Source organism: Centrocercus urophasianus, unplaced genomic scaffold, assembly GCF_019232065.1.
Source record: "Centrocercus urophasianus isolate 14NV4802_14NV808 unplaced genomic scaffold, USGS_Curo_1.0 seq_38, whole genome shotgun sequence".
Lineage (NCBI taxonomy): Eukaryota > Metazoa > Chordata > Aves > Galliformes > Phasianidae > Centrocercus > Centrocercus urophasianus.
This window is the reverse complement of record NW_024884955.1, coordinates 1,549,710-1,693,035: the sequence shown is the minus strand read 5'-3', so window position 1 is coordinate 1,693,035 and position 143,326 is coordinate 1,549,710. Positions and strand designations below refer to the sequence as shown.

The 143,326-nt window shown below is 47.3% G+C and overlaps 4 protein-coding genes across 8 annotated transcripts in view; all 4 read right to left on the bottom strand.

Annotated features, from left to right (window-relative positions):
• Positions 1-13,625, bottom strand: part of CHRNA4 (cholinergic receptor nicotinic alpha 4 subunit) — a 19,132-nt gene extending 5,507 nt beyond the window's left edge. The window contains exons 1-5 of the mRNA XM_042832400.1: positions 13,565-13,625; positions 12,250-12,401; positions 8,368-8,412; positions 8,167-8,276; positions 1-1,225 (exon numbers count right to left, since the gene is read on the bottom strand). The exon at positions 1-1,225 is cut by the window's left edge and continues 156 nt beyond it. Of these exons, the coding sequence (XP_042688334.1) occupies positions 1-1,225; positions 8,167-8,276; positions 8,368-8,412; positions 12,250-12,401; positions 13,565-13,625 (1,593 nt within the window). The remainder of the gene's footprint in view (positions 1,226-8,166; positions 8,277-8,367; positions 8,413-12,249; positions 12,402-13,564) is intronic.
• Positions 13,626-56,346: 42,721 nt separating this feature from the next.
• On the bottom strand, positions 56,347-113,248 carry KCNQ2 (potassium voltage-gated channel subfamily Q member 2). 5 transcript variants are annotated; one of them, XM_042832390.1, is made up of 17 exons: positions 112,953-113,248; positions 93,806-93,896; positions 93,223-93,349; positions 91,978-92,153; positions 91,213-91,338; positions 88,803-88,913; positions 88,128-88,223; positions 87,214-87,308; positions 84,632-84,661; positions 80,765-80,833; positions 78,838-78,867; positions 74,088-74,141; positions 67,156-67,379; positions 66,335-66,443; positions 65,725-65,856; positions 57,752-57,875; positions 56,347-57,066 (listed from the first exon to the last, which is right to left on the bottom strand). In XM_042832390.1, the coding sequence occupies exons 1-17, from the start codon at positions 113,246-113,248 to the stop codon at positions 56,347-56,349; spliced, it is 2,610 nt and encodes an 869-aa protein (XP_042688324.1). The 5 variants fall into 5 exon arrangements, with proteins under 5 accessions (XP_042688324.1, XP_042688323.1, XP_042688325.1 ...); XM_042832389.1 differs by lacking the exon at positions 74,088-74,141 and adding an exon at positions 63,313-63,420; XM_042832391.1 differs by lacking the exon at positions 74,088-74,141.
• A 10,256-nt stretch (positions 113,249-123,504) lies between these two features.
• Positions 123,505-135,816, bottom strand: EEF1A2 (eukaryotic translation elongation factor 1 alpha 2). The gene is made up of 8 exons (XM_042832402.1): positions 135,779-135,816; positions 134,289-134,502; positions 130,500-130,679; positions 129,272-129,568; positions 126,433-126,583; positions 124,944-125,200; positions 124,205-124,439; positions 123,505-123,852 (listed from the first exon to the last, which is right to left on the bottom strand). Exons 2-8 carry the CDS (start codon positions 134,430-134,432, stop codon positions 123,725-123,727), a joined length of 1,392 nt encoding a protein of 463 aa, XP_042688336.1. The 5' UTR covers positions 134,433-134,502; positions 135,779-135,816; the 3' UTR covers positions 123,505-123,724.
• Positions 135,817-142,810: 6,994 nt separating this feature from the next.
• Positions 142,811-143,326, bottom strand: part of PPDPF (pancreatic progenitor cell differentiation and proliferation factor) — a 2,252-nt gene continuing 1,736 nt past the window's right edge. Inside the window, exon 5 of the mRNA XM_042832379.1 lies at positions 142,811-143,122. Coding sequence (XP_042688313.1) covers positions 143,011-143,122 — 112 coding nt within the window. The 3' untranslated portion in view covers positions 142,811-143,010. The remainder of the gene's footprint in view (positions 143,123-143,326) is intronic.

Here is a 143,326-nt window from a genome sequence, read left to right as displayed (position 1 = left end):
GCACTTACACTTGCACTGGTGGGGCTTGTGCTGGGGTTGCTCTTCATTGAGGTGGCAGCGCTGCGATGCTGGAGAGGCACTGGAGTGGCCATTGGTCTGGGAAGAGTCCTCCTGCAGGTAACAGTACTGGATGCTGCGGGACCTACAGCGGATGTTCCCTTCCTCTGTCTTATTGGGGCTGTACATCTGCTGAACACTCAGCGATCTGCCTTTTGAGATGGATGTGGTCTGGGTGTCACTCAGGGGGTGGCAGGAGGACTGCGGAGAGGAGCACGTCACCTGTGGGGGCTCAGGGTGCAGCATTGAGTACTGTCCAGAAGGGGATTTGCACATTGGCTGGGCCTTGGCTGGCTCCTCAAGGTGGGCGCAGAAGGAAGATGTGGGTGAAGGTTCATTACTCTGGGGGCTGGGGGAGGATGAGGTAGTGAAGTTGGGCTCCATGTCGGCCTCGGACCAAAACCTTGGTGAGTTGGTCATTTTGTGCATAGATTCGATAAGCTTCTTGCAATTGTCCTTCACTGTGGAGGGACGCTTCATGAAGAGGAGACGTGGGACTATGTCAAGGAAGACTCTCCTCACCCAGTCAGGCATCGTGTGGGTACGTGGGGAACGGTGGTGCACGTTGAGCACAAAGACAGTGATGATGATAGATAAGGTGACAAATATCATGGTGAAGAGCAGATACTCTCCTATCAGGGGGATGACCAAGGAGGTAGAAGGGATGATCTCTGTGATGAGCAGCAGGAACACCGTGAGGGACAGCAGCACAGAGATACACAAGGTTATCTTCTCTCCACACTCAGAAGGTAGGTAGAAGACCAAGACGGTCAGGCAGGAGATAAGCAGGCAGGGAATGATCAAATTGATTGTGTAGAACAGTGGCAGCCTCCGGATAATGAAGGAGTAAGTTATATCAGGGTAGATCTCTGTGCAGCATTCATATTTCTTGCTGTTGTAATTGCCCACAGCATTAATGATGACCCACTCCCCACTTTCCCAGTAGTCCAGTTGGTCCACGTGGCTGTGCATGCTCACCAAGTCTATCTTAGCTTTGTCATACGTCCAAGAGCCAAATTTCATTTTACAGTTCTGCTGATCAAAGGGGAAGAAGGTAACATCGATGCTGCAGGAGCTTTTATAGATGGCAGGCGGCATCCATTTAATTCTCCCATCATAGAAGAGGTGGGCTTTGGTCAGGTGGGTGACTGCAAAGTCACCGTCAGCGCTAGGGAGAAAAAGAAGATAAAAGAGACTGAAGTTCTTTGAAACTTATCTAATTACTAAAGAAATAGGATATTTACTGTTTGGCTTCCAAGGATGCACTCAGGGCACCTCAGAGATGCAAGGTGTATACCATCCACCCTACCCAGATTCTGAACTCTATTGGCTTATGCAAGCACTGGATTTGAATGCAAATGTCAAACTTTGACACTATGAGCCATGCCCTGGAGCTAAATGCACTCAAAATCCCCTGGAAGAGGAAAATGCCCTGGAAAGGGTTGATTTTGCTCTGCTTTAGAGAGGTAGGAAGAACCAGCCAGTGTGGCTGTGAGCTCTAAAGAGTTGTGATAGCCACTGTAAGTGAACACTGTTGGGTAATCAGTCAGTTTCTTACACAAAAAAACAGTTACAACATCCTATGAATAGGAGCAATAACAGTTAGAGTCTTAATTTCCCAGTATGGGAATTATTTACATTGTCTTTTTCAGGGACTCTCAGTTGGGGGCTGTGTGCTGAGATCAGATACTTAAATGAGAACCCAGGATTTTCAATCAGAAAGCCTTATCAAGCTAGTGTCTTTGGAAAGTCACAACCTGGACACCCAATAATTATTCTGTGGTGGTGAACTGGGCTTTCTAGCTAAATTCTTGCTTCAATAGTGAAAAGTCTTTACACTCAGTGGCAAGTTCTGGAAAAGCCAAAGTTTTTTTCTAAGACGAGAAAGCTAAAAATACATACAAACCCAGACTGCTCTCCCCAAGGGATCAAGGCAAAAACACCCGCACCTTTCTCTCTAACACAAATGAATAAGAGCATTACCATCGTACCATGCATTTCCTTTCTTGACTTTTCTTTTTCATGTCTAATTTACACTCATGAACTTCTTTCTCTGGATGAAAACCATCTGGTTTTCTCCTGGGTTTGTCTGCCCCGTGAAGCCAGATTGAGATACAAAACATGCAGAGCAAGTGATGCTCCGGCATTTGCTCTTCTTGGTGGTTTTCTTTCTAAATCTCAATAAGAACTTGGAATCCAATTCTGCATTTAATGAGACCTTAGAGGCCCGATTAAATTGTTCATTAATGGAACAATATGTTTATAATTGGACTGGTATTGCAGCAAAGAGATAATGAACATCCACCAGTGTTTCCTTTCTCAGGTAGAATGATGTGCAATTGGCTGGGCAAACAACACAGCTGTGGTTTTGCTATTTAATGCTACTGCTAAAGGGCACGAAGCTCTTGCACTAAGGGACAACAATTCTCTTAGGTATTATTTTCACAGACTTTGTTTCTTTCTCAAAACTGTCCTGTCTGGCAGTTTTGTCAAATTCCTATGCCTCCCTGCATGCCACTCTTCTGTAAGCATACATGCAACTAGAGTGATGCTGCATGCCTTGCACATCAATTATTTCAGTAACTGATCTGCTTCTTTGATTAGAAGGCCATTTGAATTGCATGCCCAACAAACCCAGCCTCAGCCCCGGTCCTCTCCAGCTCACACACTTACAGATAGCTGCAGCTTTATCTTCCAAGGCAGATGTTGATGCAGTGCCATGGCAGGCATGAATCCAAAGGCAGAGTTGTTTCTTGCATCTGAGGGTTATCTAATGACTCTGAGGAACCTTAAAACATCCTGGCATCTTCCTGCTCTTCCCTTAGCAACCTAACAAGGCTATAAAGTAATTCTTGACTTTGGATGGGTTTCATAGCATGTGCTTGAACTTCTCACTTCGGTTTAGCATAGAGATATCTGAGCAATTTTTAAGCAGGCTAAATTAACCTCGATACTGTGGGCAGATGGAATCAAAGCCAGTTATGTTGTGCAAAGATAGTATTAGCTGTTGCCTTAGCCCATTGTGCACATACACACATATACATATTTATATATATATATATTTGCCTATTTTCCCAGGCTTCCCACCCACACTGGACCCTCAAGCATATGCTCACAGACTTGGAAACCACGCTAGCTGGCATGCTGTCGATGTAGGGTGAAGCCAGAGAAAGTCTTTCCTTCTGGCTAAGGCTTTCATTCTGTTCATCTTGACATCAAAAAAGATCACCAGGTTGTTGACAGCCTCCAAAAAAGCCTTTCTCCTGTCTTCTCCAAGGTGTCAAGCTGAGAAGACCATCCGTAAATGAAGTCTGCAGTTACGAGATTGGGGAAACCTTTTCTCATGGAAAGCTTTCCTATAGGAGAATCCATTCTTGGTCAAGTTGTGCCAACAATCACTAAATAACATGAAGGATGCCTTAGGCAGGCAGGGGGGAAATCGGCAGGGAAAATCAGCAGTCATTGCCTCACAGTGGTAGCACAATTTCATCTCATTGAGTCTCGACCACTGTGTTGTGACAGTTGCATCGAAAAACCATTTGGAAGCAGGAGAGAGTGAAAGGTAAATATCACAACAAGAAGTTGAGAATTAAGACAGACAGGCTCTCCTGATTGCTCCGACCTGACAGCTCTAAAAAATCTGCCAGTAATAAAGTGCCAGAGCTTTTATATTTTCATGTCAAACACAACTGTGCACTCTAATAAAGACAGAAGACATTTTCTCATTCCTTTTCTGATGGAAATAGTGCTGCTGCATTCTGCAGCCTCTGATTCTTCAGTTCTGGGATGCAGGCACTTCTTCTAAAATCTTATACATTCCTGAAGGTGAGAGGGTGGCATTGTTTCCCTGGCAGCCATCAACCGTGTTCCATTAAAAAGCTCTGCTGATGGAGTATTTTTGCCCATTTCTGTTTTGCCTGCAGTTGGAGAAGGATCATCTCACAAAATTGAATGTTTTCAGAATACATGCAAATGAGGTGCACGCTTATTTTAATTTCTGATGATACCACTTAAATCCAAAGAGAGCTTTAAAAGCTTGAAAATTAGCTCTACACATGTATGGACGTAGTTAGAATGCCCTCATTTAAAGTATTTGTCACCCAGCAACAGGAACCAAGGCAAAATGGGGTTTGAGGACCCTGTTAAACAACCCACCCTGTGCCCTTTTGGCAGATATTAAAGAGATGCATCTGTATCGTTCAGATTAAAGCACTCCGCAAGGGCAAATCAAGTCATCTTTTGTTCAGTAATTACTTTGTATTACTGAAACGATCACCAGGAATTCAAAGGTTGAAAAGGACCTCTGGAGATGATCTAGTGCAAATTCCCTGCTCAAAGCAGTCAGCTACAAGAGGGCAGTCAGGACCTTCTCCTGCTGGGTTTGGAATACCTACACGTTATTGGCAACTTGGGGACAAAACAGTTATGTAGATACAGAGTTTGGGCGTTGATTTCAGGTTCCATCCCAGCATTTGCTTGCTTCAGATGTTGAGAAATCATGGATAACAGAAATCTCCAGAACTCCTCAGTAAAAGCAGCATCTGTCTCAGACATGGCTGAGCTGCACTGATGAAATAAGCACAACTTCCTCAGAAAGCTGTCGCAGTACTGAGAATTTGGGCATTTTACCTTTACTCTTGGCTTTGCCAAGAATCCTCATCAGCACCACAGAGGTAAACTCTGTCCTGATGTTATGAGAAGGCCTCGAATGCTAACTCAGCTACAGCCCAGGAGAGAGCTCCCTCTTAAAGGTTTCCATCAGTTCTTGTAATACTCAAAGGCATCTGAGGATGCCTCTAAAAATATACTGAATTCCCAGAAGAATCAGGAAAGTTTAAATGTGAAGCAGCAGTTGCAACTTAAAACTACAGTCTGGTGCAAAATGACAAGATCTGAGTATGCACACAAACCAAGAAAAATGTCAATAATGTTTCCAACATTTTTAAGGTTAGACTAAGGCATCTTTTGGCATTTCTCTTCCAAACGGTGTCCAAAAGGTTTGGAATGACTCAGAAAACCAGTGCTATCCCATAAGCTTCACTGGTTGCAAACATCATCGTACAGTTCAAAAGAACAAGCCATTGTAGCATACTTCAAAGAACTCTCTGCTTCCTCAAGATTTTCAAAAGCTGCCTGCCAGATGAACTTCTAATCCAGTCCAGCAACCCTTTCTGTCCAAATTATCACTGGCTGAATTTCCTCAAGATATGTCCTCCTCCTAATTACTGAAATTGTATTATTTGAATTCCCCTCATGCATGAGGAATCTTTTACTCACTTTTTGTTACTACGGATGATAAGGCAGGGATTTCCTTTTGGAGGAGTCAACTCCAGAAAGCATTGAGAAAAGTAAATTATGAAGTCAGAATGTTTCCAATAGCCTTTCCCCAGGTTTTACACTCAGCAGGGATGAGAAATGCTGCAATGCTATCTCAAACATCTAGTAGAAAGCGAGCCAGCAAAGCTCACATTTCGAGTTCCCTGCCCAACCATTAGGCTGAAGGTTCTTGCATTCCACTTTAGCAACTGGACCAACTGGCTGCAAATTTGCTGTTCCAAAGTCCCGTGGAGTTTCAGTGATGTGCTGGATCCAAATCACACAACACAGTGGTGGAGCAGTGAAAACACTAAAATGCAGACCTAAGTGTTCATTCCTTGGTTAAGCTGACAAAAAAAATATTTTTTTTTTCCACTTTAAATACACAAAGGAAAACTAAAATGTGCATAAAGTCCATTCATGAATGGAAAAATAAGTCAATGCAGAGAATTAGATAATTCGCTTACAAATGATTTGGTGGCATCTGAACTGCCTTTAGAGACTCAGATACAGAACAGCTGGCCTTCTTGGCAGAGAAGAGAAGCTTTGACAGTTCCCTATTAACTCATATTCCTCTGCTATACATATGTTTTGTTGTGTCTAGCAGAAACTATTTACAGAGCCTTAGAATTTATCTCATTGAGCCTGAAAACCCAACAGCATATTCATTTCCCTGTAGAATATTAATTTGCTTTTAGATTCCTTGTGAATCGTTATAACTACATAGGTTCTTGAGGCCCAGCCATCCAAGTTTACTCATTTAATTTGGGCCTCTAGAGTGGATAAATGGAAGTTTTGGACAACAACGAGCTTAGGCATGAGAATAACTCACAAAAAAGCATTATGCTTCCTTAATGATGTAAACTTGAAATCAATTTAAGTGTTATCATTTCTATACGCTCCTCAGGATGGAAACAGGAAAAGCCTTGTGCAACCTGCTGTCCTGAAAGTCTCTTTTCCAAGGGATATCATCCCAAACAGAAACACCATAATTCCACCAGAGCATGTGCTAACCATTGAACAACTCACATTAAAAAGCTCAAACAGTGCAAAGGCCAACAAGGCCACTCACCCTGTTCCATTGAGGTTCCTGCACACAATTCCCTTGGTGGTATAAATTCAGAGTTATAAGTATGTACTTTAAGTTCCCCCTAAACAATATGCATAAAATATGAGAGGGAATCCTTATTTATATCACCCATGAGCATTCACTATCATTTCTAAACTTTCCTGGAACATTCCCAGCTGGAATGAGAACACACTCAAGAAAAGAAACGTGGTGGAATTAAACAGCTGCTGAGCTGTTGAGGAGAAACACCTGCTGATGCCCCCTCATGCTGTGTGTTTTGCCTTACCTTGTCCTGCAATCCTTAAAGAATCATGAAACTTCATTGTCAGAGTGGTGCAACTAAGACAACAAGTGCAGTTACAGATGGATTTAGTAGGAAATCAGATAGACAAGCGCCGCCAGGACAGACAGCAGTCTACACAAGACATGTCTGACACTATATGAAAGAGCATGGGCAAGTATAGAAATAAAGAGAGAGAATTAATGGAAAGCCAATGCTGACCAGCTAATGGTTGGCGCCTACAAGCATGTTTAATTCATGGCTAAAGTAACCAATTAAAAATGTATGATGGACTCATGACAACCATCAGGAGAACACACGATTATAAACTGTAAGCATGGGTAAAAGAAGAGCTGTAAGGTTTGGTGGCTGGGTCAGACCTCACTGAGCCAAGCACTGAGGCAGGTAAAGCTCAAAGTGTTGCAGCCCCGAAGAGCACAGGAAGGACATTCTGGAATAGCTGCTGTTATCACACTGGGGTTTCTGAGGAGCATTAGCCACTGGTGTGACAGCAACACTCCATGCCACTGAGGATCAGGGACAAGCTAACAGGAAAGGTGACAATTTCAATTGCCTCCAAACCTCACAGTCCTCCAGAAATTTTCCCACCAGTCGTGTCTTTGAAAAACAAAACCAAATTATATCAAACTAGAACCAGGCAACTCTTCTTTAGAAATGAACCTGGCTTCTATTTGGTGTGTTTTCTCTGAATGAAAGCCACATACAAAGATGGATTTGTTTGACGCTTGCAGAAATATTTTCTCTGGAGCCTGTGTGGGGAGGGAGCCTAGAATACCCTGCATCCAAAGAGACCACAGAGCTCTGGTACGATAAGCAAAGGAGAAAGCAGCCTCGGCACTTGGGAACTCTTCCTTTGAGTATCAAAAATATCTGAAGGAAAAAAAAAAAGCACCACCTACTCCCTACAAGGTGTGCAAATGAGAGAAAGATTACAAGCCTTGGGGATCAGGAACAAATACCTATTTAGGAATAATTCTAGAATTGCATTGAGCAAACCTGTATTTGTAGCAAGTCTGACATTTTTTGGTTAATTTGCCTTTTTAAAACCCATTCTTGGTAATGAGCTTCTCCAGTTGATGGTGATGAATGAGAAAGGAGAGCTCCATGCTGACAAGGGCTGACAGATCCAGCTCAGATTAATTCTCTCTCCAACATGTGGCATCCCCCACATTACTCACTGCTAGAGAGCAATCATCAGGACAAAAAAACACCACCAAACCTGTGATGAGCGTTAGTCATGCCATTTGAGGCATGTCTAGGACAGATACTGTGAGAATCTAGGACAGACATTACAAAAATCTACACAGACCTCAAGAAAAGAGAGCAAAAGAAGGAGGGACAATTGCAAAAAGCTCCTCGATGCTGTAGGAAGGGAAAGTTGGCAAGGATGTGTTTGCCTTCCAGACTCTGCGCTCACACTCACTTATTATAGAGGACAATGTCTGGCCTCCAGATGAGCTCTGAGGGGATTCGGATGGATGTGACATTTTCATACTCCTGGGGGTCCCAGCGCAGCTTGTAGTCATGCCATTCCTGCCAAAAAGTAGGTGGTTACAGAACTGGGAGAGTCCAGATCGCAAAACTGAAATGTAACAGGGAAAAGCACATCTTTTGGTGCACCCACCTGCTTCACCCACACATTTGTGGTCATCATTTGGTTCTTCTCATCCTGAAAAGCAAGATCAGATGTTGGTTACAGGAGCACATGAAGCGGCCCAAGGAATAAATTAAATTAAATGTAACTTCATTGCACTTGATTTCTGTAATGACAAACCAATTCCGCAATAAAAAGAAGTTTAACCTTGGAAATAAAAAAGCAGATGTTTCCTTCATTCAGAATGGGACAGGGCACAGCTGTCTGATACCACACAACAGCTGATCCTGCACCGAAGCAATCCCGCCAGCAGACTGGCTTGAATTTACCGGGATTTTCCTGGGTTCAGCCTCAGATGATGGGGACAGGTAGAAGGAAACGCTCCTCAGCTCAGCTTTGTCCTGAGCACTGAGGGAAGGGAATGTTGTACGTATATGCTCAGTCACACTTGTGCATGGCTTACAGTGCTCAGCTCTATAGCGCATAGTATTTAGTATTTCCATGCAACATTATCAGTGAGCACAGTTTTGGAAACATGAAGCTCAGTGGTATTTCTGTTTCTATAAAATACATGAACTTTGAGCACCATGGAGTGACTGACTTGGACAAAACCACGCTACTCGGATGACACGTAACCTTTAGGTCTAGTGCATACCCATGATGTTGACTGGCAGGCTTTCTCCCACCTCCAATTAGAAATAGCACGAGACAGCAGAACTACAAATAAACCTTCAAATAGTGCTGAATTAATAGCATAGTGGTATTACTAGTGGAACTAATTATTATTTGCCACTTGCCTTGCATGCAAGTTACCAGCCCTGTGTAAATCACCAGGATGAATTATAGAGAGCCCAGAGCTTACTGGCATGCTTGTTTCTTTTCTCTCTCTTTGGTCTGGCATCAAACCCTGCTTGGATGACAGGGCTCATTTGCAAACAAACTGCTCATCGTTAACTTTGCACTTGTGCCAGTTCAGGATTAATTCTGAGCATTAAAAGCCAGAAGGCTTCACATGGCTGTGTCTCCCCACTCCTTGCGGCCACGGCATTAAGTGTAGCACTTGAGTAGAGAGACCTTCATCCAGGAGATGGGCACCAGCAGCACGTGGAGGAAGGAGGAACACAAAGAACATTCAAATGAGTGACAAAGGAAAGACAAAATCCAGCTGTTTCCTGGGGTGCAGGTGGGACAGCAGGATTACCACTGGTGAGGCAAAGGACTGGACCACCACTCTGCTTCTTTATACTGGGGACTACAGCCTCACAGGTGCCACCATCTTCCCATGTAAATTCCTGCCTACTTTCTCCCTCCAGGCTACACCTGAGGGCTCTGCTGCCCTCCTGGCCCAAGCGAAGGATATCTCTTATTCAACAGGTTCCTCACAGTGGCGATGTGATGCTGCCTGCCTGGCTCACTTCTTCCACACAGAGCACAGCAGGGGATTCTGCAGCTAAGGCACAGCTGCTCTGCCTGGTCTCTTTTCTCAAGGTGAGCACAGCACCATGCAGAGACACGGGTTTGGACTCTAAGCATGCCTCTCAGTGGCTGTTCCCAGACATGTGCCTGATCCCCTACCCTTCTTCATGGCTCTGAAACACCCGGGTGAGCTGAGGACACGTGGCGATGTCAAGTTCCCCATTGATTTTTCTTTCCCTCCCAGCTTTTGTCAGCAGGAGCCAGGATTTGAATAAGGCTCTGATTTCTCTTTCAGACTTCTTGTCGTTGGGAGCTGAACAACAGCCACGCAGGGGGCTGCACAAGGAATGCCACTGCTGGGGAGAGGCAGTCGAAGTACTGCAGCAGTGGCAGCAGTGACATCCACATCCCCTGACCCCAGGGGTGTGGGAAGGGATGAGACCCCTCCTCTTGCCTCCCCCAGCACAGGGAGGCCAGCCAGTTGCACTTCTGACCACTAACATGACTTTAAAAAGATTAATTCTTCTTCAGGAACCTGGGAAGAGCTCTACAAGGCAGGTGTATCGATCCCACCCCTCCGTGGTTCTGCAGCTGCATAATGGAAATCTCTATCATGCTTCCACAGTCACTAATGTCTCATCTTTACTCTTATCAATTATTTAGATGAGAACTGAACAACTTCTTTATGAACGACTGCAAACAGCTCTGGATTGCGCAGGCTGACAGAAAGAGAGAAGAATGGAGGATCACTGTTGTGCTGCAGAGCTGATGTCTTCCTGCAATTGATGTCTTCCAGTTCCTCCTCTCACCCCACCTTGGCTTCATTTCCCTCGCATCTAAGGTCTGAAGCTCTGCAATCAGGGCTTGTTGTGCTTTCCATCTATCTTTCACCCTTTCACTTGGCTGCCTGTTGCATTTAGGCTGGTACTCACAGCAGTGTAGCATCTTCCAGTGTTCTTCTTTCCCTTATAAAAATCTATTTTTCCTCATGAAGCCACAATGCTGTGAGGCTCTATGAACCAATGGAAACATTCAACCTGAATACTTAAGGATTCATTGAGGATGAAGGACATAATGGCACACCATTGTGAAAGATGCTTTGACCACATCAATAGGAGGCGAGGTGGAGCCCAAGAGGCCTTGGGAGACCAGATTGGTTATTAGGAAAAATTTCTTCTCAGAATGTATGGTGATGCAGTGGCACAGCAGTCCAGGGGGTGCCGGGATCATCATCCCTGGAGGTGTTCCAGAGCTGTGGCACTGAGGGATGGGGTCAGTGCGCATGGTGCTGTGGGCTGGAGTTGGACCTGGAGATCTTAGAAGATTTTTTTAACCTTGATGACTCCAGAATCATTTGGAAAGAGACTTTGATCACCTCAGCAGAGGTCCAAAAGGAGGGGATGGGCAGGCTCCAGCAGCACCACGTACAGCAAAGGCATGGAGGATGATTCCAGATTTCTGCTTATAGCCTCTGCTATTTCAGTTATTCCTGGATGAAATCTTGATAATAAGAAATCTCAACTTATTTAAGAGAAGTTCTAAAAGTTTTTTTCCCTCCGATTTTATAACCCTTATCTCAAAATATAAGACACAGAGAGTCATCTGCTATGATCATCCTACACTATGGGTACTCTATTAGAGAGCAACGTCTCCAATTTGCATCATACTCTGCATTATCACCCCCTTTCTTTTTGCCACAAAAAAACAGCAAAAATTGATAGAGGGAGCTTCTGAAAGCATGACCAGAGCTTGTTCAAGAGATGTGCCTTGATGTCAACACAGTGTCCTGGGAAGCACCGTCTGCAAATGGACTGAAAGAAGCCCACAGGAGCAAGATGTGCACAAGCTGGAACGTGTGTGTATGCGTTCCATCACCCTGTGGGGAATCACCTGTGTTTGTGACTGTAGGAAACACACACTGCAAGAGGATAAGCCTTTAAATACCAATTCAGTGTGCATCAGCCCAGAGTACAAATCACTCTGTTCCATACAGGCAGTTTGAACATGTAAGTTCTACCTGAGCAAACATAATTTTCTCCTTAGTATCTGTCTGCACAGCTAACACGCTTCAAAACTTTCATTTGCAGGGAGCTCTGTAGGCCAGCCATCTCCCAGAGATGTACAAACCACCACTCTGATCAGCTCACGCCAATTAGTGCTAACAATTACGGTTTAAATTATAATCAGCCGCTTGTTTTTCCCCTTAGCCAGGATCCTTTGGCACTCAAACCAGTTGCTCCACTGCTCTGCTGTAATCATTCCCATTGGCTTTTGGTAAGGAATTTGGGATTCTGGCTATAGTCAGTGAAGAATAAAGGATATGGTTTGGGGACCAGCTACTCATACAAGTCACAGCAGAGCTGTGTGGTGACTCTTTCCTACTGAGAGCAAAGGCTTCCCACCCTGACCCTGAATCAGCCTGCAAACCCTTCCCCCCCCTGCTCACCAGGAGCATCCCCCCAGCCCGGTTAATCTGCATGGGCAGGGTGCACTTACAACATCGATGAGCTGGGCTATGGACAAGCCGAAGCGGACCAGGACCACATCTGAAATGTTGGCGACAGGACGGGACCACTTGTTATAACCGGAGAAGAGTTTCTTCAGGAGACGTTCCTCCGCATGGGCTCGCGTTTCCACGTGGCCGAAAGCTGTGGGCAGGGCAGGGTGAATTCGCTTTGCTGTGCACTGCAGCCCTGAGCCATAGGGGGGAGCAGAAACCTTCCTGGGTGACCCCGGGATGATCCCAAGCGTGGACACAGCAGGGCAATGCCACCGTGGTGACATTCCTCCCTACTACCCCAGGCACTGATTGCTGTTTATTTCTTGCTCAGTTCACCTGTGTAGAAACCGTAAGGGTTTCTGAAGAACGAGATCGGTCTGCAGAAATTGGGGGCATCACTAAAACCATTTAAAAACCACTGCACAGGCCATTTTCGCCTGATCTTTAGTTTTTGTGGCCACTTCGTGGCAAGCTTCTAGCATAGGAGACTGTGGGCAGGAATGGGGGGTGCTAGGCAAAAAGAAAAGCAGCGTTTTTAATTAAAAACAAAACTGCAGGGGGATAGGGGGCATGAATTGGATTAGCACAAGAAAACTGGCATCAAATGCATCAGCTAAAAAATAAAAACAGACAAATTCAGCTCTTCAAACTAAGCTTCATAGCAGCCCCTCAGAAACGACGGCAGAAGGAAGAGAATGGGGGAGAGCTCAGACTGGATAACACGTGTGAGGTTTCTCTCAACAACGACTTTAGAAGTTGGATGCTGCAAAGAACAGCCCCGACCCTGACGGAGCTGCCGACGGTTGGTTTAATGAAAAACGAAATCCTCAGTTCTCTGGAGATTGCCTTGGGGCTGCATCCCATCTCCCAGCAAGGGCAGTGGGAAGAGGCAGCGGGGGGCTCTCCCCGCGTCCCCCGTGGAATATGGCTCCTACTTAGCCGCAGCCTGCCCTGGATTATACAAAAGGAAGCATTAACAGAGCGCTGCCTGCGCTCTCCCCAACCACAGCCATCGCCCGGAGACACATTAACACACTTCACCCAGGGAGAAAAACCCAGCAAGAGGCTGAGCTCTCTGTGCGTTCACTCCCCATGTCTCCCCTTCCCTGCTGTGCTTTAACCCTTTCCCCAACTGTTCGGGCAAAGAGAAGGAAATAGAAGCAAAGCGCTGAGCGATTTATGTAGGGGACCTGTAACAACGGGGCAGGGGGGTGTGGGAGTGCGGGAAATTCCTTGCAGAAAGGGACTGGTGTTCGCAGCATGGCTAAGGGAGAAAAGAATAGCAGGGGAGAAGAGCCTTCTCAAACTTACCGGGGAAGATGCTGGCACACAGCAGGAGGAGAAGGTTTCCCTTGGACACGAGAAATCCCATCGTGGAGCAGAGCTCGGGCTTCAGTACGCAGCGTCTCCCGTCGGGGCAACTTTTCCTCTCAGAGTCTCCGGATCCTCCGGCTTCATTCCCCTCAGCTCCTTTCTCTCCCTCTTCTCAGGAGGGCATTTGATGATTTATATTCTTCCCATTCTTTGCCTACTTCTCAGCTCTCCGCGCTAGGAAGATGGTCTTCCCCGGGGTACGGATGGACACTTGCGCTCACTCACGAGAGATACAGGAGAGCTGCAGAGAGCTCCGGTAAGGATGCACAGAACACCCAGCCTTCCTGCCTGCCCTGCTCGCTCCTCTCTCTGCTCCGGGGCGCTTTGGCTGCTCGATTTGTTCTCTCCTGCTGCCGCCCTTCCCCCAGCCCTTTGAGCAGCCTTCGCTGAGCTTTTTGCTGCTGGTGACCACCGACGCCGAGGAGCAGCGCTTGGTGAAGCAGAGGGGGAGCACGGCGTGTTTGGGTATTTGCTGTAGTCAGACCTGCCCACCTCCAGCTGAGGAGGAGGGAATCAGTGCTCTCCAGCAAACAGGCTGCAGGAGTGGAAAACTTTGAGAGTGAGAGATAAAAGGGGAGGTCCAGAAGCTGGCTGCATGCACCCATAAGCTGTGGGGCTGGGGTCATTTGGGATCTTTATATAGCACCAGTACCCCAAATAGTTTTTAATTAACAGTAGCTGTACGCTTAATCTTGCCCGAGTGCTTTTCAAAATTGCTCCTGTAGACTCAGGTAATTAGCCTGATAGGTATTTCTGGTCAAAGCATGTAACTCTGCTGTCAAAGGTTGAGATCAATGAGCCTGTCCATGAAAACAGGGCTCAGCTGTGCTTGGTGCTGTACAAACGCATGGCAAAAGCACAAATGTTAGGCTGCTCAGAGGCAACGTGCAAATCAAAGGTGAGGCAGAGGCAGGAGCTTACCTGAATTTATCTATATCTGTGAATGCACCTTAAATACACCACAAATAGCCCTGCTGAAGTCTTGACAACTGTCTGTGAAGGAAAACTGTCAGCAACAAATTAGTGCTCAGCCCTTCATTGCGCAGCCCTGATTACTTGCACCTGAGGCACGAAGCAGAGCCCTCTCCATTTCATTCTAAAACCAGCTTTGATATTAACACAATTACTTCCATATGGGTAGTAAATGGATTCCGTTTTCAGGCAGGGGTAATTTTGTCAGCTGCAAAATTAATCAAAGTCTGTTCTAATAATACTAGCTACATATTTAATGTATAATAATTTCCCTACTCCTTAAGCATCTCAACTATCTTTCAATATAATAGATTGCTAGCAGAAAGTGGGAAGGATTAAAACAACAAGAGCCTTTCAGGATGACAAAACCCCACTGTTGTGTTTGTTGTTTTTTTTCTGCTGGATGCATGGACTCCTGTACAGTTTGCTTTCCTTCCTTTTGGTGACCAAAGCACCTCTTTGCCACATCCAGGAGAGGGGCAGCAGATGGGCACCCACTCCTCACTGGGATAAGGACAGCATTGCCATATGCTGCACGCTGCCTGCAGCATGGCGTGTCAGCACAGTGGGATTGCCAGGTGGCTGCAGGAGCTCCCCAGGGCTACAGATGGGATGAACCAGAGGGGTTAGTGTGCAGATTCCCAAATGCCTACACAGAGAGAAGGAAAACCCATTGCCTTACATCCTCTATGAAATCTCTTAAATGCTCTGTGAAATCTGGAGGGAAAGGGGATGTCACCTGAGCTTCCATGCTCTGCTCCTCACGGGGTCAAGCACCATGCAGATTGCACCCAATAGTATTATGTGGTGAAATCAATGATAGAACAGTAGAACCATCCAAGTGGAAGAGGCGTCCAAGATCATCCAACTCAACCAGCAACAGGACCTACCCAGCCCCGTCACTAAACAGTATCCCATATCCTCATCTTCAGGCTCAAATGAAGCACCAGAAATGACAAATCCTAACAATACCCGAAGAGGTGTGGTGAGAAGTAAGACTCACAAAGGCCATTTTTCAAGCTGCTGCTAAGGTCACGTGTTGGACAACCAAGCCCAAGGGATCCAAGATCAGTTATTCCCTTTGAAAATCTTGGCCATAAATAACACAGGTATCCTTGGCTACAGACCCTCCTGCACAGAGCTGATTCAAATCCCATGGACATACCCCATCCATCTTCTCCTTGCCTTATTTTCTGTGCTAGTGAACGAGGGAACTGGCCAGCAAACATTGCCTTTGGATTAACTCTATAAATAATTTTGATTAAAAAACGATTTCCTTCATTTGGAAATTAATAATAAATCATCATTTCTGATTAATGAAAGGTTTATCCCTCATCTCTCCGGCTCTTCTTTTATACGCTGTGGGCAGTGAGCATATTTTACAGGGGTTTCTGTGCCTTGAAGTGACCTTGTTAAATCTCACTGCCAGTTTCTTTCTGCATCATTGGGCCATGACAAAATTTCCATCAGCTCTGTATGTAGTTGGAGGACGATGTTTTCCACTGGTACATGTGCAAGGGATTCAGGCTGACTGGGACAAAAGGTATCATTTAAGGGTTTTAATGATTTTTTTTTATTGCAGGAGAAAGCTGCAACTCCAGTCTGATTGCCAGGCACCCAAGGCTTTGAGCCTCCTCGTTATTATCATCTTCCTTTGTTTGAAAAAGAGATGGGTAATTTGGGCAGTCCAGACGTTCATAAAAACTGCATGCAAACATCCCAGCCACTGAAGAGCGCAGATTTCACTAACCATAATTAAGGCAGTGCTTCCCCAAAGGTTCCCAATGTAATCTCAGACTTGTCCTTGGAATAAGGACAAGGCAGTAATGCACACTCCAGCTCAAGTGTTTGGGGGCATTCAGTAGAATTCCACGAATTTGCAAAGGGCTGCTAACTCCTGAATCCACTGCCTTGCAATCTACACTCCTGCAAATATCTCCCTCCTTTTAGCCTTTCCTGAAGTCTGTTTTTGTCCCATTAAGTAGAAGCTGAGATTCCCTGTGAATTGATGATAACCTGATGATAAATTGATGGTAACCTGATGATAAACTGCACACAAGACCCCTCTCCCACCATCACTGTTTTAATCTGGAAAAAAAATTCAACTGGCCAAAGAACAGAGGCATGAACAAGGAATCCCAGGGCCAGATGCTTGCTTTGAATTTGCCCTCTCCATCATTTTGCCTTAGATGTCACTGTCTGTCCCCAGGGCAAAACCTCAGCCTCTGTCTCTTTTGGAAAATGTCATCTGCATGTTTGAATGTTAAGAAGTGGGATATATTATCGTGCCTTCTTACTCCTTCCCTCTTTGGGCTTCACACAGGGGGCACAGCTGGTTAATTGCATGCTTGAGAAAAACACCTTAGCATTCGAAGCTGTTACACTTTTTTTTTCTCATCTCCATTCCTGCAATAAAGATTTCTCTCTCCCTTTCCTAACTGGTTTGTCATCAAACGGAGACTTCAGGTGGAGCAAAAGGAGCGAAAGAAAACCAACACTAAAAGGGTGAGAGATCTTTTTTACAGCAAAATGCACACTGAAATGAGCAGAGCAGAGAGACGTGCAAGGCTGCTTCTCAGAAGAACAGGCTCAGTTTGCCTCTGGGGAAATCTGCCAGGTACTGCTGGTCTCACAAGAGTGACTCTGATTTATTCAGATTTATTTCAGATTCCCTATGAAGTGCCAGAAGACTTTGAAAGACATTTTGGACTAAATCAAATATGTTTACTGCGTAGGAGACTTTTGGCCAAGGGGGAAGCTGAGGCACCTGCATAGGAGTAACAGCAGAGGAAAAGCAAGTGTAGTAATGATCACAGCAGTAAATAAGGTTATGAAATCCAGTCTTCCCCCAGGTTTCTTCCTTTCTTGGATAGCTGGTTGTGGAGTGGATTGGTTTCCACCCATGTGGTACTACCACAGCCTCCCATTTTCAGCAGCATCCTTATGGCAGTGCTGAGACTCTAGGGACAAAGGAAGCATCAGTGCTGTATGCCAGCACTCTCAGCAAGAAAGCACCTTTCACTGCTGATGAGAGATGCATCCGACATGAGATGCTCCAAAGCTGCAGGACCCACGTGATTCCTTTCTAGCCTCATTTCCATCACAGAGTGCATGCAGTCAGCAAACTAAACTGGTCACTCCTTGCCTCAGTGCCCTGCCCTGGGGGCCACAGCAGGCTCTGGTCCTCCCACTTTTGCACTGAGATCCTGACCTAGGGCAGCACCCAGGCTGCCAGCTGTGCAGGATGCTTGGACACGGAGAAGATAATACACAAACTTCACAGTAGGGCATGGTTTTAATGCAAGCTGTTGCCTTGAAATCTTGATGCATTCCTGAGGTGGGAGTTACAGCAGCTCAGTGCTTTGTATGATTAGCTCCATAAGGAAGCTCTGGGCAGCCTCCAGTTGGATTTACCTCTAGACCTCAGGAAGCAAGCAGTTGGATTTACCCTTTACAGGCAATGCCATGGAGAGTAAGGGGAATTCTGCCATCACCTTTGTATCCTGGCTGCTCCCCACTTCTCTTTCCTCCACAGTTGCATACCATGCTGATATCTTTGATCAATGAGTAACACTGATGACAAAATGTGCTAATCTAGACATAGAAACCTTTTTTGCCTTATTTTTCTCCCCCAGCCATCCAGACATACCTTGGGAATTTTTGAGCAAAGCTCAAAAATTACTAAAGCAATAAAGGGATTTGTGATTCTGTCTCTGCTAAAACAAATCGACAAGTAAAGTGAGCCAACCACTGATAATGAAAAGGCAGCAAAGCATCAGATCATGGCCTCATTATAGTTTGCAGTGCAACAGCTATTACAGAACTCCTGTTACAAACCAGATGAGCATCAACATCTTATTTGTAAATGCGACATTTCAATGTAAAGAGCCTATAAAGAGCAAGAAGGCTCTTTAGCTTCTCTTGAGATCTAAGAAGATGGATTTTTAAATTAGAGAACAGAAGCATGTTTCTCCAGACAAGTTTGTTATCCAAGGATAGCTTTGGTTTCACTGTTCAGCTTTGTAGATCTAAATTAAGCTCTTGTCCTTCCTCACCAAAGGGCAAAAGCTGCCCAACTTATTCACTAAAGAAATCTGGAGTTGACTGATTGGCAAATTATTTCCCTTTTCTCCCCATAATCATTGCTAGATACAGATCAGATTCATGCCCACATCAGCGTGGATGTGATCTGGGTTCTCTGCAAAAATCAGCACTAAAAAACGCTAAAAACTTGGTCATAAATATTGTGCTTGGCACCAGGCTTTGGCCATAAATATTTCCTTGGTTAACCAATAGGAAATGACAGCTCTTAAATCTCAATTATAGTTGAGTAGCAACTGGCTCACACTCATTGGCACTGGGGTCCTGCCTTGCTTGCTTGGGAAATAAGGGCAGCTTTCCTACATCTTCTCTGCCTCTCACAAGCAACCCTGAAACACTGATTTCTGATGATTCTTGGAGTTCAACAGCAGTTTGTCCTTCTTGTGCTTGGGAGGGATAGGATGAAATATTTATGTGAATATATTTCAGCATCTTTTTATAGCTGCCAGATGAGCTGCAGCCACGCACTTCATACAGACGCCAGGTATGGGAGCTGCGGTCCAAGAGCTCATTGCTCAGAAAAAGAGGCCACAATAGGCATCTTCCTTCCACGGAACATCCCCTCTTGAGCAACAGATAAGGAAGTCTTTCAATAACCACACAGGACACCTGGTTCATTTGTGTCCATCTCCCACATTACTGGTTCCTTCAGACCCACATCTTCTTCCTGTTAGTTAAAACACAGGCTCGTATTACCCTCCTGCTGATTGGCCTACATGAAAAGAAACATCAGTCATCTGTTACTCCCCCATTTTTTTTGGATCACAAGGTTTTGCTGATTAAGGACGAAGTTGTTTTTTTTGTTTGTTTGTTTTTGTTTTTGTGTTTTTTTTTAAGGCACCCAGCACCCATTGATTTCCAAAGCTATGCTCCCTTTCTTTCAATTACAGCTTCTTTTCCTCTGTTCAAAGCTTAAAGCCCACATATGAATAACACACAGGTCTTTACTTGGGTCCAGATTCATGTAGGTCTTATCCTGGCACTCACTGCCATTCACCAAATGTTGGTGAATTTATACCTGTGCTGCTTCTGATTTTGCCAACAGAGCTGTTGGGCTGGAAAGGCTAAAGTAAGTCCCCTCCCATCATATTGACTGTAGAACTTGGAAATAGGCTAAAGATACTCTGATGTATTTCATTCCCAATTCAATTCTTCTTCATTTGGCGTGGACTAACATCCCATATGGCCTATTGTTGGACCCTGAACCAGCTGAAGGGAAAGCATATTTGATTGACACTTAAAAATACCAAGTTGTGTTTTTGGGCTGGCTCAGACTGAAAATGCTCTTGGCAAATGGAAATAGGCATGTCATTTTTATCCCACTGCTCAACAGTAAGGAGACATTTTCTACACTGAGCAAAGGACATAAAAGTTTGTTCTGTAAGGGGATAAAATAGTCCTCTTTTGATCTCCTCTAGTACACTTCCAACTGCAAAAAGGTTTCAAAGCAGACATTCATCTCTGAACAGATCTTAGGGGAATGAAAATCCATTCTTACCACTGGCCTCCAAATTCAAATGGCTCCTTTACAGAACAAAACCCTTTGCCTCAACATGGGTTGGGAGACCTTGCATGGAATACACACAACCAAAGTACACAAGATGTAGTTTGTTCTCTCATCATAGGTGATTTTGGTGAAATTCAACCAAATTGTGCTGGTAATAGCACAAAGTGGACAGACATCTCCAACACAAGAAGAGGTTTCTGCCATGCCTTCTCTCTGCCACACCAGCGTTTCTCATCTTTGTCCATCATGAAGGCTCAAATCATTGAGCCAGGCCTTGCTTTCCACAAAGAAGAACATCCTGACTGCTGACATAGAAATCAAAGCACTACAGACATGAATCAGACTCCAGAAAGCAGGAGGAAAAGATGCCAAATGCTCCTATGACTGCACTCTGGGGTCTGGCAGTGTTTGCCCCGATGTGTTCGTCCTGCCTGCTCACCAGGCTGCAGGGTCTTTCCAGGGAGAAGTTGAGAAAGCCAAATTGCACATCTTAGTGCAGCTTGTTCCAGCCTGAAGTATGTTGCTTGCTGGAACAGAGAAAAATCTTTCTAGATTGCAGAACTCGCATAGCGTTGTTCTGTTGCTGGGGCTTACAGTGCAGAAGCTTTGCAATTCATGAAACTGTTTCATCAAGGGATGTTTGCTTGAAAGGGCCATCTCTGCAAGCAGACCCAGCCCTTGTTTGCTCCTTTATTCACAGAAGGCAGAAACAAATGTATAAATTATGCAGGCAAAAAATCAATGAGGTTTCTAAGGGGGGGATTCACTGCAAGTGGCTTGAAGGCAGAAAGCTGCTCAGTTCTGCTACAGCCAGTGAATCACACTCAGCTATCACACCAGCCCTGCAGTTTGTTAAAAATCAAGTCAGTCACACGCAGAACTGATGCTATTTCAACACCACAATCATTGCTGCAAGGTGCAAACTGCGAGGTTGCAAACAATGACGTTGCCTGAGGTGTGCCATCAGTTTTGCAGAGGGGATGGGAGATCAGGTTTTGGGGAGATGGCAAGAGAGCAGGCGAGGGGCTGGTGGTGTGAGCACTGCCACCAGGAGCTGGCTGTTCCACGTGGAGCTTTGATCAAACACAATCATTGCTAGGATACGGGAAAACCTGTCCACAGCCATAGCAACAACTTATTAGGAGCAATTCCCCAAACGTTGGAGGGGATGTTCACTCCAGATCAGCACCTTAACTCCTTGGTATTTACCCAAGAACTAAATATCTCTGCTCAAACAATCCAGCTGGCAGCTCTGAAATCAATTAACTGGGCAAGCATGTGCCTGCATAAATGGTCCTGTGATGTTTAAGTGAGATTCAAACAGGGGCTGTAACCAAGATGTCCATTTGGCTTCCAGGATTGATAGCCCATAAATGCCAATACCTCGGTGCAGTGAAGATACAGCAGAGGTAGAGCCAGAAGAAATCAATTGCAGAGAAAGACTTCTTAAAAAACCTTCCCTTTTGCCACCTAAAGAGATGCAAACAAGTCTTACAGACAGCTGCTGGGGAAGAAAGGTGGGATGAAGAAGATTTCCTAGTCTTGGCCCTTGTCCCTCACCTTCACAGGACAGCTCCTGCCTCTCCGGTCCCCATTCCATTTCCCTCCTCCCTCTCTGGATCTGATTTGGGGGAGGATGCTGTGTGTGAACACAGAACAAGAGCTGGCCTTCAGGGGGGCAAAAATACATCAGCCAGAAAAGTCTGAGTTGGAGAAGTGTCACAAGGGAGTCTTAGTAAGCCTCATTAGTGGTAATCAGAAACCCTCCAAAGCCATTCACCAAAGCCCTGCTAATACTAATTGTGTATCATGGGGTGTCCACAGGTATTCCCCAAGACAAAGGCAAGACAGTGATATATATATCAAAGCAATACTCTTCCTGACCTGTAGCATGTTGTGGCACTTCTATGACGTTCTAATTTCATTCCCTTTTTTTTTTTCCCCCATGAGCAAAGACACTTCCATTCATTGGGCTGTGGATTTAATGATGCTCAAATGTTTGGGATATGGGCCGTGAAACTGTTAGAAGAGAGAGGGCCAGGCTGAGTTGCTGGCATTCAGTCTGGGTTACCAAGGCCAAGTTGTTCTTTTTTTTTTTTTTTTTTTTTTTTTTAAGGTTTTCAGTAATAAGTACATGAAAAAAAAAAAATGGGGAGATTGAGATTGGATATAAGAACAAAATGTTTTTACAGTAAGGAAGGTGATTCAGTGGCACAGGCTGCCCAGAGAGATGGTGGGTGCCCCATGGTCAGATATGGTCAGGCTGGAGGGGGCTCTGAGCACCTGCAGGAGCTGTGGGTGTCTCTGTTCATTGCAGCAGCATTGGACCAGATGGCCTTTTAAAATCTCTTCCAATTCAAGCGATTCTATGCTTCTAAGAAAATACTAAATCAATGCATAAAATTTCCTGAACTCAATATCAGATTCTCTCGTCATGAGACTTGCTTGTGAATTCCTTTTTCTTTGAAATCACAGGTTGTAAAGCCAGAAAAATGCCCCCATTCTTATTATTTTTTTATAGTAATTTTGTGAACCTGCAGAGAAAATCCAGCAGCAACAGGCGAAAGAAACGGCGAGAAAATCAAGTATGAAAACATATCTGAGCATTTTAAGCTTTTCTCGGGATTTTGGAGGAGCCAACACATGGGTGATAAGGCACGAAGCACACAGGTCATTATTCATCCCTCTGCCACGTTGCTCCCACTGCAGGTGGCATCTGCATCGGCTGCACTGGGAACCCACTTTGTTAGCGAACAACAAACCTGGCAAGGAGGAGAGGGAGGCGAGAAGAAAGCCAACAGCACGAAATCCAGGCAAGAACGGAAGTTGCTGCAGGGCATGCATTACACAGAGAGGTGGGGTGGGATTTCAGTGGCTTTTGTACTTTATTTGACGTGATTTGGAAGTAAAGAACATTTACTGATGTTGTTTTTCAGGGTCTCAATCCAAAGAGCAGCAGAGCTGACAGATGAGGCTGTCTGCACGTGCAGCAGCTCAGCTCCTGTCACTTCAGCACTGAAAGCATTTGACATATCTCACGGTGCGACCACAGCTAAAATTATGAGATTCACCTTTCCAAAACCATGCGGGTATTTTGGATATCCAGATTTCATGCAGAGAAACCCACCGACCATTGCACAGCAGCTGTCCTTGCATGGAGATGAGCTGAAAAGCTCCCGCACACCTGTGCAAGCACAGCCTGCAAACCAAACCTCCCCTCTGCACACATCTCGAGGAGACACATGAGATAAATATAGAGGAGGCAGTATCTCAGCTAATTAAGCTCCTGCAAAGGTGAACGGCTGGAAGTTTAATCAGCTGAAGCACAGCTCCCTGATGTTCCTTCTGCAAGGGTGTTTAAATGAGAGCCAGCTTCATCTGGATTCAATTTGCAATGCACAGGAATCTGAAGAGGTGACTGCGTTTCACCTTTTCTTGGAAATTGCAAAGCACTGCAAGCACGGGGAAGATGTAACAACAACATCAGGCTTCCTCGAGGCAAGGAGTTACATTTTTCTGTAGAAATTATTCACCTGTTCTTTAGCTCAATGTTACAGATATTTTACTGAGGATGTTCAGCTCAGAAATCCTATTGCTTGGTTCACTTCGAGTTTCGGTGCTGGTTTGCCAGGAAAATGTTTGTGGAGGGGAAGCACAGGGCATGGGAGACTCTTTGGTGGTGGATCAGAACACTGTATTGGACCCAACTGAAGAATGCCCAAGCTCCTGATTTGCTTCCAGGCCTCAGCTGAGGATTTTCCAATGATGAATGTAAATGGAAAGGAAAAAAACAAGCAAAGTATCCCTCAAACAACCAGCAAACCACATTCTTCACTTGCTGCGTCCTAGGTTCCTTTTCTCAACAGCTAAACTGCTGGGAAAGGAACACAGCTGGGATGTTCCCCCTTGTGGCATCACACCGCTCATCCCAATGGCAATGGGAGGCTCAGAAGGAGCACCCAAGGAGGAAGGAAGGCCACAAGCTGCTAAACAGGGCAACTCCTGCTTAAAAATCAGCTTAAACAGCATTTCCATGGGCAGAAAAGCAGCACTTTGTTATTTCTCTATAAGCCAACAAAGTCCTTACTGGGCAGACAGTGGCTGTAAGGGTGAGCAAAAAGCAGCAAGGAGCAGTAAAAAGAAAAGAACCTCCCTTCCTTAAGAACCTACCTTTCCTTCCAAAGTTATCTTAATTCTGTCTCTCCCTGACCGAACACATCAGCTGTTCTTGTTTACCCATAAGCAAATTCTCATTCCACGTTAACTGAGAGTTGATTCAAAATGGTTTTAAATCATCCGTGGCAAAATATTTTTTCCCAAAGCAAACCTTGTGAGTCTGAGATTGTCCTGGGTTTGAGTAATTGCAATAACGTTTCTTCTCCTCTAATTTCATCTTACCCATGGCCCTTTGATTTGATAAGAGCCTCTTCCCACCAGGACTGAGAAATCAGTATTTCTCCCGAGACTTTCTTATGTTTGTTTTACTTTAAAATGAGTAAAGGATTCTAAGGGGAAAAAAAAAAAAAAAGAGAGAAGAAAAATAAAAAGAGTGAGATGAACAGAATATGCTGGTTGAGGGGAATTGCATAGTGCCTGGAAGAGAATAAATTAATATCCTCCATGAAGCTGAACAAGAGCCCCAAAACTCAGTCCGTTCGTATCCTAACAGGATTTTCCTTTGTAAAGCAAATGTTGATCGGTGATGGACGCTTCTCCTTGGGGAGCACGAGCAGAAGAGTGACATCTGACAGATGGCAGAGAAGTGGCATTACGCTCTGCGGAGATGCTCAAATCATTTGTTGACGAGGAGAGTTTAAAAGCTTGAATAAAATGAAATGTTTCCCCTCCCGCGTTTTGTCAGCCAGTGCCTGAGAGCCGTGGTGATGAAGGCAGAAAAATGCTGTTTAAAGTTTATGAAGATTTAAAGAAAAGAACACAGACGATCGGCTTTTTTAAAGTCCAAGTTGTGAAAAAATGATAATGCATTGGCATAACGTTTTCCGAGGATAAGACTTGAAAGCCAGCAAAGTAAATAGGTTAAATAAGCAGAACTTTGCTGTCATAGGAAATTATAGGTATCCATTCCCCCTAAGAGGTTGTTTGTTGTTTTTTTTTGCTTATTTCATTTTATTTTCAAAGCAAGCAGCAGAAACTCTTTAAATCTCATCTACAGCAAGAAGTTTCCCCAGGATTTATTCAGTTTCAGGGGACATCCATGAAAAATCCAGGCTGCCATTTCCTTAACAAGGAAACAATCCAATTGCTGCGTTCTCTTGGTTAGCCAAAAAGAAAAAAACGACAATTCAATTGCTGCCCTATGGCTGAGAAACCCATGGGCCCTGTGGAACCAGGTGAGCCCAATCCTGCAGAGCTGTGCTGGGCCCTGAGCAGCTGCAGGAAGGCACTGATCAAGAACATGTGGATGGAGCCTGGCAGCAGTGCAAGGGAAAGGCAGCTACCAGGGAGAACTGTTTTTATATCAAGAACGAATGCTGATTGAGAAATCTTTCACAGACTCATTTTTTTTTACTTAATATGTTAAGAATCAGGAGGATTAAGCTGAGCTTTCTGCTATGTCTAGATATATTAACTTTATATACACACACACATATGTATATATATGTATGCATGTATGTATTAAGGAAAGAGGAGGGAAACAAAAAAAAAAAAGGAAAGGCAAGACTGGAAAACAAAAATTCCATGGGGAACAACAGCATTAAGAGCATGAAGTAAAGACAGGAAAAATCTAGAGAGATGAAATCTGATTTGGAGTTGGACTCATTGATCCTTATGGGTCCCTTGCAGCTCGGGATGTTCTATAATTAATGTTGTAGAGCTTTTCCATCCCTTTCTCAATACTCATTGATGTTCCCTGCTCAGAAGGCTCTGTCTTTTCTTTTCTGCCAGATTTTCTCCCCAGAACCTCCCTTCCCAAATATTTTCCCTCTGTTACAAATGGAAGAAGAGGAGCTGATTCATAGAGAGTCTTGGGTGTCTCCTATCCGGTGTGCTTGGGGGCAGCACGGAGCTCTGTGGAAAGAGTAAAGGAACCTTGGGATGAGGAAATCCTTTCTGTTATCCCCTCTGCTCAGTGTGATGAAAGCTGGGGGGAAAGGGGAAAGGGGCTGGGGCATGGAGGGGGAGCCAAGCAGGGACCACCAGAGGCACCAAGGAAAGAGCACTTAGTTTCTAGCAAAGTGCTGCGCTGAGGAAATCAGGTCATAGTTTAAAGCAATGGGTGAATTTACAGCAGCAAAGAACAGACCCTCAGTCCCCGTGCTCTCAGCTCAGCGTGAAGTTGCAATGGGGGTTGCTAACATCAATGGAAAATTACCATCGTTTTCACTGCATCTCATCAAGGCGACAAACATCAGCTTGCTTCTGAGCAGACCCATCAAAGGAAAGAAGTTGGGAGCCTTTCCCGGCCCCGGCAGCCTGCTGCACGCTCTGCCTGTGTTTGCTGCAGGGATAATGACTCCTTGTCAGGACTCATGCTGTACGCACAGTGACAGCCATTTAGGGGCCGAGTGGTGTCATTAGATGTGGCTTGCACTCTCTCCAAGCCTCTTTTGCTTTCAATTTATGCCATGTTGGCTTTCAAAATGGGCAGGAGAGGATGGGAGCTGAGGGGGAAAAGGAGGGAGTGCGTGGATTATCTATTCCCAAACCCTTACAACAGTGTTTGGGCAGTAGATGCACATGTGAAAGCATGGAGAAGACAAGCATGCACACAAAGAGTGAGAAAGCAACCCAAACGATGCTCTTCACTACAGAGCTCCCATAATGTCTCTAATTTCCCAGAGCTTTGCAGCACCACTTTGGAGGCATGCAGTTTGCTTGCACATATAACGGAGTTTCTTCCTGTGTTGTTTTAGGCACTGAAGGCATTGCTTGCCTTGGAGAGTGGCATCCAGGTGGGCCTGCCTTGCAATGCAGCAGAACCCCATGGAATTTCCTGGCCACTCTGGCAAGAATTGCTGAGAAATCTTTATGCCATGTAGCACAGTGAGGTCTTATAAGAGGAAACATGGTGTGGCTTACACAGAGGAATGCCACAGGGGCATTGTTAAGCCCATCTCAAACATAGTTTTTGACTGTCAGCTTAAAAAAAATGGATCTTCCCAAGTAAATTGCCCCGATCAAGTGTTCTTTACTTATCATTATTCACCTCATAAAATAAAGTCTTGCTAGTTCTCAGGTATTCATACCTCAATGATTTAAAAGAGTTTTTCTTAAAAATACATATGACTTAGCAAATAAAATGAGGAAGCAGAGCAAGCTAGAAAAGCTGGAAATGCAGCTACAGTTTTAATTTTCTGGGCCCAGTTTCTGTCTTTTGCTCCAAAGCAGCATATCTGCACGGCGTTTGCTGGAACAAGAGTCTTCCTGTGTCATCTGGACTGGCACAAGCTTTGCACGTCATCTTGTCAGCAGGATAACAAGCTTTGCTTTGCTCTTCCTTCAGGCAGAAGGAAACCAAATTCATGGAAGAAGTGAAAATGGTAAAGCCCAACCTCCTGCTGAGGGGCTGCAGAGGGCTCTTGGATTTGTTCCAAGCAGGTCAGCATTGCCCTCAAAAAATCCACTTGGTCTCAGCAGTTGGAGAGCTGGCCGTTGCTGGCCACAGGTGTCAGGCAGTGTTAATGCCCAGCTGAGTCTTCGCCATCCACTGGGCAGCTCATTTGTTCCAACAGCAATTGAAGATGTTTCTTTCTCTTCTCCCCCAGTTAGCCAGCACTTAATTTTTTATTTTTTGTTTCCCCAACTGTCATACAGAAATGTGACTAAAATGGGATGACTGAGCTGATGTGGGGAAGCTGGTTAATCATATTTAATTGTATAACATGTTTAAGCCTTGATGTAGCAGTGTGGTCTTATGAATCATGTTCCACAAAGGGACTGCATCAGTTTTATATAGCAACATGCATTTGGATAGCAAATCCCCCACGTTCTTTACCTGGCTGGCTCTAAAAATTCTTGTGAACACCGTGTATGCTGATTATTTATTTACTGATTTGGATATTTGGATTCGATCGCACATAGCGTGGCTGATGTCAACGGGAGCTATTCTTAGCAGAGGGCAGGCAGGCTGGTATTTTAAATAAATACACATATGTCAGACAGAATTCATGTCGATCACATGCCTTGGCTGTAGTCTTGGCAAAAACAACAGGCAGCAGCAGATTGCAATTTTTTCCTCGTTGTCAGATGAAAGTTGAAGTTGTACGGCGCTGAAGGTAAAAGGTGAAAGAGAGACTCTGGGCTGTCTGAGGTTTTCCCTCAGCAGTAATAATTCATGGTGCTGACAGAAACCCGAGGGCGAGTTTGCCCTGCGAGGGGAAGGACGCATCCGAGGGGCATGAAATGTGAGGTCTGCAACACTACGAGCGCTGACACGTTTGATGGATGGGCCAGAGGTTCAAGTAAGTGTAAGGACGGATTATGAAAGCCGTGGGAAGAAGAATTGCCCAGGTGCTGAAAGGAGAAACATGCAGGGTGCAATGGGGAGTGAAACCCTTTATTGGTGCTGCTGGAGCCATGCCAAAGGGCTGTGCTTAGGATCGGCGTGTCAGAGAGACTCTGTGTTGTCCAATTTCTTCTCTGTCTCCTGGCTGGTGATTGATTTACTGACCTTGAGCCTAAATCCTCGCTTCATGAGCGCCGCACATCCCTCCTCCTTCTTTTCCTCTTAGCGAATGTGCCTCCCTTTAAGTTCTCTTTTCATGCATAAACCAGGACTTTCATTTTTATTCAGTACAAAATAACAGTTTTATGCCGCTGCATAATGCAAGAGGGACTGAGGCAGGTGGTAAGTCTGTTGTCGAGTACTGGGGAACATGCAGTCGGGGGAAAATCACCTCTATTCATTTATTTACGTCTCAAGAGCTGAAAGAAAAGGTATCGCAGTCCTAGGCTCTCTGGGAACTCAGATGGAGAGGTCTCTGGTGTCAAACAAGCCTGCTGCACCTCACTGCACCCGTGCTTAAGGCAGAGGTGGCTTTGGGTGACAAAGGGACCCTGAATTTCCCTAGGAAAAGGGGAAGCAGTGGAAATTAAGCTCTGGTCCAATATCCCCACACCGGTGGTCAGAAAAAGGCTGTTGCCCTGGCTCTACCTATGAGAACCCATCCCCCTCCCCACTCCCCAGGCTCTGCAGAAGGGCTGCGTGTTCTGCTCCCCAAACACAGCCTTTCTCCCGGCTGCTCTGAATTGCTCTGCAATTTCACTTTCTTTCACCTGCCCTCCGTCCACCTCCCTCCCCTTTCCTTTTTTTTTCATCTTTCCCCCACTTTCCCTCCTCTCTATGCCCCCCTTGCTCTCTCGTCTCCGATTGCCCTTCCTTTCATTTCCCAGTCTCCCGAAATTCTTTCTGATGTCTGAGCTTTTGTTCTTCTCCCTCCTCACCCCTGCTGGGATCGACGCTGCCTTTTCTGTTTACACGCATGTCTATACAAATTCCGTGTCTGACAAAGCATAGAAAAGTGCCCCCCCGAGACCCGTTTTCCTTTTGCAGAACAGACTGTCCTTTATGGCAAAATAATGACTCAGCGCTGCCGGGGGAGTGGGGCTGTATTTACTCCTCAGCGAAGGAGAGATGGGGATTGGGGCTGGATCAGTGCCTAGGAAACGGCCTGGTGCGAGCAAGCAGAACCAGCAGTGAGTCAGAGAGAGGAGCGGGAGGAGGACAAGTGATGCAGCAATGTAAAATGAAATTTTTGCTTTGCTTTCCTCTGCCTGGATGTACAGAGGGTCTGGATGGCACAGCGCCTCCATTGCTCTGCCCACAGCAGATGGGGCAAATTGGTTCCCAGGGGTTGGCCCATACCCTGGCGTTTTGAGCTTTCATTCAAGTGTTCTTATGTGGTCAGTCATCATCTGGACTCCAGCACACTTAGTCAGGTACTTTAGCCCAATGCACTTTACCTTGAAGAAAGCCATGGCTGCATCTTTTAGTATCACCCACTTGAACTTGCTGCCAATTTCCCTCTGACTCACAGCTTTTTTATTTTAGGTAAACTCAGTCATGACATACGTATCCTTTTTTTTTTTTTTTTTTTTTTTTTGTAATTTTAATTAGGAATCCAGAACTCGAAAGTAAACAGTAATATGTTCACACTTCTCATCCAAGTCTTCGAATTTCGCCCTTCTCCTCCCTGGGATGAGAGAGCTCAGAAGTAACCAGCACTGGTAGAAGCAGCCTCACTGATAGAATCACAACGTTGTTAAGGTTGGAAAAGTCCCCAAGATCCCCGAGTCTAATCCCAGCCCAACATGCCCACTTCTCATGCTCCTCAGTGCCACATCTCCATGGCCGTGGAACACCTCACTGGGCAGTTTTGCCACTTCCTAGACATGAGGATTTCTACACGTGAGAAGAGAGAGGGTTATCCCCCAATGATGTCCTGGTGACACGGAGGCCCTCTCACCCTCTTTCTGTCCTCAAACATTCACCCTGGCTCTGCTGTTGATCCCCAGCACCACCTGGGGAACTGGGAATCGCACACTTTCTCAATGGATTTCTTCTCTTACACTAAAAAAGTAGCAAACACCCTGTTGTTACGGATTTGCAAAGCTGAAAGCCATTCACTCATCATTAGCACAACTTTTGAGCTCCTGGCCTTCTTTATAGGCGGATTGCCCTAATCTGCCTCCAGTGGGAAAAACCCTATGTGAGTTTCTTGGTAGCCCTAGATGGATATTCTGAGAACAAGCTGATTTTACCCACACATGATAATAATAAGCCCGTGGGAGGAGGCGATTAGTGGAACAGATTCACGGGGCGCCCTGCTGATCTAAGCTGGCTGTTGTCATTCTGCTGCTGTTGGCCCGAGCAGCCGGGCAGCGAGCTAGCCGAGAATGGCCGTATTTGGTGAGGTTTATGTCAATCTTTTTCATTTTAATAGATTTTATTTATTTATTTATTTACTTAATGCGTGGCGTTGGGCCTGGCTTGGGCTGTGGATAATCTCCGCTTAGGGCTTTTTTTTTTTTTTTTTATCCATTTTCCAAAAAGATTATTTTAATCTCGTCCTCCCTTCCCCCAGCACGTCTCGCCACAACGCAGGATAATTATTTATTCCCTAGGCTCACCTCACTAACACAAGGCCGCTGTCTAATACCAGCCAGATGCTAGAAGCAAAGGAGTCAGGGTCAGGTTTTGCACAAGAGATGCAGTATGGCGCAGTAGAGGTGATTTGAGACAGCTGGGCAAAAGGACGAAGGCCCTACTTAAACTATCCCAAACCTCAGTTTTCTTTCTTTTCTGCACCCCGGGTTGAACATGGAAATGTTTAGAGCCATCCCCAAGGCTGCCCTGGTTTACTGTGACAAATTGTTCTGCCAGCAGGCAAGCAAGCATTCAGCCAGGTTGGCAGCACCCAGCATTGCTGCTGAGCCCTAAAGGCTGACTGCAAGAAGAGGCAGCAGCAAACATCTGCCTCTTCAGCTGCTCAGTTCTCACAGCACCTCTAGAAGAAGATCACATTCCTGCACAAAACTGCCTTCATAGGAAAGTCAATGCTATTTCTTTCAAAGTCTGCTCTAGTGCCACATACTGGAAATCACTGGTTTGGGTGTTCAGGTTAAAATTTAGGGTGAATATCACCAATTTCAGGCCAAGTGGAGCTATAAAGTTTGTACAGATGGTGCAAGTGAACCGGAAATTTCCCACCAGAAATATCCCTCAGAATATTTTCTTCTCCCTTTTCCTTCTCTTACTTTCATCTTTAGAGATCTCCCCTCGTCCTACTCATCCAGAGTGGAATTTGTCTCTTGGTGGCCTGTGGAGGCTACTTGAAAATCTTCAATTAGCAAAGAAAGGTTCTTGCCCTGTATTTGCAGCACTTCCGCTGCTTGGTTCTGCTGAACCTCGCTCTCCATGCAGATTACACACTAATCTTAATTAGGAAGTGGAAGAGGAAAAGAGGGGCTTTTTAGCTGCATTATTCAACTTTGATGTGACTCATTCTCTTTCACTGTGGGAGAAAGACTTTTCAAAGACTTCCAGGATCCGTAGTCTAATGGCATTGACCAGAGGCACTGTCACTCTTGCTGGAGAAGAGAAAACACATGGTTATATTGACAGTTTGTTAAATAGGGTAATAATGGCCTTCTTAGCATTTCACTCTGATTAGACATATTTTTTAATTTAACATCATATGCTTTTCCCTAGGTGGTTCTCATTTAAGATTCTGCAATACATCTCATCCTATATTTTGGTGAACATTTTAGACAATGGGAGAGAAAGATTTCTGGTCTCTTAAATTAGATTTCAAAAAACAGTTATTAAGCACTAAAATACACTGAATATTTTTGATAGATCTCAGGCATTTTATCTTCAGAAAGGAGCAGGGACTCTGCATCCAGACTTCCTTCTATTTATCATAGCACTGACGTTTTGAGTGGATGTATTGGTGAGACGAGCTGCATGGTCTCAGCCTGCTCACTGATACCTGTTTTACAAGTATCACAAACACAACCAGCCTAAAAAGAAAGGATTGGTTTTTTGTTTTGTTTCGTTTTTTTTCCCCATCTTTTCTGGTGACTGATGTTTCTGTTAGATAAGTCGTAGTAATGCATTGCTTGGTACCCCTAGAAAGGAAATAATGTATGTAATGGAACAGGTCATCACATCTGTATCAAGCTGTGCTAGGTGCCTGCACTGCTTCTGTAATTATTTTGTTTCTCAGTGTAAAAGGTACAATGGAAACTTACTGGTGGATGTCTGTGATGCTCACTTCCGTGCCTCGCTGCTTTATTTGTCATCCTGTGTCCTCCCCTCCAAACTGGTACAGCTTTCAGCAATAATACATTATTTATATCCTCTTTCTGGGCATCAGCAATCAAACATTAATAGTCTCATACAAAGTGTTTCAGTTCACATTACTCCTTCCTTCCTCCTTTTTCTTTTTTCATTTCCTTTGTTTTGTTGTTAACTGTTGTCAGTATAAAACAGGCACTGGTGAAATCTCAATCTGCTTACTCCAATTTAAAATATCTGGTTGATGCAATATGGAGGTTGAACGACTAAAACATACAACTCCATCCCAAAATCTTTCATCATGCTCTTCCTGTTGAACAGCCTAAATAGTTCCTCACTCAAATCTCCCACCACTTTTATTTAAGAGAATAATAAGAATGGATGGGACTTTGAGCAACCTGATCTAAAGGGAGGTGTCCCTGCCTGTAGCAAGGGGGTTGGGACTAGGTGATCCCTTCTAATCCCAATCATTCTATGATTCTATCATTCTATGAAAGGAAAGTGCGTGGAATTTTCAAAAGTGAGCAATCCTGCCAAGCAAAACTGCCCTTCAGTGCTAACAATCCATGTTAGTCCATTTCATCAGAGGAAGCCCTGGGGTGGATGAAGCCTTCACTCTGTCTTCAAGGAAGTAAAAAGCTTCACAGGGATCTGGACTTCCTCACTCCTGCTGTTATCTTCCCCCTTGCACAGGACATTCCCAGAAGTCTCCTTCCCTCAGTCTCTAAAGAGCTGTTCAATTTTTTGAGAAACAACCCAAAACATCTGCCATTATCAAGGGTTGTGGGAAATCAGATAGGAGGAAGGAGGCAGCTTTGCCACCCAGCTATCCTTAAGTACAAGCAGTCCAATATTCTAAATACGTAACACACGTACATACATGACAAGCAAATTAGTGAGGCAGCCAGTTTTCTGCACTGTCCAAAATGTGCAGGATTTCATAGCTCTCACCCTAAAATTTCTATCCGTGCAGAACAGCTCCACATCACTCTTCAGGGATTCTCTATAACCCATTTCTGATCTGGAGCTGCTCGGGCAGAGTTACGGAGGCTGGGAAGGAGGCCAGGATCAGCTGTCTGAAGGGTCAGCCTAGGAATCCTATTTATAGGAATGACGAGTGAAACATGAAGACCTGGACTGGGGCTGAGGGCAGAGCCCAGATGGAGCTGAGGGCAGAGCCCATGTGCAGATGTCTGAGCCCTCCAGGATGCTGTCAGAGGGACCCTGAGCAGTGCCACCTCTGGTGCCTTCAGCACACACTGAGCAATGCCATATTATCAGAGCTGTGTTTGCATATGAATAAAATATCATATCAATACACTCATTCCACCTGTAGAGGCAGACCTGATTTGTCTGACATCCCGAGAAACCATTAAGCTGTGTATAATGAAGAATTTCTGCTGGTGCTTCAAAGGACCTGGGTTACATGAATCCATTATCTCTTTCGAAAGTACCCTGAGATCTGACATCCTTGCCTGTTGTTATTTCAAGGCTACCCAGCAAAAGGAGAGATAGGCAGCGTCCTCAGGTTGTGCTGAATTTCTGATTAACTCCTGTAAAACAGGAAAATAAACTGCATTTCTAACTGTAGCTGGAGAGATTTTCTATTTAGGAAAGGGCAGCAGTGAGTGATTTTCAGCATAGCCTGTCTGAAGGTGGACAGCTTGGCAATAAAAGGATTTCCAAGTTGCAATGAGGAGGAAATAATTGGTGCCAGAAAGTGAGCTGCCACCCCAAAGTACTCTGGGGTGGAGGAGAAATGGCAACCCATTATGAAAAAAGAGGCCAGATCATCAAAGGGACACAAATCAGCATCACTGCAGTGAAAATGAGGAAATCCAGCTGCTTTTTGACAACCCGTGGATGTAACCAAGAGATCTTGCTTGAGCTGAAGTAGGTTTTGACACACCTCAGGTTGTGCGCATCAGGGTGACTCTGAGCCTGGGAGGGCTGGCATACTGCCTGGGTGCAAATAATATTTTACTCTGCTTTGTTTGTTTCAGATGAAGGAATGAACTTAAAACCTTTTCAAGATTTCCCCCCTTGCGTTATAACTCCTCTTTTCATCATGAATTTTATTCCAAGGTGTCCATAGGGGTATCCTTCGCTATAAAAAGTTAATCCAAAGGATTCTGTTCAGTTGTTTCATGCAGACCCGCGTGGCCCAGATGAGTCAATCAACTGATTGCTTTTTTTCTTCCCTTTTGCTTTTCCTTATCGTGGGGCTGTCAGTACTTAGGGGCAGTGTTTATAAGCTAATCGCTGATTAGGACTCTAATCACGTGCCATCTGGAATGAAAGGAAAATGCCAGGGAGAAGCAAAATGCAGATTTAATATTCCTGAAGGAGGGAGCTGTGCTGTGCTTGCAGTGCAGAGCTGGGATGGGGACAGGAAGGGAGTAGGGATGGGGACAAGGCAATTTGCTTCCCCTCCCAAAGTGCTCCTACCACCCTGCTGCATGTGCAGGAAAGGCAAAGCAAGTTCTGCTGCATGAAATCACTGCCTCTTGCCTTTGAAGTACTCAGTGTATATAATCTTGTTTTTCCAGGCTCTTATCTACCTTATATAAACTAAGAACTGGCAAACATTTCAACCCTGTTCGGGAAGGTGTGAGAAGAAGATTAATATATTTGTCTTTCAGCCCTAAGATGGGTCCTGCCTCTTCTGAGATGAGGTTTGGCTCTTAATGCTACAAAATGCTCCATGATTCCAGGAGTGGCTGCAACCTGTGGGCACCCGGAGGTTGGGCTGCCCAGCTCCCACAGGCTCCCTTTGGGCCAGAGGGATCGTTCAGGACCCAAGTGCTGCTCCTTGAATGCAGGAAGCACACCATAATTCTCTTTCCCTTTGGCTGGGGAGCTGCACACTGGGAACCATCACTGGTGGGAGCCATTGGTGATAGGGGGTTTGGTCAGGGAGATCAGCATCATTCCCTCCAAACAGAGGGAGAAACAGGCACTTAACTCAGAAGAGCTGTGAGCTGCCCTGAGCTGCCTGCCTGCAGCAGATAACTGCTGTGCTGAGTTGCTCTGCATGGTCAGAGATGGCTTAAGGGATAAATGCAGAGGCTTTTATTCAGGTACGCACATTCAGAAACAGAGAAAGTAGGGACATCAGCTGTTGCCATTGCCACAAACGCAGGCAGGTTTTCCTTTCTGTAAAGTTGCATTTTCATGGGTGAAGGAGGGAATCTGTCCTTTAAGTGGGATTTTTGTAATTTCCACTAAGGTTCCTGGTATTTGGAGAGCTTATCCAAGCAACTCTGCTGACTACTCTTCTCCCACCCAGCTTTCAGCATCTTGCAGCCTTTTGAGTGGATGGAGAAAAATTGCCATTTTTACTTTAGACAGAACCGAGGAACATAGAAATAAAGCAATTGATAAAAATTAATTTGTAGCAAAGAAGATTCCCCTGGTCTCCAATCCCAAATCCTACCTTATAGGTTATTTTTGCTCTCTATGCTTGCAATAAGAATGGATTTGTACGTAGAAATCAGGCTGCATTCATGCTCAACACAGCATGAAATCCTCCAGTACACACTACGTCTCTAGAGATTTGGGTTGCTTGTATGCAAGATCTGGCTTTCAGTTCTGGCTCCTGATTTTAATTTCCTATCCTATACAGGTGCTTGGCTTGGGAGCCTGCATTGCTGCTGGTCCTGAATGCTAATTCCCACCAAAGCATACGAAACAGCTATTGTAAATGTGATAAGGAAGCACTGGGAGCTAGTGTCACAGTCACAGCTGATTGTAAACTGATATTGCTCCCTTGCTTAAGTGGAAAATTAGCCGAAAAGAAAAAATCATTAAAATATGGTAGATGTTTTCCTCAGGCTGTTCTGAGGGCTGCGGTTCCGCAATGCATTCAAATAAGTTCTGTACTCCCTCTGCCCTTGTAATACAGAGGAAATGTCCGTCAAGAAGTACAGGACTATCCATCTATTCACTGATCTACTGTAATTAAGGCACCTGGAACGTTTATGGGATTTGGGCCCCTGCATCTGAAGAATTTTGGACTTGTGCCTCCATTTCAATCAAGTGTGGGACCGGTTATTACTACCATAGGATTTGGATGCACCTGGCTGCTCAAAGAGCTAATGAAGATAGATTCCTTTCACAGAATAAATTACAAGCCAGGTCATGCCACCTCTGTTTCTGAGGTATTTCTGATGAATAAGGGACTGAAAAGACAGCATGCATGGATGAACGGATGGATGTTTCAGAAAATTCACGATGGACAATCTCATAAATAGAGCCAGACGTGACAGACTCCTCTTTAAATTTAAAGATTAGGTATAGGATTCTAAACAGTTAACAGAAAAGGTCATGACGTGTTTTGGACCAAGAAACCAGAGTTTAAGGCACCTGAGAGCTACTCAGACTGTTTTGGACAGCTCTGAAGTTCTGTGGATTGTGCCAGTCTCAGGAGCCAGTGCCTGCAGAGCTGAAATTTCAGTCTTCTGGGGCTGGATACTGTCAACATTATACTTTTATTTTGTCAAAAGAACTTATTTGCTACCCACAGGGTGGGGCTTTTGACTTCTGATTCAGTTCCTTGGGGTTCCCACTGGGACCAGATATTGCAGCCATAATGCTGCAAGAAGGTTTCACTGCAATCACTCTTGGTGTGACAAAATAGCTGCATGCTGATTATCATAGCCTGAAATCACGCCGTATTGTGGCTCCTGAGACAGCAAAGTATCTCCTTCTCCTAGCTGTCTGGCTGAATTATATTATTTGTGTCCAGATTCTATCATACTGGGCTGCTATCTCTTGCAAAAAGCAGTAAATTAAAGCTCCCAAGTAACCGCTCGCTGCCTGCAGGCTATCTCCTACTGCCATATTTGGTGCTTATCACCCTTTCAAAGTGAATAGCACTGACTTTCCCCATGATCCTGACACCTGACAAAACAGCTTTTTTTTTTTTTTTTTTTTTTTTTGCATTCTATGTCTTGTCTTGTTATGCATAGAGAGGAAAAGGGAAGGACAGAGGGGACAGTGCTGATTTGTTTCCATAATCCTACCCGCCACATCAGTATGGACAGTTACAGGGTGCCAGCTGACATGATCACATTAGATTGACTTAATGAGAGAAGCTTAAACAAGCACATTTCACCATCCACGTATAAGGTTTTCTGCCCTGCCTCATCTGGCAAGCTCGACTTCATCATGACATAATTTGATTTTAGTTGATTACGCCCTTAAGTGATTTAGCACCAAAAAAAAGCCAAAAGGAACAGTATGACACTTCCCTAAGTGTCTGTGCAGTTTAGATAACCGAGTGCTGTCTGTTTGGTGAGCATTGCCACCACTGAGTTGTCCACAGAGCCAACATCGTGCCTACCCTTCTGCCATTCAGAATGCCTCCAACCCTGAAGGCACTCCTAGATTGACGTCTGACTTCAAAAAGGGGTCTGAGGTCACAGCCAGCCTTTCTCTGGGAAAAGGATTGGGGGAGGGGGAAGGGGTTCTGGGAGGTTCCCCAGCCCACTGCCTGTGGCACCCAGCGGAAGTGAGCTGCATTTCCCATTGGAAATCACTCCTTTCAGCACTTTGGTGGTCACACAAACAGCTCCCGTGTAAATTACGACATCAGAACAAGTTAACAAAGCTTAACATTCCATCTCCAGCTCGAGTACATTGGAATCGATTCATTTTCATGAGAAACGTGCTCGTGCTTGGCACTAAATCCTTTCACTTTGCTTCCAACCAGCACCGCACACCCACATGCAGATGCTGTTTTTTTTTTTTCCCTCCGTGGAAGGTGAGACATCAACGTGAGCTTCTCTACAGGCTTGTAGGAGCAGAGGGACTGGTAGCAACAAGAAGTTATTGCAGCTAATGCCTTACAAAAGAAAGGGATGAAATACACTGTTTAACTTTTCAAGAAAACGCTAGCACATGCAGGTCTATACAAGCCATCCCTTGGAAGACCTCTCACTCCACTCAACTGCATACAGTGACCCTTTTCTGTATAACTAATAGTAGCACCCTATACATCCTACCATGTCATTAATTTATTTAGAATTTTTTTTTGTTTTTACATTTGAAGATCACATTATGAAGAAGAGCCAGTACCACCTTCTATTTCAGCTCTATCCTTGTGTTCTTCTTCCAAGCAAAGGGGATCACATCTACTTCATCAGCTGATTCTTACTCCAGGACATAGTCCACAACGGAGGCTTACTCATGCTGAACAGTCAGCTGTTCTTATGCACCTCTGAGAAGACCAAATGATTTGATTACACAAAATGTAGGAAGGTGAAAGAAGGAGATTAGGAATACAAAGTGTGCCAGAGATGGTGCCATTCCCAGCTACTGCTTTGTGAAAATGGGGCTTTTGTTGGTGGGATGAGTCTTGGCACTGATGGAGAAGGCAGCTTCATCCTTTTACTGAGTTGCTTCCAGAACTGCACAATCCTGAGACCCCAGTAAACCTCCCAGTGACAACTTGGTGTCTTGCACGTTCCTGTGCAAGTCTATATAGCTACAGAGGGGGTGGCAAAAGAGTTAAGGAGATAAAACTGATTTCAAATGCAAATACCAAGGCAACAGTTTGCATTAAAAATTAGCAGCTCTGAATGTCAGGGAAAGAGTTTTATAAGCGTCATCTGCCACCTTCTAGGTAAGGTGTCCAAATGTGGGCAGGCTGCTACTTCCAGAGAGCTGGGCTGGAAAGGGAGGAGATTTTAGGAAGGGTCTCCAGTAGCTTCTGCAGGAGCAGTGACCCAGGGGATCTCTGACACCCCCTCCCCCCCCAGGACCCTCCAGGCACCTGGGCTGGGGGTGATGGGGTTCACATGAAGGATTGCAATGGCAGATGTGGTCAGAGAGTGGCCCAAGCTTCTGGAGTCAGTAAGAGGGTGATTTGAAGGCTGCAGACTTGATGAGCAACAGAAAGAGTCCGGTAGTGCTGGAAGGCTGCAGCTTGAAAAGCAGCAGGACAAACAGCAGAGATGGGCCAGGATTCTCATTGCTTTTGAAGGAGAAGGTCCAAGGATCTTCTCTCAGACTCTGTCCTGATCTTTCTCCTCCTTGTGCTTTCAAATTTCTTCTGCTCTCTATTTCTACTTTTTTCCCCCTCCCCACAGAAATTCAGGTTATATAGAAAAAATAAACATGGCTTTCAAATCAAACTGAAACCCATGTTATCTCAACAGTTTCAGCCACCACTTGCCAAGTTCCGCAGGTCCCTTCCATCTGGTGTACATTGCCAGCTCTTTAAATTGAAGTTCTGAACACACAATCCATTTTCTGTAACAGAAAAGTTTATGGGGTAGCAGCTCCCTCCGACTGCCCTGTGCTTCTTAGCTGGGCAAAAGATAACAGAGCTCCTCCTGCCAGCTCAAGCCACCAGCAAGGCTGCTGATTGCCACAGGAGGTCCCTGGGTGCCACTGCACAATCCAACCCTACCTGGAGTAACATCCACACACTGCTTTGCTTCCTTCTGGCTTCCTTTCAAAACTCTTACTCAGTTTTTGATTCCTTCAGTTTAGAACCTTGGCCACATTTGCAATTAGTAATAGTTGCAGCTGCTGTTGTTGCACACTGCATTAGAGTCGTCTTTACAGAAAGGCAGACTTTCATCGAACTCTTTATAAAAAAGAATTTTCCTACTGAAGGAAGCCTGGAGGCACTGGATAACATTTTCTTCAAATTGTCCAATTAAAAACAAAGTGTCCGAGAACTAATAACCAAAGCAGCTGTTAGCTCAAAATCTAAACCAATTATTTCTAAAATCTGCTCCTGATTGACTTATGCTAATGCACTATTTTATTATCATGAAGAACAGTAGCTTGCCCTGCGGTTTACCAGGCTAATAGGGTAGATAACATTTGTTTTGCATGTCCATGATAAGCACAGAGTTTTAATTGACTCAGCACATCACAGCATGGTAGCAACTGGGCAGGGCTCTGTGGCTGCAGCTGTACAGAGGGCACAAAACTTCTGCAGAAGCTATTAGGGCTTGTGCATGGCTTGTCTGCCTGGGCAATTAATGAAATATCACAAGCAAAACACTTCTTTCTGTTCTAGCATCGAGTGCCCCATGTAAATCCTAAGGAAATCTTGCTTGGCTGTGCCTGCAGCTGGTGGTACTGGAGCTAATAGGAATTTAGGGCATCTACTTCTTCTCTATGCCCACCCTACCTCTCCAGAGGGCAACACACTGGAGATGTTTTTCCTTCAGACATGAAGAGCACACCTGCACATTTGTCCCATTGACTTCTGCACATGCAGCTCATTAAAGGCTTTACAGAAAGCCCTGCAAAGGAAGCAGCTTTTTACAACAGCCCCAGACAAGTAGAAGGTCCCTATGCTGGGGAGGGCACACAGCAGCTTGAAGCTTTCTTCCCAAGTCCTCTGGCTGTCTGCCCTCTCATCCATGGGAAACAAAGCTTGTGCTTTTTCCTTCTATTTTGCCAACGTTACTGAAGATATTTTAGCCAAAGGCATGAGAAAAGAACCTCTTTCTTCTTCTGTAGAAGTTTCTTTTTTTTTCCTCCTCCTATTTTTTCCCCCTTCTGCTTAGCACCAAGAGTACCTCGCACATAAATGATAACTGGAGCTCAAGGACTTAACCAGAACAAGAATTTCCAATAATCTGTTATCAGTATTATCAGACACCACATCTGTGAGCTGCCTAGACATTTCTTTGACTACACCTTACTACAACCTCCAGACTTTCTCCGAAAAGGAATTTGTCCATCACCTCCAGCAGACTCTGGCTGTATCGGATCCTTAGTTGTAGGATCTCCCAAGCACACAAGTGCTCAGTGATGGTCACTAGATCAGCAGGCCATGCACACACCTTGTGATGTGCCTTGATGTACCACTGACTATGAAGGAAGTGCCTGGTGTGGCTTTGCAATGTCTCTGATCAAACCCCAGCTCTGTGGCTCTTGAGAAAGATGCTGGATGTCCTACATGGCATGGATTAAGGGAAAAGATCTGGATGGGGGTAGCATCAACTCTTGTAAACTCAAGCAACTCGTATAGAGGTTGTTGGCCAATTCGTGCACTGAGAACATCAGTAAGACAAAACCAGTGATTGCAGCTCCAGGTGTCAAGGCCTGAATAGGATAAAGAAATCACTGCAGAATACATCTCTTCAGATTACAGAAGCAAGTTCTGTTGCCAGCATTGCACTCCTGCCTGCATCGGCGCTCTGCTGTTCTGCCACAGAGCAACTGGAGAAAATTGCCAGGCTATAATCAAGATATTTCTCATGCGACTCCAATCACTAAATAGATGTGAAGGTCAGGGGGTTGTTTCCCCCCCCTCCTCCTCTTTGTGAAATCTATCTTGATACAGATCAATATCTGTGAAGATTGAAGGAGAAAACAAGCTTTGGAAAGCAAACTTCCACTCTTTGGAAGCAGTGCAGGAATGCTGCTCCACTGCAGTGTGTTATTAGTAAACAAAGTTATCATTGCAGGCCAGGGCTGACTTCCCTTCTAAAGGCATCTCTTCCCTTTCGGAAACTCATTTCTTCTCACTACAGCAAGAGGGTGAGTGGTGAATAAAGCTCAGCACCTGGCACATCCAATTCACACATTTCAAAGGGATTTTCCCCTTGCACAGTGCAGGACTGTGCTTCCACTCCTCCCCAGCTGGATTAGGCTGCCTTCTGATTACTGGAAATCTTGGAAGTGAAGGGAATGGGAGAAGTTCTTGCTTCTTTTTTTCCTTCATTAAGTCTCCTGTCTTATAGAGAACACAGTGAAGAGCCTGTTCAAGATTTACTCTTCGAAAGCCACCACACAGCAGATGAAATTCCCAGACTCTGCTCTCAATCCAGCTCTTTTTATCTCCCTTCTTTGCACCAGGCAGTGCTCAGAGCCTCCTCATGTACCTGCGCTGTTCCCAGGCCCCAGCACAAGCTCATGGAACGCTCTGCAGCTGGAGGAGTCTGCCTAAGGAAAACATGTTTGGTGCAGGTATCCTTCTCCTCTTGGCAAGCCCCTGGCCCGTCATAGCTGCTTCTTTGATATTTCAAATAAAGCAATTTTGTACCCACTTGGTACCTTAGAAGCACGCAGAAAATTGATCCATAAAAAAAATGCTTCAGTTCTTTTCTAAGCTGTCCCATTCCTCTCTCAAACACCACATCGATACGCATCACACAGCATCTCTCTCAAAGACCATCTCCAGCCATTCCAACCCTCTCTTCATTAGGAAGAAAGGAAGTAAATAAGCTCTCAAGCAGCCCCAGCAGCTCCTGCCCTGCGGTGGGAGATGAATTGCATCGTTGCCTTTTATGACTAATGCACAGTAATCACATGAAGACTTTACAAAGTGCCATACATCTTCAAAGAGCTTCATGTCCATTAGCTAAATAGCACTGCTCAGTGCAAGCAAGCAATAATGCAAGATAGGGGTAACAGTGCAGTTCAGGGGGAGGAAAACAGATAACTGAAGCTATGAGGGAGTTTCATTCCCTTTTCCCAGCACTGCATCAAATTCTTGCGTACGTATAAAATGAGAACAGCCCCCGTTCTTTGCGTCAGCACAAGTGGGAGCAGACAGGACCAGTTCACCACCAGCACAGCGACAAATGAGAGCAGCCACGAGCTGCCGGCTCTGCAAACGAAGCTCCGGCACCCTCTGCTGGGAGCGGCCCGTGGGTGCACAGACTGCCCGTCCGCTGGAGGTTCGCGGAAAAGCATTTATTATACCACGGCAATACACCCCAATTTGCCACGGAATTCACATCTGTGAGGCTGAAGGCAGCGGCTCCCGAGTGCCGCAGCAAAACCAAGCGCGGCGTTCACCTGGGAGTGAGGATACAGGACTGCATCTGCCTGCTGCCTTCCCTGCAAAGCATTGAGAAGGGAGCTTTGAATAACGCTTCCAATACTACCAAGAAGTCACAGCGTGCCACAGAAATGCTATTCCTCTCCAGCTTTCCCCCTCAGCTTGAAAGGCAAGAGGCCAGAGGATGCTAGTAGCCTTGGGTGGTTTCCCAGCCCTTCAGTTACAAGACAGCATTTTGCCTCGTGCAGGAAACCACTCTGCATGGATGTTTTAAATATTTGCCCAGAACGCTGTTACAGCTCTGCAAAACAACACAGAAGCTGGGAGACCTCTTAGACCTGGGCACGAACCCCGACTTCCCCCATACAGACATTTAGGGGACAGAGCAGTGCAGCTTCAAGTCGTGTGCAGCTAAAAGGTGCTTCCCCGGGAATCCCTGCCGATTCAAGTGCGTTTGACCAGTTAGCACTTAATTACCATTACTGAGCAGTGGTCAGCGGGTCTCCGGACTCCGAGGGACCCAGAAGCTCAGCGGGAAAAGACAGCAAATTATTCCGCTCCCAATTAGGCGAGAAGCTCCACTGCTTAACCCGAGCAAACCGGAGGGATTCCCCGAGGAAATCCACACTGTCCGCTCACCGCAGAGCACTAATATATATATATATATATATATATTTTTTTTTTCCGGCTGTTAAAATAAACAAGCAAAGAGGCTCATTAGCGACATTTCATCACGTTGTCAGCCCCTGGAAGCAGAGGCTCCGCTCCAGCAGCAGGACGGGAGCACGGCGCTGCAGTGGGCTCGTTCTGCCATCTAGGGTCCACACAGGGCACGGAAACTCCCGTGAGTTAATGCAGGTGGGCTTCAAGCAGTGCTGCTGCTTGACCTGCCGGCATCATCAGCTCCATCGGGACAGGAGCTATTTCATCTAAGGCAGCTTTGTTATCTGCTCTCTCTATGCTTTCCCCCCAAGAACAACTTACCTCCGTGTGCTCGCTCTGACAAAGCCCCACTTGTGCATGGCAGGGAGCTGGGGCTGCTCCACCGAGCCTTAGTGGATGCTGCTAATTGTTTAATGGCTTTTAATTAAAGCTGCCCTAATTGATTTATATTCACTGACTCCTTCATGCTCTGATTTTAGTGCAAGCTTCAGCTGAGTCAGAAAAAAAAAAAAAATCACCATTCAGTGCATTTAACATTTGACTTCTAAAGAAGAAATCAAGGCTTGAGATGTAGGAACTGTGTTTGTGCCTCAGTAGGGACAGCCAGCCCACAAAATATTGCTTTTGTGATGAAAAATGCAATTGAAGAGAAACCTGAGAATATGAAACAAGTGCCAACAGGAGACTCACTGCAGTGCTGTGGGAGTGGGGCACAGAGGAAGTGGAAATATTCCTTCTCAGCTGTGGCACTGAACAGTGGGGGTGAGGAATTGTGTCAGTGCAGGCTTTTATTCACTGCAACATCAGGAGAGGTGTGATTAAGGAGCCTGCACCCGGCCTTCTGTGCAGAATGGGGCTGACTCAGCTGACAGATCCGAAGGGGGAAGAGATGGGGCACTGCTTGTTTTCTTTAACATCAAAGTTTGTGGATTTGAAATGCAACCTTGCTGGTTTTCAGTTGCAGCCTCCTGTTTGGAAACTATCAAGGGCAAGGAGAGAAAAAATTACTTGTGTTTTGTGTGAAAAATCACATGTTCTGTTATCTCCCGAATCTCTTTTTCACGCCAAGTTACATTATCCTTTAAAATGTATCCCTTGTGCTCTTCCTAATGCTCTGGTGTCTGTCTTTCTGTTTAGCTATGCATTATTAACTTGCTTATAGTACAGTGCAGGTAAAAGAAAACAGCAACTGCCTTTGCTCAGAAGGTTTCTCTTTCCGGAGAGACACTTTATCTCCAAAACCAACATTACATTATTATTGATGGCAAAGGAGATTGCTGCCAAGAAGTCAATAGAGGGAAGCTGTGCTCTGGAGCAGCAGTGGAGCAGCATTAAAGGGATGAGGAACTTCATTCATGGCTCTGCTGCTGAGTTATTGCACAGTTTTGGAGAGGAAAATGGAGTCCATTAGTAGTACTACTGTTTCTGCCTGGGCTGGAAATTGAAGTGCTGGACTCACGTGTATCAGTAGGATCAGAGCCTGGAGCTGCTCCTTGGGCAGAGAAACTGCAGGTGTCTTCAGCTGCCTGCCCAAAATTAGAACTGACATCTTACATTGAGTGCTTGTGAAGACTTGTGCTTACCCAGTGAGCAAGGAGGAAATCTGTCTTTAATTGTCAAGGACAGCGTACGGTTTGATTAGTCAGTGAATGAGGCACTGAGATACCGGCATTGGGATTGGTAGGAACAGAGCTCAAACCTTGCTGGAGTTTATGGCATTGAGCTCATCTTGCAGAGGTTCACACCCTGTCACTACACATACATCTCCAACCCCAAATAATCATGCTTCATTAGGAAAACAGCTTTTACTTAACTTCCTAAAACAGCTGCTTTTGGAGTCAGTGGGCTGTAAAGCCACGTAGGTGTGCTGCTGGGCTACCTCAGTGCCTTTGTGTTTTTGGAGCTGTGAGAAGACTGTGCACGTGTGTTCATACAACTGCCAGAATGACTGCAGTCCTGTTTATCTCACCAGCAAAAAACATAACGAGGTAAAATATAACGATGTTATTTAAGTACACCTTAATCTGCCACATCCATTCTGGGAAAGGCTCACACCTGGGCTCCTGTAATAGCTTCAGGGAGGACTGGCACTGCTGGAGGCTCACAGCCAAGTCATTTGCTGTGCCCAAAATGAGCCACTCCTCCTGCTGAGCTCGTGTCACAGCCTTGTCCCATGATGCTTTCTAAAATCCAAGGACTCAATTCTCACTGTTCATCTCTTTGGAAAAACCATCCGTGTGGAGGGATGGGTTTTGCTTTTCCCTTTTTTCTTGCAACATGAAACTGCTGTTTCATCGCTCAGCCTTGCTATGGAAAATAGCATCAGTCCATTCACTTTAATCCTCGAGAGTGCTCTCCAAAATCCAGCGTGTGTTTTCTTAATTTAGGACCGACGCCTGGTAAGCAAGATAACATGTGGGACAGATAAAGGTGCAGTTCCTTGGCTCTGAGCCTGCTTTGATGACACCAGCCTCTATGTGAGCACGGTGATAAGAAGCTGGCATGGGGGCAAACAGCTGCAGGAACCATCCTTTATCTGTTAGGACGTGGCTGATGCCAGACCATAAGAAAATCAATATATTCCAAGGACTCCAAATGGATGCTGTCCTTGCAGCTAAGGGCTCTTGAGATTTCTGAGCTTGAGTTGAGATATCAGAAAGAAGTTAGAAAGCAGAGAAGGAGGAGTGAAGGTTTGACGCCAGGCCCCCCAAGCCACCATCTCACACCTCCTCAGAACATCCCATGTTAAGCACTAAGAAATCGTCAGAAACAAAGAAACAAAGTACACACAAGAAGTGCAAAGAAAAATAAATGTGTATTTCATCTCATGAAGGTTAAATCTCTGGTAATTTTACTGAATGCAAATTTTCCATTCTGATGCTTCGAGGCTTAAATTAATGAGTGTGATTATTTAATTTTCCTCCATTTCCCTTCTGATTGCAACCATCGCTGCTGATTCTAATATCACACGTAGACAGTTTTGCAGCTGTCACAGTCATCCCTGTGAAGGTACACCCTGTGTCATGCTCAATGCTAAAAGCCTGGGCTACGTTGCTCTTCTGCAGTGCTAATGTGAAACCATCTGTGTCTGTGTCATTCTGCTCCTTAAAAAACTACAGGTCGTTCCCTTGGCACCTGTCCCTAGAAAATGTACATTGCACAAAGTCATGGTGGAAATGTACAGTGGAAATTACACATTCACCAAAAAAAAAGTCCGATTGCTATATTACAAGAGAAAGTGTGTACCATTCAATTACATACAAAACGTTCGAAAGTTGTACAGAAGTACCAAAGGCATTATGAGAGATTCTTTGGAGATGAAACAAAAGTGCAAAAAAGCCAAGGCAACAGAGCAAATGAAAGGAAGCAAAGCAGCAGCTGCCTTTGCTTTCTAAAGGACAACCAAACTTCAGTGCTCAGCGGAGCCTGAGATTTTGATGAGCGGGAGGTGAGGGTGTGCAGCACCTTCTCTCTGCAGTGTGAGAGCAGCCCATCCCAGCACGAAGTTCACCTCTCTGCTCATCCTCAGGACAAGTGCACGAACCATTTCTGGCCCTGTTAAGGCCAAAGGAGCCGGATCCTGCTGTAATCTGTGATAGCTTCAAGGTATCTCAGGGAAACGGTGACATGTTCCAGCAGTGAGCGCTCCTTTGGTGTGGTACCTTTAAATGGCTCTTACAACTGATAATTCCGGAACTAGGGGTGAATTGCAGGCTCAAGTAAAAATTTAGTTACAGTTTTTTAATGGCATCTAGCAACATTTAGCTGGAAAGGTTAGCTCTTCATACTACATTGAACACTGAAGAATAATTTCTATCCGATCTCTTATCTGTGAAATTATGGGCAAAATTAAATCCTGTAGGGGAAATTGTTTAAGGTCATTGAAATCTCAGTATAGGGAAAGTTAAGAGACTTAATTTTAGATAGGAATGCTATCAAAATAGTCTCTTATTTTGGTTTTACCTACTCTCCTGCCACTAAAGAAAGAATTTTCTTTTTCCCGTGTATCTCAGATGCAAATGTTTCTGCCTTAAAGCTTAGATGTGCATGTGTCTGCATACACACATGTACAGCAAGATGTGCATGTGTGCAAACAACACACACCAGCTGCAGCCAAAGTTGTGTTGTCCTTTTACCTCGCAGGTCATGGCAGACTGTGAACCTCATTCAATCTGTACAGAATTTACAGTTCAGATGAATAGCAGTGAAGAATACATAGAAATACAGCAGCGAAGTGTTCTAGAGCTGTGTGATTGGTTTCGTTCCGCTGTCTTTAAGTAACATTGCAGAAACAATCTCCCTTCGTTTGGTTTCCTGGTAAAATCTGGTTAAAGCAGCATTGGAATGCGGTGTATTTCCTAACAAAACAAGAACTTTGCTTTCCCCTTGTCCCACTTATTTTGAGTCACACCACTAACCAGACAGGTGACACTTTGTCTGGCCTACTACCATTAAGGACAGCTATCAGCCAAGTGCATGTAATGTGCAATCTGTGTGCAATACCTGGGGGTACTGCGTCAAATTGACACGAAGCAAGATAAATTTCATACATACAATGGCTATACTGGAGAAGGAGTACAGTTTTAGCTTATGGGGCATTGCTGTGGAAGAGCAGTAGCACCCACCTATACAAATTATTGATAAAAGAATAAAACATTTATGAGAATAACTTATTGAATCTCCTAAAGCATTTGATACACCACGCAGCAACTGTAATTATGCTTAAAATCTGCTCTTGATTTAAAATAACAAAATCCCTTTAATTATCAGCTGTACCTTGTTTTGCCCCCAGCATCCTGAAAGTCTCAGGTTTTCTATGCAGGTGTCATTTTTTGGGGAGAGAAAAAAAGTAATCTTAATTTGAATTTTAGGGTTTGGAGTCAAGTAGTGGGGAAGAGTAATCAACACAGAATGGCCCATGTCCCACCCACAGACAGGAGCAGCTTCAGCTCTAGGGGAGATGCTGGACCAGTGTGGGTAGGACAGAAGAGATCTGTCACCAGCATTGATGAGTTTTCCATCAGCAAGAACTGAACTCAGTGTTTACAAAGATGCTAGAAGAATGAACCCTCTATACTCACATGTGTAATAAATCCCTTTCAGGAGTACCACTGTGCATGTGAAATACTGGGTGATGCTCACTGTGATGGTCAGATTCAAGAGGTTACAGTGAAATGCCACTTCCGTCTTCATGGGAGGTGCTCACAGCATGCTGAAATACAGAGGCATTGTCTCATCTTGGCTTGCAAGGTTTGTGCCAAGCTTTCCTTGTGCAAAGTGGGAAGGAGGGAGTGATTCCTCAGGTTCGCGCTCAGCAGTATCACATGGAGCTGAAATCCCAGGGCAGGCTTCACCGGCAGCAAGACATTCAGCCTTGGTTTTGGGCCAGAACCATCCCAACTGGAGAGCTTAGCATGGCTTCTACCTGAAATCACTAACCCTGCCCTAGAATTATAGGCGTAGCTGCAGGTGAAATCTAGCCCAAGCTTGGCACTGAGTTTTGGAAAACTTTGTAGCTGCAGTTAGCTCAAGTTTCTCAGGACTAGGCAAACAGATGCTGCTTGAACAATTCATCTGAGGCTGTATTTGCAGAAATGAGGGGAGAGGAAGAAGCTTCAAGCTTCCCCAGCAGCTTTGGAAATAGCACAGCTTGGACTAGCTGCTTTCAAAGTCTCCCTGTTACCAAGCTAGAGGCTGGCATGCAAAGCCACATATGCACACTGCTAAAGGGGGCTGGGGAAAGCAGCTCTTGCTTCAGGGAGCAAAAGCATCAACACTGTTGGAGTCTGTGAGCTCTTCTCTGAGACCTTCAATTTGGTACAAAAATCAGACCTCAACCCCCATCCCTATTTCCCTGCAGTCAGCTCTAAACAAGGGGACAAACCCTCACAGGGTGCTGCATGAATGGGCAAAGCAGCTCCTGCCCATCCATCCTTGCACTGGAGGCTCCAGTAGAACAAATCACGGATGTGCTGAGGCCATGGAAGCTCAACAAGGAAGCAAATAAATAACCAAGAAAAAGCAAAACTGTCATGCTAACAGGACATAAAGGCTCTTTAGGGCATCTAGAGATGCCAGGCCAAAAGAAAGTCTCAGAGCAGAGTTCTGGCACTGCACGTTCACTTGTATGCGGTCTGGACAAGGAATGCAAAGACACAGTGGCAAACTTGATTGCAGCAGCATCACAAGCGATACAAGACACTTCAAACACCAGCAATGTGGGCAAATCCAGAAGGCCTTGTGAGTCTGCTATCGTGGCGGGTGATAGCAGTGGCAAAACGTTTATGGCGATATGAAGGCAGCTCAGTGCCCCTCCAAAGGAGGGTAAGAAATGCTTATGTGAAATATCAATATGGCACAGCTGCAGGGTTCCCAGGATCCCTAAATGCTGTCAATGAAATCCCCAAGGAGGGTTTCCAAAGTCTGGGAGTTGTATTCTCCCCTGCCCCTTGGGCTTGGCTGCAGGCACAATGCACGTGTACACCAGAGAGCCTTATGGGAATGAGAAATATGGCAAGTCCCACACATGTGGGATCAAATAGCATCTCTTAAATGAAGGTCAGGGCTCTGCCCTTGGCAGCGCCTGCCCTGCTCTGTCTGCTCCTCCATGCTCTTGGGAAGAGCTATCAGGGATGCTCTTCTTCAGAGGCATCTGGGTGGAAAGGAGCTTGTTATGCACAGCCAATAAAATCCACATATTTTCCCTTATTTTCTCCCCATACACACATTTCAACGGCCCACAGGTTACAAACGCGTGTTTTTTATCCCTTATTAACAAGTAGTATTAACAAGTGGTGTTTGTGCATGCTGTATCGGAGGGATGAGGCAATGATCAGTCGCAGCATGAAAGACACTTGGTATATCAGTGTTACCTACAGAAGCACCGCAGCACCCTACGTGATGGGTCTCTGGGAGGATGGCCTCTCCCCAGAAAGATACTTTTAGCTACGTCACCCCTCTCCAGGTACTACAATCTGGGAGTGCAGATACAGCTGGAGCGTATTGCTGTCTACTCATCTCAGGCTGCATGCAGTAGCAGGCAAAATTGAGACTACAGTCAGTGAGATAGGCTGGAAAGCACATTCATACATTAAAAAGGACCCGGCTGCTCCTCCTGCAGCTGCCGTTCCTTGGGGCTGCCTAAATTACAAGCGTGATTAATACAGTATCAAAACGTGTGTAGTCCCTCTCCCTCTAGACACTAATATAAGGCAAGCAGTATTGTGTCACTGGGGCATCAAACACTAAAGGTCTACTAAAGAAGATTCCTATGTATTACTATTATCATATTATTATTTAAAAAACCCTATTGTTACTGTTAAAAAAAAAAAAGACACCAACCAACCAACCCACAGCCCTTGCCCCAAGCAGCTTTTGCGCTGTGAGACAGAAAGGTTTGTGTGCTAAAAGCAGAACTTTGCTTTTACACCCCAGGGCCACATCCTTCCACGTCGCAGCCTCAATGTTACATGCAGGTGAAGGAGCTTTTGTATCTGATTTCCTTGTTCCTCATACATGGAAAGGAAGCCGATCAAAACAGAAAGGGACAAGGGTGTGCAGTTGTGGCCCGGAGCACTGCTGGCACAGGAGCAGTGTCTGGGGAGGAAGGGATGGGGGCTTGGTGGCTCTCCCAACCTGAAGGCTTGCATGAGTGTGGATGGAGAAACAGAAAGACTTACTCTATTCCTGGGCTTTTTGACATTCCCAATGTAATTCTCAGTGCTACGGGCCTTTATATGGGATAACTTGTATATATTGCTTAGGAATTTCTTATAAGGGGAGTCCTGAGGCAAGCCAGTATCATCTTCTGGTCTTCTATGAGATGAATTTTTCACAAGGCCATAGCAGTTGCTATTCAGCCAAGAGGAAGACCTTCTGTTGAGAAACAAGAAAACTCCACCTCAGTGCTACCATCCGGGTGCCCACCTGGCCCCAGCGAGGTGTCTGAACCTGACCCCACACTTCCTCTTCTGGCCTTGGCAGGACTGAAACCTCAGTGTCTCTTTTAACGCTTTCATTTTGTGTTTCGTAATAATGTTGTTGTGACCCCAATGGTCTGAGGATATAAAGGAAATGAGGCTTGCAGTAGCTCCCTCCTGAGAAAAGAAGGAAGAAATACATCTTTCCTTTCTCTTGGGTAACAGTAAGGAAGGGGAGCGCTTGTATCTGCAGCAATGCTCTGGCTTTTCAGGTAGATTATACAAACTTGTTCTAAAAATTCAATTTAAAATCCTAAAAATCAATTAGAAATGTAAAAATATATCTATTTATCTGTAAAGAGCAATGGCCCCGCAGAATTTGTTTGGATCTATTAAGCAGCATTTGAAACAAAACACATTTTTAGAAAACCTGATCTATCTCATAGTCTGACTAAAGAACTGTAATGGCTTTCTGAGCTGAACAGGATTTGTCCTATTTTTTCAGCGAGTTCCTTGATATTCTTGTTCTAAAAATTATTAATAAGAAAATGAGTCAACAAGGAAATTCACATACAAAATCTGCACTGGAGTAACATTAAAGTCTCTTCCCAAATGTTGGGAAATGCGACTTATGGCTAGTGCTCTGTTCTTATGTCTCAAGGTCACGTTGGGAAAGGCCACCTGCATGGAGCTTGCAGCATCTCCAGCCACATCTCTTGTCACAGATATCTCAGGCAACTTGAGCTCCCTCTTGGCAGGGAGCGTGTCAGGGATTACCCCATCCCACAGGTGGAGTCATCCGTAGAATTTGTGTCCACGTGAGCACGGGCAGCTCGGGAGTTCAAGATAGCCTGCTGGAAATTGGGACCTTCAAGTGCTCTTCAGCTCTCCTGTGTTCACACATAGCATGGCCTGAAGCTTCTTTCCGCCCTTTGGGGTCTGACAAAAAATAAGAAACCGAACAGGAGGAATAGGGGAGCAAAGACAGCCCAAGAGAGGCTCAGCAAAAGGACAAAGTTGGCCTGCATGTCATTTTAAGAGTCTTTATCTGGGACTGCCTTATGAGCAAAGTAAAACCAATTTATTTCTTTTAACCTGGTGGTTAAGACTTCTGGGGGGAGATCATCACCAGGAGTGTGTGATATAAGCATTGGGAAATCGAGGGACTGAAAGTGAAGGCTTTGCAAGGAGCTCTGCTGATAAAGAACAAAACCTTTAGTTAGAGCAGGCTCTGTTCCCACTCACACAGCCATGAATCATTTCTTTGAAATAAGAACATTATTTGGAATCAATTCTGGCATAAAGTTAACCCCAAAATCCAGGTCAAGCCTTTTTGCCAGGATGAACAAGAAGTGGTGATTTATGGGATGGCTGTGGTCGAAGGGGTCAGAAGTTCTTTGAAATGATGCTATGGATCAGAATGCAACATTGCTTATCTCTTCCAAACAATTCTTGATGAAATTTGTAGCAGTAAGATACGATCTATGCTGTACAGATATAAAACTTGTTTTCTGTGATTGAGGGACAGAAGTAAAACATTTTAAAGCTACAAGTCAGGAAATCTTTATAGACTTTGGTCTAAAGAGGGGAACAATTCTTCCTATGCAGTCCCTAAAGAGGTAAAGGACTGCAATGTGGCAAACTTACAGTGGACACAGCGGAACTATTTCTCCTCAGGACACACTGGCATTACCTGTGTTAGAGGGTATAGCATCAGCTGGGCAAGAGAAAGAACTGGGAAATGCACATTCAAATCAGAGCCAACAGAGCTTCAAATTTAGGACACGATGAAAACTATATTCCACTTATATTGTGCCTTGAAGTACTATTGGCTTTGTCACCTATATTTAAAGACCAGGCAAATATCTCTGCTGTAATAGGATCACATATCATCACCCTCATCCTTATATGGAGCATTCTGTGCCAGATTTCCAGCAGGTCTCAAAAAGTAGTTGCCAAAAATAATAATAATAATAATAATTAGTAATAATAAAAAAGATTGCAAATGCTTATTATCTCTGATTTGGTGAAAATCTTGCTCTACCTGAAGGAATCTAACCTTGCAACACAGCAAGGCCAAATCTGCACAATCTACAGCCATTTTACACTCAGATTACTCCCCCACTCCTTGATCCCATGTGGAGCCCTGCATGTTAGTCTGAGCACTACCAAAGGGTGGTTTTACCTCCTGTCTGTAAGCTCACAGATGCACCCACATCTTCCCAAAGGCTAAAACAGTTTGGGTTTCACCTGGCTGCTGCCAAGCAAACAGGAAGAGGAAGCCGCGATTCTCCCTTCAACCCAAACAAATCAATGTTCAACCTCTGAAAGGCCACGCAGAAATTAAGCTGTCACCTAAATACCCTCAGAAGCTGTTGGTACAACATGGGGAGATAGTGGAGAGATGGGGTTTAAAATCAGATACAGCCCTGGCTATTGCAAAAAAAAACACACAGGATTTGGGCTGTAGGTACACAGGAGGCATCAGAGGCACAACACTGTTTGTCCTAGGCTTGGAGACAGATCCCAAAACACACTTTGATCCATTCTCTTGCAAAAAAAAAAAATCTCTCTATCCATGTAAAAGATCACTTTGTGGCTTTTTTTTGGTCCCAAAAGAAATACTGAGCATCACTTTTCCCCTCACCCTCCCCCAGCTGAATATACTGCTGGAGTTCCTGACAGCAACACGATGATCCTTCCAAGACGAACAGAAACAACAAAATGGGGCAGATTTGGATTGGCACAACTTGTGGGCACACACAGTTAAGAGGCTTCTGAAAGTTCATGACGAAACAAAGAAGTACCTCTTAATTCAGCTCAAGAGATCCAAACAAGCCAAAGGATGTCCAGAGAACAGGGGTGTGAGATTCTCGCCAGGGCAGAAGAAGAAAGGGAGGATTTTCACGGGGCATAAGTGTGTGCAAAAGTGTTCAGGCACAACGCAAACTGTAAGAAAAGGGCCTGCTCTGACCAACAGGAATTCAAAAGGATGGAGCTCAGCACTTAGCTTGCAGCAATGCGGGAACTGCAGCGTCTTGCACATTTCCCTTCGGACTGCTGTTGCTGTGACTCCGCAACAACCCTGCTGGCCGTAAGAACAGTTTTACACCATGGCCCTACGGAGGAGTTGCCTTTGGTTCGCCATTGCTTCCAAAGCACCTCCAGGGCATGTCAACGGAAGGAGAGAGATAATTGAAGATAATACATGGTTTAAAATATAAAATTCCAGCCACACAGTCACTTATTCTCCTTCTCTGTCTTATTTCTATGTTCCCTGGGTTGTCTCAGCTCTTGCATTCAAGCTCGTACTCATGAGTTTTTCATTTTCCTCAGCTGTTGGACAAGGAGAATTTCCAAACCATGCTGGTTCAGAACATTCCCCTAACCTGTCCTACTTGAAGGCCACAACTTCTGTTTATACAAATATTCTAGCCACTGTCCCACTCCTCCAGGGACATGCACAAAATTTTCATGTATTATTTTGGAACTCTCCCATCTTCCTGACTGTTAATGGTGAACCACAGAGTAATATCGCTCCAGCAATTTTCATGCGACCTAAAATCTAAGCTAGAAACTGACACGTGTTCATTCTGCGACTCCAAAATACTGAAAGGTGTAATCACCAGTGCCACGGTATGGCAACTGCCATGTGACACTGCTCAATACCACTTGATGTGACCTCCAAAAGCCCTGGCCGGGTGATTTATTCCTGCCCCACATCTCTAAACATTCAGAAGAAATGCAAATTGCCTATCCTGCACCATGAAAGAATTTCACCTAAGGATCTTAGAAAGAGAGTATGAAAGAAATCTGGACTTCACGGCTCCAGTTCGCTCACCACCGTGACCTCTTCCACTCCCGCAGGCTTGGGTCTGCTCATTGCCCCCCAGAGTAAGCTGCAAGAAAGCATCCAGCAGCTAAGGATGTCCTAGATGGAGGAAACCCTTAGCTGTCCATCTCCTTGAGAAGTTCGACACGAGGACAGCTGGAGCGGGCAGCTGCCGGGACTCGGCCATGGCTTGAGGCTGCACAGGGCCCTCACTGCCGGGGGGCTGACCAGCCCATGTCACTGAAGGGTCCCTCGCCCGTGGCCGACCTGGGAGGAGGGCCACAGGGTGTGCAGAGGTCAGAATCGGTGTCCGATTCCCCTTCCGCAATGTAGGGTCTGATTTTGGCCACGGCCGCATAGCAACCGTTGTTAAGGATGTCCAAATTCTCTTTGGACTGGGAAATACTAAAGCCGCTGAAAGAGCGCTCCAGTTCCTCGTGGTCTACCGAGGGGATGGAGATGGACGTGTCGCTGTCTCTCAGGGCGCTCTCGTGGTGTTTGGTGGTAATGTCTTCGTTCCGCAGGTACTCTGCGCTCGCCCTGTGCCCGCCGCTGTAGGCTGACAGGGAGCGCTCGTGGGAGGGTGGAGGTGGGATGCGGACGAGCGAGCCGGGGTCTCCGACGGGCGAGGAGCCGTGACTCTGCCGCTGGTAGGGCTGCTGCTGGCACGACGTCGAGGGCGGGCACGAGTTGGTCGGGGCCGGCGGAGCTGAGAAGTTCTTCTGACCCATGGAGCTGGTGGACCTGATGATCTTGATGATGCAGCCGTTCTTGTCGATGTGCTCCCTGCTGTCTTCGGGGCTGTGGTAGGGAGGGGCTGGGTCTGGTTCTTTGGACCCGAAGTAGGCCTCCGTCTCCGTCGGTGGGATACCCATTCTCTGCATGTAAATGTTCACCAGGAAGTCCAGCTTCTTCTCCATCGACTGAACCTGCAAAACACCACATTCCAGCACTACATCCTGAGGATGAGCAGCTTCCAGTCCACCAAGGTACAAACGTGGGCCTGGACTTTACTGCCTACCAACCTACACCAACGCAGAACTTTCAGTACATATCTGTCATATTCTGAAACAACCTTTAATTCTCCTCCTCGTTAGCGTGACTCCTTCATCTCCTGTGATCTCTCTGTCACGCATCAAATTCCAGGAAAGCTGGAGGACACTTAAATCCTTCCCCCATCTCTCACTTCCTTGTTGCATCTGGCCCTTGCCTGGGCTCAGGTGCTCAGTGGGATTTCTGGGTCTCACTCTCTGGGAGGATTTCCATGCTCAGCAAGGCTGGCAGCTGCAGCAGCCAGGCTCATGGGCTCGTCTAACAGAGTGGCACTGTGCCATCTTCAAAAACAGATTTTTGGTAGACTCTTCAAAAAAGAAACAGAAAGCCTGTAAGAAACAGACTTCTAAATGCCTGAATCTGTTCTGAGGCTTTGAAGACATTTCATGGCCTTTCATAAAACCCATTGCTTCCTTTGCAAAACATTGTTTGCTCTTAGTTTTGCTTCCAAATGATCATATCCAATTGGAATGAAACAAACAAACAAACAAACCCAAACCCCAAACAACACCACAATGCAGGTAATACCCATGGACAGGAACCCCTCACACCCCAACGCACCTGTTTTTCAACTTTCCCAAGTCTGCCCATCATGCTGGGGTCTTCAGGCAGCTCCCCCTCGGCTGGGCCTTTGGTCCGATCCTTGTCGGTCATGGAGGATCCTCTCCCAACTATCTGGTCAACTCTACCAGGATCAGAAAATCCCCCCATCCCCGGAAAAGGACTGGAGTCAGTCGGAGGCAGCAGGCGAGGGGGCTTTGCTCATCGCTCCTCTGGGGGATAAAGCAGCAGCCTTTCTCCCCGCTAGCACTCCAAATTACTCACAGACACGCAGTGGCACTGAAGTGTTAATTCAGATGCAAAATTCAGAGCAGTATTAGCAGAGTTTGAAATTATCCGTTTCTGTTTATACAGATAAAATCTGGCACATTATGCACAGTAAATTTACCCGCTGCAAAGAATCGCTGTAGCTGGCTTTCTTCCAAATCAATTAGCTTTTTATTTGCACTGAGGCTGTATTATTTTGGGGGAAGATCAAGTTTTCTGTCTAGCATATGTTGGTGGGATTTTTTTTCAGTCTTTGCAGAAGTCTCTTCTCCTCGATGCAAATGTAGGCGCGTAATTCTCATGTCCATGAAAATGAGCCCCTTGCCCTCAGATCCAAACAAACAGCTGTGGTACTGTTTTAGTGGAATTATGCTGAATTTGGTCATAACACACCAAGCAATACCAAATTGCCTCCATCTCAGTGCTGCTGCAGCTCTCACCTGTATCATTAGATGTTTTCTATTAGCAGGGCTCCACACTGTCAACATCAGAGGACGTTCTTGCAGCATGTGCAGACTGGGCACACTGTTTGGTGACAAGTTATTTACACACGTTACATTTGCACTTCCTCCTTCCCAGTCCAAAAATAACTGGGTTCATAAACACCTCAGGAAAGAGGAGAGCAGAGCCAATTTGGAAGCTGGAAGTCAATTATCTGATCCCTCCAAAGCCAGGGAAGCAACCCAGTTTTGGAATGGATTCTTAATGGCAGCCTGGTTCATAATACAATTCTATGCCAGGCAAACTTTACTCTTGCATAATGCACCAAAAGTAAGGGTGGCAAGGGAAAAGAAGGGTTAATTAATCTGACTGAAATCAAGTTGAGGTATCTTGAGTGGAAAACTCAAAATGCTTCTTACGCAGTTCTGCTGTGTGGGCCATGGGTCCATGCACCAGGAGGAGGAAAAGGAAGGAGCTGAACACAGACAGACGGGAAAATGAACAAACAAAAAACAAGGAAAGGAATGAGATGTGAGGCTATTTCCAACACAAGAGCCATCTGTTTTCTTCACACGTGACAGGGACTTAGTATGTATGTTAGCTGTTGACGTAAAGGGACAGATATCAGTGGGTATAGACCAACGCAGCTCCCTTGGGTTATATCAAAGCGACAACAGTTTGCAGCACCAGAAGATCTGGCTCAAAGGGATGAAGTGGGTGAGCACATCACACCAAAGACAGAAAATATAAGTCAACCATTGTTTTGGAGTTTATCTTTGATCCCAGAACATCCTTCATTTGGGCAAGGACGTGACAAAATGCCATTCAATTTAAAAAGTCATGTTTGATCCTTTGCTTAGCAACATAAGCACAGCAGTGCAAGGAGCACCAACTGCTGTAATTACAAGTGTGAGGAATATGCATGCCTTATTTCTCTCTTGTAATGGGAGAAGCAAATTATTGACATGTACAGGAACTCCCAACAAGGGATGCAATTACTGACACGACATACAGCACAAGAAATCCTACAACAACGTTGCTACCATGTAAGCAAAGAGGTATTAAATCAGATACCTCAGGCTACCTTGGTTTGGAATCACAAGTCAAGGCGTAGTACAGCCACTGTATGAACTCCTGTCCTGTATGCACAAGCAAGTAAACTAGTAAAGCAATGAACATGCATTTTTAAGAGGCTCAAAGCCTAATTGCTACCGAATACTGGGGAAGGCCAAGAAAGATCAGGGTACTCTGCCACATCTAGCACAATGCTAACACCAAAATGTGTGTACTAGTGAAAATGAAATGTCCTTCAACAGTTGGGGAGTAGAGCAGAGAGGCAGGACAGTGACAGAGAGAAAAACCAAACACGGCCATCTTACTGTATACTGTAATAGCAGAGAGTCTCTTGCAACCCTATTTCTAATTTGGCAGAATTTCAGGAAGGACTTCTGCTTTCTTCCACATCTTTAAAAGAAAAGCTATCCAGTAAGTGAGCCTCACAGGACCCAAGGGAAGTACAGGCTGGGTGTACTTCACAGATGGAGTGATCAACCACCCCACACAGAGAAGCTGTGTGGTGGGATACAACTTCCTATAGACCTGTTGTGATTCATAAGCAGAGTTTCACAGAACTCATCCATAAGGCATTCAGAAGCCCTTGCCTGTATATCCTTCATAGCAAAGCCTGACAGAACTCCTGTCAGGATCATTCTGTTCCCAGCTATGCCATGATCCAGCCGTAACATCTTCTGCAGCCCTGAGAAACCAGAGCCTGATGTCACCTTAGTCTCATGGACCTTGGGATGCTGGCAGCTGTGGAACACTGGCTTCAGTGCAGAAAAAGGTGAAGTGAGCCCTGGTGCCTGGTAGGAGAAACCAGGCTCAAGATCACTCATTCCTTTGCTCCTCATGGCAGAAGCCAGAAACCTGTGGAGAGTGCTCCTACCCTCAGCAAAACGCGGAATTTTCCTTCCACCTTGTCTAATAAAAGAGGAATTTCCTCTTGAGAACCCAACGGTGCTAAGGCAATCTCATCTGAGCACTGCAAAGGCACAGTCATCAGCAAAGGGCAGGTGGCCCTTTTAGCCACTCTGAAAGAGTTTGTCTTATCCAACAAAGGCAACAAAGCTCAAAAGACCAAGAATGGATACATTTCACCTTCGCAAGCGGTGAGGAATAGCATATATTCTTATGGCATGACAAGGGACCACGTATCTTCCCAGAGATGCCAAACCCCCTTCTGCACTACGTCTCATGGACAACCTTGTGCATTCCCAACATTATCTTGGCTGTGCTGAAGACACGTGTGCAGAGGGAAGCCCTCAGCTGGGGCTTCAGAAGAGGCAGACCCACGCTCTTCCCTTCACAGCAGAAGATGATTCCAAGATTTCTAGCGATGCATGACAAGCTGTGCCATCTGCTGCCTGTGACACGCTCTGCTGGGTCTTAGTTTGGGAGGGGGAGAGAAGGGCGGTTGCTCTTTGAAGTGAACTTTGATATCTTTCCTTCTTTCTCATGATATAAAAAAAATGTAAATTCTTGCATCAGCCACAGTGCAGGTTTTCTCATGCTTCATTACGCTTCCATGCTGACAGTACATGCAAAGAGGTGTAATATGTCACCCTCAGGCCAGAAGCAGACATCAAAAGGTCAAACGGCTCAAATGAGATAAAAATGAAGTGTTTGGGAATATATATTCAATTACTTTCTGTTTTCTTTATCTGTTTTAATTATATTTTTTTTAACACAATCCAGGCATTGAAGCCAAACCCCCTTCATCCATGTCACGTGACTGCTCCTTACCTCCCCATTTTTCAATCAAGTTTGCTCTAGACGTATTTTGACCAATATTCTGTTGCCTATGAATTCCAACTGAATTGCAACTATTTCAAAACAGGTCTACCTTAAATCAGCCACCGGGAGGAATTAAACCCAATTCTCTGCGTGGGCAACATTTGGCTAAAATAGGAATGTGCTGAAAAGGAAGAGCAACAGCTAAGCCTGACCCAGAGTTTGGACCTCCTCGCCTTGTGCCCATCCTATGTGCAGAACATTTGTTTCCATGTGGAAATCTTGCCCAGCCCTTCAAGGCTGGTTGCATCTAAAAGGTTAATGGAGCAAAATCCAGTTGAATCCCTATTTTTTAATTTCATATCAAAACATTGGTCCAGATAAAAGATTTATTTTGTTTTTAAAGATTAGTTTGGGCCTCATCATTTGAGGGAGGGAGAACTGGGGAAAAAATGCTTTTCTGAAAGCATCTTTTTTTTTTTTTTTTCCCCAAGCATGAATTTTGGGGCTCCTGGAAAATTCTCTACTTATTTTACTTTATTTTTGAACCTGCTGAGTGGGAAAGGTAAGCTTTCAGTATTCTCTTCACTCACATCCTGCTAGTGAAGATTACTCAGAGCAGCTTAAATAAAATTCAAGAGATTTGTCATGTATTAGCACTTCGGGAGGGCAAGTATATTTAGAAAAACATACCTGAGGCTAAGCTCACTGTATTTGAAAATCACCTACTGTTTGCACATGGAAAGTGGCTTTCTAGTAAATATTTCTACCTGCCTTGGGCTCTAGAAGTCTCAGTGGTGAAAATGCAGCTATCTGCTGCCCAGACATGAGAATGCCCCAAAATGAGTGGCTTGGTGGAAAGATGGTCCTCACAGCATCAGCTATGAGCATAGCTCTAACTAATGTGAGAACTTAATAATGGCAACAAAAAAGTATTTCACTGAGTGGCTATAGGCTGGATTGGGCTCTTTTTGCAGACCAGAGCAGGACCTTTTCCTGAATATGAGTCTTATGGTGGTAACATTGCAACAGAACCTCTACCTCCATGGTCAGTAGAGCTGCATCAGCAAAAAGAGATTGCTCAGCATGAAACACTTCATTCTTAATTTGCCCACCAAGATCAACTCATTTCACAGTCCAAAGGGCCACAAACAAAGGATCCTCCCCTTGATCTTTCAGAAAGTAGATGGTTTGGGTTGCACTGGCTTTGTGGGTAAATATTCCACCTGTTACATTTGAAGACAGTCTGATAAAATATGATATTTTAAAAAGCTAAATGTCAGCACCAACTTGGAGAGTCATCATAGAATCACAGAATGGCCAAGGTTGGAAGGGACCTCAAGGATCATGAATCTCCAACCCCCTGCCACATGCAGGGCCACCAACCTCCGCATTTTATACTAGACCAGGCTGCCCAGGGCCCCAACCAACCTGGCCTTGAACACCTCCAGGGACGGGGGCATCCACAGCCTTTCTGGGCAGCTGTGCCAGCATCTCACCACTCCCACAGTAAAGAACTTCCCCCTGACATCCAACCTAAATCTTCCCTCCTTCAACTTAAAACCACTTGCCCTTTTCCTCCCATTATCTACTTGTAAAGCATTGACTCCCTGCCTGTTTGTACGCTCCCTCTAGGTACTGGAAGGCTGCAATGAGGTCACCCCCACAGCCTTCTTTCTCCAGGCTGAACAAGCCCAGCTCCCTCAGCCTGTCTTCATAGGGGAGGTTCTCCAGCCCTCTGATTATCTTTGTGGCCCTCCTCTGGACTGTCTCTAACAGCTCCTTGTCTTTCTTGTATTGGGAGAAGACTGACAACAGACCAGCTGAAGAAACTGATAGTTACCAATGATGGTAGGTATGTCCTTTTTTTTTTCCTTTGGCTTGCCTAGTGTGAAAGCTCATTACTGCAAGTAAATCAGATCATACTCAGAGTAGCAAGCCGTTCTGAGTCACGATTTAGCAAGCTGCTAAGTGATAAATGCCGTCATATAACTGGCATGAAAGGGGTTTGACATTAAGCAAATGAAAAATCCAGAGAAAGCGGCATTTTGGTGAATCCTAACCTAGGCGAGTATTGGGGAGATTCTTTGGAAGAATACATGGGTCCTTTGGTTGGATACTTCTTATGCCGGGGAGTTGAAGGGGGCGGGGGACCCACAATCATATCTATCCTGGCAAAGTAAATAAGAGAAAAGACACCAGCAAAATGCATAATGAAGCAACACGTAGAGAAAAGTTGGTCAGAAAGTTGCAGAAAGAAACAACTGAAAAACAGAACGACAGAAAGAGAGAGAAATTGAAAATATATTCCGCTAGAAACAGAAGTTGCTCTCCTACCGCCTGGTTGCCGGTGAAACATTACCCACCCTGGGGTAAGACTTGGAGATTTTTGGCACCACTGCTGTTTAGGAGAATAACCCCCTCCCACCCCAGATTTAACAGATAACATGCTCTACCCTCTGGAATATATTTGCAGCACTATTCCATCGAGACGGTTGGACATGAAACAACATACATTCATTCTCCTTTCAGTTACACTGCCAGATGATGCACCCTCAGCTAGCTCAGAAATACACGAGCTGTTGGAGTCGGTGAGATACACTGTGGGACTGTGGAACTGAATGAATGGGGGACATCCGTGGTTGGCAAGAGATGAGACACGAGACAGCATGAACACAACATTGAAAAGAGCACATTACAGACACGACACAGTGACAGAGACATTTGTGATTAAAGAGGAAAGTGCAGGTAAACCCCCCAGAGAAGTGCCTGAATGTGCTTTAATCCCCAGCCCTGGCTGTGGGACAACACAGACAGACCCATGGAGCTGAGCAGGCAGGAGAGCACTGCAGTTTGCAGGACAGGAGAACAAAAATAAAAGTTCTCCAAGCCGACCCAGGACAGCCTCGCTGGGCTCCACCTATGGGTGCACTGCATTCCTAGATCCAGCTCACGTCCCAGCATTGGCCATGGCCACCAAGGCATCATGCCCTGGCTACAGAGTGTCCCTTCCAGTTGGACTGGGCAGGTCATAATAGGGCATCTCTTGGTGTCCTAAGGGGCTACACTGCCATCTCTATCACTGTTCTAGTTGGTGGGAACAGGGAAACCAGTGAAGCTACTCATCAGCTCTAGATCCCAAATCCAGATTCTTCACATGTGACTTTAAGGAAGATTCTGGTCCTCCTGACTTCCCTGCAGTGGGATGGATGGCAGTCCTAGGCACTGCAGCCTCACTGTCCCACTAGTGAAGTTAAGGGACAATTCAGTTTCATCTTCAAATGCTTCAGTTCCTTATCTCCCTAAAAAACAACAACTTTGTCTTGGCAGCACACTGGGGAATGCCAATAGGACTGATGGGGACAGATGGCATTGTTCTGGGGCTGAGCACTCAGGTGTCCCACTTGGAGCCAGTAGAGATGCCAACCCAATGGCTCACTCCCCACTGCAGAGGCAACCCGGAGGTTTCATGTTCCAGCTTATTCAGATCGGGAAATATCAATCCCTTCCTCCTCTTCTTCCCCCTCCAGATTCAGCTGTGCATCTCAGATTCATAATCACTGAATTTGTACTGAGTGGGGGTGAGAGGCTCAGAGAGAGGAAATTCTCTGGGATATTTTAATTTTCATTGCAAGGGAGAATTTACCTTCTGACAGTAGAGCTGGGAATAGGAAATGCACAGCATGCAGCACACTGAGAAAGTTAGCTCCACTGCGTGAGCATCAGAAATAGCAGAGTTAAAGCGTCTTTGAGAGATTAGGATGAGAGAGATTCCTCTTTTACATAAGACAAATTTCCTATTCTATTCCTGCATGCATATCTGAAAACTTTTTTTTTTTTTTTTTGCAGATTTTCATAACCAAAATAGGCTGGAAATTAAAGGAAAAATTTCCCCAAGTGGCTTCCAGCAGAAGCTGGGCTGCTGCAGTCAACAAGGGAAACACTTTCATTATATAATTGTTAAAGTAAATGGTAAATGACTCTGACCACAGACAGCCCAATGCCAAACCCTACTTCCTGCTCTGGGTGTCCTTGTGATCAGCAGAGCTATGACCACTTCTGCTGAACCAACAGAGCTGCCTTGGATAGGGGTCTGATCATCGGCATGGAGCACAGGGGCCATGGAAGGCGCAAAATGGATGAAACTCCTAAAGAAATACCTGCAGGGAGGTGAGCTGTAGATGTCATGGGTTCTGTGTGTGGGGAAAGAGAGAAATCTAGTTCAGAACTGTCAAAGCTGTCCTGAGGTGGATAAGAGGCAGATTTAATGGCATAACCCCAGTGCTTGCTCTGCATGTGCTCAGTCCTGCTCATCCCCATGGGTCCCAGCCACATGCGGCGATGCTTCCTCTGAACTTTCTCTTAAGGAGGAAAAAGATTAAGGTGTAGCTGCAAGGGAAAGTGTCTCTCATGGCAACATCTGTGTGATGAACAAAAAGCAGGGGCAAAGTGAAGCAAGCAGAGGGGTCTCTTGCCTGGATTGGAGGTTTTTAATCCGGGAGAGCATGTCCAGGTGGCCAGCTGAGTACTGCTCGATGACGTCCATCACATCGTAGGGCCGAAGGCTCTCCTTAAACTTGCGTTTGGAGACGAGAAATCGCATAATGCTGCAAGAGAGGGAAGGAAAAATAAAGTCCCTGACTCACCTGGTGGCATCTAAAACCCATTGGGAGCTGGAAGGGAACCAGAGCAGATCCACACCCTGTGCCCAACATGGCAATAGGAGAAGGGAAGGGGCTGGTGGGGGCTGAAGTCCTGTGAGCACCAGGGGACACCGATGACCTCCGGACTATCAGCTGGGCACATCTCCGCTCCACACTGCTTTTATAAATGTCAGCATTAAATCTCAGAGCGAGTGAGAGCAATTGCTTGGATGCATCCCTGCAGGGGATTTTCCTGTTTCTGCATTTTTAACTTCCCTCAGCAAAAATTCCCTTTCTGGCAGAATTTTCCGTGAAGGAGGGCAGGCCACCCAGGGGAAAAGCAGCCTGCAACACAGGCATTTCAGCATTTGCTTGGACTTCGTATTTCATTTTATTCTATCGCTTATGTTTCCAAACCTCTTTCCCCTTCTCCCTCTCTTACCACACTGCCCTGATGCTGACTTTCAGTCCTGGTGTTAAATCTTCTGTCACAAACTCACAGTTGCAGCTTTTATTCTCATCAGGAATGTCTTCTCCAGGCAGGCTTGCTTCTGAGTTTGGAAAAGCAGGAATAAAAAGCAGTGTGTTAGCATTCTCATGTCGGGCCAGGCAGGGAAAAACCACTAAAATCAAATCCAACTGTTTACCTATTTCTACCATGTCCCCAAGTGCTACATCTCCAAATTTCCTAAGCATTTCCAGGAATGGTGACCCCACCACCTCCCTGTGCAGCTATGCGACTGCATCAGTGCTCTTTTGGAGAAGAAATTTTTTCCAACACCCAACCTGGCCCTCCCCTGGTGCAACTTAAGTCCATCACCTCTAGTTCTGATGCTGTTACCTGGGAGCAGAGGCTGAGCCCCAACCTCCTTTCAGTCACTGTAGGGAGCTGTGAGGTATTCCTGAGCCTCCTCTGCTCCACACTGAACCATCCCAGTTCTCTCAGCCCATCGATCCAGCCTGTCCAGATCCCTCTGTAGGGCCTCTCTACCCTCATGCAGATCAACATTTCCTCCCGACTCAGTGTCATCTGCAAACCTACTGAGGGTGCACAAAATCCCCTCATTCAAATCATCCACAGAGATTAACTAAACATACCTGGCCCCAACAGTAACCTCTGGGGAACACCACTAGCATCAGGTCACCAGCTGGACTTAACTCTGTTTGCCACCAAATAGGTCTGCTTAACAGGATTGCTTAACGTGGGGTGGTGAGGGAGAGGGATGGGGTTTTGGGATCCCACAGAGCACCCCAAGGCCACACCTTCGGAGTTCTGCCGCGATGCAGCTCCCTTGATGCGGAAAGCCTGCCGGGCTCTGCTGCGGTCTCCGAAGCTCCAGCTCTTGGGCACCTTGCTGGGACTGTCCTCGATGCTCTGGTCAGCACTGGGGGACCTCCGGATGCCCTGAGCCTGTGGAGAGCCTTTCCCTTTGGTGCCAGCACCGCGGGGACTGGAGAAGACACGATCTTTCAAACTGACCTTCTGACTGTTCAGAGAAACACGTTGAAACAAAGACAAAAAGGAGACAGCAGGAGGAGTCATTCTGGAAACCACGCAGTCCTTCCCCACCAGCCATTTAGAAACCAAGAGCACTTCCAAGCAGCAGTGAGATGTAGTTTTGCTGTTGGCTTTTTAAAAAAATATATATTCATTTTGTTATTGCTTTTTTTTTTTTTTTTTTTAATAAAGCGTAGTAGAAATGTTTCCGCCATAATGAGTGAAATGGGAATGATTTTTAAGAGAGAAAAAATAATATGGACTTAAACAGAAGCCCCTCGTGGGATGCCAGGGCTGGCGGGACAGAATGACGTTAACAATGAGGTTATGAGTCCTTAAATCACTGATCGGCTCCGATCATGAGCAAGGAAGCTTTTCTTTCACAACTGCCTTTCGAAGCCCTACATCCAGTAAGAGAATACCAAGAAAAAAGCCTTGGCCTTCAGTGTTTAACTTCACTTGGAAACACTTCATTCCTGGTGCTCAGACCTGCCCCTCTTTCACTAGACTGTCTTTCCCCCTCCTAAAACAGAAGGTGCCCCTTATATATCTTACAGAGAGTTCATCTTTGCCCAGTCACATATGTAAATACTGAAACATGCAAGTCCTTTATATCCTATGAAGATTTAATCTACAAGCTAACTATGACGTAGCTACAGGTCAGCTACGGGCACCATCACCAGGAAAACATACAACCTCAAAATACGGCACTTAACTGCTGTTTTTCTATCAGAGTCCTATTCTGTTAACAAAGCAAAAAGATCACTCTGGGAAGAAGAGATGATCTCACCGAGAAGCAGTCTGCTGAGCCAGCTTTCATTATTTTACACATTCCGAGATCGGTAATTAAAAGCTTCCATCCAAACAAAGAGGACAAAATTCTCACACCAAGATTCCAAACCAAAAAGCGAGGATGAATCCTTACGAAAAGGCTTAGAGACAACCTTGGGGGAGCCAAACTGCAAACAGTTTGGGATGATTTGATATTCTCTGAATAGCAATTGCTTATTCAAGTATACAAATAGAGGTCAGACAACCAGTGCAAGGTATTTGTGCATGGAGCTCATATTTCATAAAGAAGCAGTGCAAAACTGAATAAAACTAAGGATAGTTTTTCCAATACTCTGTACCATTGCAGCAGCCACTTATTGTGCTGCAAACACTCGGCCTCCATTTGCAGGCAGAACACTGCTAGAATTTTGATTTTCACACTGGGTTTCTAGGGCACCAACCAAAGGTCTGTTTTTCTCCTGTCTCTCCACAGCTCCACCTTGAAATTCAGAAGCAAACAGCCCTACTTGCCTTCACACCTAGCATAAGGTCCTGTAACCAGAGGTTCTTTAACAAGAACTTGGCTGCTGATGTTTGAAGCAAAGCAAATCCCAGCTCCCTCCCCATCTGCAGCACGAGACACGTGGCTTTGTCAGAAAAGGAAGAAGATGTGACTTCAAGACACGCAGGGAGCAGATTTGTTGAATAAGAAGGTGCTATTTTTACAGTCACTGCACACTGTGAGACATGGAACAGAGACCTGGGCAGAAAGGTGCTTGGGCAGCAGTGCCCTGTGCAGGATGGGCTGCAATCTCAGGTCGAGAGACGCAAACAAAACACGTTCACGTCAAGTTTCAAGTAGAAAAGGCAGAATTAACTCAATTAATGATTCATTTTTAATTCTGTGAAACTGCATAGACAGGTACAGGGGAATTCATATCCAGCATGTGGCGCATCTGCAAAGTGCACCTAAAAGCCAGGGGCCCACAGATGCTGAGTGCAGCTGAAAATCAGAGTGGAGCTAGGACCCCTCTGGGAGCAAACATGTGCCCCAACACCTTTCTGTTTGTAAGCCTAGATTCCTGACGCTACTGATATCATCGCACACAGCCAGACGTCAAAACACAGTTCTGTGTTTCGTGCATGAGAAGCCAGATTGAAATTCTATTTGCCATTCGATCCTAAAAAGGCCAATCGGATTTTTGTTTCTGTATCATGGTTGATTTTACGGAGGAACGTCCCTGGAATCTACTGTGTTTCTTCAGTAGCACCAATGCTTCGACCTATGCGGTCCTTTTTAAAAGAAGTTTTACACAAATGAGTCAGCAAAGCACCAGCATTCAGCACTCAAAGTGCCTCACTGAGCCGAGCAGGGCCTTTGCTTGGGGGCTCCTCTTCTATACCCATGAAACAACACGAATGATTCACTGAAGTCCTCCTTCTGCCATGCAGTTCCGTGACTGGGAACAACCCCTGCAATCTCCATGCAATCACAGTCTCTGCAGAGCAATGAGAAAGAGCCCAGGAGAAACACACCCACACAGGGAGCTGCGAGCTGCCAGCCAGCCCAACATCATCTTCAACCTGAAAGTCATGCACGGTGACACAGCGTCCCAGAGAAGTGCTATTCAGGTGGAACTCAGGCAGATGGCAAATAGCTTCAGTTCAGTGGCCAACATGACATGAACACGGGGAAGCAGGAATCCAGCCCTACACAACATGAACCAGAGCTTGTAAGGATGATGGCTAAGAGCAGTGTGAGCACACAGCACTGCTTGTTGCAGGGGGAAGGGAGAGAAAATTATGGCTTTCTGATGAGGGATTCTGGAAAGTCATAACAGCAGCACAAGCTGTGCTTTAATTCCGGGATCTTCACAGTAACTTTAGGTTGGCATTCATTAAAAGCACATTCAGTCACCAAAAAAAAAAAGTTCCTTTCTACCTTCAGGGAAGATTTGCAAGACTTTCAGCTTTTGGCTTGACTTGAACAAAATATACAAACGGAATTGACTTTTTCTCTGCTGCCAGACAGAAAAATGAGAGCCCATGCTGGATGAACATGTAAGGACCCACCCCAGAGGCAGGACCCACCGCAGCCCCAGCAGCCAACAGGAGGATGCTCACTGTTTTGGCAGGCTTTGCATTTAGGCTCAGTTGCATCCAACGCCCTCAGCAAGAAAATGCGTGAGAAGTGACCTTCAGATGAATTGCCATCCATCCTCCATAGGATGCTGGGGGCAGGAGCTCCTGCCCAAAATCCTCTGCTAGGGGGTTCAATCCACAGTATTCTATGGTATTAAATCAGTAGCTTTCAAAACGTGCATTGTAACAATAGCAGTAATTTTGGATCAATGTAAATAATCACCTATAGCTTCTCGCTGTTGACTTTAAGCTATCCCTGAGCAATTGTTTCATTCTCTTATTCCATTCTGTAGGCAGCAAACACTAGCCAAGCTGAGTTAGGCTGCCATGGGCTCAAATCCATCACTGCATACAAGCTCAACCAGTAACAGGGCTCATTCTCCTGAAAAAGCTACGGCCAGGAGAAAGAGGCCATCTCTTGCTGGGAAATGAGACTGTTTGTCAACCCACAGCTTGCGCTGAGCTCATGGTGTCTGAAAAGAGCTTGTTAAAAGCAGGCAGCAGAGCCCAGAGTGAATGATAGCCTTTGTGGATCACTGGGGACTCCAGCAAAGAACACGTCTGTGTGTGCAATGCTCTCCATGGCTTGAGCAGAAATATCAGAGGAGCAGGCTGATTCATACCCAGTGATTTCAGAAAAGCCATGGCAAAGGTGAATTCAGCCCCAAGAATGGAATTTCTAGAAGCAGAGCACAAAGAAAACAAACAAACCAAAAAAACTAATCAGCTCATGACCAATGCTTTGATGAGTAATAGAACAGAATAGAATCATTAAGGTTGGAAAAGACCTCTAAGGTCACTAAGTCCAACCATCCGCTTACCACCAATATTGCCCACTAAACCATTGCTAAGATGTTACTAAGTTCAACATCTACCCTTTCCTTAGGGGCCTCCAAGGACAGTGACTCTGCCACTTCCTGCCTCTCTTTCTGAGAAGAAATTCTTCCTAATAGCCAATTTAAACACCCTCTGGCACAACTTGAGGCCATTCCCTCTTGTCCTATCAAAAATAGGACTTAACCTCTCTTCTCTTCCTCATACAAAACCACAGTGTTAGACTCGGGTTGCAGGAGGTCACTGAAATGACAGCTGGAAAGGCTGGAACCACCACAAAGGGACATCAGCTCCAGCCACATGCCATTAACCTTGGTCTTTGGTATTCTGCAGCATCTGCTATACTGTCACCCCTCTCTTTCTAAAACAAGAAGGGTTTTTTCCCAAACTGATGCTGAGCACTGGCAAAAGTCAAACTGCTCGCGTCCTGTGCCTTCCAACAATTTGCCAGCTCAGCTGCTTTGCATTTCAGGAGCAGCACAAAACAGCTAGATTGCATCTTTGAACCTGGCTGATTACTTCTTATATAAGACTTTAAAAAAAACACTGCACCAGACCCGCAATCCAGTCAAAGGCTCTGCAGATTCCTTCCCTTCCCATCATTGCATTTATTGACTAAAATCATTGGTTCAGCACATTACAATGCCCTGGCTCCTGAGGAGCTTCCTATTAATTTACCTACACCGAATTTCCCATGACTGCATCACTGTTCACTGTTATTTTATATGTATCTTAGGTTAAGCTCCTTAGCACTCAGCCTTAGATGCACTGAAGTGCTGTGCTGGTGCCTGCCCCTAGCAGTGTGCAGCCCTAAGGTTGAGCAATCCAGACATGAACATTATTTTTACATCCCTCCAGTGTTAACATATAGTCTTAGTAAAGCACAGAGTGCACAACGTTGTACTCAGGATGGACGCAGGCAGTAAAGATGCCCTTGAGGCTACTCCAAAATTCAAGTATCCTTTGGGACTGGAAGAAGCACAGTCTGTAATCCCCCTCTGCAGGGTGTCCAATGGATTGAGAAGATCCTGAGGCAACAATTTGTTTCATCCTCCCTTACCCTCACAGAACTCAAGATGGGGGAGATGAAATGAGGACCACAGCAGGAAAGAATTCAGTAGAAAATGGAGAAAAAAAAGATATACTGGCTTTATATATATACTGGCAATTCAAAATTCATGCCTAGAAAGACATGCAAGGAAGATATGAAGATCAGAGTGGCTGATTTTCCAGAAAACAGAATTGGACACAGACAGGTGAGAGGACAGCATTACGAATATCGCTGCTTGTTTTAACCATCGCCAAAACCAACCTGAGCACTGAGCAATGGAAGGAGCCTCTCTCTGAGGGCAATCCCTGCATTATGGTTCGTCCTCTAAGGATAAAACAGCCTTACCTGGCAAATGCAAGCAGCATGGAAGGTAGGGTACATTTTCCAGGTGGACTATTAAGCAAATCTTTGCCTGTTTGTGCATCTGATGATCACCCAGTATTGAAACCAGTCTTTTCAAGGATAAGCTTCAAGGAGTGCTGAAGTACCAACCAAACACGTAGTGAGGCTAACTCAGAGATGCAGGCTATATACCCAGGAACTGCTTTCATGAAACTAAGCCATGCCCCCTGACTCTTCATTACCCATTCAGAGATGGGATTTACCACGCTACTTCTGGGCTTCTGGTACTCGCAAGGCTCAGGCATGCGTCTCACTTAGCCTCTAGTCTGACACACAAGAAGAACAGCCAGCAGCAAAGAAAAAAAAAAAAAAAAAAAAAACCAAAAAAAAACAGCAAGGAAGGAAAAGATACAAGTTGGAACAATTAATGGAGAAAATCAGAGAGACGTATTTTGGTTTTGTTTCTTTTAACTGCAGTTTGTCGGCTTTCTGAAGGAGACAGAGACTGGTGATTTTGAGAATTAAAACGGACTCCAGAAAAAAAGCATGCAAAAATCCAGTTTCACAAACATGCTGCATCACTCAGTGCCACTCCTGGACTTCCGCCTGCCTGGCCTAAGGGGAAGAGCTGAGGGGGTTCCCCTGCCAGCATTCAAAGCATGCAAACTCTGGGCAACTCGAGAAGGTGCACGCTTGCTGCCAAAAGCAGTGTCTGGGGCAGGGAAAGAGACTCCTTCAGTGCAGGTGTGAAAGTAGATCTATTTATACATAAGGAATATAATACAGAGATCTGCGTGCCCTCACGGCCATCAGATGGGTGCACTAATGGATGCTCATTGGGAATTCTCTGAAGCCGCCTAGCAATTGTCAACTGGATGGAAACGATGAAATCACTGCTTGCACCAAACGCTCTGCTCTAGCTGTCTGTTCCCCACTGGATCTAGAAACCATTCACAAGGTCAATGTCAACACTAAGGAGAACCCGTATCCCTGCATCTGGTGGGACAGGCTGAGATTAGTCCTCTAGCTGCGTAGTAGAGGTGCTAGATAGGCAAGCCATGGCTTCCAAAGGCCACATGACTAGGCAAGGTCAATTTGCAGTGATCAGAAAGCCAAAGGAACGGTGATCAGCTGAAGGTGGGAAGCTGGTATTTCTCATGCTACTAACTTCATATTACTGTTCAGTGCAATGTAATTTGCAAGGATTCTCTGGACCCTGAGGAGGGATGAAGTGATAGGGAGGAAGGGGTCTCAGCACTTTTCAAAATTATTTTTATTGTCGTTGTTAAACTTCAGTTCCTGGCTTCCTTCATTGCTGAGCAGCCGCTGGCTTGCTAGCCCCGACCAAATTCCCCATCCTCATCTCTTTTTGCTCTGCACAGTAAGCAGACAAGGAAGCCTCTGATTTCTGAGCAATGGGGAGATTCCTCCGCCTTATTTTACTCATCTAGTACCTCTATTAAGCAGAGAAGTGATCAGAACGGGTGGTAGCAGGGTAGAGGGAGAATGAGCCGTGCAGCTTTTGATTAGTTCCGTGCGACGCATTTCCCGTGGTACCTAGAGTTTCCTGAGCAGCATCCGCATAGTGACTCTCTGCACGGTTTGCTTTTACTGGAAATGAGGGGAGAGTAAAAATTAGACCCAGAAGCAAATGCCAGACAGGAAACTTTCGATTACTGACTTGGGGTTTAAAGACAGGTGATCTGAGGGCCAGGTCCATGACAGGATTGTTATGCTTGAGCATTACATTAAAAAAAGGCATCAAGGGCATTTCTGAAATTTGTCTTGCTGAGATCAATCAATGTCATTACCAGACGTGACACATTCTGCATTGAATTGGTGGCATCAGTTCATCTGCAATTGAACGAATCCTGCAGGAAGATCTTTTTCAACTGCACTGGAAACAAAAAGCACTCTCTTCTTCCTCTAAATAGATTTTTAAAAAATACCATATTTTGATTATCCAAAGTATGGAGAGCCAAAAATTTAACTGATTTCCCCCAGCAACATCTGAAAGATTTGAATATATTAGTTTCTTTTTTCTAATACACATACATGTACCACCAAGAACACTAATTAATCTGTGAATTATTTGCACTTCTCATATAGCTAATAGTATAAGCTTAAGCCTGGCATTAAAAAAAAAAGATACACAGATTAAAACAGAGGGCGGTGCAGTTCCTTATGGGAAGCCATCTGAACATCAGCGCTCAGCACTGAGTTTTGCCCACTCCTTGGACGTCCCCTGTCACTTCTGGGGAGCTCCTGGCTCTGTGGACCCATCCCAGTGCTGCCCACTGATCCCCCCACCACCACAGGGGTATTCGTGCCATGGAGCAGCCCTCTGCCTGCGGCAGGTTGACGAGGTGGCCCTGCACGCAGCCAAAGCTGATGTCCCAGCTGAGCTCGTGGGCAGGCTGAGGGAGGGAAGGGCACAAAGCCCCACGCTCACATCAGCCTTGAGCTCAGCAATGGGCACAGGAGGGACGTGCAGGAATTCCTCCCGCATCCCGCGCGAGCTCAGCCCTCTCCTTGCTGAGGGCTCACAATAGGACCCCACGTCCCCAGGATGCCCCAGGAGCTCACAATGGGTCAGCATGTCCCCATGGAGTGGTGGTGCCACCAGGGGCTGAGCATCGCGGCACGGCTGTGGGGCGCTGAGCATGCAGAGCCTCAGGGTCCCTATGGAAAGATGCGGTTCCTTCTGTGCAAATAATCCGCTCCCTGAAAGGCAACTGATTATTTCCAGATTACTGTCGGTCCCAGCATGAGTCTCTGCCACCAGTTTAACAGGTTAAAGTCAGCAACCCTGGGTTGGCAAGAGCAGGGGTCCCCTGAGTCAACCAAAGGCATCCTCTAGCGCGTCCTAAAGCCTGAATCATAGCCCTGAGCAGAGCTATGGAGGTAGAGTGCATCTCAGACAGACACGTACATACACTGATAAAGAGAGATATACGCACAGATATACATACACATTACAGAGTGGCCCAGTCCAGCGTTCACTCAACGTGATGGCCAAGATCTTGCTGAGTTCATTAGGGCTGGGGACAAACCACCGCTGAGGACCACCAAATGGGGTTCTGGGGACAAACCACCAATGAGGTTCCTCTCATTGCCTACAGAACTTAACTCATGCTGGACAAAGTAATCTGACTTTCAGCTTCCCAGCTTCCCAGAATTTTTCTGTTTCTTCTTCTCTAACATTAATGGATTATTATGATCATCCAGTTCTTTCATCCTGAATTTCCTGCCCAACAAACCTAGTCATATATGCTTTCCGATCCAAATCATTTGGAGCATACCTCTTCCACAAAAGCCTCTGCAGCCCTGGCTAACCACCCATCTGCCTTTTGAACATTACAGTCAGATGACAAAATCAAAGTGAATTTTCAACCTGACTAGGAGAGGAGCAATCAAATTTCTCCTTGCATGGTATTGGAGAGCTTGGATTTGTGACCCAGACCCCATGGACTCAGAGGTTACCATTGGTGCAGAGCCCGAAGCAACTCCCAGTATTTTTTTTTTTTTTTTTTTTTTTTTTTTTTTTTTTTAAATGGAAGGAAAATAAAAATGGCAAAGAAAAGCTCACGGTGGAGAATAAAACAGAGATAACAGAAAGAGATCATAACCTGTTTCCTTGATGGCTGTCCCACTGTACACCAAGACCCAAGCAAAGGCCACCAGAATCATTCCAGGCGACCCCAAGTCCCCACCTCACTAACCTGCTCACATCCCCACATCCCCCCAGCTCAGGCTGCCACTCTCCCAGTGCCATCTCAACAGAAATCAGCAAAGCCACAGCAGTACTGGGGGCAGAGGGCATAACTGCGAGACCCCAGGGACTGGCCAGTTCTGCACAGCACATTCCCACAAGCTGAGTCAGCATCTCCACTCCAACTTCAAATGCTGGAAGATGCAACACAGCAGAAAAGCCATTTCTGTGGTACTTGCCGTAAGGATGTCCTGGTGTTCTATTGGTTATGGATATAGGAAATCAGCCACTCCTACAAAGAGCTGCAATAGGAAGAAGATCCAGCTGTGCCCAGATGGGACACTGGACATTTTGTTACTTTGATGGAAATGGAAAGGGGAAAATGCTTCACTTGCCAAAGCAGTAACAGAGCAGTGCTGGGGTCTGCTAGGAGAAGTGACTCAGCCAGGGAGTTTTCAAACTCATGATCACCAATGACAAAGCAGAGCTAGAGATACACCATTGGGTGGAATGGCAGAGGAGATGAGAGCACTCCTGTAAGGACAGGATGACACACCAAGAATCAGTGGGGCTGCTGAAAATCAAAGCAGATGGGAGATTTGGGATGTCACTGTGAAAGCCCCAGAGACTTTTATTTGAGAAGCAGCTGATTTGGGGTCCCCTGAATATACGGACTTCTGTGCAACATGCCTTCCTGAAGGCAAAGCAGGAGCAGGGAGAAGTGATACTGTCCTAATAAAACAGAGATGGAAAGAACTTTGACTCTGCCCTGGCAACTGAACTGAGCGATCTGCAAAGTCCTCTACTGTCACACATATGGCAGCCACAGACCCTCAGCTTTAGAGTGCCTGGGTTCAAGGTTTAGCATCTTCCGTGGAAGAGCATTGTTGCAGGAAATGGACACAGGAGCAGGAAACCCTGATGAAGGACCCATATATAGTAAGAGAAACTTTCAATAAGGACAGCGAAAGGCTGTTTTTACTTCTTTCTGTGGCATAAGGTTAAGAAAGCATTGTAGAACCTGAACAGGAAAAACCTGCAATCTCTATGAAGAAATATGCTATCATTTAACTTACTGTGCTAACTGATGAGAATGAGGGCTGCAAGAGGACAGAGATGCCTGCAGAAGGAAGACCAGTACCTGGGACCACATGAAGAACAGTGGTCCTCACAGTTCTCCAGCTATGGAGGTGCTGGGGTTGAGCAGGGATTTCTTGTGACAACGCAGTCCCTGATACAAGGGCAGGTGACCAAGATTTCAGCCTTCCTCTGCTCCCAGAGAGTATTTCCCTGCTTTAATCAAGTTGAATGGAGGCTGCCTTTGTTCTCACCACACCAACTGGGACCCTGAGTGGGGAAAAAAGAGACATTCTGGCTCGTTGAAACATGATCTTAGTGATTTGATTTATTTGGCAGGGAGTGGATGGAGTGCTATGGAGGTTCTGCTTGCAAAGAAAAACCTCAAATGAAATACAGGAGAAAAAAAAAAAGAGGAGTAGGGGGAATAAAGGAAGGATGAAATTTCTTTCCTTTACTTGGCGCTGTATCTGCACAGACATCTTTGGTTGGATTTTGTGCTAGGAGAAAATTAGTTTCTGGCCTCTGATAAGCTAAAAGGCACAGCAGAAAGTTTCATCTGCAAAATGCCAGACCACTAAAAATGCATTTTCCAATATTTGCAATATTTAAGCTAAGTTTTGAGATATGGGATGGAAGACCTGAAAGCCAAGCAGATGATCTCCACATATCATCAGTTTTGCATCCTGGTCCTTAAGAAAAAAAAAAAAAAAAAAAAAAGGAGATTCAGTCCCAAAATTACTTCTGTTAAGAACTTGGGGAAAAAAAAAAGAGGAAGAAATCCCAGAATTCAATAGTTTGAGAAGGACGAAAAGTCTCCCAGAAGCATCCCAAGCACCAGCCCTGTTGCTTTCCCTGGGACATATCAAGCCATAGAAACTTTCCTTCAGGTCAGATTTTTGGCTGGCCTTGGAAGGTGCTCACCACGTCCAGAGGGCACCCAGCGGAGCACGCTCTGCACGTGAGGGGAAGCAGGGCAGGGACTGGGCATCACTCAGAGAGCGAGGCAGGGCTGGGCTGTTTCTGCCATGCAGCTCAGTGCCGTGCCAGAGAGCCCTTCTGTGCCTGGGAGATGCCACCTTGGTGACATGGCGATGGCTCTGTGCTCAAAGTCACCTCCACGTTGGATGGTGGTGGCACAGACAAAGCAACACCACCATTGGCACACCTAAAGCCCCTCTTACACCATTCCAGCTACAACTCCAGCAACGAAAGGGGAAAAAAAAAGCAGCGTCAACCAAAGCCCTGCTGTCACCCCAAATGAAGGTCTGCAGCCCTACCGACTGCTGTCCCTCTGCCCCACAGCCTCACTATCCTCATAGCCACCCAGGCAGACTGCAAGGAGAGATGATTTAAGGTCCAGCATTACACGTAGATACATTGGACTGCCACAGCACAGAAAAAGCACATTAATACCTCGATGCTTCCCTCGATGGTGCCACGACATGGTACACATACATACACACACACAGATCTACAGGTAATGCATGGGGATGGCGTGTTGGCAGTGATACAGACCTTGGCGATGGTTCAGGCTGCTGCTCTTTCCTTTAAACAGAAGCAATAGTACATTAGCATGGTGTCAGGTGGCAACAGATGTTGCTGCTTCACTGTTAAAACATAACGAAAAGACAATACCAAACAGTACAACTAAGTGGAAGTTGTGGACAGAAGAGAGGGAAAGGAGTACTTCATTCTTGGAGTTTCTGTCCTGGACAGGAGATCACTGGAGACTCACACAACCTCAGAGAAGACACATACAATGCACATCACTGCTCCCAACCCATCCTTGTGCCTATGCATGACTCAGATACCCCAGGACCGTGTGATGTGGGTGAGAAAGGAAGACACCTGTGTGCTCAGAGAGCAGCTCCTTCCTTTGGAAAAGCACCTCCCCAAGTGATTTCTGCACACAGGGATAGATTGGAGTGTCTTCTGTGAGCCTGGGGTACCTGCTTTTCCCTCCTAGCCAGTAGGAAAAAACTGGGAGGGGGTACAGACCCCTGGTCCCAGATCCTCCACCTCAGCCATCCTTTCTGTCATTGGCAAAGGCTCTGTGGAGGGAGTGGGGACCACAGTTCTTGCATGCAGTTTCCCACTGAGATCCCAAACCACTTGCACTGAAAAAAAACATGGATCTTGAGGACAAAGTGAGGTGAAGACCTGCAAAAGGCTAGGCAGAACATCACAAGCCAACCTATGGCCGCACTAAAGAAGTCTCCCTTTTACTGACCAACAGCTTGGTTGCATTTCCCTGCGGTATGAGGAAAATATGTCCTGCCTTCAGCTACTCACACCTCCTTCACACCAGGCTGAAAGAACAGCCTCATCCATGCAGCTCCAGAAGAAAGTGAGCAGACAGTGAATGTCAGCAGTGTAAAGATCTGCATCTCCTGGTTCCTTCCAGGCACCAGCTGGCTATTGGGGGTGGGGGGACAAACTGGATTGAAGAGTCTAAAAAAATGCCTTCATCCCCCTGCTCTGTGCTCAGCTCAGCCCCAACCTCACACATTCACACTCAATCTGTAGTCTGACCCGTCTGTGGGTCTCCAGATCCCTGCATTCTGCAGGGTCACAGCCCAGGCAGGTGCTGTCCCACCCACAACTCACCAGCTCAGCATCTCCTTTCTATCCCCAGGGCTTTGCACTGCCCCTGTCACCAAATGGGGTGAACCACCTTGCTTAAAATACATGACATGATCGCTCCTGAGTGCAGACTGAAGCTGCAGGATGCCTGGGCTTATAAGGCAATTGTTGCTATCTCACCAGAGCAAATTTAGCAGGCATGAGGTGGTGATTCTGGCTGACTGATAGCCTCACCCAGAGGACAAGCAGAGCTGTGCTGAGCAGGACGGTTTCCAAACTGCAGGATGCTCACAGCAATGCTGCAAGTCTGACCCACCACTGCCACGTGCTGCGCTCCAGCTCAGCAGGATCTTTGACTTTTGTAACCTGTTTATGGAGCTACGGGAATCTGGGACACAGTGCTTCAGTCAGGGGAGAGAGACCAAGGGAATATCCTTTTGGTTTTTCTCACCACTAAATCCTGCCTGCTCTTAGGGAAAGATGGAGGGTAGGCAATGAATTAGCACATCGTGGGCCTGAACGTCCTCTGAGGGCAGTGAGGAACAGGAAGGTCAGAGGCAAACCAAGAATACCACCTTGAGCTGACCCTCTGAAAGTACCACTTTGCATTTCCAGCCAAGCATTGTAACGTTACTCCAGAGACAAATTAGGCTGAAGAAATGCATGGGCAGCATGGAAGAGGGGCAGGGAGGAGATTGCTGAGCAACCCGTGGGGATGAGCTGCCAACACCTCTCACATCTTCAAGGTTGCAGACACGCAAAAGGCAGGAATGTGGGGAAAAAAATAAGAAAAAAAAAAGAAAAAAAAATGCAGTGAGGAAGTGTGAGCTTTCCAAGCTCTCCTAACTCTGTTGCTGACCTGAATGTCAGTCCCGATTTGCTCTTCAGGTTCCTCAGGAGCTCCAGCTGGTTCAAAGGAGGGATGAGTCTACAGGAAGAGAAAAAAAGAGTGTTAACGTTTGGGCAGAGCTGACCCCAGAGCCTCCTCTCCTGGAAGCTTTGCCTGCTGTCCCCTCCTTTCACCATATCTCAGTGCCACTGACTGCAGTGGGGCAGGAACTAGCTGCTCCCAAAATGACCACAGCAGGGTGGTAGGAAAAGACTGGGACAGCAAGAGAGAGAGAAATTGTCTGCTTCCCCGCACTCCTGACCATCAGAGCCTGGCAGCATTTCTGGGCAGCATGGGGGTGCTGTGGCAGCTTTGCTGGATGTCAGGTGAAGAGATGCTTCTGTGCTGGAGGCAGATGGGGAAACTCAACCCCGCGCTCTCAGGATGTGTGAGATGTATGCAGAGAGCAGCCTGTGGGGAACGGGAGGCAGTGAACCAGGAAAGGCAGAGCGCTACTGGGTGGAGATCCCCACGTTCTCTACTGCCTGCAGATGATTTTGCCCCCAGTAGAGTCATAGCCCTGTATGATGGCTTTCTGGATCAGGAAAGAACCAGGGCTTTCCTTTCTTTCTCAGGCTCACCCTATGACTTGCTGCAAGCTCTGTTCTGGGCTACCAGCACATGCTGCTGTAGGGCTACATGTCATGGCTGTGCTATAGGGTGCAAAGCAAACTCAGCAGCTTTCAATAACCTTGCTTTCAACAAGGATAGGGCTACAGCCCAAAGAAGCACAGCTCCCAGGAGGGGTCTGTTCATTCATACTGGGAAAGGAACCACAGGGGCTTTGATGGAAGCAGAATCTGCTCAAACTCCCCCAACCTACAGCTGAGGATTGGAAGGAAAGGAGAAGGAATAGGGCTGTGACAAATTTTAAGCCATTAAGAGACCAACAAGCTCACAGTTTTCCTCTAATTGGAATAAAAAACAACACCTGGAAAAGCCTTTCCTCCGCACGCACAAATCCCACGCTCAAAAACATGACTGATCAGCAGAACAGATTCAGCGTTCAGAAAACTGAGGCAATCAAAAAAACATTCTGATCTTAAAGACGAAGGAAAGAGTAAAAACAGGGCTGAAAAATTTGGCTCTCCTCCGCAGTGCAGCTCTGCACACTTCCACCCAGAGGCAAGCATGCCCTGAGTAGGTGAATTAATGATCCTCCTCATTTGAGGTGTCAGGAAGAGGCTGACCTTTGTGCACTGGAGCAGTGTGCAAGTGCTGGGCTGACACCTCTGTGCAAACCCACCACAATATTTGCAGACTGATGCCAAGACGGGAGCAGGAGGTGCATTAAAATCAAGCACAAAGTGTACTGCTAAATAAAAAGTGTATTCAGCACTTAATGCTGAGTGCACAACTATTCTTCTTTAGAATCATGGAACATCCCAAGTTGGAAGGGAGCTATGAGGACCATCGAGTCCAACTCCCCCTCCTTTGTGGAGTTCTCTGCTTCAAAGAGCTCCACAGGGCAACGAACCCAATTTCTCAAGCCAGGATCACAAATGCATGGCTCTGATGCAAGTCACAGAGCTGAAGACTTCATGAGCTCATCGAATGGAAGGATTTGAGGTCCCTGTTCGCTAAATAGAAAGATTCAGGATCCCAATTCACTACATGGAGGGATTCAGGGTCTCAGGGGGACCCTTCCCCTTGCATTAGCCCACAACCTAAGGTCTGCACTGTGCAGAATGTGACAACCTTGTTGGTCAGCAGAGATGCTTCCATGCAGAGCTGATGACATAAGCAACACAGAGACTCACTGCTGCTGCAGTAGGTGTGGGCACAGTGCACACGTGGTGAAGAAAAGAATGCTGTGCTGAAAAGACGATTAATAAAAATGGGCACCAACTCAGACCCATATAGACCCCAAACGTGATCCATAGTGACTGCTCAGCCTAACCTGCCCTAACAAAAGCAGCGTAACTGCTCTGCATTGCATCACTTCACCACAACCTCAAAGGGAAGCCTGCTGCCTCAGGGCTCTGTGTGTTTTTCTCTCTCTCCTCCAGGTCCTCGTGCCACTTGGTCAGCAAGGAAGCATGTTTTGGTGAAGGGGAGCTGGGTGAGGTCTGCATGCTCCAGGAGCACACACAGCCCACACCACCACTGGAACACCCAACTGCAACCCATCACCTCTTAGGACCACACATAAAAACACCGCACTGACTCCATTCCCCAAGCCAAAGGGAAGGTACAATTGCTTTTCCTGGTAGCACAGACAACGATCAAGCATTTGGGGACAGTGGGGACACCATGCCTCCAGCCAGGACATCACAGAGACCCCACAACATGAGGAGGGAGGGCAGCAGCACACAACAGAGCACAGGAGCACACACACACAACACACACAGACGGTGATGATTTGTTTGAACAGCCCCAGTATGAGCAATGAGGGAGGGGGTGATGAGAAGATGGATACCATGATGAGGACTAAAACGAGTCTCCATGCTGTGCTGGAGTTCTACAAGGAGCTTATCACACTCACCATGACTTTGTCTCCAGTTTAAGTCATTCCTCCATAACAGGGAATACTTATGAGACTTATGAAATATGTTATGATAAGAGCTGGAGTGGAAGCATTCTTATTTCACTTCCAGCAGTAGAAAAATGCCCAGTCCTTAAAGCAGGCTGCTGTCCCAGACAGCACTCGATGTGCACTCAATCACACACTTTCAATCATGGATGCTATTTGCTGTAAATAAACCACACAAAAGTAATAAGTGTGATTGAGTAAGGCAGCAAAACTCGCATCCGTGAAAACTGGAACCAGGCTTGCAAATCAGGCACTAAATCACACCTGTGTTAATGCACCTAGTGAGGATTTAAACTGCTCTAAGAACTGAGCTTGGCCCACAGTCTCCAAACGTAAGCCATTAATTCCACATCTTCAAATATTGCCTTTACTGCACCTTCAGGTACCCACCTCATATAAAATATGCCTATCATCTGAAAACCTGCTCTCTTCTGCAGAATCTGAGATAATGTTGTTTGTAATAAATCTCACCCCAGCCACATACACGTCTGTTTGATTGGATTGAAAGGTCAGCTCTCAGAAGGAACAACGGGGACTAATAACTGCTTGGCTCCGGGTCAGTTACCGAAGGAAAAATAACCAAAACATAATTCCCCTGCTGAGATGGGACACTCCTTTTCCAAGCATCACACTGAATTACTGAGGGAAATCGTGAGCGATCACTTTGGCTTAGCACACTACATTTGATATCTCATTCTCCTTTGAAAAACAGGCACAGCCACTGCTGCAATTTTATTCTGCACTACCACCAATGTGTCCCGTGGTGCCACCAACACCACTCACACCAGCAAGGGCAGCAGACTCAGAGATACCCGGGGTGCACAGCTCCTACAACACTGAGATAACACTGATGGATGGGAAAAGAGGGCTGGGGAAAGGGCAACAAACATGAGTGATGGCAGAGGAGAAATGGAAACATGAATGGGGAGGTATTCTTGTTAAGAGTTGTATGATCTGGAGGAGGTTGTTAAGACCATCAAGAAATCATCGTTAATAAAGCGAGCTTATCAAGCACTCTCCCATTCTCCTTCCTTAAATCATCATTTTGGCACAGTTTCCCAACACTTGTACAAACCAATAGCTAAAACACATATGGAGGCACACGGAGTTAGTCAGCAGGCAGCAGGATGGACGGTCTGGTTTGGGGTTTCACTCATTCTTTTTAAAAAAAAGAAAAAAAAACACCTGACTTTCAGAGCTTTCTGGTTTTTTTTTTTTTTTGTTAAAGGCTCTGTATATTACAGTCCCAAACGAAGAACAAGGAGTGACATGACACACGGTTCAGAGTCACATGCATGTCATACCTGGAGGCACCGTACGTTTGCGTTTGCGTGCTTTTCAAGAGTTTTCACCAAAGAAAACCAAAGGGATAAGAGAAAGGAAAAAAAAGAAAAAAATGGAGGGAGGGAGAAAAGAAACAGAACAAAGAAAATTAGCACATGAACCAAGTGCACTCTGGGAGCAGGTGAGCTGGGACCAGGCTGTGGGTGAGCATCAGTGCAGGCTGAGCTTGCTCCCTGCTCCTCACATCACTGCCACCCATGAGACAGGCTGCTGGCACCTCGCTCCCAAAGCAAACGGGCACCACGGGGCAGGGAAAATGCAGGGGGACTCCGAGAGATCTTCAGGGAGGAATCCTCAGCCCTCAGTGCTACCAGCCAGGGGCTCCTTGGACCAGGAGGATGGCTCTAAGGAGCTCCAATGTTTACTGAAACGTGACATTTCAGTAACTATTTTTTAGTGCAAATATATGAATATAGCTGAAAACAATATCCTGTTCTCTTGAGTGATTATAGAGTAATTTTGGGGGTCTTGTTGTTGTTTGGTTTTGGTTGTTGTTGTGCTTTTTTTTTTTTTTTTTCAATATTGGTTTTGTTTTTTTATATAGGAGCCAGATGTATATTGCAGATTTGCTTTACCACATCTTGAATCTCAACATCCAAGCTGAGATGCTCTCAGAGTCCACCCTATTTTCCCCAGCAGAGAGAAACCAGCTCTCCTGCAGTGCTCTGAGTGATGCTCTGGGCACACGCATGCTCCTCCAAGTCATGGCTACCAATTTTCCCCACCAAACAGCCCCTCTTTTCAAAGGTGCCTTGGGAAGAGACGTAAGCTCAAGTCATGAGGCTCCTGCTAGGAGGAACAAGCAGCCCAATGTTGAGCAGAAAAGGTGCTAAGGCAGCAGTGACTGCAGCTCACCTCTGGCAGAGGGGATGCTGTGTCCCCCTACCCAGTTCCCAACCACAGCCTGTAGCTAAGCTGCACGCAGCAACCAACACCATGGCATTGGGCTCAGGGTGCAGCTGTTGGTGCGTGCCAGCTGGCTTGGAGAAGTGGGTAGGAAGGGTAGATGGGCAAAGTGAGAGATGGAAGCGGCAGCCAGAACATACAGTTATCCCCTTTTTAAATTAGGGGACAAGTATTCTGAATGATTTCAGCTCAACACATCCAAACCAGACTCAAAAAGAAGTTCACCACTTGCTTGGTAAAAAACAAACAAAGAGCTGAAGCCATCAGGGCTCACCTCTCAGGTGATGATCAGGTTACCTGTGCACAGATAGCAATTGGAGTTTTAGGGTGAAGCTGAGAGAAGAGAGCCCCATGCCCAAGGAAGTACTGGATGCTCTTATCCTCGTGCCAAAGGGTGCCCCTGTATGTCTGGCTGCATGCTAAGTTTGGGATTTTCAAGAGCAGTATAACCATGACCAAGCCCACTGAAGCCAATGCTGGCATTGTGTGCTCTGCAGAGGGCTTTGGGCCAGGTCCTGCTCCCCTCAGCAGCTGCTCCCAACCAACGCAGAGGTGGGACAGGGAGAGTTGGATGAGTGGGTTTTAATGCTATTGGGAAACAGTTTGATTCTGTTTCATTGAGTTGTTGTTTTGTTTTTTTTCTTAAAGCAAAATCTTGATGTCAGTTCATAAATACCTTTAGGAAACAAACAACCAATCAGGCACACACTGGGAACGAATCCAACCACAACTTACTGACCATGACAATGTGAATTCCAACAGGCTTCTAAGATGGATTAACAGGCTGGCTAACACTTCAAACATGGACTAATGCTTGCCCTGGGAAATGCATTCGAATGGCTAAAAGGCACCAGTAACACAGAGGGATTTTGCATCAGCACCGGCACAACCCAGAGCTGGACAACAGCTCTGCACCACAAGGACTGGGAGCACAAGGAGCCCGCCCCATCGTGCCCCCAAAAAAACCTCACAAAGCTGCAGGAATATCCAACCAACACCATCCAGAGAGATCTGGGCAGTTTCAAACACCCCAGAGAGGAATGCACAGCACTGCCCAGGCAGGAAAAGGGACGGGCAAGGAAAAAAGGAGAAAAGGAAAGAGGAAAAGGAAATTGGAACCAAGGCCAAATGCACCTGGGGACGGCACCAGGGCAGCCCAGAGGGACAGAAGAGTGCTGAAAGGCAGAAGGACCATTAGAGCCTGGTGGAGCAGCACGAATTGCTGCACGCAGGGCAAGGCAGCATTTACCTAGGTCCGGGGCAGCTTGGAGTCTTCACACCTGGGCACGGCACTGTCACAACACAACGCAACTACCCCGGGCTTGGAGAAATAAAGGTGAAAAGAAGAGCACGTACATACACACAGAGATGAAAAGAAAAAAAAAAATAACAGGGAAATTAAAATTGAGGCCAAAAGAAACACAAAATGAAACACAGCCAAAAAAAAAAACAACAAAAAACCCTTGAAAAAAAAGCATATTCTGGCTTTTAAGAGATGTGGAAATTTTTTTTTTTAAACTTAAATAAATAAAAAGTTTAAATGAATAGCAACTTAAATGAATAATAAAACTCTACATCCAGGTAACAAACATGGAAACATTAGCACCATGAGGCAGGCAGCACAAGGAGGAAGTACCTGTACATGGGGACGGTGACGGTGCGCTCGTAGTACTGCCACGTAGAGTGCAGGTCTGTGCGGGACAGGTTGGTAGCATAGAACCTCCATGCAGCCTGGGAGGAGACAGGGTGGAATGGAGACACAGGCTGAGTTTCATAAACTTCTACCAACACCAATTCTATGCTATCTGTGGGTCTGACATTTTGCCTTCTCTTTGATATGTGACAGATTTGGGACGCTACCATGATGCCACCGACCTATTTGGCACGTGACACATTTGGGATGCGACCACAGTGCCAACGATTTACTTGACATGTGACACATTTGGGGTGCTACCACGATGCCACCAATCCATTTAGCATGTGATACATTTGGGGTGTGACCATAGTGCCGATGATCCATTTGGCACGTGACACACTGGGGGTACTACCATGATGCCACTGATCACAGCTAAAGATGCTGCAGGTACCAGGCACTCGCTGACAGGAGCACTACTGCTGTGCATTGGGGAGCCACAAAATTTGGAGAGAAGGGAGCAGAGGAGTGTAAAACCACTCTTCAAGCTATCCGCCAAGGCCAGCCTTCTGTGCAGACATCTGTTAGCATGGAGAAAGTGCTCCCAATTGTAACTTGGTATCAGTATAAATATTCTCTTTGAAAAAAAAAATATATAATTGGTGAAACAGACTGTCCCAGTGTATTTGTCTCACTGTGCTGGGCTGAGTTTCATTCCTTTTCTCCCCCAGACTGCCTTTCGCATATGCTGCATCCCTATGGCTGCCTTCCTAGCATTTGTTCTCAGACAAGCCCAGCCACCAGCTGCTGTCTCACACTTCAGACATGCAGCACCGTTTTTCTCCTGCCCTGCTCCTAGAAGTCCATTTAGACCTCAACATCAGGAGGATGCAGCCCTGAGGCTCCCAGCTCCTAACCTGAATCAGGCCTGCTGCTGGGTTGCGTCTCTTCTCAAAGTGTTTTTGCCGATGCTGCTCCTGAACCTTCAGAGCAAACCCCGAACCTAAAATGCCCTGGGGAAAAGAATGAAATTGTGCAGTTAGCAGGTGTTAGACAAGCTTTGAGAGGTTGCAGCCAGCTTTTGTTCCACAGCTTTGTTCCATCTCATTTTTGCTTCAAATGCATCAGGAAAGGAGCAAGGAGCCCTCAACCAAGGCAGCCCCAAATGTGGGCTCTGTTGGTGCTCGCCGCTTTGGTAAAAGCAGCTGATAAAACACGAAACATCCATATCATACAAGCATGCAGCAAATCACCCCTATGAGGGAAAATCAGATCCATGCAACACTGCAATAGGGAGCAAGGTGATTTACTGAAATGGCACAGCCACCCCTAGGAACAGCAGCAGGAATATGGTTTCACTTCAATAAACATTTTCCATCTCATTTGTGAATAACTACATCCACGTTTTCCATCCTGTTTGCTCATATGCACCATGGCTGTCCACACAGAGTGGACACTTTTTTTTTTTCTTCTTTTTTCTTTTTGACTCAGAAGCAGCCAAACAGTTGAAGCCAGGAGTTCTTCAGGCACGTGAAGCCACAGGATGGTGGTAAACAGGTAATAACTCAGCCCCCCCCACTGCCCACACTCACGGCAGGGAGAGCGAAGAAGGAAACACCGATGAGTGTGAAGGTTGCAGCCAGCAGTCGCCCATTCCAAGTCTGTGGGTACTTGTCCCCATAGCCAATGGTGGTCAGGGTGATCTGCAAGAGGAGAACCCCAACCCTCAGTCACATTGCTTTCTACTGGAAATCACATAGCTTGGGTTGGAAGAGACCTTAAAGCCTTTTCAGCTCTGACCACTGTCATGGACAGGCACACCTCCCATAGACCAGGCTGCACAGGGCCCATTCATGGTCATGGGCACCTCCAGGGATGGGGCCCCCACAGCTCTGGGCAGCAGTGCCAGAGCCACACCACACTGTGAGTAAAGCATTTTATTTTCTGTTGCCATTTGATCCAAATCTCCTCTATTCTAGTTTAAAACCATCCACCCACACCTTGTCCTAACACTATCTCCCCATGTAAAAACTGCTCTTCATCATTTTTTAATAAGTACTGAAATAAAATACTAAAATAATAATAACATAAAGCAATGCCACCAAAATTCCCTGAGCAGATGGTGGGGAGCAGACAAGCTCGGGGGCCATCCTGCCTTCAGCACATCTCAAAAGAAATCAAGGTTATTTGCACTCATAAGGATCTGATGCTGTTTATTGCCCATTTTCCCAGCAGTGCTTATTAGCCACTCTCCCCTCCTACTTAAAAACTGCACATTAGCTCAACAGGCTGCTTTGTACAACCTAATTTAGAGGTATTTTTCCCCTCCTCAGAATTAATGTAATGTACCAAGAGAGGCTGGCAAGCTGTTCTGTGTGTTTCGGGGAAGGAGCTGAGAGATCTGCTGGAAACAAATAATCATTGAGCTTCAAACTGCAGCAAAAGGTGATTTTTCCTGCTTCTGTCCAAGAACCTCACAAATGGAGAATGCTGGGCCCTCCATCAAGAATTGAGGAAAAGTTTGGAGAGCCTGGGACACACAGGACAGGGAGGACCGGTACGATGGGATGTCCTTATGGAGACTTCTGCCCAAAGGACCCAAGGTCCCTCACCCTCAGCCCCAAGGACAGAGCTGTCTCCAAGGGTGGTGGAGTCCTGATGGAACTGACATGCTGTCGGAAACCTAACGCCTTCAGCCTGGAGCAAAACTGTTTTAATCAAATGGAAGCCCAATCCCCAAGCACCGTTTAATAGCACCCACTAAAAGCCTTATCAATTAGCTGCCATTTTGACAAAGCATTTAGTAAAATGTATCTACGTGGCTATTCTGTGCTGAAATACTGAGCTGAAGCAACACTCACTCCTTAATCACCGCAAAGTTGGGTTACAATTTTTTACAATCTATGGAGACAACTGCAAGGATTTGGAGCCACTGAGATGAAATCAGGATACAAGCTCCTGAAACCGACAGCTGATTTGTTCTGCTCATTTCTTAGCATGTCTGCACTGGACGTGTGAGCCGGACAATGACAAAATCTGCTCGTTTTAATGAGGCTGAAATGTCACTGTCAGATGGACAGGAGCAACACCACGTGGTGCTCCAACACCTCCTGAAATGGGGAATGAGGTGGGAAGCTCTGCACGCAGCTCCCCAGCCCGGGAAGGGACAGCTCTGCCCATGGCTTTCCTCATGCTGAGCTCTGATCTGGGCCGTCGGCTTTCCCCCATTGTTTATTTCCTAGTTATGTCAAATTGGGCTTTGTTTTTATTTGCTGTCATAACCAAGGGGCTTGAAAAGCAATTCACTGCCTTAGCAGCGTTTCATTCCCTTTACTGAAGAAGAGGAGCTGCTTGATCAGCCGATTCCTCCCCAAGCCTGTTATTGGGATTTGATCAGATCTGGGATTTTCATTACATGCTTTGTAATCAAGGCCAAACCAGCGCTGCAGTGCCAGAGCAGAAGAACAATAATGCAAGGAGATTAGAACGTCATTAATTCTCCCTTTGTTAATCAACTAATCCAATAATTCCCACGCACACATGGAGCACACTGAAAGTACTGCCCTTTCTCTTTTGTCAGCAAAGATTTGCAAAGCGAGTGCTTTCAGCACTGAAGTTTTCCTGGTACTTAGAATGCATTAATTGCATGAAACATAGTCCGGTGCATTTAACAGCTCAAGTATGATGATAAATGATGGAAAGGTGGCAATACTTGTCACAGTGATGACCACGAGGCTTTTATTAGATATGCCACAATGGAGCCAAGTCCAACTGCTGATCTTCTCTTGCTGTGCTGCCCCAGGTAGCTCAACAAATGCGATCCCATCGCATCTCCTACAAGCCTTATTTAAGAAATCTAGCTAAATGGAATAGCCTGAAGCCATTTAATAAAAATGTTAACTAAGCAGTCTGTAAGCTGATTCCTCAATAAGTGATAGAAGATGGGGGGTTAATGGACATTTTATTTTAATAACCAGCAGCTGCTCTACAAAAATTACTTACCAGACCCCACCAGAGTGCATCTGCGTATGTATCAAAGTGCTCATTTTCTCCTTTCTCAGCCAAGTATACCAGGAAAGAGGCCAGGATGAGGCAGAGGAAGCCAATATACCAGGCAGTAATCAGCTCCTGCAAGATCATTAAGGGATAGAATAGAATAAATGCAATCCTGGTGTGCATCTCCGAAAGCTGAGCCGCTTGCTTGCGGTTGGCCTCAGAGCTGAACTTGCTCTGCATCTCTGCATGTTTAGGCTTTGGGTTTCGGCTGGAGATCAGAAGTGCTGATTTTCAATGTAGTGCAGAGAGGGGACATCTGAGATGGGCCCAAGTGCTAGTGGTGCCCTGCAGCACTTGCAGGATGACCCCCACCCTGCAGAGCACATCACCTGAAACACCTCAGCAAGTGGAAAGGGAGCAGCTCCAGTATTTAAAGATGTGGAACAGAAATGAAAATATAATTACTTCTCCAGCCCACGCATAAGTTAAAACTGAAACACGAGCCCCCAAATCTGCTGGCTAATCGCTAACTCCATGAAATGAGCTCAGTGTGCAGGTGGTCACCGTGTTCAAGGCATTCCCTGCAAACATCCCAACATCCCTCCCATTTCTGTTCTGCTGGCTGGAGGGCTCCACAGGACCTTGCATTCCGCACATCACCACCTAGTGAGTGCCCTCTCCATCCTCCCAAGCCTGGAAGATGTTTTGGGTGGGGAACCAAACCTAGGCAATGAAAAGAGGGGCTCCACGTCCCTGCTGGGGCTCACTCACCTTGCTGTGCGCGTAAACCACGGAGCCCAACAGCTTCCAGGTGCCACCCCGCCGGTCCATGCGGATCATGCGCAGGATCTGCAGGAAGCGCAAGCTCCTGAGCGCCGACGTGGCAAAGACGTTGCCCTGGGAGCCCGCTGCCAGCACAGCAATGGACGCGATCAGCACCATGATGTCTGCGTGAACAAAGGGCATTGAAAGCTGGAGACGTGCTGCTGGAGCACCACCAAAGGGGATGGCACTCCCACCGCCATTGGCAGCAGAAGGACGTGCGTGGAAGTGCTACCGTAATACCTGGTACCAGAGGGATACAGCAGAAGACTTAACTGGACAAAAGGAGCAGTTAGACACCTGATGGAAACATTCTGGTTTTCTTCTCCACACTCATCATTCCCAAGAAAATGTGTTCGATGTCACTTGACTGCATTCTGATCCAGGGCTAGGCTGGGCTAAGTCCTTGCTAGGCAAGGCAAGGACTTTTTTAGCTGCTGTGACACCGTGCTGCCCAGAGGTGTGAGCTGCCCTGTCTAAATACCACTAAACACTAACACTAAACACCATAACAACCCCAGGGTGCTTGAGGGAAGAGCAGGAGTCCAAGAAAAGAAGTCATATGCTATAAACCCCAAACCCGAGGATCACAGAAGCACAGGTTGGCTTGGGTAGAAAGAGAACTCAAAGACCACCTAGTTCCAGCCCCCTGCCATGGATAGGGTTGCCAGCTATCAAATCAGGTACTAGGTCAGGCCATTCGACCTGGCCTTGAGCACCTTCAGGGATGGGGCAGGATCCTGAAACCCTCCCTCTTTCTTTTTCTATGCAATTTTTATGAATGATTTTCTGTGCAATAAATGAAAATCCCATGTGTGACTCTTGCTACTTGCTGGACACGTGAAAGCAGGCTCCATGGGGCATGGCATGGCTCACCTGTCACTCCTGACCCCAAACAAAGCACCCACTGTGCTCGGATGGCACCTTGCACAACAGGAGAACCGAGTGCTTTACAAGCAGGAATTGAGTCTCACAATCCCCTTGTGATGCAGCTCCTCAGCACCCAGGAGGGCAAAATGAGACACGGAGTGAACAAACGGATGGAGAGGTTGGGCAGGGACCTCAGCTCCTCCCTTCTCTTCTCTAGGTGAGTAACAATCCCCAAACTGCAAGCAAGAAATTGCAGCACTGTGCAAGCAAGCTCTTCAATAGCCATCTTAGGTTGGGAAACCCCATGCAGGAGGCAGGTCTTACCGATGACACAGAAAGGCTTGCGGGCAAATTTCAACCTTCCTCTCCAGCCCCGGTACCGACAGCAGCAGCCGGCTGCCCAGATCCGCACAAAATACTCCACCCCAAACACCACGATGGTGACAATTTCCTGGGGGAGACAACATGCCATCAGCCTAGAAGGAAACGTGGTGAGGGTGCTCCAGAATTAGAGATCCAGTCCAACAGCCTAAACCCTGCTCTCCTATGCAATGCAGAAGTGCCCCACAGGACCATATGGTAGAAAGCCCTATTTTGAGTGATGCTCAGACCTTTGCTGCTGGGTTTTCCCTTTCCTGGGCAGGGGATGAGAAAGAGGAACAAAGCAAAAACAACAGAAAAAGTTCAGGAAAGAGGTTTTAAAATATTACATCAGAGCAAATATTGTGCTCAGATTACTCCTGAGTGCCCTGAGACAGATTTCTCCTTTCCTTATTGTGGGTTCCAACAGACACTAACTCTTGCCTGAGTTAAATATCCCCAGTCTTAGGGGTAGGTGCTTTTCTTGTGCATTTTAAACTTTATTTTGATGTGATACTGCTCACTTCATTTGCGAATCCCAACTCACCAGAATATAAAGGGCCCCTTCAGAGCTGTTCTGATACTCATCGATGGTTGAGAAGACAGACAGCACCAGGCAGGAGAAAACAAGTAGAAAACTATAGAACACAAAAAATAAAAAAATACAGAAGGACAGAACATCAGTCTTCAAAGCAAGAACTTTTCACACTCGGTCACATGGTTTGACATTTACACACAGGAGCATTCACCATGCTGTGTCTTTAACACTGTCCCTTTACAAGGATACCTCTAACCGGTGATGAGGAGATAAGAAGTGACAGCAACGAGGCCACCAGGCCCATGCAATCACACTCGGGATCACTCTGCTGATCACTGGAGGAGAACCAACCAGCAAAAGGGAACCTGGATCCCTGATTCTATGAACAGGAAGGGTTGGGTGTGGAAGGACCCAGTATCAGTTTGGCCAAGACACATCCATTTCCAGCACGTGGCTGCGATAGCCTCTGAGATCCCTTCCACGTTATGTCAGCTCCAACAAACATGGAAACACTCCATTGCTACATCCTCATACAGGAAAACTTGGCAACTCTTCAGATTCAATTCCACCAGCTGCTTTCCCAGCTTCCTTGTCCACACATTACCAAGATGGGGATTTAACAGAGATGGGATTTGGGTTTTGGGGTGGTGCTGTGTGAAGGCAGGAGGTGAACACAATGATCCCTATAGGTCCCTTCCAACTTGGATATTCTACAGTTCTGTGATAAAACGCACACAGAGGCTGCCCCTGCCAAGAGTCCTCTCCACATGAGCACTGGGTGCACCAATGCCAATCCAAAGGCACTGATGGGTGACAGCAGCTCCACTCTCTGCTGACATTTGATGCCAGCTCTGCAACCGTGGAGGTGTCCTGGCACCTGCTTGTGGCCGGAGCAATCCCCACCAACCTGCCATGCCCGCTGCTTACTCAAAGAAAAGAAGGGAAATTAATTTGCTGCAGATCAATTTACTGAAACAATGAAGTAGGCCAGCACGGGGAGGAACTAAAAGCTGCGTTCTTTCAAAGCATTAAATAATTCATCCGTCTGGCTTTGTCTCACATTCCTACAAACTGACTTTCAAATATTTATAAGGCACGGTCGGGCTGCCGGGTGCAGCTGCTTGGTGCTGTGTAAAGAGAGGCACTGCAGGGCTGTGCCTGCGGCTTCTCAAGGGCCATTAACATCACAGTGCTCAGGTAGAGAGGGGGAATTGGCAGTATTTATTCTGACCACAGGCAGTGCTGAGTCTGCTGGAAGGAAGGGACCTTCAGAGCCACTCCACAAGGGCTGAGCTTTGCCAGCAGCAAGTCCCATTCAGCACAGAACAGCTCAGGACAATCTCCTCATTTCTCCCTTTCTAGTACTCAGGAACCTGCAACAACCCCAAAAAGCAAGGAATTGCCCCTTGCAATCCCACTCATCATCACTCTCACCCAACGTGGTTCTTGCAGGCTGTGCAGTGAGAGGGAGCTGCAAATGGGTCAGGCAGTCCCGCTCCTGGGGTGGCCCAGATTTTGGTGCACACTCCCACGTCAGAGTGAGAAACAAATGAATAATCGATGAAAGAAGAAAGAAAAGAGGGGGAAAAATAGATCATGGGAAAGGATGGGGGGAAAAGAAAATCCTACATGTTCTGATTGAAGAAATAGGGCGTGGGTTGTGTTTCTGGGACTGATTATCACAATAAAATGCTGACAGGTGCAGAAAGCAAAGTGCTGACATCAGAGCAGACATGCATACCTTGTTTACTAAGGTGGATACTTCAAATGGATCCAGAACAAAGCCATGCTGAAACAATGAGTCCTGCTGGGAATGAATGCCAGGAGAAAGAGGAGTCCTGCACGTTACCTCTGTCATTAGAAATGTATTGATAGGGCAGAAAAAAAAAAGAAAAAAAAAAAAAGGAAGGAAAAGACATTGCTCTATCATTTCAACAAGAGCTGAAAGCACTACCCAATAGATAAGGTTCTTTGTACAGATGTGGTCCAACATCTGCTGGTGAACATCTTCCTTGTGCCCTGTGCAAGCTGTGGCTGTGCAGGGTAACCAGGGCTGCTCCATAAGCAAAACCCAATACGGTAGCAGCTCCCATCCCTCTGCTCTGTTCCCCCACAGGAGCTCAGCCAGCAAGTGAGAAATGGTCTTGCCACCATAGGATGTGGGTACAAGCACAGCAAAATAGCTCCATGGTGATGCATGGCTACTCTGCTCAACTCCAAGGTTCCCAAACCTCCGAGAGGCTGAAAAGTAGATTTCAAGAATGAAACATTTTTTCCACTGGATTCATGGAGTTGGGGTTTGCTCCTGGAAAGCTCCAAAGGCTCTGCATTTCCTCTTTGCATGGGATGGAAGGAGAAAGGTGAGCCATATCTGTGCTGAGGTGGAGAGCACCCTCTGACCTCCCATGGAGGGCAGGCAGTGGGAAGTTGACTCTGCTTTCATTACATCTAATCCATCCAGACAGTGCAGGACAGGGCTCCAGCTCATAATGGATAGCAAGGGAAAGGGAAACAGGCCAATAAACGGCATAGAGGTTGGGATGAATCTAATTTTTAAAGCTACATATCTAATCAAAGCAAATTATGTCCGCAGCCTGACTCTGGGTAATGTTAATGTGCAATAAGGAACGTTAATTATGTCCCTTCTAATGATTTTTACATTAAAGATGCCAATTCTGCTTACAGCTGGGCAGAAGACAATATCCTCCCCCCAAGACAGACAGGAGCTGGGCCCCACACAACAGAGCTAGCAACAACCTCCCCAGACTGGGCCAGGATGCAAAGGACAGCGAGTGCTGCTGCATCTCCATCCCTTCCATGGGTGACAGCAGGGACAGAGCTGGCAGCAGCCTGCTGAGGACAGACATTTCTTGAGTTGCTTCCACCTCTGTGCGCAGCCAAGACTCAGCTGTGCAAATCTGACTTCTGCAAACAGCTGAAAAACCCAAAGTCCTCCAAAGTTCGCCTTTCTGTCCAAAGGTTCATAGAATGGCTTGGCTTGGAAGGGATCTCAAGGATTATGAAGCTCCAAATCCCCCATCTCGGGCAGGGCCACCGACCTCTATACCTAATACCAGACCAGGCTGCCCAGGACCCCATCCAACCTGGCCTTGAACACCTCCAGGGGCATCCACAGCCTCCCTGGGCAACCTGTTCCAGCACCTCATCCACTCTCTCAGCAAAGAAAGGTTATGTCAACTTAAAACACCCATGGCAAGCTTCTTATCCTAGATTACTAACCTCGGCACGAAACTTCCTTACCCAGATTTCATCTCCATTGCATTTCATATTAGCAGTAGAAGAAGAAATGAGTGAGCTCCCACTCCAATAAACAAATAAGCAAGCAAATAATGAAATAAAATGACTCGAAACGCGAAAGGTATTTTTTTTCTCTCTCTCTGTTTGCTAAAAGTAAATAACGGAATCCTTATGAATCTTTTCAGATTATTAATCTCATTTGCCTTCTTAAAGGCACTCCCCTTGGAACCTGCACACCCACTTACATGGAGCTCCAATGGATCAGCAGCAGTGGGATACCAGGATGTGTCAGGGATGGATGTAATGCAAGGAGGTGGCACGAGGCAATGGGCTCTTTCCTTGCTTTACTGCCTTCCCATGGAAGTGGGGAAGGAATTAACAATTTGCTTAATTAGAACAAGCAAAGCTGAAAAGGAGGAAGCATTTTACTCCAGGCATTTGAGAGCCACACAATAGAAAATAACTTAAAACGCTTGAAAATGACTTTGGGGACATAAATAAGGCATTGATAATTGTGCTAAAATAAAACCAAAATGCTTATGGGCAATCCAGCTGTAATCCCAGCAATCCATTTGCAGTGGTCTCTGTAAGATGCTGGCTTTCAAGTTTCCAAAACTTGGATAAACAGACTGTAAAAAGCCTTTTAGCACTCAGAACAGGAGTAATTATAGCTAAATTTGAATCTCCACTGAATCAGAACTCTGACCACACCATGGCTGTCCAAGGGCTTATGATGATGCACGCTGTCCCTGTCCTAACCAGGAGCTTCCATCATTGTTTTTCACATAAAGAATCCCACAGCCCAGCTACACATTGACAAGGCTCAACACAAGCCTCAATGTCCCACTCCAGGTTTCCAAATCTCTCAGCTTCAGCCAAAAATCATCACCCAAGGTGACTTGTATCTCCAGCAGAGCTGTGTGACGGCAGAGTGGCACAATAGGAGATGGGTGTTCTCAAGTAGATTGAGTTTTTTAGGATCTTCTCCGATACGCCTGCACAGCTACAGCCTGGGGAAATGAGGGGAAATAAGGTTTCCTTTGCAATGGAGATCATTTTCTGTTTTTATAGGCACATGAACAACACTGCAAATGTTCTTGTCTGTAATGCAAAGAGCAGGAATGGCCTCATCTGCCTCAACCCCCCAGATCCTTGACTTATGCACAGCAGGAATTTGAGAAGAAAGGGATTTTGCGCGGCAACAAAGTTTTATGTATTTCCACATTTACAAGCAAGATTGACCATAGAATCATACCATCATTAAGACAGGAAAAGACCACTAAGATCACCAAGTCCAACCATACAACCCATCCCACCACGTCCACTAAGCACATCTCCACAGTTCTTGTACACTGAAGAGCTTGAACACATAAGAGCTTTCCCGGATGGAATCCCCAAAGAACAAATGTGATTCTGCGAAATGCCAGCTGCAGAAGATCAGCGATAGAAACCAACAACTGAACTGAACGTTTACAGCAGGAGAAAGGGCAACATTTCAGCAATCAGCAGCCTGTTTTATAGACTTGCCTGGCTCTAATTACTTAACTTACTCAAGGCACCTAAAACTCATAATAAAGCCGTGTTGCTGATAAAGAACGCATACCAAGATCGAGCTGAAACCTTCCTTTCTGTCCTCCTCCAGCTTGAATCACTGGGAGATGTTTATCTGCACGTTCTCCCTGCACTGTGCTGCAGTCTCAGAGCGGTCAGAGGTATGGAGGAGAATCCAGAGCATTCATCCATCAGTGCACCTGTCCATGGGCTCTGCACTGCGGGGCTGAGATCTGCTGCAAAAACCAGGCGGGGAGAAATACAGCCATGCAACTCCAGGAATTGTTCACAGGACAGAACCCTCAAGGCCCTGGTGCAATTACGGCCCGTTCAGAGGTAAATTAAGAGGATGAAACATCAGACATTGGAGTAATTCTTAAAATGCTTGTGCAGGCATTTACTCGGTGCACGTTCATTGATCTTAATGCGAGGGAAAGTTGCTGTCTCATGCAATACCATATTATTCAGATTGAAATCTGAGCGCTGCCTGTGCTTCATCCCACAGGGTATTCCCCAAAAAGAATCTCTGCTTCCTCTCCACCTCTGAAAAATTATTAGTAGTAAGCACAGGCACAGAAGCCTTCCAAATTTAACCTTTATCTGTATACAAAGATCAAGTTGTCTCTGCATCTTAAGAGCAAAGCCCTGCTGTTCGGCAATACCTCAAAGGAAAAAAAAAAAAAAGGAAATAAATTTAAAAACTAAGGGCTACGCTGCATGATCTGAGCATGAAGGCACAAAAAAATCCTCTTGCTGACTTGGGCAAGCCACCTGACCTGACTTAACTGCGCTCTCAAATTGGGTTAAAAGCAAGATGTCCCTGCAAAATGTAATGCTGCATCTCATCTAAACATTCCTCGAGGGAATGGGATATACAAAAATAGGCTCCGGTCTAATTGCAGATAGGAAGATTGTCTTCAAAATGTGCAGGGCTGGTTCATGCTGCAGACAGGAATAGTAGCCAGCTTTCCAAAGGTCTGTCCCAGAATCAGCTATTCAGCTCGAGCCTGAGGTTCCCTGCACACCAAGGACAAGCCACACTTCTCTGAGCATCTTTAGATTTGTTTCCCTGTTTCTGCCTTTGCACTGCTTTTACAGACACAACAATTAAAGCACCGCAAAGCTGAGCATCCTCACAGCCTCACAGGGAACTGCAGGCATAGCTGCAGGGACCAGCTCAGAACCTCAGCAACATCCCTGTGCAGCCTTTACCATCTCACTTTCTCCATAGCCCAAGCCCATGGTTTATGCTTTCCCAGAAGTGGGGCCACAGAGCCGTGCTCTTGGGCTCCCTTTGCAACGCAACCACCAACAACGAAGGATAGGCTGAGATTTCACAGCCTGTTGAGGGCAGGTGGCCCAGGTCTGGCCCTCGCTTTGTGCCTTGATAACAAAGACAAGAGAGCAGGGTCTTGGAGCAAGAGGCTCATGGGTAAAGCCAAAGCAGGAAACACGTGCGTTACCAAAGCACTGCTAATTTCACTTGCTCATCAGTTTTAATTAACAGGCTTGCACAGTATGCGCAATATGGCTTAGAGCTGGTGATCTCCCCACCTGCTCAATTCACCTGCCATCAGCCGGCAGATAGAGGCAGAGGGATCAGAGCACATGAAGCCTCCTGTAAAATTTAACCACGCCACACTTTGGCACTTTCTCAGCCTTCTATGCTCCTGGTTAAGTGTTACAAGGCCAGGGGATTTGCATTGCTACCCGTGTTCAAGGGATTCATCAAACCATGCAGCATCGGTGCAATAGCAACAGGGCACCACATCCCCTTCCCCACCCCTGCAGTGTAGATGCTTGCAGGCCAGCAATCTGCTTCCATCTCATTTAGGGTCACACTTCCTGAGCTCTGCTACTCACATCCCTGCACCAGCCCCAGCACCACCCAGTCGTGTGAAAGGAGTTCTCTATTTTTATCCCAGTTCCTAAGGCTATGAGGCTCATGTGATTGCCCTGTCTGGCTGCTCCCCCTAATATCTGGCCATGTTGGCCAATTTTCTTCCAATTTGCCAAAGCATAGAGAGCCTTCCTCTCTGATGGGGCAGCAGCAAGGAGGAGGATGCATGCGCTCAGCAAACCCACAGAGCCCAGTCCAGCAAATGAGAGATTGTTCACTCTCCTTATTTCCCAGCACCAGTAAACACAACAATAAATAGCAAGCTGCAAGAGGCAGATGATCGTGTAGGTGAAAGATACAAAACATCTCAAAATGATTTAAAGGAGGGAGGAGAACAGGAAGAGAGGACTGCAGATGATGTTCCCAGAGGAGGAGGAGCTCAGCTGGTGGAAGGCAGCAGGAACAGGGGATGTTTTCTTGCCCACCCTGAAGCTCTCTGCTTGGGGTGATGCTCAGGTGCTGCTCCCTGCTTGCACAGGTCTCCAGGATGAGGGGATCCTGCCAGCTCCATCTCAGGATGCTGGAAACAAGTCCAGCGCTGCAAGGACCTGACCCAGGGTCTTTAAAGCTCCCAAATAACAGGGACACAGCACACAGACACATTAAAGCTGAAGAGGATTATCTAGCTGCCATTTCAACACGCTGGTAAATCAAAGTCGATAGAAGCCATATGCTCTGCTGGGAAGCATCCATCTCGTTGCCAAGGAAACATCCTTCCCATTTAAAATGGCAGGCAAAGGCTTGTGAAAACCTGCTGTAACCTGCTTCTCTAGGCACGAGCAGGTCCCCAGGCAGCTCCTGCAGCACCGTGCTGGATGGCTGCTCCTGGGAGCTCAGCAGCTCAGGTAGAGAGCAGCACAGGAATGGCCCAGAGGGAATCAGCCCTAGCCTGACAGCAGTGGGACCCCATTTCCAACTCATTCCCATCATGTATTTCTTGGGAATAACAGGGAATTGCCTGCCTGGGTCCAATCAAACAGTGCTGCTCAGGGACGCTGTATGGGCAGTGGGGCAAAGCGCTGCTCAAGCAAGAGAAAAACAAACAAGAGAGAGAGACGTGGGCTGGGCTGCTGCAGCTCCAAGCCAGCCTGTTCCAAAGCAGCAGGTACCATCCAACTTCCTACAAGGAGCAGACAAAAATCTGACCTTGGAAAAGATAGCATTCCACAGGCAGTGCTCTCAGAGACAGTGAGAAACCCATACAAGTTGGCTTTGATTGAGAGAGAAGACGCAGATTAGCTACCAAAGGGACTTTGTGACAGAGAACAGAGAACTGCATATTGTTCTGGAAAGATGGTGCTTCTATACAGCTACTTCCAACCTCAGCCTCTCCAGGTGTCTTTTCCTTAAAATGCTCTTCCACTTATTTCAAGTCTCACAAGTAGATGAAGTCAACTCCTAAAGTAGGGAAACAACTATTTTCTCTTCTGATAAGTAGCTGTGTTCTAACAAACTTGGTGATGCATAACAGAGATATTATTTAATAATTCAAAGCCAAGGCCTGGCAGAACAAGGATACTGAAGTCTCCTCGTCTGTGTAGGAAGTGATTACTGCTGCTGCAGGAGGGAGAGGCCACAGTGACAGCACAGGGTGCTGAGCCCTGCTGCAGGGATCTTGTCCATGGTGTGGAATTCCTCCACACTTGGGCTCCCAAATGGGGATGATTCTCCCTAGCACACAGGTCAGGTTTAGCCCGCATGTAAATCCAGCCACGCCTGCAGCCTCATAAATCTTCCTGAAGGAACACAGAGCCCAGCAAAGCACACCAGCATGCAAAGTCTGCACAGATCAGAGCCAACAACAGCATCACACAACAGCTCAAAAGCAGAACAACATCCTGCAGCATGACACCGGGGCACAGCCAACACCATGCAGAGGTGCAAGTCACCCCATACAATGTCTCCAGGCGTTTGCAGCAACGCTCTATCCCCTAAACTCAACAGCTCGTGAGCAGTACACTACTCCACCATCAGGACACGCTGCTCCTGCCCGAGCTGGGAATGATTCACCTTCACTTGGTGGCATTGATGCGTGACCATCAGCCAGCCCCAAAACACAGTGGGGCCATCTGAGAACTGTGTCACCATCAATATCAAATGGCCCTTTTGTGGTCCTGCATGCTCCTCCCCTGCTGCCTTGGCTCGGAGCCTCGCGAGCGGTCTGTGCTGCGCGTAGAGGACACCAGCAACGATGAAAAGCAATGAATGGATAACAGCCAGGTAGTATTTTGAGTCACAGCCTCATCAGCCTGCTGCTAACACAGAGCAGGAGCAGCTCTCCGTCCTGGTTGTGTAACCCAGCCTCACAGGACGCTCCCCATAATTACAGGGCCTTTCCCTGCAGTCCCACAGGGGCCATATTCAGCATTCATCAGAGGATGCTCAGAGTTTCGCTTCCTCTCTAGTACATTTTTTCAGTCTTCCCTAGAAACAGGGAAAGGAAGCAGGCAGAAAAAAAAAAAAAAAAGATTTAATTAACTTTTATTTAATTTCTGCTGCGCTTTCAGAAACGAAATAACAGAGCTGCCCCAGCAGGTGTGGGCTCAGGCTCAACTCCAGCTCTTTCTGACCCACATCACACCAAGACATGGCTGTGGGAAAGATGGGCACTCCTGGCCAAGGGTGGGGCTCCCAACCCATTGGCTCAATGAGTTTCCTTTGGGTGCTTTTAATAATATCCATTCCCACAGCAAGGGCCAAAAAAGCAAGGTTGGGTAGGAATGCAGCTTGTTTGGGGGGTTCAGCATGTTTCAGCTTCTCTGCAGAGAGCTGGGGCTCAGGGTTATTTTCACTCTGCAGAGGGGTTCATAAAGAAGGTGGCAAAAAATGGCTAACTGGATGAAATGCTCCCCAGGCACCCAAGGTCCTGCGTGAGGACAGATGGAGCCAAGGCAGTGCCAGTCTCCCAGGTTTGGCCACTCCAAAGAACAGAGCAAAAACCTGAGCCTGGGACACGTTTCACCCTCTTGTAGTGCCTACATCCCTAAGGACTCAATGATCTTAAAGGTCATTTCCAGCCTTAATGATTCTATGAAGCCATTGCTGGCCTACAACCACATCCCAGCCCTGCATGCTGTTATCTTTCCTGGCTCAGATGCTACAACTACTGATCTGTAGTGAGCCCAGGGCCACCCAGCATCACTCACGATGCTCCCAGCACCCACAAGTGGTCAGAGCTCAGCTCACGAAGGCTTCATATTAGATCTGATTTCTGTTGCAAAAGGGAAAAACAGCAGCAACAAAAGCTCAGTGCAGGAATCCTTCTTTCCCCTTATTAGCTGGCATATTAAGAAAGGATCAGCCAAATAAGAATTACATTAAAAACATCTAGATTCTAAAGCAGAAAATGTGAAAAGCAAGGAAAAAAAAAAAAATCAGTGCCAAATTCTAAATGGCTGCATATCATGTCTGAGACAACAGAAAATTTCCCAACCTCTTTCTCTCTAAGACTTTTTCCTTTTTAATAGAAAATGCCACAACTGTAAAACAACCACTAACCAAACAAAAACAGACCAGGAGCCCCCAGGACCAAACCATGATGTCACAATTAACGAAGTTTCTTTAGCACTAATACAGATTAAATGCATCAGTCCCTCCGGCTACGGAGACAGAACCCTCCTGAAGTGCCAGCAATTCAGTTAGACAACACAAGGACTGGTCTCTGTGGCTCAGAGTGATGCTTAATGGGGTGTGAAGCCAGCCCTGGTCCAATGCTGCCATCAGCTCTTGCTCAGATGGATGCTGCTCCCTGCAGAGCTGCTGGGGAGAGGCTGGTCTGGCATCCAGACACCTCTCTGCAAGGCCACCAGGACACAGGCGAGGCCTTTCTCCACCCTGGGAGAAACAACACAGCAAAGTCCCTCGTGATCTGGCAGCTCCTGTGCTGCCAAAGTCTCAGAGGAACTCATCCACATTTGCCTGTGGCACTTCCAAGTCTTTGCTCCGATACCAACAGAGAATTACAGCTGCTAGGAAATACCTCTCCTAAACTGGAAAAATAAACCACCCGTTAAAAAGCCAAAAGCATCAACAAATCAACCTGAGGGGTAAAAAAAGGAGTTACAAATCATGCTTCCCATTTGGTTGTGAGCCACTGCAGAGCAAGAAGCACTCCTGGGCACCATCATGCAGTGCCCCATGTCCCTACAAGCCATTCTAGCAGCTGGGAGATGCCAAGGAGGACAAATATCCCATGCAAACTCCTACTGGTGTTCAGGACCAACAGGACCTCTATGCTCCTCCAGTCAGGGACACAGGTTAGCAGCACCTGTCTTCCAAACAGCAGAGCCAGAGTTTTGCTGCTCATTCAAGCCTGAATTCTTCATATATAGAGTCAGGGCAGGATCCAAAAGCGGAAGAGAAACACCCACTCCCATGGAGTGTAACACACACGCTGCAATAAATAGCTCCCTGCCTAAGGAGATGACTCAGGAGTCTCACTAGTCCCCCAAGCACAGATCAGTGCTAATAAACCCAGGAAACTTGGAGGAAGCCCCAGCGAGGGGTTCGCTTGGACAACATCCTCATACTTGCCATGCACAGGATAAGGAGAAGGATGAGCAAACACAGGTGGAACCAGCAATCACAGCACAAGGAGCCTGCTCCAGGAGCCACACATGGCCCTCAGTACTGGGAGAGGTTTTGTTCTTCTTGTCCCTTCTGGATGGATGTGTTTTGGTTTCGTTCCCATACAGATTAGCATGGCAGAAGGCAGCGTGGCCTCACTCTCTATTTGCCCAGCTGTAATATAGAGAGATTTATATTCAACTCCTTTGCTCTCCTCTAAAGTGAAAGATAGAGTACTCTTACATCCCCTTCTACATTCCTCAGACCTAGTAACGAAGCTCCAAGCAAACATAAACTCAATTAATGGTCACCCTGAGACTCCACGTAGCGTAAAATCCCATAAACATGCAGGAGAAAAACTCTCCCAGTGCTGCCATTTCACTGCCACGCACAGCACTCCAACAGTGGAGCTGCTGCAAGCACACAGAATCCATACTTACCTCAGCATAGGGAACATTTCCTGGGGAGATGCTTCCCTCCTCCCAGCGCATATGAACTCTGCTGAGCTCCTGAGTCTGGTGGATTGCCCTGGACAGCCTGTCCTCACCAAAGCCAAGCTGTTGCCTTTTCAAACCCAAGCAGCAGGAACAGCAACCAACCCATCAACTCAAAAACAAAGAAACAACCAGGCAAACATTCTTAAAAAGAAGACTGGAACAAAGCAGTTACCAGCAGTTCCCCAGCACCTACTTTAGGACTAACACCTGCATTCTATTCAACACAGAAAGTCACAAAATCATAAAATCACTGAGGCTTTGAGATCCCCAAATCCAATCCAAGCCCACCCCACTGTGCCCACTGCCCAGACCCCTCAATGCCACGTCTCCAGAGCTCTGGAACACCTCCAGGGAAGGTGATTCCACCACCCCCTGGGCAGCTGTGCCACTGCATCACTGCTCTTTTGGAAAAAAACTTTTCCTACTATCCAACCTGAGGTCTTTAGAGCAGGTATCAAACCTTTTGGGCTTTATGTATAGAAGAGAAGCTCGCAGACTTGACTTTCATTAGGGTTGCTGACACGCTGCTATAGTACTAATTTTGTTTTCCCTTTGGAGTTCACTGTAACTACTATTTGACTGAAGTTTCTCTTTTCTCTTTTGCACAGCTCATTAATTTCCAACCACACCAAACACAAGTTGCAACAAATGCACGCAGCAGGTGCCCTGACACGAGCTCCCACACTCACACAGGCGATGGAGAAGAGGTGCCTGTGAGTCACCTTTGAGCCAGGATCTCCGCTAGGTTTAATTCCTGAGCACCACAAGAGCTTTACAGGGAGTGACAGCGTGTCTGCAGGAGCTGTGCGAGGAAAACCCATCCTGCTACACTCACCCATTGCAACATGTGACAGCAGCTCTGCAATTGCCTCAGACAGATTTTGCTCCCTGGGTTGGTGGAGCTGTAAAGCAGAAGGTGGAACTTGAGGCACATTAAGGTCTGTCTGTAAACGCAGCATCTGGGAATCCCTGAGAAAGTCCATCCCGAAGGCATTAACCTTTGCCTTGTGCAATCTCATCCTAGGGAGGCTGAGAGACTGCTGCAGTGGATAGACACACACAGACACCATCCTCAGCCCCCACGCAGTGAGGGCAGCTGCTCCCCAACACTCTTCATCCTCTCGTTCCCTTGCCCTGTGCCCCCTGCCTGGGATGCATTCAGTGTCAGAAGGAAGGTTGGCCATCCTGCCAGGCACTCTGCTCCCAGAGCCCAGACGCAACCAGAGCTGCTCTGAACAATAATCAGTGTTAATAAGACTTGATTACACTCTAATTCCCTCTGGGACTTAGGTTGCAGGTCCACGAGATGATTGGGGTTTGCTGTAAAAGTTCCTTTCTCAAAACTGCTTCTTAACAGTTGCTGGCTAAGTGTGCAGCTCAGACTGCTGTCATTCTGCTTTGACGTGGATCAGATCCACCTCTCACCTTCACCTGTTGGCACATCCACAGTGCAGTTCTGGCTCTGAACACCACAGTTCCTAGTGGCTGGGGTGGGAGATGCTTAGCATTGCCTCAGCTCACTCCAGTTTTCAGTTTGCAAACAGATGCCAACCTCTGTCTTCTCAACTCATTTTTGGGACTCATCTCATCCAGCTTCCACCCAAGGTGCACAAGGGAACTCAGGTTCACTTTGTCATAAAAAGAGAAAAGGGCATCTCCAGAAGGCAGACGTGCTCTGAGTATCCTATGGGCTTTCTGAGAGGAACATAGGACACAGTGCTCCATCCAGCAGGCATCTGAGCATCACCAAGCTCAATGTCTGAGCACGGTCCACACTAACACAAACCAGGAAGCTCCTGCTGCACCCAGCACTCCTGATGCCCCATGGTAGTTTAAAGCATGCCACTACAGCAGCAAGAGGGGTGAGAAGATACCACAGATCTCCCATTCCCTGTGCACTGGGAAAAGCTGCTCTTTGCCCAACACCCAATCATAGACTCATTCAGGTTGGAAAAGACCTCCAAGATCCTCAAGTCCAACTCCATCCCACCCCACCATGCCCACATCCCTCAGTGCCACATCTCCACAGCTCTGTAACACCTCCAGGGATGGTGATCCCACTGCTCCCTAGGCAGCTGTGCCACTGCATCACTGCTCTCCAGGGGAAAAAAAAACCCAAATGTTCCTAACATCCAACCTGAACCTTCCTGGTGCAACTTAAGGCCCAATCCACCCAAAAGAAGTCACCAGATGGATGTTAACCAACACCAGAGCTTTTCACACATTTAAAAAGCACATTAGAGGTTGGAGCAATACTGTAGACAGATGAGAGATAGGCAGAGGAATGCTCCGGTTTCCCTCATTTATTGGCAGTCAGGAAGCCCAGAGGCTGCAATAAAGCAGCTCTCATCATCCCAGCCAGTGACTTCTGCTCAAGATACTCCCCAGCAGACAGCTCTGCACATAATTAATTCAGTGCTTTAGAACAGTTGCACATGACCTCCCCAAACACCTTCAGCCTGTGTGTCAGAGCTGCTGCATTCACAGCTTGCCCAGAACAGGGCTGGGAGAAGTGTGTGGGAAGCCGAGGTCACCAGGAGGTCCAGCTTGTTCTTTCCGTCTGTGTGGATGGGCACATCCACCAAAAGGCCAATTTAAATACCTGCAGCATCAGCAGGGCCATCCTCTACTCTAGATGATGTCAGAGGAGCCCAAGTGCTCTTGGCTTACAGCCCAGCTAGGAACAGTTTGAACACACAGCAGTGATGGACCAGGTGTCCTCCTGCACTACCTGATCCTGCTGGCACACACTGCTCAAACCACCTCACAATGCATGCATTCATCAAATTCAGCCCAGACCACCCTGATCAGCCAGTTTTTAAATGTAATTAATTCAGTTCTGATCACCTGGTGGCTAAAAGCCATTGCATTATCCCATAGCAACGCAAACCATCATGGGAAGAAGAGGCTTATCCAGCTCAGTGCTGGAGATCTTGTCTCTGAAGGGGATGTCTCTCACGAACAGGCTTTCCATTTGCATTTCCACAGAAGCATGCTGTAGTTTAATCCTCTGTAGGAATCACCCTCCATCCTCCTCTGCTCCCCTGCTTCTTCTCCGCAGGAGATTACATGGCAGGAACTGCCACTGTAATTTTAAAGAGGAATCAGTCCCTCAAGAGCCCACAGAGAAACCAGCTGTACGTTTGGGCTACCTTAAACAGGATTATGCAGGGTTGAGCGTTTGCTGCTTAAATCCCAAATGCCACACGCAAAACTTCTGTGCTTTTTGATCCCAGTAAGCCCTGCAAAAACCTGACAACAGCCTGCCATCCTGCTTTACCAACAGACCACAGTGTCTCATCCCACCACGTCCTCCATCTGCCACCAAGTAAAAAAATATGTATTAAAAAAAATAATAACAATGTGGTTTTCACAAATTGCATTTCTTTGTTGAAGCGACACCCATCTCCCCTTTAGTAGAGGATTTGGGACTTGCTTTGGGGGTCATTCCTTCTTAAGAAAGATGGAGGCTCAGCTGTTTGAGGCGCATTGCTTTGCAGAAAGGAAGTCACCCAGGGGACCAACTTGTTTTTTCTTTCCTGAATGTCAGTGTGGGGTGAATACAGCTGGAACGTGACACATTAAATCGGGTTGCTCCCACCTAGCTCTGACTAAGCAGGAGCTGGTGAGGCATCGCTGCATGGAAGTCCCCAGGGAGGACGAACTGCACGGTGAGGGCATCGGTCTCCAGAGCCCAACAGCTCCATTATGCTCAGCACATGGGATTTGTGTTGGACCTTCATCCTACACTCTCAGTAGGATGTAGGGAGGATCCTGCCCATCACTAGTGGCTTAGGTGGGTTTGGGGTTGTTAAAGGCTCACCTGAGCATGCGGAGAAACACACGTGAGGGTCAATTTAAACTTTCTCCTAATTAATCAATGCCATGAAATAGGTATACAAAATTAACCGGGGAGAAAACCAAAACAAAACGCACAAGCTTTCTGAGAGCAGAAAAATACCTAGGGGTTCCCGAGGGCATTATATCAAAAATAAAAGATGATCTGAGAAAGATGATCTGCATGCAGTAACCACATTTTTCCCCAGTCCCTGAGGGCTGGGAGGAGTCACAAAAGAGGCCACATCTGCACCAAGAAACCCCACACCTCTAAGGAAGAAATTGCATCAATTCTTCATCTTCCCAATGCTCCATAGCTGCTGCCACAGAGAACAATAAACAGAATGTGAAAATTACATTTGCTGTAGACACACAGCTTTAAAAAGGCTGAACATAGGTCCCAAACAAGAGCAGCTCACCCAGAGGTCAGGAACTACACCTGCAGACACAGAGGGCTGTGGGGCGCCCAGTCCACGCAGTTAGCACAGAGCACAGCATCCCTTCTGGAATAGGATGCATCACAGCACCATCAAGCACGGGACAAGTGATAATAAGCAAGGTAAGAGGATTGGAAGGGAAAAGATAATCTAAACCATTTTAAAAAAAAAAAAAAAAAAAAAAAAAGGAAAACTGAACAATTTTGAAAGCAAAACGCCTCTCTGTGCAGAGAGCTGCCATGTCCCTCAAAAGGCATGGCTTGCTGCTTAGACAGGGCTCAACTTTTCAAGTTTTAGCTCAACCTTGAACAGAACAAGGCCATGTGCTGCAGTGCTATGGCTCTGCCAAAAAAGACAAGAAAAAAAAAAGAAAGAAAAAAGAGAGAGCGAGCTGAGAGGAGGAAGAGGAATACCAGGAAAATATGGGAGATGAGATACAGGAAGCCCGGAGTCCATCTCCAGCCACACTCCAAGATGGGATCCATGAGACTCAGCTGTCCATAGAACTGTGCAGAACATACATACCTGTATAATGTACACATACACACCATGAGTGGGTCACCCACTTGTGTCAGTGTGGGAAGAGCTGTTATGCATAGAAATGAATCACAACACAGCAACATGAAATAGGGAGCACTGTTTTCACGGAGGGCACGGAGCTGTTACAGAGGCAATAGCTGGGCTGAGTCTGGAGGGATGGAAGCTCCACTGAATTTCTCTGATTTGCGCTGTGTGAAGTGGTGCAAAAGGGAAAGAGCGACAGAAGGAGAAGGGAAATAGATCGATGGATGCAGCATGAGAAATACTGCCACTTGCGTGGGGATCTCCAAGCAGCTCTTCCACACAAACTTCGTGACCTTGAGGCAGTCCCTTCACCCTCATGTCTGTGCAGAAGCAGCCAGCAGGCTTTGTGCTGTCCTTGTTGGATTATAGACTTTTTTAGCTACAAAAACCCAGCAAAGCCCCCACCTGCCCCATTCTGATACACACAAAGCTGGCACTGGTAGGGTCTGGCCGACGGGCAGCAAAGGGAGTAGCTGGCGCTGGGCTTTTCCCCAGTGACTTTGTGAGATGTTCACTGTACCCTCCAGCTCTCTAAATAACATATTACTGACCTGCCAAAGCCAACCTTATTGTATGCATGGTTCAGAAGACTGGCATTCACAAAACATCCCAACGCACTGTAAAAAATTAATCACATTACTAATGCTTCACAGACCTCAGTGCAGCTCCTACCTCAGCCCTGAGCACTGCCTCCACTTCCCAGCAGTGTGGGTCAGAGGTGGTTTTGCAGTGTTTCCTATTCAGGCGCAGCTCCTGGCACAACCAGGTGACACACAGCAAGCACAGCCACGGGCCCAAAGCAAGATGCAGCTGTAGCTCTAGAGGAATGCACTGGAAATGGGGACTTCAGGAGAAGGTGAATCCCAGAAGGAGGTAGCTTGGGATACCCTGCTCGTGTCCTGTGATGATTACTGCCTGACCGTGCCAATGCCACTGCAGAGAGCGATGTAGATCAGAAGTCAAGACAGCAGCTGAAGAAGCTAAAGAAGCTTACAAAGCCCTCCCAGGCAGGGTTACCCCTTGCTGGCCATTTGGCTTTCAGCCCCTTTCAGTGCTGCCACTGCCAGTTCAAGCTGGGTTTTCACCTGTGTACAGCATGCACCGTGTGCTCTTAAATACAACCTCATCGTCACTGTAAAGCCAGACAAGCCCCTCCATGAGACTTTGCAGCACCAAGCACATAGAATTCCTGGGCATGGAGAATGCTCAGGACCTCACTGCCATCACATCCATCACTGAGCTCCAAGGATGCTCCCAGGGACACCCAGCTCTCTACAAGCCCCCAGCCCTCTGCAGTGCAGGGTGAAGCTTTCCCTTCCTCCCAAACAGCATCTTATCACCAGGACACAACACACCTCCCTGGGAGGCCTCAAGGCACAAAATGGCTGAGGACCATAAAGCACATCCCAACATCTAAGAATGTCATTAGCAGCAAAAGGAATAAGGGAAAATAACAGAAGGCCCCAAAAATCTTCTCGATTGAGTTGACGGAGGCCCTGGCCATGATGAAGAGCACGCAAACAAAAAAATCCATTGGCTCTAAGGGCGTAGGAACCCAAACAGGGCTGTGCTGGAACCCAGGACCGCAGAACAGCCCTGTGGGACTATGGAAAGTCCCAGAGGGAAGGGAGTTGCAGTAACACAGCGACTTATCCTGACCCTCCCTTTGCAATCCTCCTAATAACGAGCAGCCAGCTGCCCTCCTCCTGCAGCACAACCTGCAGTCAGGGGCACTTTTTCCCCACCCAACGTAGCCATTCCTGCCTAAAATCCAGGCTGCCGAGGGGAAACGCGCACCCCGGGACCGCTCCTTTGTTCCCTCTCCATCCCCCCCCAGAAAGCCCCAAACGCAGCTCAGCATTTCTTTGCAGATATTCCCACCCCACTGCCTCCCACGGGGGGCACAGAAGAACCTCCGGACCCTGGTGCGGAGCCGCAACCCCCCGGCCCCACATCCTCCGCAGCACCCCGCAAAAGATGGGGCCGGAGGAGACGGGGGGGGTGGGGAAGGGAAAAAAGCCAGTTCCCGAGCAGCGCTTTGTGTTCCTCAGCTCGCAGCATTGCTATGGTGATTTCAAGCAAGACGGAGGAGCGCTCCCTCCCCACCTCCCCTGCATGCACCCACCGCAGCCCCTTCCCCCACAAGCGGGGAAGTAAACGGGGGTGCATAGGGCCGGTGCATTGCACCTCCCCACCGGAACCACCCCCAGCTCTGCAGGGACAGCTTCATTTTTCCCCCCCACCATACACACACCGCACATCCCTTCCCCAGGTGCACCGTGCCTGGACACTGTAGGGCTGCGGCAGCTCCGGGAGGGGCTCACAGTACTCTTAGGTTCCCCAGCGAGCATATCCCCCCCCCCCCCCCCCCCCTCCTCCATCCCTTCCTTCCCTGCAGCCGTTCTGCAGCTGGAGCATCCCCCACCCACCCCGCACTCCGCGATTGGCGATGGGTGGCAAAGAGAAATTTGGGGCTAGGGGTAAAAAGGGAGGGGGCTGCGCTGTACCCCCCCCCACACACACACCACCACCTTTTTATTACTCACACGTATGCGTGGTAAATGAAAGCCCAGCCCCGCGGTCTTTCCAGCACATTGTAGAGAAAATTCTGCAGCTTGCGGTAAAAAGCATTCCTTTTGGGGGGCTTCCCGCTGCCCGACACCCCCGAACGGGGTTTGCTGAGGATGCTACCCCGTTTGGTGCTCTCGGAACCGGCGATGAGCAGAGCCCCGTCCCGGCTGGAGTCCGGAGCTCCCGGGTCCAGCCCTACGAAGCCCACCTTCAGCTTCTTCTCGGCGGCGGGCCCCGGGTAAACGCCTCCGTTGCGGGATTTCTGCACCATGGTGGTGGCCGGGGGCGGCGGGGCCGCGGGAGGGGGGTGGCAGGGGAGGGGGGGGCTCCACCCGCGCTCCCCTCCGCTGCTCCGCGCCCGGCGCTGAAGACGCCGCAGGAACGGAACGGAACGGAACCGGCCGCAATGGGCTCCGCCGGGCCGCGCCCCGCCCGCTCCGCCCGCCCCGTTAACCCTCAGCTGTGCGGGGAGCGGCTGCCGAAGTCCCGCAGAGAGCATCCTCCAGAATAGGGGGCTGGGAGCTCCCTGCTCCCATAGAAAGGAAAAAGAAAAAAAAAAAAATAATAAAGAAGAAAAAAAAGAAAAGAGAAAAAAAAAAACACACTAAAAAACATACACACACGCTAATGGAAACAAGTGCAAAGAAAGCAAGTTCTGGTGTGCCCCCACAAAGCAGGCTTCAGCATCCTCTCAAAAATTCAGGATCTGACATTTTGCCCCCAGAAGAAAGCTCCAGCATCCTCTAAAACCAAGGCATCTTCCCCTGGCCTAAAGTCACCCTCAGTGTCTCCCTGCTTTGGCTTCTCCCCATAAAGTCACTGCAGGTTTTCTCCCACTGGGAAGGTCCCACAGTGTGAGCTGTTCTGCTGGGGCTGCCCTGTGGTGGGGTGCCCATCCCAACAGCTCTGCCACAGTCTGGGTGGCAGCAGGCACAGGCAGTGCCACCTAGGTCGCAGGAGGGAACCAGCTCCATACCCACTCAGTTTCTGTAACCTCACGACAAATCCACTTATGCAAAGCCATTCCCTTTGCCCACGCTTCCCTGAGGTCAAACCTATCTTCTTCAGGCTCACAAGCCCTGTACACCTTACTTCCTGTGCTGAATCTTCAGCATGATGTGGCTACAAAGCTCCCACTGTAGCCCTTTACTAAGCATGCTGACCCAAACCACCTCTTTATCACAGCCTGTAATTATGACCCAGTGTTACCATTTTCCCCCACACAGCACGGCAGGCTTCTGCCCCATAGAATATTTCCTCCTGATGGACAATCACAGGACTCAGAAGAACACGCAAAAGCCTGACATAAGAAAGATGTAACTTCCTTCACCATTATCCTCCATGGAAAACAGCTCTGTTTTTCACAAGCAGGCAGTTCTTTAGGACAAGGCTTGTTGTGTGAAGATAGAACTGTGAGCTCTGCTGAGCTGCTTCTTTCAGCACAGAGCACCTTGCCACAGTGTGGGTACTTTGGAAGCAGCAAAAGGTTTACCCAGAGCTCCATGGTGTGCAGGAATCCAGCAGAGCTGCATTCCAGTTTACTCTCCTGTGAGGGGCAGTAGCTGGAAAACCAACCCCACCACTCTATGGCTTTCATATTTAAAAGAGAAAATCAGCATAGCCTTCTGGATTGCATTTCACAAGTTCTGGTATTTTGTCCTCCTTTTATGCTTCAGGAGAATCCCAGCAGCAACAAATGCACCAGAGACTGACATCACTGCTGCTTGGTCTGCACATCCTATCACATACGTGCTCCAGTGTGGAGCAGCCCTACATCCCAATGAACAGTGAGTTTTCTGTGACCCATATTATCTCTAACACATGACCGAAAGAGGAGATGTCTCTGCAAGGCAGGCAGAGAGCTAAAGCTGGGTTAAATAATGGAAAAACAGATCTGCAAGTATGTCAGTGAATAAATTACTCAATTCAGCGAGGGGCCATTCTATTCATTATTTGTGAACACTTGTAAGATCATTAGTGTTCTTTAATAGGGTAGCCAATTAGAAATGTGCCTGGCACTAATGTACAAAGTGCATTATTATAGATCCAGCGACGCAGTCCAAAAGCAGGAAATATCCCCCTCCACCAAAAGGCCAACAACAAACAGAGGAAGCAATTTTCAATTAACAAATTCCAGATTACTAAGAGTCTGTGAGCCCTAAAGAAGAATCTAAATTCGTCGCACTCCTCTTTGCCTAATTAGCTGGTCATTTGTGGTGTCACACTGCAGCGCAGCTTTGGGCGCCACGCATCTCTGATATCATCAGAAAACAGCAGTGGGCTCAGGGACGGGGTTCCCGAGCACTGGGTGTGAGTGAGATGCTGGGGAAGGTGTGGGGTGGTGCTGGTGGCTGTCAGGGATTGTGGCTTCATTTGGGAGGGAGATGAAACCTCAAAGGAAAACCAGCAGAGCCCCATAAGAAAGGACAGAGAGTCTGCAACAGGTCATCTCAGAATGGCTTGGGTTGGAGGGGATCTCATTCCAACTCCTCTGCTGTGCACAGGCTTGCCACTCACTCAACCAGGCTGCTGATGAAATGTCAAATATCACAGAATCACAGAATGGCCCGGGTTGGAAGGGACCTCAAGGATCATGAATCTCCAACCCCCTGCCACATGCAGGGCCACCAAGCTCCACATTTAATTCTCGACCCAAGATGAAGGCAGTTGTTTTGGAACAGGAGGACAGCCAGCCACTAACACTACGTGAATTAATGAAGTATGTAACAGCAGTACTGGGAAGGTGCTGTTATCTGATCCAAGGACATTATGTCTCCACAAACAGAATTACTGAGTCACTTTTTTGCTTTCAACACTACTGATGGCTTTAAACACAAACACCGTGGCAGAGAGCTCAGACCCTGAAGGTAAGAGGAAATCTATTGAGCTCTGTGATGATACAGAAAGTTCATGTTCTGTCCCTTGGCAGTTGGAGTAATAAGAGAAAAAGAAGGCTGGTGTGAAATATGTGGAATGGCTCCAGGGATATGCTTCCATTTGAAACACTGAACTGGAGCCCTTTCTCCACACCCACCCAACAACGGGTAGTTTGTGTGCCCTGTGCTGCCCATAGCCTGGGTTTTGGCACCCTCAGTTTGCTCCCTGAGCTATTTTCAAATTCTAAAGCAGATGGCTCTATCTCTTCTTGTTCGGGGCTTGACTAACTGATGCTGCACCATCCAAGCAAAGCTAATCCAAGAGCAGAGTGGTGACTGATCTTTCAGCACTTTGCAGCCACTCATCTCCCTCTTCTGCTGAACTCCTTTCCTCTACCAACCCCATCCTCTTCTCCAGGCAGCAACCAGCATCCTAGAGTCCACGTTTATTGATTAGACATGTCTCTTTCTGGTTGGCCAACAGGGGCTCTTTCTAACACCATTTTGACAAACCTTTTTGAGATTTGAACTACAAGGCATGACCTGAGAGTAAGGTTGGTTCATGCAGATGCACCTGGCACTACAGCTTGAGCCCATAGGGGAAGATACTGCAAGAAAAATTCCTGTGCAAAAGTGGAAAATTCAACAGATTTCCAAAGCAGAAAAAAAAAAAAGTGAATGTGACAAGGGGGAATGTGTACTTCTGGCTCAAATACAAGCCAACATTCAGCACAGGTTTCATCATTTGGGATGGGAAGATTTGGGCACAAATGCATGATGGAGAAGGAAGCACTAGACAAGGTAATTGGAGGGAGCCTGCTTTTTGCTGTTCTTAATTGAACCATAATGATGTGGGCCTTTAATGAGGGACAAAATGGCTGAATAAGCTTAAATTAGGTTGAAGATTCATGCCCTGTTGATTGGATTGAGGAAGGGTTAATGCACTTAATAAATGTGGGGCTGCTACAGACGCAGGGTGAGCAGCAGGTGGGGTGGTTTTATGTTACCAACCTGGAAATCCCATTCACAGCTTGGCCTGAGCCAACAGGGTCTGCAAAACCTCCTGCTGGGGATGGAGGTGATGGAGACATCAGCTTTTGGGTCACCAAGTGGTGGAGACAACCCAAGTGCTGAGGGACCACCCTGAGAGCCAAGGGGCTTCAATGGGGTCATGGGGCAGGGAGCAAAAGTCTTTCTGGGTGCTTGCATCCAACCACAACACCACCACAGATATTCTTTAACAACCTAAAATGAAGAGACACCAGATGACTGCCCAGTTTCAATCAAATTTGACAGTCATCAGCCTGGAGGTTAATTGAGTTTGCGCCAATTTTCATGAAAGCGAGAAGCCTAGAAAGAGAGAGAGTATCTCTGATGCTGCCTCCATTCCCATTCAAAGGGGATCCTGGAGTGTGATCTCATCTCTGCAGGACACCAGGGAAGGTACCCATGTGGACATTGCTCCCAACCCCCCAGCCACTAAAATGCTCCAGCCCAAATTCGTAGGCAGTGCATTGATAAAAAGCCAGGCTGCCTTCCATCCGGTGCTGACAGAGCTTCTTGTTTTATATTACATATTTAGCAGATGCAAAAATTCTGTGCCATCATCCATCTCTCTGTCCTGTTCTTAGACAGCACCTACCTCGTCAGGGCATCTACAGCAGAACCCAGGGAAAGTCGTGTTGAACGAGATGGGCCTGAGCTGCAGCAAGGAGCGCTCAAATGGAGAGAAGCCTCTGAGTCGCAATGAAGAGTGTGTGCATCCTTTGCACAGATAGAATTTCTTTGTTTCTCCTTTCTAAGAAAGATTAAAAGTGGTGAAGTTTCAGTGTTAGTTTAAGCTGTGCAGGTCTGACTGGAAAGAAAAACAGATCCCAGAGAAGCAGCAAGCGGAGGAGGTATGTGAAAGGAGAAGCAACGGTGAAAAACAAAGTTGGGTGAATTCTATTGAATTGAATGGGGTTACCTTCAGGGCATGCACGAAGCTGAAAGGAAGCAGGTTGGTCACACAGGGATCTGATCACCTCGTTTCCCCCAGCATCTCATGGCCCTACTTACCCCCAGCCCTCTCCCCTGGCAAATCCCCCCAGCCCAGTCTCCCTCCCCTCCGCTCTATGCATCTCCTTCATCAGCCTCCAGCTCTGGCTCTTGCCCTACCCTCCTTTGAGACAACACTCAATTCCCTTTCTTCATTTATATTGTTACCTTGAAGGTATTTATAGCCTGTGACCACGTTGCCCCTGTGTCTTCTTTTTCCCAGAGTCTGTAAATTTAGCTCTCTGTCATTCTTCACATTTACCTTGTTCACATCATCTGTCCAAACCTCCTTGGCTTTCTGCCTCCTCCTGCATCCATGAGGCCACACAAACCAAAATGCTGCCACCTCTGTGCTGCAGCACTTATTCCTTGGGATGAAACAATGCCAGGACCTCATCTCCCCTCCATGGAGCCACCAGCAGCTCCACGTGGGGCAGCCCCTTACAGACACATCTTGGAAGGCTTCCCATGGGCAACACCTCCCAGTTTCTCCAAACCAACACACCACTCTTTGCAACTTGCAGCTTTATAACGAACAACAGAACTAACCAGCCCTACCAGATCCTGTAAACTCGGGGTCCAGCTCAGGACTGACTAAAGCACCCCCCAGGACTGTAACTGAACCTGGGTCCAATCCCCCAGGGCCCGTGAAGTGCTTTGTTCCCATTCCAGCACCTGCCTCCCACCAACTTCAAAGCTGAATTGAAACCTGCATGAATATTTAGGACCTGGAGGTTGTCATCAGAAAGAAAAATCCCATACTGAAATAGCTGACAACGCTGACACATCTGTCTCATCTCAGATGAGCGGTATATGAGCTAGATACTAGATTCCTCTTGTGGATTGTTCTGCAGTGATGAAAGAAGGAAAACAACACATCCAGCAAAAATAAATAGGCTCCAAAAGGTACTGAGTTAAGAGAGGAGGGGCCTTTCTGGGCTGTGCCCCATCTGTGGGGCTGCTGTGGGGATGGAAAGGGGCATGGGGGCTGGGAGAGGAGTACTTGCCAGAGCCAAATGCCATTACTGCAGCAGGGAAAAGTTATATAGCTTTTTTTTTTTTTTTTTTTTTTTTTTTTTAAAAATCTTTTCATTATTGAGAGATAAGAGAACCTCCAAATGTAAAAACCTGCTCTCTAATTTTCTCATCTAATCTTTCCTTTTAGGGGAGAAAAAAAAAAAAAAAAAAAAAAAAGCAAATTGAAAAGCAGAATCTAGCTTTTCTCTTTACTTAAAAGGGTCCCCCCTGATCCAAGTTCCAGGTAGGAGACCTGTCCTATAATGGCCATGAAGCTGTTGAGAAACTCCCGGGCAGAGCTGGCTGTCACAGCACACAGCTGCCTGATGCAAGGACAAACTTACAGGAGCTGAATTCAGAGTCTCTATGCACGGTGCTGCACTGAGAGCTTCTGCTTCCAGCCTGCATGCTGGGGGAAGCAAGGGAACATGAAGGGATGAAGGCCTGTGATTTATTCAGTTTTAACCCAAAGGTCCCAAGGAAAACTGGCCTTTGTGGTTCAGCTCTGGATCTGTCTCTTTAATAGCTGTGGGTAATTTCAATCTTAGTTTGTTGAAGATGAGTGAGATATTTCAGGTTGCTGCAAGTAAAAATATGTGATAAGAGAGGATACAAATCCTGAAATATCTCTGGTGATGGAGGTGGCAACCCAGCCACAGCCCGATTAGGCATCAGAAAATCCAGCCACGCTTTTTCATAACAAACCTATAGGATACTGGACTCCTTTGGTTCTGCTGCTTGAGAGCTTTTTCTCTGTGGGGCTTTCCTCTGGATGAAGCTGATGCTGCATTTGCAGGACGGCTTTTCCTCACTCCCAGCCTTATTTACATGCAGTCCCTGTTGTGTTCTTGCAACTTCATCCTGTGCTCTTCTGTCCAAAGGATGTTCCTGTCCTCTGGGCACCAGGCTGTGCATACAAAATGTCTCACTCAGCATCTCCCTGTGCGTGCTGATAGCATGCAGAGCAGGGGGGACTCAGCAACCTGCAGCAGTGCTGCTAGTTGGGGCTCATCCTCCTCTCTGCCCTTCTTGCAGATGACCCCAGCATGCCCTGTCCTGCAGGCTGGCTGCTTCCAGGTTCATCAAAACTAAGTACTCCTCTGGCCAGCACTGCAAAGAGCATTCAGCAGATAGAAGGCATGAAAATCGTGCCAGACAAGGGGAGACTGGATATAATATAGACTAAGCAAAAACAGGCCAGCCTAAATTTGCAGGCAGGCTGGTACGTGGAAAGACTGCTTGTGAACGAAGCTGAAATAAATTATCTGAAAGCACTGCAGCTTCTCTGTGTGAAGCAATGAGTTTTGGCTGAATGGTTTCAGAGATCTTGAGGGAGATCACCGAAGGCAGGGGGTGCATGGAAGAAGCTCAGCCACGGGCTATGCTGCAGCTTGGGTTTCTGCATCAGGTCAGCAACATCTGTACGTGCAGAGAGAGCACAGGCCAAGAGAAGGACAGCACATGGTGCAGAGCTCTGTGCAACCCCATCTGCAAAAGCAGCCCAGGCTCACTCTAAAAGTGCAGCTCCAAATGCAGTGGGAGGAGGATGCAGAGGGAGGTGGTTAAAGGAAAAAAGTAGAAAATTCTGGAGACATGGGCCCAGAAATGGAGCAGTTGCAGAATTCCAGCTGTACCTGCATCATTCCCACATCTACCAAGGGTGGGTCAGCACCGGCAGGAAATGGCAAGACCACTGAGGGCTACTGGGGATGCTGGAAGCATAACTTGGCCTCCAAAGAAGGAGGAATGGGACGGAAGATCCACCTGGAGGCCAGCAGCTCCCTGGTATCGTGCTGAATCTGCAGGGAAGCTGTGGCTGCTGCTTGAACCCACTGCCAAGTATGGAAGGGCAGCAAGCAGCTCAAATTCACCCAGCTCAGCATCTGCAGCACAGGTTCCACTTGCAGTCTTGCAGCTGCCTCATCAATATTTTAGAACAGCCCAAATGCTTGCCGAATCAGCCAATCAGCTCCAGCAGCTTAACGAAACTCACTTAAATAATTAACAGCACACAGCCAGCCTGGTGGTTTCTCAAACACCTGATGGGCTGCACCATGGGAGAGCCAGCCCTGGTGCTCTCTGACTTACCTGCAACCTCCAGTTGCTATCATTTCCCTCCTGAGCTTTAAGTTTTGGGTAACACAGTTGTGTTTGCAAACTCCAGTCCCCAGAGAAACAGCAGTAAGCACTAAGCACTTTGCAGCTCCCTGCTCTTGCTGTGGATTTGCTGTCAGGCAAAGCTTTGAAACAGAAGGGCCACTGGTTTGCATCTCCCGTCCCTAATTATCTCTGCAGAAGGATTTCAGGTCTGTTTCCACGAGATGGCATTGCTGAGGCTGGTACGGAGGGGAAGCAAGGAGGACAGGGATGGGAAACACCACCATTTAAAAATAAAATAGCTAGGAAAAAAAAAATCTGAGCTTTCAGTGAGGTCCCAGCACACCTGAGCATGGCAGGGAGGGAAAGTTGGTGTTTTAAAATGCATTTCCCCAGCACAGCTCTGTAACTTCATCATCGTCACCACCTGACACAGGCAGCACCACACCTGCCTGCTTTATGCACAGTGCTGACGGCTCACGAATCAACTTCTGTTTGCTGCAGGACTTGCTGAAAACCATCTGTGGCCCCGTTCAGAGTCATGTTGGGTTGCTTATTGTTTTGCTAGAAGCCCACAACGGGTCAGTCCCAGCCCAGAATAAGTGCACCATCCCTCTTGCCTCCTGGGGTTGCACAGTGATTGACCAGGTCCATGATGAGTCTTTGCACCTGAGGTTTGGGTGGAGGCAGAATGTGGTTTCATTCTGCTCTGAGTCGTGACCCCCAGAAGTTTTTCAATCTTCTGCTTTGAAATGGGTCTACATCAGAACATTTCTGTTTATTTTGGCTCTGCCAGAGCCCGGCTTGAGCCTCCCAAATGAGGCATCTCCCTTCAGGCCCCGTATCTTCTTTCAAACCTTACAGATTATCCAGGGTACCAACTGCACAGAAGTAGAGCTGAAATCTTGAACCTGCTGTGAGCCATGAGCAAATCTGAGTTAAACCCTCAAGGTTTTAATTTTCCCTTTATGCAGCTACACCGTTAATTACTGCACTGCTTGTGCATCACTCCCAGAGCATCTTCACAGCTCCCCTGCTGTATTTCTATGGAAACGTACCCGTGGCTTTGTCAAGCTTGTTTTTGCTTTTAAAATAGCTATAGAGGACCAGGTTTGGACCTTGTGTCTCATCATGTCTCTCATCTGACCCCAAGGTCCCTGCTGCTCCAGGACCAGCTCCTGTTGGATACAGGAGGGCAGGAGACACTGCACAGCACAGCAGCCATATTCCCATGGGAGCTCCTGTCCCCATTCCTAAAAGATGGGGGAAAGCTGTGCACGGAGTGAGGTTCTGCCATCCTGCTTGGAAACAGCAGTGAGTACAAAGAAGAGCCTTGGTGCACTGTGAGTGCAGTTTTGAGGAAGGCAGCACCATGAGCTGGCACAGAATTGTGGTGGCTTGGGGCTCTGCCTGGGGCATGCAGCACTGCAGAGCATCTGTTATTAACGAGGTGCTTCTGCAACATAAACAGCAATGATCCCTGCGCCTTCGGGGCCCTCCTAGGAAGGAGCTGGCACATTGCCATCCTTCACCTTGCATCCTCTGCCTCTACTTCTCCTAAACACTGCTTTACGAGCACAAGATGATGCCCTGGTGTGCTGCCAGCCCCACCTTCAAGGAACAAACCTTAGAGATGTCCCCAGAGCACTATGGCACAGCGTGAGCAGCCCCTCGCACCTCCTCTACCTTTGCACTCAGCATCATAGAATCATAAAGGTTGAAAAGACCTCTGAAACTAGTTAGTCCAATCACCAACCCATCCCCACCATGCCCACTAATACACACCCCATCCTTTGGTCAGTCCTAAACACCCCCCAGGTGCAGCCTTTGGGTTCAGGCATCCTGTGCTGTGTGGGTACGTCTTCGCCTGCTCTACAGGTTTGCAGTGAACACAGGACACAGTCCTGGGTGGACACCCTGAATTCTGGGGCTCTGGGCAGCCACTGGGCACCTCTGCCCTCTGCTTATGGCTTTGTTTGGGTTAGAAAGGCTTCTGGGGGATCTGCTGCGGATGAGGGAAGGAAATATATGGAGTAGAGGCAGCTTTGGACACTTCTCCCCAAATTATTAAATAGTATAAAAGTGATATTGCTAGCTTTTCAAGGAGACGTGGGTGTACTATTTTCTCCCTTTTAGTGGAATAACATTAGGGATTTAACTCAAGCTTATTCAGCATGGAAAAGATAATAATTAAGGGTCGTGATAATTGATATTAGAGAGTGGAGCAGGTTAAGAATATCAAAACTCCACTGCAAGAACCCCTGCTTTACGCCAAGGAAATGAGCCCATAAACCTGGTCTAGGTTGGGTGCCCATGGGTGCTCCCATCCGCCTGTGGCCATCCCAACATCTGCCCCAAGCAGACCCAGAAAACCAGCCCCTCTCAATGACACACACACGCACACAGAGCTCCACACCTTTGGGGTTGGTTGGTTTGGTTTTTTTTTTGTTGTTGTTGTTGTTGGTTGTTTTTGTTTTGTTTGTTATTTTTTTCCACTGTGGATGTTGTACCAGTTTTATTGGTAAAATTAACATGAAGCCTCACAAACGCTGGAACATGCTTTTCCTTTTAAAGAATTTCCACTGGACCTTAATGGTGAGCATCCAGTCGTTGACATATAAACTCTTACAAGCTGATGTGCACACATGCGCCGGGGGGAGACGGTGGCAGCGTCCTGGTGTCAGGGATGGTTTCTGCGCTACGCACTGGGAGCCCACGATTCATTTGCCAGCCTTCTGGGCCTTCTGGGCAGACTTGGTGACTTTGCCGGCCCCGCCGCTCTTCTTCTCCACGTTCTTGATGACGCCCACGGCCACGGTCTGCCGCATGTCACGGACAGCAAAGCGGCCTGGGGAATGGAAGAGGATGAGTGATGTGCCTGTGCCACCCTGTGAAAGGCTCCCATTCTTCCCCTGATCAGTTTTTGTGTCAGGGTAGAGATAGGGAAGCTGAGAAACACTCCCGCACAGTGCCGTGTTGCAGCAATTCCCAGAGGGAAAACCCAGCTCAGGAGAGAGCCTGTCCCACCCCTCTAACCCAGCTCATGGTGAGACTTCACAGATGGAGCAGCAATGGAACACGTGCACCTCCCTCTGCCCCCTGTCTGACCAGTGGGAGGTTCAGCATGACCAGTGTGAGGTCTGCGCCCAAGCAGCCTCCCTGCTCCTCCACGGGACACCACATAGGAGCCATTCCCTTACCAAGAGGTGGGTACTGGGAGAAGCTCTCCACACACATCGGCTTGCCAGGAATCATCTCCACGATGGCCGCATCGCCTGATTTCAGGGATTTGGGGTTGTCCTCCAGCTTCTTGCCGGAGCGCCGGTCGATCTTCTCCTTCAGCTCAGCAAACTTGCAGGCGATGTGTGCGGTGTGGCAGTCGATGACAGGTGAGTATCCAGCACTGATCTGCCCGGGGTGGTTCAGGATGATCACCTATGGGACACAACAAGGTCCAAAGGGACTTGGCTATGGGGTCTTGCACAGCTCGGTGCCAGCAAGGACCAGCAAGGTTGGGAAATCAACGCCATCACATGCCACACACAGAAAAGAGCTAATTGGCTTTCATGGCAGAATCCTTCCTTTGTTTAAAGCGTTACTTAAGCTATTATTTATTTAATCAGAACACAGAAGGACAAGGGTGTAGGTACCTCACTGTGAGAGGTTATCTAGTCCTGCTCTTCTCCAGCTGCATTTGGGAGAGGGAGCGACCATTTTCATGCGCACCAGAATGAAAATTTCAAAGACAAGGCTTAACCCCCAGGAAATCTCTAAAATGTCCAGCTTTCCCTGGTGGGTACGTTGTTCCCCAGGGCTTTATCTCCTTGATATCAGCTGTGCAAGGCTGTGAGCTGTCGGATGTTGGGGACAGAATGGAATGGAGTGGAATGGAGTAGAACAAAAGTGGAATGGAACAGAACAGAATTCTAATCAGCTAACCTGAGATGTGAACTGTGCTGCCTCCTGCGGTGGGTCTGACTTGCTGTCCCCACAGACATTCCCACGGCGGATGTCCTTGACGGAGACATTCTTCACGTTGAAGCCAACATTGTCTCCAGGCAGAGCCTCGCTCAGTGCCTCATGGTGCATCTCCACCGACTTCACCTCAGTGGTGATGTTCACAGGTGCAAAGGTGACCACCATGCCGGGTCGCAGGATGCCAGTCTCCACTCGGCCCACAGGAACTGTGCCAATTCCTGCAGGGGCAAGGAGAGATCAGAGCAGAATGTCACACACGAAGCACATGATGGGCAGCAGGGCATCTCCAATGGCTGTTATCAGAGACTACATTTGTGTCTTGACAAACAAAAAATCAGTTATTAGCTGCAAGATCAACTTTTAGGGTCTTCAAAAATATAGTTAATCAGCGCTTTCTACTCAATGTTATGTTAAAAAAAAAAGAAAAATGAGGGGTTGCATCATAGTTTAAAGGCCATGAGCAATTACATGCCCTGGAAATTTTTCCTTCGCAGCAGCCATTCCCTCCTGTGCAGAGGACCAGGAACAGTGCAGCGTGTGTGCAAAACTAAACTAAATTAGGTGAATGGGACATTCTGCACTTCGTGTCAACAGGAGATTTGAGCAAAACTCACCTGTAGAGTAAGATGAAGAAACATTAAGAGAAAAAACCTGCAGAAGAGGCTGGTGGGATCCATCCACTTTTCCACACCAACTCTATTGCCTTCAGTTCCACCCTTCCCACAGTGTCTCTGCTTTCTAAGGACCTGCCCAATCCCGTGGCAAAATCCTGTCTTTCCCCCAGCTGAGACAGAAGAGGATGCAGAGCTGCCCACCATCCCTCATCTCTGTTGCAAACAAAAGCTTGCATTAAAATGCTTACTAAAAGTGAGGGAGAACCATTCTACATGGCCAGTTTCTGCAATGCACGTGCTCTTTGAAAAGTATGGAAAGGGCTGGAAATGCCTCTGTGGGGCTGCCCAGGTGCTGCCAGCAGGACAGAGAGCAAAAGGATATTTAAAACCCTGAGAAGTGCCCACGTCACTGTCCGTGTTCCCTAAAAGGCTGGTCCCGTGGTGCAGTTGGACACATGGAGGTGCTGCTGATGGACACCAGCATTTGGGAGCATCAATGACCACAGCCAAGGAGAATCTCATTCTTGGCTGGTCTCCACCTGGTTCTACCAGCTGTGACCTCTGAGACACCCAAATCTGCAGCCATTTTGGCATCGTGTTCACTGAGGAGAGCTCACTGCTTTCCTCTCACATCTCTAGGCATCTTTGGGCGCGTCTGCCTCCAACCCAAAGTCTCACATGGAGTCTCTGCCCTGGAGCAAATACCCTTCTCCCCAGTATTATTTGAATTTCAAGAAGTCCAATCCCTCCAGCTTCCCAATACCTGGAAACATCATCCCCAAATCCCTGCGGAAGGAAGTCTACAATTAAAAAGAGTCACACTGATGGTAGCTCACCTCCAATTTTGTAGACATCCTGGAGGGGCAGGCGCAGGGGTTTGTCTGTGGGGCGGGTTGGGGGCAGGATGGTGTCCAGGGCCTCCAGGAGGGACACCCCGCTCGCATTGCCTTCCTTGCGTTCCACCTTCCAGCCTTTGAACCAAGGCATCTGCAAACAGAATAGCAAAGGTATGCATTGAGCGTGCCTGTCCTCAGCACCCTGAGATGGTCCCCCTGAAGTGTCCTACTAGGACAACTTTTGTGGAGCTAGTTTAGCTGCAGCCTGGATTTATTTGGGTTTGTTAAGATCTTTGTGTTACACCATCTCTGCATGTTCACCTGCATCCCTTCATCCAGCCCCATCCCCATTTTCTCTCCTAGAAACATGTGAAACATCCATGAGCAGAAGAAAAAGGATGAAAGTGGTTAAACCCAGCAAACCTGCAGCCTCCATTCCTAACCCAAAGGTGTTGCCTTCCCACGCCAGCCACATGTATCCAGCCCTCAGCACAGGGACTGAAGAGCCACTGAGTTTCCTCAAAGCTGCTGAGAGGCAGGATTGTTTGTCACAGATAATTCTGCCCAGCATCGGATCCTTGGGTGCTATTTGTCGCCCAAAGCACACCATTGCACAACAAAACTTTGCTCACCCCAAATCCATTTCCCAAGAGCCATAACTATTCCACAGCTCCATGGCAGAAACAGGGTCTGACATAACACAGTCTGACAGGTTATGTGTTAACCCAGTGTTGTCAGCCATGGGTGCTGCAAGCTCAAGCTCCCCTCATTAACAGCTGAGCTTTAATTCCTAATGCACTCCAACTTCATTTTATAAAGCAGTCACATCTCTCCAGTTCTGCCCACTCTGTGCCCCATACATCCCAACCTTGCATCACAGATGAGGTGTATTTGGGCTGCAGTACCCCTCAGAGCAAAAGACTCCAAAACCCACCAGTGGCCTCATTCTGTCAGCTGCAGCAACAGAAAGCCAGCATAATGCAAAACTCCACTTGCCAAAAAGCTAGAAAATGTCAAACTGTCATTTTTTTGGTTAGCCTAGCAATTCTGTGCATCAGGGCCATGGGCTACATTCTCCCATGCAGAGCTGGCTCCAGCTCCATGTCCATGCAGCCTCATGGGATGCAGCTGCTACACCACTGCACAAGCATAGAATCACAGAATGGCTTAGGTTGGAGGGGACCTTAAAGATCAACTAGTTCCAACCCCAACCCTGGCTGTCTGTCCTCTGATGGATGGACAAGCCACCTGGCTGCCTCTTGCTCTTGTGAAACTCATCTGGAAATATGCAAGTGAGAATAATCAGAGCTTTTTTGGGGTTGAGGAGTAGGAAGATAGAGAGATTTGCACTGGATTCCCACCCAAGCTTTCCTAGAAGTAGTGCAATGTGGGGAGATGGACTCTGTCCCCACAAAGATGGGAGGGAACCCTGAGGACCACATCATGGGATACAGAATATCCATGCATCCTTTCAGCAGAGTTTCCCTGGACTCCCAGCCCACAGCCAGTTCTTCCCCCCTGACTCTCCCAGCCTCCCATCTGAGGTACAAAGTCAGTGAGGCCCTTCCTACCCTGTGCCTCCCCTCTGCAGCCTATTAATAGCGAATTGTTCAGGATCATCTTCCCTGCTCAGCAGCTGCTGACATTTGGAGCCTGATTTGGAGGCACCCAGGAACTATGCAGCTGGGCTTGGCATGACCGCAGCTGACCTTATCCTAGCTCCATTCTACAGGGGAAAGGAATCTCCCAAAAACCCACTTGTTGCAAGCTAGCCCCAAGCTTCTCATGAACTGTCTTTCCTGTGCAAGGCTGTGAGCTACATGCCAGGTTGGTGTGACGTTGCATTGCAGCACTCCTCTAGTTCAGGCTCTCAATCCCAATCTCCGTTGGCTGTACTTTAACACATTGCCTCCCTCTTTTTGGAGTGCTGACCCCAAATCCTCAAGTGAAGTCCTAAATCTCCCTGAAGTGTTGAGTTTCCAGTTGGTTTCCCAAGGTACCACTGTTTCAGCACTGAGCAACTTGCTCGAGGTCAAAAGACCCTCTTTAGTCTTTAGAAGACTGAAGGTGGGGGAGCTTTTTCTCCAAAAAAAGATATGAGTAACAACTGCTATTGGCATCTGGTCTGACAAAGAACCCCCATGCCTCTTCAATCTCTTCTTTCTCCTTTGCCATCATATGAAGAAATAGCGCCCTATCATTTTATCATCAGCACTGATACACGAAGGGAGAGGCTACTTTGGAATCAACTGGCCAAGGAGAAACTCCAAATGGATGCTCAAGGAAATCATGGTACCTTCCCATGCAAAAATTGCCTTAAAAATTGGAGTCCCAGCAGTGGAACACGGGTGCAGCTGATACAGCACCGACACGAAGAAGCGCCCAATATGCAGCACGCGTTAGCCCGGCTGTGCAGTGGGAACTGTTCCAGCCCTGCAACCAGATCGTGTTGTTTGCCTGGCAAAACAGTGCCCTAAAACCACTCATGTTGTTCCTGCTGAGCATGACAATTGCTGTGGCTGGCTCTAACGTCACCACGGGTCTGATGAAGCGAAATTCTTAAATCAGATCCCAGAAGCACGGCCCTACAGATCATGTGAGGATGCTCACGGAAAGCCACTGGGATGTCTGGCCACGGTACAACAAGAAGCATGCACACTGTGCCCATTCATCCCAGCACAATCACAGCGACGTGACAAACATCTACACCAGCAACGTGGGCCATTGCGCATGACGGGTGCAAGAAGCACGCCTGTGGCTTGCACAGCACCAAAACCAACTTCAGCCTAGATGCAGACATTTAGAATGGGGGAACAGCACGACACAACAACACACTTACATTGGGGGATGGCTCCAGCATGTTGTCCCCGTGCCAGCCCGAGATGGGCACGAAGGGAACCGTGGCTGGGTTGTAGCCAATCTTCTTGATGTAGGCGCTGACCTCCTTGACGATCTCATCATAGCGCTTCTCGCTGTATGCAGGCTCCGTGGAATCCATCTTGTTGATGCCCACGATGAGCTGCTTCACCCCCAAAGTGTAAGCCAGCAGGGCATGCTCACGGGTCTGCCCGTTCTTGGAGATGCCAGCTTCAAACTCACCGACGCCAGCAGCAACTATCAGCACGGCGCAGTCAGCCTGAGAGGAGAGAGATGATGAGCTGCTGCTGTCCCTGAGAATGCTGCTCCTAGGAGCTCTACATCCCAAAGGGAACATTACTCAGAATGAACATGCCTTAGGCAGATGCCTTGCCAGCTGCTACCCAAAACCCTGCTGATCTACCTCAACCCTGACCCATGTTATTTTATTCTTGCCAATTGTGAATGCTTTCTCAATATGTTAGACAACAGGATGGATCTTTCTAAGTTATGTGGATCGAACCTGGACCTCATCTTGACATCCCATGGTTGCGGAGCCAAAGCCTCACCTAAAACCTCACTGAAGTCTTTCCAAAAATCTCCATGGTTGATGGAGGAGCTCCCACAGCTTACTCCTGTCCTCAGAGTCAATGACAGAAGCTGTCTGCCTTTGGCAAAAGGCGTGCACTACCCAGGTGGCATCAAGGGACATGCAACAAGGCTCACCCAGTGCCCATGAAGGGATCTGGGATGCAGAAATGCCCTGCAGTGCAGTGCAGCACAACAGGGAGAAGCTACCTTGCCCTGGGGACACAGACCACAGTTTGACATTGTGGTGTGGTTTATGGAACAAAGATGGCTGTTTTGAGAAAAAGTAAAGAGAAAAGGCCCACTGAGTCTCATCTGGCCAATAAAACCTAATGGTCTGTGGGAAGCTTCTTGTTTGCCTGAGTTGTCTGAGGCTAAAACAACATGGGAGACATTCTCACTAAAAGACCTATAGCTCACATCATCCTGTTGCTTCTCAGAGTCATTCCCCAGCTCATACAAGTAAGGGAAGTGCCGTAGCACTCCTTTTTGCCCAAGGAAACCCTTTCCTCAGCATCCAGAGAGAGATCTGCTGCCACCTCTTGCACGGATCCTGCTCACAACCACTCACTGGTGCCACCTCAGCCTCCCACATCCAGCAGCTCCTGGCCTCCCGTTCTCACCTGGGATGTGCCTGTGATCATGTTCTTGATGAAGTCCCTGTGGCCGGGCGCATCGATGATGGTGATGTAGTACTTGGTGGTCTCAAATTTCCACAGTGAGATGTCAATGGTGATGCCACGCTCACGCTCAGCCTTCAGCTTGTCCAGCACCCAGGCGTATTTGAAGGACCCTTTCCCCATCTGTTCAAGACAAAGGCGAGAGCTGATCAGATCCCCAAACCCAGGGCATCTCTCACTAATGGAGCACATTCCATTTCCCACAGTCATGAAGGCAAAAGGTCACACTGCAAAGCCCCTGAAGTCAATGGCAGCCACAATCTATACATATAATCTACACAAGGAAAGGAGATATGGTTCTAAACACATTCCCTAGTAGGATGGAGAAGAGGTTGGAAGCAGAGCTACGAAGAGGATTCATGGTGGGACTGGATAAGAAGCTGGAGCCAAGACCAGCAATGTCTCCTCTATGAGATGCCACAACCCTGCAGGGCTGCTGTGAAATCACATTGATACAGAGTTACACAGCAGTGCTGGAAAGCTTCTTGCTGCTGTGTTTCAATCTTTTAAGTGAACACGAGACAGCTGGATGGAGGGAAAAGCCATTGTTAAGTGAGGGAGCCCCAGAATAACAGGACGTAGAGGGGGAATGGGTTAAAAGACAACAAAATGCAAGAGGGTTGCTAGGAGCTGAACAGAAACTTGATTGATTTTTGCCACAGAGTGTGTGAATTTACACGAAAAGCGACTGCGAGCTGCAGTCAGACCAACTGTCACTGCCAAATGGCCAAAATCCCAGCCAACATTGTCATGTAGAAAATCACGCTGGGTGAGACGAGCCACTGAGAATCTCTCTGCCCTGTGATAAAGCACACACCCTGGTAAAATCAGGATGCTGCTTCCTTTGGGTCGGTGTCCATTGACGCCACCAAGCAGAGCCAGACCTTCCCCAGTCTCTTAACAGAGATCCTGCATAGATGGGGGAGGACAAGCTCAGCCGTGCCCCACGGTAGCCCAGGTGGACCAGAGGATTAACATGTGTCGATCACCAGATCTTGGCTGGAGAGGCAAGTTTTCTAAGGTGGGAAATAGAATTCAGCTAGAGAAATAGGTCATTTGCTGATGACGTAATGTGCTGTAACTGCCTCGCAAGGACGGAGGTGCTGTACCACGGTCCCACGTCTGCAGCAGCGATTTCTTCTGGAGCATCCGTGCATAAAACTCATAATGGGCCATTATAGATCACCGATCCGGAGGGAAATGCCTCCTGCTGGCAGGCAGCGAGCGCTCCAGTGCTTCTCACCGGGGAGGATGCTGCAGCACCGCACCCAACGCACCCTGCCTGCACCGGGATGGGATCTCTGTGCCCCACATCCCTCCCGCATCGCAGCCCCGTGCCAAAGCAGCACGAGGAATTAACGATGCCAGCCCCTTTATGTAACAGCCGAGCGCTGCGATGACTTTGCAGCTTGCTCGGAGTGGGGGAGGGGGATTACAGCCAAAATCCTAAAGCCAGAGCAAACCTCCCCTTCCTCAGAGAGAGTGCTGGGTGATGCCGCAGCCCCAGCGGGCAGCCCCGAGCTCTGTGCCTGCAGGAGCAGGGGGTGGAAAAATCCAGAATCACATCTTTGCTTCAATATGGCAAAAGATGCAGAGTGGGAGCTGTGAGGTTAACCCTCTCCAGCATGCACACCCACTCTCTCCCTTGCTGGGGGATATTTAGGGCATCATTAGAGCGTGCTAATTTACTGCCCAAGCCAAGAGGAGGGTTAAGGAAAAAGAGATTTATTTTGTGCAGTGCATTAATAATGAGGCTCGCTCAGGCAGGAGCTCAACCAGCAAACCCCACAGCCTTTCAGCCATCAGCACTACGCTTAGGGGTGGGGAACCTGAGGCACAGAGAAGGCCCCAGGGTGCAGCTGGTTGTGGGAGCACCCAGCTTATCCTAAAACCTGGCATTTCCTCATAGGAAGCACAGGGATCCATAGCCAACTAAAAGCTGTCTATTCTGTGTCCCCCCTCCAGAATGTGCAGGACATAACCTGAAGGCAAGCAAGATCCTTTATTTAGCAAACAGCTCCCTCTTTCCATAGGGTATATTCAATTACCCAGAGCTGTTGTTGAAAACCAAAAACAAAAAAAACCCCACTGCATTATCTAGCATTGCACAATACCTTCACTGTTTGGTGTCAGGACTGCCTGAATTTCCTCCAACAGACCCCAGCAAAGGGACAGCTTTCTATTTGGAGAACACAAATACTGTTGGTTTTTGGTTTTGGAGTTTTTTTTTCCTTTTTCTTTTTTCAAAGAGGAATTTCAAAATTCCTCCCTTGGAGATACTGTTCCTTCTGCCCTTGAAATCAAGAAGAAAACTAAAATCTTTTCTCTTAGGAAAAAGAAAATAATACGAAACCAGCCTGTGTTCTCTGATAGCTTTTTTTGGGTGCACGCAGGCCTCCATTTCCTGAGAATGCCACCTAATGGAAGAAAACCCTTCCCCAGCCCTGCATCAGAAAATGGAGTCGGTAAGCTCAGTCAATAGGCTATTAATAGCAGCTCCAGTCCCCGCATATTCTGGCAAGTCAGGGGAAATGTCTGCTCAATTAACACAGCTGCAATCATGTACGTGATAACCTCATCGTGCCATACCTGATCTGGAGGTAAGGGGCTGGACAAACATCAAGGGATAGCAGTGATCATTTTAAAATGAAGGAAAGAGAGAGGATTTTATTCTAAGGAAGAGGCTCTGCTCTTAAGGGCGGCAAGAGAAGACTGACAATGAGGCAGGAGAAGGGGTGGTGTAGCTCAGATGCTATTGGCACATTCAAATGGTTCAAGCAGACAGACAGCAAGATGTACTGTCAGGAATGGCAGATCTGAAGGCTTCTTTCTTTATTTTTCCTCTCTCTCTTTTCTTTTAAATGTGAGGTTTTGTCCAGAAAATATTAAGGGATGTCTGCATTAAAGATTTATGGAAGGTTCATGACATGATGATGATGAGACATCTTCTGACCAGAGCTGCCCCATGGGTAACACGGCCAGCCTGCTCCTGGCTCACCCACCTCTCTAGAATTTACCATCACTTATTTTCCCAGCTCTTATCAATTATTTTCCCAGCTCTTCCCATTTGCAATGTTCTTCTCTGTCCCTCAGAATATTTTTTCCTCTTTGATCTGTGCCACATTACAGGCGTTGGGTGGTGCTTTGCAGCACGACAGCCTGAGAAATGCCTGCACTATGACTTTGCTACAGATGTCACCATTTGAGAAGCTAAACAAAAGAATTCAGCTTAAATGCCTATACTCCATGCCTGCTTTCCTATACAGAAGGCTACCAATCAACCCCCATTAAGGGGATGGATCTTTAGCCAAGTGGACCAAATTCATACTCCAGCTGATGCTGGTTGCACCATAAGGCTGGAAGGACATGTTATAGGGTGAAATTCATGGTCGTGCACAGGGCAGGGAGGGATTTATGAGGTTTTTCCTCCTCATGCACAACATTTAGGGGGAATTTCATGCCCTGTAGCACTGTGGCTCTCCCAGAATCCTCGCTATTTCTGCTAGCACCGCAATCCATCTTCCAAATCCCCAGGTGGTGGGATCAGCATTGGGGGCAAGCACCCAATGGACCAATGGGCCGCAGGAGCCAGAAAGACTTGGGATGCAGAGGGAATAAAGAGATGGGAACACAGGTAGGAAGGTACGAGAACGGCATCACCGGGAGAAGGGGCGCATTGCCCATGGGACATCAGCATGGAGCAGGGGACACGGCGGGGCTCATTCTCCTCACCTCGGCAGCCTCCTTCTCGAATTTCTCAATGGTCCTTTTGTCAATGCCCCCGCATTTGTAGATGAGGTGCCCGGTGGTGGTGGATTTCCCAGAGTCCACATGCCCGATGACGACAATGTTGATGTGCGTCTTCTCCTTCCCCATGCTGGTGGGCTACGTGTGGAGGGCGGGCGGTGGGGGGAGCGCTGGGGATGCAGCTGAGTTTATGGAGAGGCTGTAAAGGGTAAAAAAAGGCAGCGTCAGCACAGCCCCCATGACAGCACTGCCAGTCCAGACGGGGCTGCATAGCCGTGGCTCGATGGCTCTGCTCATGCTGGGTCAGATCCAGCCCACCTCCAAAGGAGACTGGCCAGTCTGGCCAACACTTCCAGCCTCCAGCTCTCAGCAAGATACCATGATTTTATCATCTGCCTTCCTGGAGACCCCCAGCTCCCAAGGCTACGTCATCGGTACCTCGAAGGTGCCCTTCCTCCATGAAAAAAAAAAACCCACCAACCTTCCGATGGCTCTGCACTGCTTCCTTCTAGGTCTTTCCAAACCCTATTCCATTTCCAAACCCTCCATTTCATGGACACTCTGGGAGGAGCCATGGGTGCCCATCCCCACTGGGTGTCTTCACCTCTTGGGTGACAACATGGTGCCCAAAAAACGGGACGGACAAAAATAGCCCTCTCACTCTGCCTGAGCTGGGCTGCAAAGAGCGGGGCAGGGCAGCACAGCTGAGCCTGCTGTGGGAGATTTTGTGGTATTTTGCTGCCCTGAATCTGGATGAAACAGAGGGAGGAGGCTTAAAACGAAAATCAATAGATCTGTTCTGGCATCTCCCAGGGTTACCATGGTGCCGCAGCTGCTACAGAAGCTCTGCACAATTAGGAGCTTTAATTTGGCATCTAATAAAATCCAATTTTATGAAGCTGCCCATAGAAGCAAAGCAGGTCGGGGGCAACTTTCCATTCACACAGCGATTCGGGCGGGTGGTGATAGCCCCGCTGCCCCCGGCCCTCCTCCCTGCCCTTGAACGACTGCAGGATCCGGCCATGGCGCAGCCCCGCTCAGGTGCCCGGCGTCGGCTGCGCTCCCTTCTGAAGCGGGGGATTCCTTTATTTTCATTTACCGTTTCTTTTCTCTCTTTCTTTTCTTTTTTTTTTTTTTAATTTTTTCCCCCCTTTTTCTTCGTGTTTTTTTTTTTTTTTCCTCCCCTTTCTAATTCATCTTCATTTATTTTCACTTTTTCCTTTAATTTCAACGTTAACCTTGTTCCTTTCCTCAAGCTTTCAGGATGCAAGCTGTTTCCCACCTGCGGGCTGAAGGAGCGGCCCAAGCCCATCCTCTCCCTCCATCCCAGGGGTCTCCCCCACTCTCGATGCCAGCAGCACCCCATGCACACGCATCGTACCCCCGCCCCAGCAACCCCCCCCTCAGCCAGGTCTCCCCCCCCCCCCCCCCCCCGTTCCGAGCAGCCCGATCCCGGGGGGAGCTGGAGCTCTTACCGGAGCGGCGGTCGGGGCGGCAGAGGCTGCCAGCTTGGGCTCCGGCGGCTTTATCTCCCCGGGAGGGGCCCACCTATTGACGGCGGCAGCGCAATGCAGCGGCCCCCCCCCGCACTACGGCAATGCGGTATCGGGCGGGGGAGGAGGAGGCGAGCCAGGGGGAGGAGGAGGAGGAGGAGGAAGAGAAGGAGGAGAGAGCAGGGAAAGACGGAGGGGGAGAACTGGAGATGGAAGGTAGATGGAAGAGGTGGAAGAGTGGGAGATGGAGGGATGGGGAGGAGATGGGGGATAAAATAAAGGGATGGGAAAAAGATGGAGGGATGGGAGAAACGGAAGAAAGCTGGAGTAGTGCAAGATGTAGAGATCGGAGGTAAAGGGACTGATTGGAGGAATAGGGGGATAGGGGAAATAGAAGGATGGGAGGAGAGATGGAGGAGCAGTAGACAAATGCGTGGGAGAGGTGGAAGGGTGGGAGATGAGGGATGGGAGGAAGAGGGGGATAAAGGGATGGGAGAAATGGAGGGAGAGGGAAATAGAGGGTTAGGAAGAGTGGAAGGATAGGAGAAATGGAAGAGAGATGGAGAGAGGATGCAGACAGAAGGATGAGAGGTAAAGAGAAGGGAGGAAGATGGAGGGAGGGAGGGAGAAATTGAACAATAAGAGGAGAAGAGGAAAGAGAGAAACAGAAGAGATGGAGGGATAGGAGGAAGATGGAGGGATGAGAGAAATGGAGGGGTGGCAGAAATGGAAGGATAAGAGGATGGAGGAACAGGAGAGGTGTAAGGAGATGAAAGGATGGGAACAGGTAGGAAGGAGACAGTGGGATGGAAGGCAGAGGAATGGGAGGAAGGTGGAGGGATGACAGGTGGAGAGCCAGGAGAGCTGTAGAGATGAAAGATGAAGGTAGGAGAGGGAGGGATGGAGCAGATGGAGAGATTAGGGAGGTGGAGAGCAAGGAGGAAGATGGAGTGATAGAGGGAAATAGAAGAAAGCATTTTTTGTAAGTGAGTGGAAATGATGGAGCTCCTCATCCAGGGGGATTGGGGCAGGTGGAGACCAAGAGGGGCTTGGAATCGTCGTGGCAGCCTGGGAGTGAAGGGATGGAGTGGGCATGGAGCCCAGGGCTCCCAGCAAATGAGATGGGGGACAGGTCATTGCAGGGACACACATGTCGCTGGGCACAGTCCTGGTGGGCACTGACCCACATTTCTGCCTCAGTGGAAATGCATTAGCCCAGGAGCAAACAGTGAAGGAACAAATTGAGCAAAATATGTTTCTGCACTTGCAATATGTAGGGCTGTTACTCAAGAATCTGTGGTTTGTGAACATCATTGAATTTAATGGGAGATGTGGTTCAAGTCCTGGGACAAGGAAACCATGAATAATGTCCTACTGTCCTACCATGACACTTCCTTTGCATTAACAAATATCAGGTGGTGGTCAGACCCATGTCAGCTGTGCAGTTATAAGGCAATGCAACATTTTCCCAACACCAAAAACAGGTCAAAACTTTGAGAGTGAATTTTGAGTTAATCTATGTAATAATCCAAACCAGTGGGCCAGATATCTTCCAGTGGGTTTAGCAGCTAAGTCATGTGCTCTCACTTCACAGTCTCGGGGTTAAACACATATCATGTAGATTAAAATGGTACTAAGCTCTCATTAATGTTTAAAGGCAGACTTTTCTTTTTTTCTGAATGTTATAGTTTGGTGGTATTTTCTTAGAGGTGTGATAGGAAGATATCTGTTGTGCAGCATTCTCTGTGCAATACTGAGTACTAGGGGGAAAAATAATAAGTAAAATTAGACTTTTAGAAGGAAGGGTTTAAATGGTATTTAAAGGCATTGAGCTCATTTTGGGATGGGAGCGGTGGCATAACCCCAGGCCTGGATGTGCTGGAGATGGGCATCGAATGTGGCAACGCATAGCAGAGGTGGGTGTACAAGTCTCTTGTTCTTCCTGCCCATTTATCAGTGCTTTGCCAAAAAATAATCTCCTCTTTTTATGCAAGGACAGGCAGGAGGCACAGAAACGGGGCTGCCTGTAGCTGCAGCACAGCAGAGCCCGACAGCCCATCACACTATAAATAGTGCAGGACAGGAATAGGAGAGAGCTGCCAGACCTGGCTAATCGGGATGAGGGGCAGCCACCTGACACCCGGTCTCCCAGGGACTTAAAGCCACAGCCGTGTGCTGCAGGGCAGGGCTTCCCCTGTACCTGCATCCTATGCAGAAGTGCTTCACTACAGTGTTGGACCAAACAGCTGGAAATTAGTTCTCATCCGCCTTCAATTCTCAGCTCTGAGAAGGAGAAGAGACCTGAGCAGGCAAAACGTGGAGTGACTGGGAGTTCAGAGCCTTGTTTTCATCTTTCCAGCTTCAGATTTTGGCTCAGCTGAAACAGCTCCCCTATATCCCGTCGTATTTAGGCTTTCTCCAGAAAAGCCATCCCCAAACAATTTGGGATCACTCAAGAAAATGGAGACCTCCCCCAAAGGCCATTCAAAGGTGCTGCGATGGCAACTGGCAGGATCCTGTATCCCTTTTGTTATCACCTCCACTCCTTCCAGCCCCTCAACCCCCGTGTTAGGATCTGATGCCTTAAACTGTACAAAAATCCCCATTTGCCCAGATGTAATAACTGAGATTTTTTTTTTCCCAAGAGGCCCTGCACAGTGTGAGAGTGAATAATCTGCAGTGCTGGTAATTTGTATGTATCTGGGCTGCTGACACCCCAGGCTGCCTGCCTGAATTTGTCTTGTTACTGAGGGGGGTTCCTTCCCATGACTGACTTGTTCAGCTCACTGAGCTCTCGCAATTTTCCCTGTGTAATGCATCAGGTCCCCTCTGAAGGAGGGGGTCTGGGTGGTGTTGACAGCAGTAACCCCCACCCCAGACGCCCTGCTCTCACAAGGGCTGGCCACAGGATCACCAGAGGGGTTACTGTTTTCCTCCTTCACCCCATGCAAAGCAATACTTGCCTTGAAAAGAAGAAATACACAGCCTCACGAGCATTGGAGGGGCTGCTGAGAGCATAGGGGAAGCAGCTGAGATCCAGTGGACACTTCATGGCAGGGGAGGATGCTGTTAGGATTCCCTATGGTCAGGGTTCCTTGCAACACAGCAATATACACATAGAGTCAAATTCTCACTTTAGTCAAACCCCAGCTGTGATGGATGGGATTCCCTCCCCCATCTCCTGGTGGTTCTGCTCATGCTGCAGATCCAGAGAGGAGCAATGAAGGCAGCACTGCGGGACAGAAAGACAGGGAAAGAAGGAGGAGGGGAGAGTATTCTGAAGTCCTGCAGTCAGCACATGATGCCGATAATTTTAAATTGGAGGCAGTGGTTTAAAAATAACTTCTGGCAGTAACAGCAAGATGCCCAAGCCCTCTCACCACCGGCCAGCTGGGGCTGGTGTCTGGTGTCACCCTGATGGGACAGCAGTGTGCCACGTGGCTGCGCTGGGCTCACACAGACACTCAACAGCACTGAGACGAGCAACCCAGACCTTCCTTCAAATCATCATAACCACCAAGCTCCTGAGTACTGCGGTGATCTGAGGCAGAAATGCTGAAGGGTCACGGCTTAAAGGCCTTTAAAAGTGTCCTCAGGGCCCCCTGGGGTACGAGCGGTGGCATGGAGGGGTGCTCCTCAAGAAACCTCCTCTGCACAAAACGGCTAAGTTATGGGGTTGAAACAGGGAAATCAGCATCCCATCCCACAGCTTGTGGGTATTCATGTCCAAAATTCAGGGGAAGAGGGGCTGAAAACATCCTGGACACCCCCAGCTGGATTAGGTGACCTGGCCAACAGCACCTTCAGCTGAACATCCTGTTGCAAAGGCAAAGCAGTTTGTGGGCTCTCAGCCAAAATTCAGCCTTGGAGAGAAAACCGTCATAGAATGCCTGATTTCCTGCTCGCTGAGCTGAGCAGCACCCGTGGGTTACAGTGCACATCCCCAGGTCCACTGCAGCAGCTCCTCCCCTAAACTTGAGTTTCTTCTGAAGATTTTAACTCCTTCACTGCTCCTCACCTTCCCCACAACCATCTCAGCATTGCTGCTAAAATATAGCTCCCTCCTTCTCTCTGAGATGCTGCTGCATTTTGGCAGCTGGGCACAACTCCGAGTTTGGAAAAGCCTACATTCATCCTGGGGACAGCTCTTATCAAACCACATAGCAAAACCAGCCCCCATCTCCTGCTCAGCTCCTATGAAGGGCTGCTGGTGATGCCTGGCTGACAGCAGGAACACTGGCTGCCTCCAGAGGGAGAAACAAGGACCTCAATGAGCACATTCAGTGCTGACCCAGCCTCTCTCGAAGCCCCTCTTATATTTAGCAATGGATTCATTTCACATTCACTGAACGATAGCAAAATTTTCCCTCGATCCCACGAAGGAGATGCTGCTCCAGCAGTTGCACAGTGTCGGTTTCTGCCAAAAAATTATCCCATTTTCCCAGGTTTTGCTGATCATACACCAGCTTGGGGTAATTTCCTTCACGTGTTATCCTCCGTACCGACGACTGAGAATGCAACAGGCAGAACAAAAGCCGGGAGCAACCCGACATTCCCAGCACATCCCCACGTTATCACTGCGACCCAAACCCGCGTGGGCAGAGGACGGATCCGTCCCGGTAGGTGGCAGCAGCTGCCCACGCCGACCTGGAGCAGCAAGATGCTGAAGATAGGAAAAACGGGAGGAGGAGGAGGAGAGCTCCCCGGCTGGTGCCTGGTCCCCATAGAGGCCCCGCTGGAACGCGGAGCCCTGAGAGCCAGGTGGATAAATGGGGAGAAAGACAAGCATAGAATTTGCTCCAAAGCAAAACGCATTGGGGGGCGGGGACCGGGGGGGGGGGCACAGTTAATTGGAGACTGTAATTAGAGAGAAAATTGAAGGGAAAAAGAAGGAAATCTATCCAAATCCTGTTGTCCGCTCGCTTCTAAAGTGATTGATTCTTGATCGATACAAATGAAATTTGGCTTACTCTCTTCCACACACATTGCAGAGGCTTTGTGCTGAGAAATCAGCCCAGATTCTCACCCCACCCCCCTCAATCCCACACTGCTGCTCTGCCCATCTGGCCACCCGCCCAGCATCATCCCAGAGCTCCCTCATCACCACCTGCAGAGCCCACTGCAGTCCCATTGCCCTCCTGTGAACCCACCCCACACCCATCCCATCCCTTCCCACCCAATGTGAGGCTCCCCAAGCCCAGCTGCAGGTCCTGCCATTCCTCAGATACGTTTTGCTGGAGGCCAAAACCCATCCACACAGAGACCAACTCCTCCTACATTGCTCCGCTGTGCTTTATAAAGCAGGTTGAGACCTGGGTGTAAGCAGTGCCGCTGCACAAAGGGAAGAGGAAGTGTTTGTGCATCTCTGCTCTATCGTTAATTAAAGCTATTATCCCACTCAGGCATGGTGGAATACAAAGCCATTCTGTTCCCACCAGAAAGAATGTAGCCCATTATAGATTGTATTCTGTATAACAAATATATTTTTATTACTTTATACATTAGAGGGACATAGGATACAGGAATGCATCTGTCAGGAAGCATTTGAGGAGGAGCCTCAGAAATGCCATCAACTTCACTAGAACAGAAGTGGCTCCTCAGCCCTGGAGCACCCAGTTTCAGCCTTTCCATCCTCTTTCTAGGCCATGTTAACCTCCAGAGCCCATTTCCCAGAGCTCTTTTTGCTTTTCAGCCAATGGGGTCAGGAACATTTGCACACAGCAGGGCCTGCCTAAGAGTTCCAGGGACCCCCAGATCAGCTCCCTACCAGAGCATGAGACAGAAAAACAAATCCTGGTGCTGGGCACAAAGCCATCACAGGACTATTTAAACAGTTTGGATTTGTACAGTCAAAGTCCATCGCATCCTTCAGCAAATTTATTTCCTGCAAAGCACCAAGCCAGCACCATCAATGGGAGAACTGAGGCAAAGTGGGATGGACTTAGTCCTGAGCTGCACGACATCTCTGCTCTTGATCCCCAAAACTCTGGGGTAGGCTTTCGACCCTCCCCCAGGAACTGGATCCCCCAGGAACTGGAACTGGATCTGGTCCCCAGGACCCCTCAGTGGTCATGGGGTGGACAAGCAAACAGCAATATTGACTCTGCCTGTGTCCACACTTGATAACCTGCAGCCTATGTGGTTGTAAGCTTTAAAAAAATACTTTTCTCTCTCTGAAACACAGGGCTGCTACCAGGAATCTGCAGCACACAGACCCACTGCTCCCAGCCTCACCCTGCTCAGGGGACAAGCAGCAAACCTTTGGGATTGCACCCAGGGCCATGCTCACCCCCGTTCCCACCTCAACTTGCTTTTAAACAAAAAAGGACTTTCTTTCCCCCTTTTTTTCACCCAGTACACACACAGTTTCTCACAGACCTTTTGCTGAAAGCAAACCGGAGCAGGACTCCGCGTCTTTAAGTTTGCTCCTGCTGTGAAGTTTGCTGGGTTCCTGTCCTGCACACAGGTGCCTGCAGGCTCCTGTTTTCATAGTGCTCCAGTGAGCAGCATGTCCCAGTAATCAGCTGGTCAGCAGAAGGGTCACATAGACTAATTGATGGCAAAACCAGCCAGAGCTCAGCAAAAACATCAGCCAGCTACACATCAGCACTGCTCATCTCAGTCAAACCTCCATCCTCCCCCCTCCCATGCTCCTTACCCAAGCACAGCAGCACACCCTGCACATTACTGCAGCAAATGTGTGCAGCACCAGCAGGGATGGCTGTGCAGCCACACAGGGAGAACAGGGTGCAGCAGGCGCCTGTAGAATTGCAGTGGTAAAGCCAGATCCTGCTCATATGCAAAACACCCCTGCACCAGTGAGTCATGCTGGCATGACCACGCTGTCTGGCTCAGAGCTACTCACCTCCTGCAGAAGTCCCTCCCAGCATTATAGCCATGCTGGAAACACTGGATGGAGACTGCACTGCCTCCAGGATCCATCCCATCCTCACCCATGGCTTGATCCCAGACTGGCAGACCCCTCACCACAGAAAAGAACAACCCACAGCATCCTAAAAGGCTGCTTGAGTTTATTAGTAGCCATTGTACAAGTACAAAGTCAATTAACGCGCGTTACCGAATCTGCACAGAGTTGCATCAAGAAATAGTAAAAGGCTGGTGTAGGAATTGCTGGGAGATTGCTGCCTTGTCTTACCCCTAAGCAGCACATACATCTGCAAGCAGGTCTGCAGGGAATGGAAGGGCCATGCAGCTCAGGATGAGGGCCCGATGCCCGGCTCACTGGCATGCCGCCTGCGTCCTGCTCCTGCTGCTGGCACCAGCCCACATGCCAGAGGCCCCACAGGCACTGGCAGAGCTCCCGAGCTGCAAGAGAGCAAAATGCTGGGTCAGGAAAGCAGCATGGTGCTTTGTGCTCAACCTGCCTTTTTTTCCCCCCCACAGTCTAACAGCAGGTGGTGAAAACCTCCGAGATGCCACCCATGGGGTCAGGATGCACCATGGGGACGTGGTTCCCAAATAACCAGGTTAGGCTCGTCCTGAGGATGTGGCATAGGCATCCCTGGGTGC

Bases quoted from the DNA above. Each gene is read 5' to 3' on its own strand.
- EEF1A2 (XM_042832402.1), bottom strand. From the start codon at position 134,432: ATGGGGAAGGAGAAGACGCACATCAACATTGTCGTCATCGGGCATGTG. The intron at 130,680-134,288 runs GTGAGGAGAATG...TGTCTTGAACAG, and splicing joins TCGAGAAGGAGGCTGCCGAG to ATGGGGAAAGGGTCCTTCAA. The intron at 126,584-129,271 runs GTAAGTGTGTTG...TTCTGTTTGCAG, and splicing joins TGCTGGAGCCATCCCCCAAT to ATGCCTTGGTTCAAAGGCTG.
- KCNQ2 (XM_042832389.1), bottom strand. From the start codon at position 113,248: ATGGTGCAGAAATCCCGCAACGGAGGCGTTTACCCGGGGCCCGCCGCC. The intron at 92,154-93,222 runs GTAAGACCTGCC...TTGTTCACGCAG, and splicing joins CAAGCCTTTCTGTGTCATCG to ACATCATGGTGCTGATCGCG. The intron at 65,857-66,334 runs GTAAGAGAGGGA...CCTCTCTTGCAG, and splicing joins GTCAGCATCAGGGCAGTGTG to CATTATGCGATTTCTCGTCT.